Source organism: Arachis hypogaea, chromosome 20 (genome assembly GCF_003086295.3).
Source record: "Arachis hypogaea cultivar Tifrunner chromosome 20, arahy.Tifrunner.gnm2.J5K5, whole genome shotgun sequence".
NCBI lineage: Eukaryota > Viridiplantae > Streptophyta > Magnoliopsida > Fabales > Fabaceae > Arachis > Arachis hypogaea.
Genome location: NC_092055.1, coordinates 126,759,957 through 126,904,135, shown reverse-complemented (window position 1 = coordinate 126,904,135; position 144,179 = coordinate 126,759,957). Strand labels below are relative to the sequence as shown.

The 144,179-nt window shown below is 33.5% G+C and overlaps 7 protein-coding genes and 1 long non-coding RNA gene across 13 annotated transcripts; all 8 read left to right on the top strand.

Annotated features, from left to right (window-relative positions):
• The first annotated feature begins 49,680 nt into the window (after window positions 1–49,680).
• Window positions 49,681–53,047, top strand: LOC112782284 (uncharacterized). 2 transcript variants are annotated; one of them, XM_072230104.1, is made up of 4 exons: window positions 49,681–50,191; window positions 50,298–50,862; window positions 51,817–52,076; window positions 52,798–53,047. In XM_072230104.1, exons 1-4 carry the CDS (start codon window positions 49,791–49,793, stop codon window positions 52,814–52,816), a joined length of 1,245 nt encoding a protein of 414 aa, XP_072086205.1. In that variant the 5' UTR covers window positions 49,681–49,790; the 3' UTR covers window positions 52,817–53,047. The 2 variants fall into 2 exon arrangements, with proteins under 2 accessions (XP_072086205.1, XP_025680415.1); XM_025824630.3 differs by having other exon boundaries at window positions 51,817–52,087.
• A 17,556-nt stretch (window positions 53,048–70,603) lies between these two features.
• LOC112786321 (retrovirus-related Pol polyprotein from transposon RE1) lies at window positions 70,604–75,443 on the top strand. Its single transcript, XM_072231244.1, has 4 exons — window positions 70,604–71,543; window positions 71,790–71,854; window positions 72,199–73,580; window positions 73,680–75,443. Exons 1-4 carry the CDS (start codon window positions 70,604–70,606, stop codon window positions 75,211–75,213), a joined length of 3,921 nt encoding a protein of 1,306 aa, XP_072087345.1. The 3' UTR covers window positions 75,214–75,443.
• A 2,660-nt stretch (window positions 75,444–78,103) lies between these two features.
• LOC112783003 (gamma-glutamylcyclotransferase 2-1) lies at window positions 78,104–81,140 on the top strand. Its single transcript, XM_025825721.2, has 9 exons — window positions 78,104–78,350; window positions 78,913–79,032; window positions 79,121–79,197; window positions 79,328–79,384; window positions 79,739–79,795; window positions 79,904–79,944; window positions 80,077–80,148; window positions 80,413–80,492; window positions 80,579–81,140. The coding sequence occupies exons 2-9, from the start codon at window positions 78,924–78,926 to the stop codon at window positions 80,761–80,763; spliced, it is 678 nt and encodes a 225-aa protein (XP_025681506.1). The 5' UTR covers window positions 78,104–78,350; window positions 78,913–78,923; the 3' UTR covers window positions 80,764–81,140.
• Window positions 81,141–83,373: 2,233 nt separating this feature from the next.
• LOC112782379 (putative F-box/LRR-repeat protein 9) lies at window positions 83,374–85,055 on the top strand. Its single transcript, XM_025824736.3, has 2 exons — window positions 83,374–83,844; window positions 83,988–85,055. The coding sequence occupies exons 1-2, from the start codon at window positions 83,507–83,509 to the stop codon at window positions 84,766–84,768; spliced, it is 1,119 nt and encodes a 372-aa protein (XP_025680521.1). The 5' UTR covers window positions 83,374–83,506; the 3' UTR covers window positions 84,769–85,055.
• Window positions 85,056–90,007: 4,952 nt separating this feature from the next.
• Window positions 90,008–92,117, top strand: LOC112784160 (putative F-box/LRR-repeat protein 9). The gene is made up of 2 exons (XM_025827278.3): window positions 90,008–90,466; window positions 91,104–92,117. Exons 1-2 carry the CDS (start codon window positions 90,129–90,131, stop codon window positions 91,879–91,881), a joined length of 1,116 nt encoding a protein of 371 aa, XP_025683063.1. The 5' UTR covers window positions 90,008–90,128; the 3' UTR covers window positions 91,882–92,117.
• Window positions 92,118–100,347: 8,230 nt separating this feature from the next.
• On the top strand, window positions 100,348–101,901 carry LOC112786917 (putative F-box/LRR-repeat protein 9). The gene is made up of 2 exons (XM_025830295.3): window positions 100,348–100,724; window positions 100,868–101,901. Exons 1-2 carry the CDS (start codon window positions 100,387–100,389, stop codon window positions 101,643–101,645), a joined length of 1,116 nt encoding a protein of 371 aa, XP_025686080.1. The 5' UTR covers window positions 100,348–100,386; the 3' UTR covers window positions 101,646–101,901.
• A 12,035-nt stretch (window positions 101,902–113,936) lies between these two features.
• LOC112784570 (uncharacterized) lies at window positions 113,937–118,757 on the top strand. Of its 5 annotated transcripts, XR_011879257.1 has the most exons (7): window positions 113,975–114,540; window positions 114,678–114,800; window positions 114,946–115,081; window positions 117,165–117,234; window positions 117,639–117,755; window positions 118,098–118,175; window positions 118,310–118,757. XR_011879257.1 is itself a non-coding variant. In XM_072231428.1 (6 exons), exons 5-6 carry the CDS (start codon window positions 117,672–117,674, stop codon window positions 118,607–118,609), a joined length of 384 nt encoding a protein of 127 aa, XP_072087529.1. In that variant the 5' UTR covers window positions 113,977–114,540; window positions 114,678–114,800; window positions 114,946–115,081; window positions 117,165–117,234; window positions 117,639–117,671; the 3' UTR covers window positions 118,610–118,757. The 5 variants fall into 5 exon arrangements, 3 of the variants coding, with proteins under 3 accessions (XP_072087528.1, XP_072087527.1, XP_072087529.1); XR_011879256.1 differs by lacking the exon at window positions 114,678–114,800 and having other exon boundaries at window positions 113,939–114,540; XM_072231428.1 differs by lacking the exon at window positions 118,098–118,175 and having other exon boundaries at window positions 113,977–114,540.
• A 22,105-nt stretch (window positions 118,758–140,862) lies between these two features.
• Window positions 140,863–142,037, top strand: LOC112785034 (uncharacterized). The gene is made up of 2 exons (XR_003194137.3): window positions 140,863–141,599; window positions 141,736–142,037. It is a non-coding gene; the product is annotated as an uncharacterized lncRNA (long non-coding RNA).
• Window positions 142,038–144,179: the final 2,142 nt, after the last annotated feature.

Sequence of the window (144,179 nt, the reverse complement as noted above, 5' to 3'; positions counted from 1 at the left end):
TCAATTCTGTACATTAAGATGAACGACGTGCTCTGGTCATTATCGATGATAACTATATACTAAAACTAGTATATGCGATAATATGTAATTATTAATATAAAAGTTAAACTTAAACTTAAAATCATTAAAATCAAACTAATAGTTTTTTTTTTGTCATTGAAATTTTATGTCTTGTACGTCATGGAACATGGAAAAAAAACCCCAAAGGAATAATTGCATACTATTCATTTTACAAAGCCCGTAGCCCTGTCAACCAAACAAAAAAAATGTCCAAAACGTAAAATTTACTTATGTCCTATGATGCACGGACACCGACATAAACACAGATACACAAATTTTGAAATTTTATAAAATATTAGAAACAAGAGAGTAATATGATTAGTGTATTATTGAGTGTGAATCAAAGGTACAATGTATAATACAAGGGTATATATAGGTGCTAAAAGAATCAAAGCAATAAAAGTACAAAATTCTACAATAAATACACAGATATATTATATAAATATAAATGATACTAACTGATCTTAATTGATCTTAATATATTTTAATACTCCTCTGCAAACTCAAGTGGGAGCTAAAGATACCATCTTAAGTTTGGATACTAGAGTTCGAAAACGAGTAGGATGATGAGCCTTCGTAAAGATATCTACAGTCTGATTGAGAGTTCCAACAATTATGAGACGAACAGCACCAATAAGAAGACATTGCCGAACAAAGTGATAATCAATCTCAATGTGTTTGGTGCGTTCATAAAAAAATATCACTATAGGCAATCTGAATAGCACTGCGGTTGTCACAAAAAATATCAGTCGGGGACGACTGAGGAGCACCCAAGTCTTTGAGAAGCCAACGAATCGAGATAACCTTAGCAGTGGTGTCGGCGAGAGCACGGTATTCAGCTTCTGTGCTTGAGCAAGCAGTGAACATTTGCTTCTTGGCTCGCCAGGAAATAAGAAAGTCACCAAGAAACAAACAATAACTAGTAGTAGAACGACAATCAGTGGGATCACCACTCCAATCAGAATCTGAGTATGCTTGAAGGGATAAAGATAAATGGGTAGAAAAATGAAGTCCATGAAACAGAGTGCCTTTGATGTAGCGAAGAATGCGAAGAAAGACCGCACAGTGAGTAGTACGAGGAGTTGTCAAGAACTGGCTAAGAACATGAAGTGGATAGGCGATGTCTGGGCGTGTGACAGTCAAGTAGATGAGACCTCTAACTAACTGTCAATAAAGAATAGGATTATCCCAAACAGTGCCATCCATAGGGGTAAATCAAACATTAAGCTCAAGGGGAGTAGACTCAGTACGACTATCTGTAATCCCGACGCGAGTAAGAAAATCTGAAGCATACTTAGCTTGAGAGAAATAGATACCGTCATCTGTAGATATGACCCTAAAACTTGGAAAATAACTAAGAGAACCAAGATCTTTCATCTCAAAATTATGGTGAAGGGAAGCTTTGAGATTAAAAATACCATCAACATCATCTCCAGTAATGATCATGTCATCAATATACAAAAATAGAAGAATAACTCCATGTTCACTTTTACAAATAAAAAAAGCATTCTCATAAGGGCTGCAAGTGAAACCAAGACTACATATAGTGGTGTTGAACTTATCAAACCATTCATGAGGAGCTTGCTTAAGACCATAAAGTGCCTTGCCAAGGAGATAGACTTTGTTAGAAGGACAAGGATAACTCAGAGGTGGTTTTATATAGACCTTATTTTTCAAATCCCATTAAGAAAAATATTTTTCACATCTATCTGAATGAGAGATCATTTTTTTACTACAGCAATGGCAAGAACAGCTCGAACAGATATGAGACAAGCAACAGGAGCAAAAGTTTCTTCATAATCAATACCATACTCTTGCGTACAACCTTGAGCAACCAATCGTGCCTTATAACGTTCAATAGAACCATCAGAGCGAGTCTTGATCTTGTATACCCATCTATTATCCACAACTTCCTGATTAGAAGAAGGATCAACCAAATCTCAAGTGTGTGCTTTTTCAAGTGCCTGGATTTCTTCCTGCATTACTTGCTACCAACATGGATTTGTGGAGGCTTCTCTGAATGACTGAGGTTCATGGTGATGAAGAATAGTAGAAAAATAATGATAATCATAAAGATGAGGAGGTGGATTTCTTATCATAGAAGAATGAGTGGGAGGAGGAGGTATGACAGTAGGAGCAGAATCATCGTCCGATCTGGAATCATCGGGAGATGGAGAAGACGGAACAGTAGGAGACTGTAGAGATTGACTCGAGATAGAACCTGTAGAATCATCACTAGAAAAAAGATCAATATTGGAGTTAGTGAAAAATGGGGACTGATTAGGAGGAATGAACTCAAATAAGGAGAACCTGCTGCGGAATTTACAATTCACAAACTAACTGGCAAGTGCACCGGGTCGTACCAAGTAATACCTCAGGTGAGTGAGGGTCGATCCCACGAGGATTGATGGACCAAGCAACAATAGTCAAATGATTTACTTAGCCAGACAAGCAGAAAATAAAATTTTGAGGTTCAAAAACATTAAACAGAAAAACAGAGCTCAGAAAGTGAACATCAAATTTGGTGTGAGAACTATGGGAAAGAACAGTTAAGGTTTCAAAGATGTTTATTTTCCAGATTAAGATTTTTTACCAACTATTTTAATCATGCAAGATTCAATTCACGGCAAACTGTAATTGACTAAACCCTAATTCCTTAGTAATTTAGTCTCCTCTAACCTAATCAACCACCAATTCCTTAGTCACTTAATATAGATTAGAGAGTTAGGTTCAATTCTAGTTTATTAGCCACAAAAACTCTAATTACCCAAATATAAGAGGATTATATGTCATGTATCCCATTAAATCTAGACAATTAGTGATTTAGGAGGAATTTACTCTCAAACTAGTATTCAAGTGAGATAACTTTTTCAAGAATCAACGAGAATTCATGTAGAACAAGAGTTATTTCCCAATACACTCAGATTCATAAGATGAAGAACAAAAGTAATCCTTAAATTTAAATGAATACATTAATAAAAATAGATTGAAAATAGTTTTAATTCATAAAATTAACAGAGCTTCTAACCTTAACAAGGAGGTTTAGTTGCTCATGGTTCAAAGAGAAAACTAGGTTTCAAAGGTGTGTGAAAACTGGAATGAGGTAGAAGAGAAGAGAGAGTTCGAAGGGCTGAATCTTTTCTCTTTTATATCTAACTTAGTTTGATTTGAAAATAAAATAAAACAATAATTACTAAAGCCCAAAGATTATGTTTGGGAATAGAAATAACCAAAATAAAATAAAATATAATAAAAATAACCCAAATATAACTAATGAAACCTCTTCATAAAAGTGGATCCGCGCTATTGGAGCTAAACGCCAGGTTCGGCGTTTAGTGCCCCATGAGGCAGAAAGTCACGAAGCTCTTAGCACTTCAGGTGTCCTAGTGCTAAACGTCAAGTTCGGTGTTTAGCACTACCTCCACATAATGGTTGCACACGTTACGAAACATTGGGCGCCAAACGCCAGATACGGCGTTTAGCGCCAGCTCAGCAGATTCAAAATTCTTCTCTTTTCTTGCACACGAACTCTGTCAAACTGATCCAAACTTTACCTGAAATAATTAAAATAGTAGAGCGACTCAAAGTAGCATCCAAATAGGCTTCAAACACTAAAATCTCAATACAACTCAATAAATTCATATTTAAAATAGTAAAAAAAATAAAGAAGAGATGCTCACGCATCACAACACCAAACTTGAATTGTTGCTTGTCCTCAAGCAACTAAAAATAATATAGATCTGAGAAGTGAAATTGCCCAAGAACCGAGTTTTTAGTTAAGCTCCTATCCATTCACTGAATGGGGTTGATGACACTGTGATTCTGAATAGGTTCAGCATCTCACTATCCTTTGAAACTCAGAAAATGTCAATGTCCTTCAAAACTAGAACTTGGATAATATTATGGATTCTCTTCTTTTTTTAACCTTTGATTAATCCTTGAACACAGCTTTTTCTTATTTTTTCTTTGGTGCTTTGCACCTTGAGCCTAACTGATGAATCCATAATTGACGATGTATTTTGGTTTGATTTGAGTGGATTACATCATATAAACACAAATTTATTCACCTAGATAGCATGCTTTTGTGTTTTCTCTCTAGATTGTGCCTAAATGTGAAAACATGCATTTTTTATGCTTAAATTAGTGATTTTAATCCCACTTTTATGCCATTCGATGCCATGACATGTTTGTTGAGTGATTTTAGGTCCTAGAGGCAAGTTTGGCAAGGCAAAAGTGGAAGGAAGCATGTACAAAGGAGAACACATGAAGAAAACAAAGGAGAAGCACACAGCCATGTGTGCGTACGTACAACTCCCTGTGCATACGCACAAGTCCCTGCGCATGCCTTCATTAAAAAGTTACGTGGCTCGCGATTTTGGGACTCTTTTGGCCCATTTCTGAAGGCTTGAATGCTGAAATCAAAGGCTATATGAAGGAGCAACAACACATTAGCTGGGGGGGAGCTCATTTTTAGATAGGAAAACACATAGTAGGAGTAGGAGTAGTGTAGTATACAAAATTCTCTCTTAGGGTTCTTAATTAGGGTTTGTACCATTTTATACTTCAAGTTTTGGTTTTGGATTATAGCAATTATTTCATTGTAAGTATTTCCTTCATTTTCCATTTTCTCACATTACTTGTTCTACACTTGCTCCTATTTCAATTTCTTTTGTTAATATATACATAGTTTTGCAATTTTGAGTTTTGGTGCATGAATTTGGTATTTCATGGTTTTTATATGTTTGTTTGAGTTGCTTTTATTGACTTTTATCATTTGTGATTCATAGCTTTCATCATTTTCCCAATTTTGCCATGTTTTATGATTATACCCACTATGTGTTTGATAAAATGCCAAATTTGATTATGGGGGTAGATTTCCACCCCTTGGCTTGGAAAAATGAGTATATGGATTACTAGAGCCATAATGTCCAACATTTAGTGATAATTCTTGGGTTGTTAGTTGTTATTATTTCCACTAACGCTAGCTTCTTACTAAGGTAATTAGTAAGTTAGCTAAGATTTGTGGATTAATAACAATTATGCTCACTTGACCTATCCTTCGATGTTAAGGGTTGACTTAGTGAGATTAATCCATCATAATTATCATAGTTGTGGTTATGGCAAGGAAGGGATTTCATAACTCATCCCAAGTCAAGGTTCCATTTATGTTTTGAACTACACTTTTTCATCACTTTATAGCATTACTTGTCCATATTACATACATGGTCCTTTCATTCCTTCATTACTTTATTAATTGCAATTTTGTCTTGTTTTTTTATCTCTTTAATTGTTTATTTCAATCATTGAAACCATTTGCTTCCCACAATCAAAATTGTGCGCTCTTAGGCATTAGTTCCTAGGAAGACGACTCGAGGTTTAATTACTCTTGGTTAATTTGAATTAGAAATATTAAACTTTGATTGAGTATCACTTGTTGGTTGAGAACTATACTTGCAACGAGGTTATTTCTCTTTTACCAAGAAAAAATTCTTAGCCGACGGTTTTGCTCTTTTAAGTTTTCGGCGCCGTTGCCGGGGAGCTAGGGCCATGAGTGTTATAGTTTTGGTTGTTGTAAATATGTGAATAGTGTGAATAGATACTTTTTGGTTGTTTGGTTGTTTTTGCTATTAATTAGGATTTTGTTTATCTTGTTGATTGATGTCTTTAGTTTTTATTTTCTATTTTCTCTATGAGTTATCACCCTCTTAGTTTGGAGTTTGGTTGTGATCATTTTGTAGAGTTTGATAACTTCAAATTTGGATTGCATCATGGGATTGGAACACCAATTTTGGAAGAAGCAACCTCCTCTATACTACAACGAGCCAAACCCTCCCCAATATGCATACCCAATCCAAAGATATGGTGGATTTCACTTTGATTATGCACCTCCACCACCATATACCTATGACCCATCCCCCAACATAATCCTCAATCACCACATTTTTAACCACCCCACCAATATCATCATCCACCTTCTTACATACCACCTCAAAACACTTACCAACATGAGTCACCTTCTATACATACAACCTTTTTCCCACCTAATGAACCTTCTCTTATATCTAATTGTGGAGTTTCCCAACCCTTGTCCCAAGAAGATCAAGACCTTCAAGTTTTTCTCCAAGAGTAAGAAGAACTTCGAAAGACTCAAGGGCAATTCATGGCCACCATAGCCGAAACGGTAAACCGCTTGGTTCTTCTACGCTCATCCGATCAAGACACTTCTCTTGGAGAATATGAATCATCGACTAAAGGGTGTAGTGAGGAGGAGAGAATGGAGCCACAAGGAAAAGAAGAGGAGTTAGAGCATGACATGTAACAAGAGGGAGAAAGTGAAGTATATGAACCGGAGGAGGTAAAGGGAGAATGGAGGGACATTGATCAAGATGCAGATTCCATCATTGAGGATTTTTTGTCCGCATTGGTCAATCCCCTCCATGATCTTGACAAACCTTACCCCTTTGGATTTGAAGGAGAGGTTGATGTGGACTTCACACAACCTCCAAAGTATGACTTAAGTGATGGGGAAGATGAAGTTGGTAAGGAAGCAATTCCGTTTCAATAACATATTGAGTGGGTGGAAATTTCACCTATAAGCTTTATTGTCTCCCATTAATATGCTATCTTGGAGACGGACTACCAACTCAAGGTCCTTCTTGGTTTGGTGCATGGTGGAAAAAGGAGCGTTGGTAGCCAAAGGACTCCAAGGATCATCAAGAAGGTTAATTCAAGACTTGGAGTTCAAGCATGGTGTGAAGCACAATTGGGTGATTTTCGGAGAATGTTGGGGTGCTATAAGGGTAAATTGAGAGCTTGTCCATCCGGTTTGAAGCATGAAGATCAACAAGAAGGAGGACGGGAAACTAGAATATGGGATCCCGGAGGACCCTTAAAATGCAAGCTTGGATGGAAATTCAAGGAGGAGTGGAAACACAAGCCACCCTAACAAGAGTCTCCTCAACAAGTCCAACTTAAGGACTATAAACCAAAGTGCTAGGTGGGAGACATCCCACCATGGTAACATCTTTCTTACCCTTTCTCTTTGTTTATAGTCCTAGTTTATTGCATGTTTGCTTGTCTTAGCTAGCTTAGGATTAGTTTAATTTTGAGCTTAGATATGTTAATTTGCGTATGGATCATGATTTTGTGAAGTTTTGAATGTTTTGGGATTGAATTTTGGTTGAGCTAAGGCTTGGTACCTTAGATTTTGAAGAAAATTTTTTGGAAAAAACAGGGCATGTGCGTGCGCACACACTTGTGCGTACGCACACAACAACTAAAAATCGTGTCCTGTGCGTACGCACCCAGCTGTGCGTACGCACACTACCTTGCCAAGTCTCTGCTGGGAGCGCTCGCATGCTTTGTGCGCGCGCATTCCCCTGTGTTTTGCGCTTTGTGCATGCGCACGCTCTTTTGTGTACGCACGCAGCCTTCTTCTCGCGCATCCTGTGCGCACACACCATGCTGTGCGTACACACACTTCATTATACTCTCTCTGGTGGGAGCGCTGGCACACCTTATGTGCATAAACTCCTTTCCTTTTCGCTCTTGTGCGCGCGCACGAACCTGTGCGCACACGCACACATGATCCTTTGAAAAAAAAAGTGTTTTGTGCATATGCACACATAGGTGCGTGCACACACATCTTGTTTCCCTCTCTATTTGGAGCACTCGCATACCTTGTGCGAGCGCACACCTCCCCTGTTTCCACCTTGTGTGCGTACACACTAGTGCTGTTTTGGGCAACATTTTTGCTTGCACTTTTTCTTAAGCCTTGACACACTTCCACACCCCTCCACCCCTCCCTTCTCTGACTTTTGCCCTCTTTTCTACTTCTTCTAGTTGCTTTTAATTACATTTCATTTTTCATTTTAGTAATTATATTAGGTTTTGCTTTAGTTGTTTGTTAATTAAATAAATTGCAAATGTTGTTCGATGTTGATTGAGTTGCTTCTTGATTGAATTTCATCAATGCACTTGTACTTTGCCTTAAATTACTAGCACTTAATTGGATTTGCACGATTATATTATGTTGCATATTAGGTGAAATTTTTATAAGTGCACATTGAATTAAGTGAGTTGAGTTGAAATTATTTGTTCATCATGATTTTCATATAAATTCATCACATGATCGGTACTTGTTCCTTTTTAATGCTTTGCATTTGTTTGAGTGACTCAACTTGATTCTTATCAAGCTTGTCATTTTTTGTAACAAGTATCTTTCCCTTGTGACGTTTTCTTTATGTTTCATGATGAATAAGGAGTTTTCCATTCATTATTGGATTGGTTATTGGTTATTGTGCTTCTATATCAAATTGCGCTTTCACTCGCACAATTTCAATATCCAATTCCTCATATACTCAATTCACTTTTGTGGTTACCTAGGGTTGCTTGTGCCTTAAGTTTGGCTTATTCTTTATTTTCAACCTAGGATACTTAATTGTGGAAATCATTCTTAACTAATTTTTTTGATTATGTGGTTGCCGTGTTCACCCGGCCAATGTGTGTGTTCTAGACCGTGTACACCTAGAATACGCACATTCTATTTCATCATACCACACACATCTTACTTTTTCTCAATTCTTTTTTAATTGTTTTATCCAGTAGCCTGAGCCCCAGTGCCCACCATCTGAAGGTGGAGCCTCACATTTCTCCACCCCCGAATCAAGTGCATGCACGGAGGACTGTGCAACGTTTAAGTGTGGGGGAGGATCTGCAATTTTCAGGGCGTAAATCTCTCTCTCTCAACACTTTGCACTATCTTTTTCTAGTCTTTAGTAGTTATATTTTTGTGAATATTTGTTAGTATTTTATTGCATTATACTTTGCTTGGCTTGTTTGTATATATTTCTTTAATGCTTATAAGTAAATACTTGCATGTTGCATGATATAGTGAATAAGAAATTTGGTAAAACAACAAGCAATTTCCATGAAATCTCTCTTAGGGCGTGCCATTGATTGAATTGAAAAATTATTTTCAACTTGCTTGAAGCATTCTTTTTCATAGAACATAGAAAAAGAGCTTGAACAACATACCTTGTGAGATTTGAGCTCTAATAGATGGTTGCACATTTCCAATCATAAAGTTTGTTCTTGTGTGATTATACTCCTTTTTTAGTGTGATCTTAGATTTGCATGAATCAAGGTTCCATTTATGTTTTGAACCACACTTTTCCATCACTTTATAGCATTACTTGTCCATATTACATACATAGTTCTTTCATTCCTTCATTACTTTATTGATGAGCGGATAATTTATACCCTTTTTGGCATTATTTTTGCATAGTTTTTAGTATGTTTTAGTTACTTTTTATTATATTTTTATTAGTTTTATGCAAAAATCACATTTTTGGACTTTAATATGAGTTTGTGTGTTTTTTTGTGATTTCATATATTTTCTGGCTGAAATTGAGGGACCTGAGCAAAAATCTTATTCAGAGGCTGAGAAAGGACTGCAGATGCTGTTGGATTCTGACCCTCCTGTACTCGAAGTGAATTTTCTGGAGTTACAGAAGCCCAATTGGCACGCTCTCAATTGCGTTGGAAGGTAGACATCTTGGACTTTCCAGCAATGTATAATCCGAGATTTGATGGCCCAAACTGGCATTCAAACGCCTACCAAAGACCCTTTTCTGGAGTAAAACGCTGGAACTGGCACCAGAACTGGAGTTAAACACCCAAGCTGGCACCCAAACTGGCGTTTAACTCGAAGAATGGCCTATGCACTTGAAAGCTTCAATGCTCAGCCCAAGCATACACCAAGTGGGCCCCGGAAGTAGATTTCTGCACTATCTGCACTTAGTTACTTATTTTCTGTAATTTCTAGTGACTAGTTTAGTATAAATAGCACTTTTTACTATTGTATTCGCATACTTGGAGACTTTGAACACTTTTATGTTACAATTGGAGGCTGGCCTCACGGCCATGCCTAGACCTTTTTCTCTTACCGTAGAGTTTCTACACCTCATAGATTAAGGTGCGGAGCTCTGCTATTCTTCATGAATTAATGCAAGTACTATTGTTTCTCTTTCAATTCATGCCTACTTCTTCTCCAAGATATACTCTCGTACTTAATTCAGTTAAGTCAAAATGAAGGGGTGACCCGTGACAATCACCCACTATCTTCGTTACTTGCTTAGCCAGATCTGCGTGCCTGACAACCACAAGCGGTCTACATGATGTTCAACGTAGTCATTGGACGACAGCCGAAGTATATTCTCTTGGGTCTCTAATCCACCGACCGAGTCCGGGAGATTAGGATCTTCGTGGTATAGGCTAGAACCAATTGGCAGTATTCCTGAGATCCGGAAAGTCTAAACCTTGTCTGTGGTATTCTGAGTAGGATCTGGGAAAGGATGATTGTGACGAGCTTCAAACTTGCGAATGTTGGGTGTAGTGACAGTGTGCAAAAGGATAGAGAGATCCTATTCCGACGCTAACGAGAACCGACAGATGATTAGCCGTGCGGTAGCTGTACCTGGTATTTTTTATTCGAGACAAGAAATCCGACAGTTGATTAGCCGTGCAGAGATCGTAAGTGGTATTTTTCATCCGAGAGGATCATACAGCTTGCCATGGAAGGGAGCACGCATAATTGGAAGAAGACAATAGAAAAGCAGAGGTTCAGAAGCAACAAAGCATCTCCAAACGCTTATCTGAAATTCCCACCAATGAATCACATAAGTATCTTTATTTTATTTTATGTTTTATTTATCTTTTAATTATCAAAACCTCATAACCATCTGAATCCACCTGACTGAGATTTACAAGATGACCATAGCTTGCTTCAAGCCGACAATCTCCGTGGGATCGACCCTTACTCACGTAAGGTATTACTTGGACGACCTAGTGTACTTGCTGGTTAGTTGTGCGGAGTTGTGAAAAGTGTGAATCACAATTTCGTGCACTAAGTTTTTGGCGCCGCTGCCGGAGATTGTTCGAGTTTGGAAAACTGACGGTTCATCTTGTTGCTTAGATTAGGTAATTTTATTTTATGTTTAAGCTTTTTAATTTTAGTTTTCGAAAAAAAATTCAAAAAAAAAAAATATATTTAGTTTTCGAAAAATTCATAAAAATTTAAAAAAAAATGTTCTTCAGAGTTTTTAAGAATGAATTCTAGAGTTTCATGAGATATGTTGAAGCCTGACTGGCTGTGAGGCCATGTCTAATCTTTTGGACCGAGGTTTCCACTTTCCATTGGAGAAAGGACATGTCTGTAATTGGTATGCTAAAGCTTGGCTAGCCATTTGGCCATGTCTAATTCTTTTGGACCGGAGCTTTAGACTAACATTGCACAAATCATGGAATTCTTATTAAAAATTTTGAATTTCTTTATTTTCTTTTTCCAAAATATTTTCAAAAAATAAAAAAATTAATAAAACCATAAAAACAAAAACTTTTGTGTTTCTTGTTTGATTCTAGTGTCAAATTTTAAGTTTGGTGTCAATTACATGTTTTAATTTTTCTTGAATTTTCGAAAATTCATGCATGTGTTCTTCTTTGATCTTCAAGTTGTTCTTGATGATTCTCTTTGTTTGATCTTTAAATTTTCTTGTTTTGTGTCTTTTCTTGTTTTTCTTGTGCATTTTCGAATTCATAATGTCTAAACATTAAAAATTTTTAAGTTTAGTGTCTTGCATGTGTTTCTTTTCTTAAAAATTTTCAAAAATATGTTCTTGATGTTCATCATGATCTTCAAAGTGTTCTTGGTGTTCATCTTGACATTCAAAGTGTTCTTGCATGCATTATTTGTTTTGATCTTAATTTCTTATGTTTTGTGTCATTGTGTTATTTTTCTCTCTCCTCATTAAAAATTCAAAAATAAAAAAAATATATTTCCCTTATTCTTCTAATAAATTTCGAAATTTTGGGTTGACTTGGTCAAAAATTTTAAAATTTAATTGTTTCTTGTTAGTCAAGTCAAAATTTCAATCTAAAAATTCTATCTTTTCAATTCTTTTTCAAAATCAAATCGTTTTCATTTTTCTTCCATGTTTTTTGAAAATTTTAAAATTAAATTTCAAAATCTTTTTCTTAATTTTATTTCATATTTTCGAAATTATTGCTAACAATTAATGTTTTGAGTCAAAAATTTTGAGTTGTTGCTTGCCTATTAAGAAAGGTTCAATCTTAAAATTCTAGAATCATATCTTTTAGTTTCTTGTTAATCAAATCATCAACTTTAATTTCAAAAATCAAATCTTTTTAATTTCCTTTTCAAATCTTTTTCAAAATAGATTTTAATCATATCTTTTTCAAAATTTAATTTCAAAATCTTTTCTAATTTCTTATCTTTTCAAAAATTTATTTTCAAATCTTTTTCAATTAACTACTTGACTTTTTGTTTGATTTTAAAAGTTTACTATTTCTCATCTTTTTCAAAACCACCTAACTACTTTTCTCCCTCATTAATTTCAAAAACTAACTAACAACTTCCTCAAAAAACTTTTTAATTAATTAATTAATTTAGTTTTCATATTATTTTATTTTTATTTCTTCTCTTAATTTTCGAATTCTAACTTAATTAATTAAATAAAAATAAAAATATTTTTCTTCTCCCTCTTTTTAAATTCGAATTCCTTCTCTCTCTCATCTCTTTTTATTTATTTTATTTATTTACTAACACTTCTCTTCTTCTCATAATTCGAACCCTCTCCCTCTCTCTGTGTTCGAATTCTTCTTCTTCTCCCTTCTTCATTCTATTCTTCTACTCACATAAAGGAATCTCTATACTGTGACATAGAGGATTCCTCTATTCTCTTCTTTTTCATATGAGCAGGAACAAGGATAAGAATATTCTTGTTGAAGCTGATCCTGAACCTGAAAGGACTCTGAAGAGGAAGCTAAGAGAAGCTAAAACACAACACTCTGGAGAGGACCTAACAGAAATTTTTGAAAAAGAAAAAAACATGGCAGCTGAAAACAATAACAATGGTGGAGATGCTAGGAAGGTGCTTGGTGACTTTATTGCACCAACTTCCGACTTCTATGGAAGAAGCACCTCAATTCCTGCAATTGGAGCAAACAACTTTGAGCTTAAGCCTCAATTAGTTTCTTTAATGCAGTCTAATTGCAAGTTTCATGGACTTCCATTGGAAGATCCTCATCAGTTCTTAGCTGAATTCTTGCAAATCTGTGACACTGTTAAGACCAATGGGGTTAATCCCGAGGTCTACATACTTATGCTTTTCCCTTTTGCTGTAAGAGACAGAGCTAGGACATGGTTGGACTCACAACCTAAAGAAAGCCTGAACCCTTGGGAAAAGTTAGTCAATACTTTCTTGGCCAAATTCTTTCCACCTCAAAAGTTGAGCAAGCTTAGAGTGAAAGTCCAAACCTTCAGACAGAAGGAATGTGAATCCCTCTATGAGCTTGGGAAAGATATAAGCAATTGATCAGAAGGTGTCCTTCTGACATGCTTTTAGAATGGAGCATCCTATGTATACTCTATGATGGTCTGTCTGAATTGTCTAAGATGTCATTGGATCACTTTGCTGGTGGATCTCTTCATCTAAAGAAGACACCTGCAGAATCCTAGGAACTCATTGAAATGGTTACAAATAACCAGTTCATGTATACTTCTGAAAGAAACCTGTGAATAATTGGATGACTCAGAAGAAAGGAGTTCTTGAGATTGATACTCTGAATGCAATATTGGCTCAGAATAAAATATTGACTCAGCAAGTCAATATGATTTCTCAGAGTCTGACTGGAATGCAAGCTGCATCCAACAGTACTAAGGAAGCTTCCTCTGAAGAAGAAGCTTATGACCCTGAGAATCCTACAATGGCAGAGGTGAATTACATGGGAGAATCCTATGGAAACACCTATAATCCTTCACAGAGAAATCATCCAAATTTCTCATGAAAGGATCAACAGAAGCCTAATCAAGGCTTCAATAATAATAATGGTGGGAGAAATAGGTTTGGCAATAGCAAACCTTTTCTATCATCTTCTGAGCAATAGACAGAGAATTCTAAGCAGAGCCTCTCTGACTTAGCATCCATAGTCTCTGATCTATCTAAGACCACTCTCAGTTTCATGATTGAAACAAGGTCCTCCATCAGAAATTTGGAGGCACAAGTGGGTCAGCTGAGTAAAAGAGTTACTGAAACTCCTCCTAGTACTCTCCCAAGCAATACAGAAGAGAACCCCAAAAGAGAGTGCAAGGCTATAACCATATCCAAAATGGCCGAACCTATAGAGGAGGAAGAGGCAGTGATTTCCAGTGAGGAAGACCTCAATGGACGTCCACTGACCACTAAGGAGTTCCCTAATGAGGAACCAAAGGAATCTGAGGCTCATACAGAGACTATAGAGATTCCACTGAACTTACTATTGCCATTCATGAGCTCTGATGAGTATTTCTCCTCTGAAGATGATGAAGATATTGTTGAAGAGCAAGTTGCTCAGTATCTAGGAGCAATCATGAAGCTGAACGCCAAGTTATTTAGTAATGAGACTTGAGAGGATGAACCTCCATTGCTCATCAATAAACTGAATGCCTTGGTTCAACAGAAATTACCTCAGAAGAAACCGGATCCCGGAAAGTTTTTAATCCCTTGTACCATAGGAACCATGACCTTTAAGAAGGCTCTGTGTGACCTGGGGTCAGGAATAAACCTCATGCCACTCTCTGTAATGGAGAAACTAGGGATCTTTGAGGTACAAGATGCAAGAATCTCACTAAAGATGGCAGACAAATCAATGAAACAGGCTTATGGACTTGTAGAGGATGTCTTAGTGAAGGTTGAAGGCTTGTACATCCCTGCTGACTTCATAATCCTAGACACTGGGAAGGATGAAGATGAATTCATTATCCTTGGAAGACCCTTCCTGGCCACAGCAAGGGCTGTGATTGATGTGGACAGAGGAGAGTTAGTCCTTCAATTGAATGAGGACTACCTTGTGTTTAAGGCTCAAGGATCTTCTTCTGTAACCATGGAGAGAAAGCATGAAAAGCTTCTTTCCATACAGAGTCAAACAGAGCCCCCAAACTTAACTTCTAAGTTTCGTGTTGGGAGGCCACCATTAAGCTCTGAGTCTCTGTGAAGCTTTCTAAGAGCTCACTGTCAAGCTATTGACATTAAAGAAGCGCTTATTGGGAGGCAATCCAATGTTATTTAATTATATTTATATATATATATATATATATATATATAGACATTTGTTTTCCATTGTCATTTTATGTTTTCTTTAGGTTGATGATCATGTGAAGTCATAAAAACAGCTGCAGAATTAAAGCGGAATAAAAAATAGCACACCCTGGAGGACAGGCTTACTGGTGTTTAAACGCCAGTAAGGATAGCAGAATGGGTGTTTAACGCCCAGTCTGGCAGCATTCTAGGTGTTAAACGCCAGAAATGGTAGCCAGACTGGCGTTAAACACCAGAAAAGGGTGTCTGGTGTCTGACCAGCGTTAAACGCCAGAATTGGCAGACAGACTGGCGTTTAACGCCAGAAAAGGGTGTCTGGTGGGCATTAAACGCCAGAAAAGGTAGCAGAGTTGGCGTTAAACGCCAGAAATGGCACACAGAGGGCGTTTAAACGCTAGAAAGGTGCAGGGAGCAAAATTCTTTGACACCACAGGATCCCCACCTACCCCAACTCACTCTCTCTCTTCTTCACACCTCTCCATAATACTCTTCCCCAAATACCCTTGACCAATCACATCAATACCTCTTCCCCAAATACTATTCACCTATCAAGTCCTACCCTCTTCCCCATAATCTCTTCACTACTCACATCCATCCATCATAAAACCCCACCTACCTCACTATTCAAATTCAAAACATTTCCCTCCCAAACCCAACCCCCCTTACACGAATTCTCCCTCTCTCTTAACCTATAAATACCCCTCCTTACCTCCTTCAATTTCAAGCCCCCTTGGCCAAATCCAACACACCCCTCCATCTCCTCCATTTTTTCTTCTCCTCCTCCTTTCTTTCTTCTTTTGCTCGAGGACGAGCAAACCTTTTAAATTTGGTGTGGAAAAAAGCTCTGCTTTTTGTTTTTTCTATAACTATTAATGGCACCTAAGGCTGGAGAAACCTCTAGAAAGAGGAAAGGGAAGGCAATTGCTTCCACCTCCGAGTCATGGGAGATAGAGAGATTCATCTCAAAGGTCCATCAAGACTACTTCTATGAAGTTGTGGCCAAGAAAAGGGTCATTCTTGAAGTCCCCTTCATGCTCAAAAGAGTGAATATCCGGAGATTCGACTTGAGGTTCGAAGAAGAGGTTGGGAAGCTCTCACCAACCCCATCCAACAAGTCGAAATCTTAATGGTTCAAGAGTTCTATGCTAATACATGGATCATTAAGAACCATGATCAAAGTGTGAACCCGAACCCAAAGAATTGGCTCACAATGGTTCGGGGAAATTACTTGGATTTCAGTCCGAAAAATGTGAGGTTGGCATTCAACTTGCCAATAATGCAAGGAGATCCTCACTCTTTCACTAGAAGGGTCAACTTTGATCAAAGGTTGGACCAAGTCCTCATGGACATCTGTGTGGAAGGAGCTCAATGGAAGAGAGACTCCAAAGGCAAGCCGGTTCAACTGAGAAAGCTTGACCTCAAGTCCGTGGCTAAGGGATGGTTGGAGTTCATCCAACGCTCTATCATTCCCACTAGCAACCAGTCTGAAGTTATAATAGACCGGGCTATCATGATCCATAGTATCATGATTGGAGAGAAAGTACAAGTTCATGAGATCATACCTCTAGAACTCTACAAGGTGGCGGACAAACCCTCCACTTTGGCAAGATTAGCCTTCCCTCATCTCATCTGTAACCTATACAATTCAGCTAGAATTGTCATAGAGGAAGACATCCTCATTGAAGAGGACAAACCCATTACTAAAAAGAGGATGGATCAAACAAGAGAGCCCACTCATGGACCTCAACAAGAGCATGAGGAGATTCCTCATCAAGAAATCTCTGAGATACCTCAAGGGATGCATTTTCCTCCACACAACTATTGGGAGCAACTCAACACTTCTTTAGGAGAATTGAGTTCCAACATGGGACAACTAAGGATGGAGCATCAAGAGCACTCCATTATCCTCCATGAAATCAGAGAGGACCAAAAGGCCATGAGGGAGGAGCAACAAAGGCAAGGAAGAGATATTGAGGAGCTAAAGCACTCCATAAGATCTTCAAGAGGAAGAACTAGCCGCCGTCACTAAGGTGGACCCGTTCTTTAATTTCCTTGTTCTTATTTTTCTATTTTTCGAATTCTATGCTTTATGTTTTGTCTATGTTTGTGTCTTTATTACATGATCATTAGTGTTTAGTGTCTATGTCTTAAAGCTATGAATGTCCTATGAATTCTTCACCTTTTTTAAATGAAAAATATTTTCTGAAAAATAAAAAGAAGTACATGAGTTTTGAAATCTATCTTGAAATTAGTTTAATTATTTTGATGTGGTGGAAATACTTTTTGTTTTCTGAATGAATGCTTGAACAACGCATATTTTTTATAGTGAAGTTCATGAATGTTAAAATTGTTGGCTCTTGAAAGAATAATGAAAAAAAAGGAATGTTATTGATAATCTGAAAAATCATAAAATTGATTCTTGAAGCAAGAAAAAGCAGTGAAAAGCAAAAGCTTGCGGAAAAAAATGGCCAAAAAAAAAAGAAAAAAAAAAGAAAGAAAAAGAAAAAGCAAGCAGAAAAAGCCAGTAACCCTTTAAACCAAAAGGCAAGGTTAAAAAGGATGCAAGGCTTTGAGCATTAATGGATAGGAGGGCCCAAAGGAATAAAATCCTGGCCTAAGCGGCTGAATCAAGCTGTCCCTAACCATGTGCTTGTGGTGTGAAGGTGTCAAGTGAAAAGGTTGAGACTGAGCGGTTAAAGTCATGGTCCAAAGTAAAAAAGAGTGTGCTTAAGATCTCTGGGTACCTCTAACTGGGGACTCTAGCAAAGCTGAGTCACAATCTGAAAAGGTTCACCCAGTTATGTGTCTGTGGCATTTATGTATCCGGTGGTAATACTGGAAAACAAAATGCTTAGGGTCACGGCCAAGACTCATAAAGTAGCTGTGTTCAAGAATCAACATACTGAACTAAGATAATCAATAACACTATCTGAATTCTGAGTTCCTATGGATGCCAAGCCAATCATTCTGAACTTCAAGGGATAAAGTGAGATGCCAAAACTGTTCAGAAGCAAAAAGCTACTAGTCCCACTCATCTAATTAAAACTAATCTTCATTGATATTTTTGGAATTTATTGTATTTTCTCTTATTTTTATCCTATTTTGTTTTTAGTTGGTTGGGGACAAGCAACAATTTAAGTTTGGTGTTGTGATGAGCGGATATTTTATACCCTTTTTGGCATTGTTTTTACATAGTTTTTAGTATATTTTAGTTACTTTTTATTATATTTTTATTAGTTTTTATGAAAAAATCACATTTCTGGACTTTACTATGAGTTTGTATATTTTTCTATGATTTCAGGTATTTTCTGGCTGAAATTGAGGGACCTGAGCAAAAATCTTATTCAGAGGCTGAGAAAGGACTGCAGATGCTGTTGGATTCTGACCCTCCTAGACTCGAAATGGATTTTCTGGAGATACAGAAGCCCAATTGGTGCGCTCTCAATTGCGTTGGAAGGTAGACATCTTGGACTTTCCAGCAATGTATAATAGTCTATACTTTGCCCGAGATTTGATGGCCCAAACTGGCGTTCAAACGCCCACCAAAGACCCTTTTCTGGAGTAAAATGCCAGAACTGGCACCAGAACTGGAGTTAAACGCCCAAACTGGCACCCAAGCTGGCGTTTAACTCCAAGAATGGCTTATGCACGTGAAAGCTTCAATGCTCAGCCCAAGCATACACCAAGTGAGCCCGGAAGTGGATTTCTGCACTATCTGCACTTAGTTACTTATTTTCTGTAATCCCTAGTGACTAGTTTAGTATAAATAGCACTTTTTTACTATTGTATTCGCATACTTGGAGACTTTGAACACTTTTATGTTACAATTGGAGGCTGGCCTCACGGTCATGCCTAGGCCTTTTTCTCTTATGTATTTTCTACGGTGGAGTTTCTACACCTCATAGATTAAGGTGCGGAGCTCTGCTGTTCTTCATGAATTAATGCAAGTACTATTGTTTCTCTTTCAATTCACGCCTACTTCTTCTCCAAGATATACTCTCATACTTAATTCAGTTAAGTCAGAATGAAGGGGTGACCCGTGACAATCACCCACTATCTTCGTTACTCGCTTAGCCAAGATCCGCGTGCCTGACAACTACAAGCGGTCTACATGATGTTCAACGTAGTCATTGAATGACAGCTGGAGTATATTCTCTTGGGTCTCTAATCCACGGACCGAGTCCGGGAGATTAGGATCTTCGTGGTATAGGCTATAACCAATTGGCATCATTCCTGAGATCCGGAAAGTCTAAACCTTGTCTCTGGTATTCCGAGTAGGATCTGGGAAGGGATGACTGTGACGAGATTCAAACTTACAAATGTTGGGCACAGTGACAATGTGCAAAAGGATAGAGAGATCCTATTCTCACGTTAGCGAGAACCGACAGATGATTAGCCGTGCAGCAGCTGTACCTGATATTTTTCATCCAAGACGAGAAATTCAACAGTTGATTAGCCGTGCAAAGATCGTACCTGGTATTTTTCATCCAAGAGGATCATACAGCTTGCCATGGAAGGGAGCACGCATGATTAGAAGAAGACAATAGGAAAGCAGAGGTTCAGAAGCAACAAAGCATCTCCAAACGCTTATCTGAAATTCCCACCAATGAATCACATAAGTATCTTTATTTTATTTTATGTTTTATTTATCTTTTAATTATCAAAACCTCATAACCATCTGAATCCGCCTGACTGAGATTTACAAGATGACCACAGGTTGCTTCAAGTCGACAATCTCCGTGGGATCGACCCTTACTCACGTAAGGTATTACTTGGACGACCCAGTGCACTTGCTGGTTAGTTGTGCGGAGTTGTGAAAAGTGTGAATCACAATTTCGTGCACCATTTATTAATTGCAATTTTGTCTTGTTTTTTTTATCTCTTTAATTGTTTATTTCAATCATTGAAACCCCTTTGCTTTCCACAACCAAAATTGTGCGCTCTTAGGCATTAGTTCCTAGGGAAGACGACCCGAGGTTTAATTACTCTCAGTTAATTTGAATTAGAAATATTAAACTTTGATTGAGCATCACTTGTTGGTTGAAAACTATACTTACAACAAGGTTATTTCTCTTTTATCGAGAAGAAATTATTAGCCGACGGTTTTGCTCTTTCACTAGTCGTGACTTCTAAATGTTTTGTTTCAAGCTTGACTTGACACAAAAACACCACAAGCACTTAACTGGGGAACTCTTTGAGTTCGGATTTTTCTTTTCATTTTTTCCAGTCAGTGGTGCTCAGAGTCTTTGCCATACTCTTTAATTGCACTTGGTCTCGACTCTTAGTACTCTGTCTCAAGAATTTCTTGACACATTCACACCATGAGCATATGGTTAGGAAAATAACTCTTTGAGCTTTTAATCATATATGACCTTCCTAGCCATTGATGCTCAGAGTCTTGGACCTTGCTCTTTAGTTTCTTTTTCTTTTTGAAGTTTGTTTTGCTTCAAGGATTAATTTCTTGTTTAATTTAGAGAATCCATAATACTTCTCTAAATTCCTGTACCTTAAGAATTAACACTTGATGACAAGTCATCTTATGCTAGATTTTCAAGCATTTTTCACTTGTTTCATTAGGTTTTATGCACTTTCTTGCATTATAAGTAAGTGATTTGGAGAAGGTTTGCATGATTATGTTAAATCAATCAACCATCCTTTATTTGACACAAAATCATGAGGTTTAAGCTAGAATTAGTTGGTTTTTGAATGATTTATAAACCTTGTGAATTTGGTGATACTTTGATTGGTTGTTTTGGTTACTTGTAGGTGAAGAAAAGAAAGAACAAGGAAAGCGTGCTCAACCAAGCGTGGCCCAAGATACAAAAGCGTAGCATTCAAAGGAACCAAGCATAGCGCTCTCTATTCAAGCAGAGTGTTCACTCTTTGAATGCTAGTTGGAGCACTAGCTCCCACCAAGAAACAATCAAGCATATCGCTACGTTATGTTTGTCAACTGAGCTCCACAAGGAACCAAAGAAAGCAAGGGCGCTACGTTAACTTAGTTGCCTTTTTCGTGGGGCTCAACAAAGAAAATCAAGGCGCGACAATAGCAAAGGGGGGCAGCCAAGGTTCAAACCCATGAACCAAGATGAAGCGCACTACAAGGCTTGGCAAGGAAATTGGCCAAAATGGCTTCACTAAGATTCGAAGAAGGGGACAAGCGCATGAAAGAAAGGGCGCTACGTTACTTTCACCAACTAAGTGCTATACAATTGAAGCTTGGCACAAGGAAATTGGTTCCAAATGGGAGAGCCAGGATTCGAAATGGGAACCAAGGCCAGCAAGAAAAGAGCGCTACGTTAGTTCAATTAACTGAGTGCCACTTTTGCTACAAAGGAAATTTGCACAAATGGTAGAGCCAAGGCTCAAAGGGGGAGACAAATCCAAGGCAAGGGGCGCTACATTGGCTCACCTCACTTAGCGCTACACTGGAGTCTTGGTTCGAAGGCTAGGAACAAGGCAAGGGAGCGCTACGTTATTTGACCAAACTGAGCGCTCCCCTGGAGGTGTCCCATGGTTCCAATTTTAAATCAAAAGCCAATTTTGGATCCATTTCTTTTCTCCAACTTAAAAATCCCACTCTAAGTCTAAAGATGGAAATTAGAAAGTGTATAAATAGGAGTTACTTTGATTTGTAGATGACGTTCTTCCATTTTTTTGGTTTTACCTTTTGCTCACTTTTCAATTTTACTCAATTTTAGTTATTTTTGTATTTGGGAATTTGGATCTGAGTTCTTCTTTCTACTTTTTCATTCTGCAACTTCTGCTATATGTTCTTGGAATTTGAATTGAGATTGAAGAGCTTCATTGATTCTAAATTTGAGAATCATCTTTTACCTCTCTTCTCAATTGTTCTAAGAATTGGATTTGAATTTAGTTTTATGTTTTCATTTTCTTTCTTCTGCAACCTCTACTTTCTGTTTTAAATTTTGGATTGAGATTGAAGGAATTCTGTTTCAAGTCTTGATCTGAAATTCATCTTTGTTTTTCTTCTACAAAATTATGAGAATTGAGGAATTGGAATTGAGTTTCATTTGCTGTTTCATTTATATTTCTTCTGTAATTTATTTTCTGTTTCATCAAGGGTGTAATTGAGATCTAGATCTGTGTTCTAATCTCATTGCTCCTCTTAGATCTTCAATTTTTCTGTTAGATTTCATAATTGAGCTAAGTTCCCTTTCTGTTTTGCTTCTTCAAGTAATTTTCCTTTTCTGTTTAGATCTTCTGCAACTCAATTCATCTTCTACTTCTCTGATTAATTGCATTTTACATTTTCCTGTTAAATTCTAAATCCCAGCACCCAAATCCCTTTTACTCTTCAAGCAATTTAAGTTTCTCAGCAATTTAAATTCAGCAATTTAGTTTTCTTGCACTATAAACTTCAGCTATTTACGTTTCTTACAATCTAAGTTTCATTCATTTACATTACTTGCACTTTAAGTTTCAGCTCTTTTGCTTTCTTGCACTTTAAGTTTCATGCAATTTACCCTTCTGCACTTTATTTTTCTGTCAATTTTCCCCCTCCCTTTTATTTTCATGTAATTTAGCTTCTGCTATTCAAGTTACACTCAAATCATCAACTGTTTGCTTAACTAAACTAACAACCTAACTAAAATTGCTCAATCCATCAATCTCTATGGGATCGACCTCACTCATGTGAGTAATTACTACTTGATGCGACCCAGTACACTTGCAGGTGAGTTTTGGTGTGGAATCTAATTTCCACCCACCAAGTTTTTGGCGCCGTTGACGGGGATTAATCTAGATTGACAATGATTAAGTAAGGTGGTGGTCTAGATTAAGTACTTTTCCTTTGTTTTTTTTTATTTTCTTTGTTTTTAACAAGAACACTAACTATTTAAGACTTTGTCTCTACTAACTCTCACTACACTCAAGCTACAGAGTGCTTTGTGTGTTTTTGGTTGTTTTGGCTGTATGACAGAAGCAAGGAGAGAGATCCCTACCTTTTGTGACCAAGACGAGAGAACTCTTAGAAGACTAAGAAGAGAAGCAAGAGGGAAGGAAATTGTTGGAGAAGAGGAATCAGAGGAAAAATACCAAGAAATGGAGAAAAATTCAACAAATCCAACAGTAGGAGTGGCCAACAACAATGGTCAGTCCCAGAGGAGAGTCTTGGCTTCTTACACGTTTGCTAATCTAAGGCATTGTGGGAGTAGTATCCTTACCCCAAATGTCAATGCAAACAACTTTGAATTGAAGCCCCAACTCATCACTTTGGTACAAAATAACTGCTCCTATGGAGGAAACCCTCTAGAAGATCCAAACCAGCATTTATCTACTTTCTTGAGGATCTATGATACAGTGAAGTCCAATGGTGTGCATCCAGACATATACAAATTATTGCTGTTCCCATTTTCATTGAGGGACAAGGCTGCTCAATGGCTTGAAGCCTTCCCACAAGGAAGCATCACTAGCTGGGAGGATCTAGTGAATAAGTTCCTAGCCAAGTTCTACCCAACTCAAAGGATTATCAGATTGAAGACAGAGGTGCAAAGCTTCACACAGATGGATACAGAATTCCTCTATGAGGCTTGTGAGAGATACAAGGCCCTGATTAGAAAATGTCCCCCTGAAATGTTCAATGAATGGGACATACTTCAGAATTTCTATGAAGGGTTGACTCTGAAAGCTCAGGAAGCACTAGATCATTCAGCAGGAGGCTCATTACAATTAATGAAGACAGCAGAGGAAGCCCAAAACCTTATAGATATGGTGGCAAACAATTAATACTTTTTTACTCATCAAAGGCAACGCCAACCAGCTCAAAGAAAGGGAGTACTGGAGTTGGAAGGAGTGGACACTATTCTAGCTCAAAATAAGGTGATGCAGCAGCAAATTCAGCAACAATTTGAGCAAATGGCTAAGAGGATTGATAGCTTACAAGTTGCATAAGTGAATGTCTCCAATCAACCACCAACTGGGTGGGACAAAATGAGGAAAATTGTAAAGATCAGCAGCAAGAACAAGTGAACTACATGCACAACCAGGGATCCAGCCAGAATAAATTCCATGGAGATACATACAACTCCTCTTGGAAGAACCATCCAAACCTAAAATGGGGAGAGAACCACAATCAAAACTAGCAGCCCTGGCAGAAGAATTCAAACCAGAATAACTCAAGAAACACAAACAACCACAACTAGCAAAACACTAACCACAATCCATACAGAAAATCCCAAAATAACTACCCCAATTCTAGCTATTGTCCACCCAATAACCCAACCACTAACCAAAATACCTATCATCCACCTTCAACACCCCACAACCAGCCACAAATACCACAAGACACTCAAGGAATCTCAAACCTGGAGATACTGATGGAAAAGATGATGAAACATCAGGAAATGACAAGCAAGAATCATGAAGCCTCAATGAGAAATTTAGAAAGGCAATTTGGACAACTGTCCAAGCAAGCAGTAATTGAAAGACCAACAAGCTCACTCCCAAATGATACCATTCCGAATCCAAAAGAAGAATGCAAAGCTATTCAATTAAGGAGTGGAAGAATCTTGGTGAATGAAAAAGAAGACAGCAAGAAACCTATGGAGAAACCAGCTGAGAAAAATGAGGCTAACAACAAGGAAGAGATGACATCAAGCAAGAAAGATCAAGAGAAGCTTAAAGAGAAAGATGACCAGCCACAAAATTCAAGGAAATGGAAGCAAGTAATGGAGGAACCATCTCAAGGAAAGAAGCAGGTGGAGAAGACTTTCACACCTCCTCTGCCATATCCTCAAAGATTCAACAAGGAAACCAAGGATCAACAATTCCCTAAGTTCCTTGAGGTCTTCAAGAAGCTGGAGATCAATATCCCACTTGCTGAAGCATTAGAGCAGATGCCTCTATATGCAAAGTTCTTGAAAGAGCTCATTAACAAAAAGAGAAGCTGACATGAGAAGGAGACTGATGAGCGGATAATTTATACGCTTTTTGGCATTATTTTTAGTATATTTTTAGTAGAATCTAGTCACTTTTAGGGATGTTTTCATTAGTTTTTATGTTAAATTCACATTTCTGGACTTTACTATGAGTTTGTGTGTTTTTCTGTGATTTCAGGTATTTTCTGGCTGAAATTGAGGGATTTGAGCAAAAATCAGATTTAGAGGTAGAAGAAGGACTGGTGATGCTGTTGGATTCTGACCTCCCTGAACTCAAAGTGGATTTTCTAGAGCTACAAAACTCAAAATGGCGCGCTTTCAATTGCGTTGGAAAGTAGACATCCAGGACTTTCCAGCAATGCATAATAGTCTATACTTTGACCAATTTTAGACGACATAAAAGGGCGTTGAACGCCAGTTCTATGCTGCTGTCTGGAGTTAAACGCCAGAAACACGTCACAAACCAGAGTTGAACACCAGAAATACGTTACAACCTGGCGTTCAACTCCAGAAAGAGCCTCTGCACGTGTAACATTTAAGCTCAGCCCAAGCACACACCAAGTGGGCCCCGGAAGTGGATTTATGTATCAATTACTTACTTCTGTAAACCCTAGTAACTAGTTTAGTATAAATAGTACTTTTTACTATTGTATTAGACATCTTGGGACGTCTGGTTCTTAGATCATGGGGGCTGGCCATTCGGCCATGCCTGAACCTTTCACTTATGTATTTTCAAATGGTAGAGTTTCTACACTCCATAGATTAAGGTGTGGAGCTCTGCTGTTCCTCAAAGATTAATGCAAAGTTCTACTATTTTTCTATTCAATTCAATTTATTCCGCTTCTAAGATATTCATTCGCACTTCAACATGAATGTGATGAACGTGACAATCATCATCATTCCCTATGAACGCGTGCCTGACACCGACTTCCGTTCTACCTTCGATTGAATGATTATCTCTTGGATCTCTTAATCAGAATCTTCGTGGTGTAAGCTAGATTGATGGCGGCATTCATGAGAATCCGGAAAGTCTAAACCTTGTCTGTGGTATTCCGAGTAGGATTCTAGGATTGAATGACTGTGACGAACTTCAAACTCGCGAGTGCTGGGCGTAGTGACAGACGCAAAAGGATCAATGGATCCTATTCCAGTATGATCGAGAACCTCAAGATGATTAGCCGTGCTGTGACAGAGCATTTGGACCATTTTCACAAGAGGATAGGATGCAGCCATTGACCACGGTGATGCCTCCAAACGATTAGCCATGCAGTGACAGCGCATCGGACCATTTTCCAGAGAGGATTAAAAGTAGCCATTGACAATGGTGATGTCCTTACATAAAGCCAGCCATGGAAAGGAGTAGGACTGATTGGATGAAGACAGCAGGAAATCAGAGGTTCAGAGGGACGAACGCATCTCCATACACTTATCTGAAATTCTCACCAATGATATACATAAGTATCTCTATCTTTATTTTCTGTTTAATTATTAGTATTTTCGAAAACTCCATAACTATTTGATATCCGCCTGACTGAGATTTACAAGGTGACCATAGCTTGCTTCAAGCCGACAATCTCCGTGGGATCGACCCTTACTCACGTAAGGTTTATTACTTGGACGACCCAGTGCACTTGCTGGTTAGTTGTATCGAAGTTGTGAATGAAAAACGATTTATTAAGACGTGCGTACAGAGTTTTTGGTGCCGTTACCTGAGATCACAATTTCGTGCACCAGAGACCATTATGCTCACGGAAGAATGCAGTGCTGTGATCCAAATGGGTATACCACCAAAGCTTAAAGATCCAGGGAGCTTTGTGGTTTCATGCACCATAGGCAAGATGACACTAGAGAAAGCTCTCTGCGATCTAGGTGCTAGTATCAACTTGAAGCCCCTCTCAATGATGAAAAAGCTTGCCATAGAAGAAATCAAACCTACCAGGATGTCATTGGTGATGGTCGATAGATCAATCAAGACACCCAATGAAGTTGTGGAAAATCTATTGGTGAAGGTTGGAGAGTTTATCTTCCCTGCAGACTCTGTGATCTTGGACACAGAAGAGGAAGGAAACAACTCAATCATCCTAGGAAGACCATTTCTAGCCAAGGCAAGAGCTATTATTGATGTAGAAAAGGGAGAAATGACCTTCAGGGTGCACAATGAGCAAATGGTTATCAATGTTTTCAAATCAATGCAACATCCCCCTGAGCAAGAGAACTACATGAGAGTGGATATGATAGAAGGTTTGGTGGAAGAAATGTTGGAAGCCAATTATCATGAGCAACAGGAAGAAGAAGGGGAAGGAGATCAAGAGACAATGGAAGAACAAGTAGCTGAAATTTCCATTGAGAAATAGGTGGAACAAGACAAGACAGAGGAAGTGCCAAAATAAGAATTAAAGCCTCTTCCCCCTCATCTCAAGTATGTATTTCTTGGGGAAGCAGATGCCTTACCAGTAATCATAAATTCCTCTCTAAACATAGAAGAAGAAACAAAGTTGATTGAAGTGTTAAAAGCTCACAAGACAGCCTTGGGTTGGACAATTGAAGATATCAAAGGCATCAGCCCTGCCATTTGTATGCATAAAATTCTATTGGAGGAAGAGTCAAAACCTGTGGTTCAACCCCAAAGAAGACTTAACCCAACTATGAAGGAGATGGTTTAAAAAAAAGTGATGAAGCTATAGAATGCTAGGATAATCTTTCCAATCTCTGACAGCTCATGCGTGAGTCCGGTTCAAGTTGTACCAAAGAAGGGAGGAATGACAGTCATCTCCAATGAGAAGAATGAGTTAATTCCCACAAGGACAGTGACTGGATGGAGGATGTGCATAGATTATAGAAGACTGAATGATGCTTGAAAGACGAATGATTGACGGTTTAGAATTCAGAATAAATTTCCGTTGCAAGTATAGTTTCTAAACCAAGCAATCATCCTTTCTTACAAACGTTTTGGTTGTCACAAGTAACAAACCCAATAAAATTTATAAACCAAAGTATTCAAACCTCAGGTCGTCTTCTCAAGGAATTGCAGGGAGGTGTTCTTATTATTAGTTATGGAAAACAGTGTTTTTGGGTTTTGAAAGGTTTGAACAAGGAAAATAAGTTGCAAGAATTAATAAATTAATATCTAATAAAACTCTTGGCAAGGTATGAAAATTCGGAAGTCCTATCCTAGTTATCCTTATGAGAATTGAGTTTAATCCCACTTAGTTAACCTTTACGAAAGCAAGGGAAAGTCAAGTGGACTAATTAGTTAGATCCCCAAGTCCTAGCCAACTCCTAAGGAAAGGCTAGAGTTAGTGGAATTCAATTCAATTAGCAAAAATAACAATTAACAATCACGATAAGTTTGATAACTCAAGAGCCTCCAGTTAATTAATTAAAGCCAAGAATATAAAAAGCTAAATAAGAATCATAAATCTGAAATACCTCAATTTATATCGAATAAAGAAAACCCTAACATAAATGGTTCATAAGACAATTTGGCAACATAAGTAATTAAATAAAAGCATTAAAGTATCTGAAAGTAAAAGAGAAATATAAAGTAAAAGGAATATTGAACCTGAGAAGAAGTTGAAATAATAAGTTGAAATAATAAGAAATCCTAATTCCTTTAAGAGGAATCCTAATCCTAAATCCTAAGAGAGAGGAGAGAACCTCTCTCTCTAAAAACTATATCTAAAACTAAAAATTATGAATTATGAGCTGATAATCATGAATGAATAGATTCCCTCACTTTATAGCCTCTAATCTGTGTTTTCTGAGCCGAAAACTGGGTCGAAAACAGCCCAGAAATCACTGGAGAAGAAATCTGCCACGCTGATTTCCGTTACTGCGATGCGTCTGCATGGAGCACGCGTTTGCGTTTCCTAGAGGTATGGCCACTATGGCGAATTATATATCAAATCGAAGCCCCGGAAGTTAGGTTTTCAACGCAACTAGAATCGCCTCAATTAGACCTCTGTAGCTCAAGTTATGACCGTTTTAGTGCGAGAGGGTCAGGCTTACAGCTTTGCAGTTCCTTCAACTTCTTGTATTCCTTCCACTTTTGCATGCTTCCTTTCAATCCTCCAAGCCATTCCTTTCCTATAATCTTTGAAAATACTTAACACACATATCACATCATCGAATGGTATAAAGGGAGAATTAATATTAATGAAATTAAGGTCAAAGGAGCATGTTTTCAATCATAGCACAAAATCGGGAAGGAAAATACAAAACATGCAAATAGTATGAATAAGTGGGTAAAGATTAATAAAATCCACTCAATTGAGCACAAGATAAACCATAAAATAGTGGTTTATCAACCTCCCCACACTTAAACATTAGCATGTCCTCATGCTAAGCTCAAGAGAAGCTATAAAGGAGTGAAGAAGAATAGTAGAATGTATGAAATGCAACCTATCTATATGAATCCAACTACATGAAGAATGCTTTTTCCTACTTGGTTTAAAAGTAAATAAATTCTCCAAGAATAAATATGAACTGGATTTCACTAATTCAAATCATAAAAATGAAGTACAAATAGGCTTGTAGAAGAAAATAGCTCATGAAAGCCGGGAACAAAGAATCGAGCATCGAACCCTCACTGGAAGTGTATGCACTCTAATCACTCAAGTGTTTTAGGTTCGATTCTCTCAATTCTCTACTAACCTTGCTTTCTAAGGCTTGCTCTTTATCTAACAATCAACATAAATTTAATGCACAGATACACATATCAAGAGGTCTTTTAAGGGTTGTAACGGGGTTAGGGTCAAGGTAGGATTGTATTTGGCCAAGTGGACTAAAATCTGAATCCTTAATTAACTTAAACTTTCCACCTAACTTTAGACAATCCATGTAATCATAATACCACATCTAACTATCCATTACCCATGTTTTCCACATATTCATGCATTCTAATTTCAAGTCTAGTACATATGCATTGCTTTCACCACTTACTTTGGGGCATTTTGTCCCCTTTTTGCTTAATTGCTCTTTTTTCTTTTCTTTTTCTCACTTCTTTTTTTTTATTTTATATATTTTTTTCTTTTATTTTATTTTTCTCAATGCATATGATTAAATTATTGGATGCATGAATCATGTCCTAAACATTTCTTTCACATTTTCAGAAAATTCTAACATACCCATTTCTCAAACCAAATGTTTCCAAATTCACTTTTCCACACTTAATTCATGAGCACTCTCACTAGTCTAAGCTAACCAAGGATTCAAATTAAGGACATTATTATTTTCCTCTTAGAGTTAATGATGTGCTAAAGTAAAGAACAAAGGGGTATAATAGGCTCAACATTGGTTTGCAAAGAACAATGAAAGGGTAAGGCCATGGGTATGTAAGCTCAGTGAAACAGAGGCCTCAATCATGTAAGTGTATGCATACATCAAATAATGGAAATATAGAATTAAGCAAGACAAAGATCACAATTTTAGAGAGAAAAATACACACTAAAACAGAATTTTGATTGATAAAATGTAACCAATCAAATAGGCTCAAAAATCTCACTGGTTTTGTATGTTCGAGCTCTAAACCATGTTCCAGATATAATATTTCTTCAAACAAGTTTAACATTAAATTTTATTCAAATTAGTGAAATACTTTAAAAAGTTTCTTAAAAAAGAAAATATTACTTTAACCAAGTGGTGGTAAGATATGCACAAAAAAATCAAACAAATATGCAATCAAACATGTAAATGCAACAACTAACAAGGAAAATAAACCATTGGTGTTGAGATAGAAGAGTAACTAACCCATGGAGATCGATATCGACCTCCCCACACTTAAAGATTGCACCGTCCTCGGTGCATTCTAAGATGTACAAGTGGATGGGGGTTGTGGTTCCTCAGCTGGGGCTCTTTTTGTTCCTTTCCTTGCCGGTGGTTTGGGAGTAGCTTTCTCTTTACCCTTCTTGGTGGCCATCCTAAAAAGGGAAAAAGAAAGTAACTTTTAAAGCTAAGGGTTAGAGCAAGGAAGAGAGCGGGAAAGGTGGTAATCAATGCACAATAAAGAAGAATGACGTTAACACATGGTCATGACTACATGTGAAAAGTTCATCAATGGAAATAAAACAAGTGCATGTAATGACAATTAAATGCAAGATGTTTATTGGCATGCTGGCAAAGGCATGAGTAGCATAGATCAAGCATTCCATGTCCAAGTTAGATTACCAAGTCTTTCAAACTAACAACATGTTTGTAATAACAATTATATTTAAATAATATAATATAAAAAGGATTTTGTGAAAAGCAAGCATTTAGAGTAGTAGAATAAAAGAAATATATAAATAGTGCACAATGCCATACGGGCATTTTCACAAACACATAGCATGCATGGTGAATAAGCTATTGAAAGTATTAAATTGAACATGCAAGCAACCCTTTAAGAAGTAACATATAATTGTCAAACAATTCCTTTAATAATCCATAAGCAAAATATAGAAAATAATGACCCAAATAAATTTCTAACACCAATGAAAATAATGCAATGAATGAAAGTATACAAATAAATTAAATGAAATAGAATGGAAGTGAAGAGGGATGAGAAGTTAAAGAGATGAAGAATAAGGAAGTAAGAAAAGGAAGAAGAAAGAAGAAAAGATAGAAGAAATTAGGATTGGAAAAGAAAAGATAAGATAATCGGTGCTGATCTGGATAAGTTGTGCGGCGTAGGCGACGCGAGCACGTGGGTTACGCGTTCGCGCGGATAGCGCTTATATAAAGTGACGCGGACGCGTGGAGTGATTTGTGCTATTAGCGCTATGGCAGCCTTGCGGTCGCACAACTCTCTGTTTTAAATGCATTTTGCCAAAAATCTGGGGTGACGCGGTCGCGTGGTTGATGCGATCGCGTGAATGGCCATTTTTGAAAAACGATGCGGACGCGTGAAGCACGCGTTTGCGTGGTAGGGCTTGTGCTTCTAGCACGAGTACAGCCCCACTCCATCACAACATGCTGCCTTACACCCCTTTACGTCGATTTTACAGAGCCACGCGTTCGCGTGGGTGATGCGGACGCGTAGGGAAGCTATTTTTCAAATGACGCGGCCGCATCGGCAACGCGGTCGCGTGGAAATATTTGTGCCTAAGTCACGCCTCCAGCCACACTCTCGCGTGACTCTCTGTTCACTTTTCTTTTTTTCCTAATGCACTTGTTACGCGGACGCGTCAGCGACGCTTACGCGTCGCGTGCATTTTTTTTATATGCAAAATGCAGAATGCAGTGTGCAGATGTTATGAAGAATTCTAGGTTCAATGAATAAAATAAAATTCAAAAACAAACAAAACTAAATAAAATTATAGTTAAAAAAGGAACGATCATACCATGGTGGGTTGTCTCCCACCTAGCACTTTTAGTTAGAGTCCTTAAGTTGGACATTTGGTGAGCTCCCTGTTATGGTGGCTTATGCTTGTATTCATCCAGGAATCCCCACCAGTGTTTGTGCTTCCAGTAACCTCCGGGATCCCAAACTAGGTGCAGAAAGCCTTCAAGTAAGTTAAAGCAAGTGACAAGGCCCCAAGAGTGTTGATTGCCAGAATGAATTCCGGGGTCCCAAATCTTGCTTTTACACCCGTCTTCTTGTTGAGCAATGTTGTTCCATCCGGGTGGCAGGCAATCTGAATTCTCACTAAAGCGGCCAAACAACTTCTTAGACCCATTCAGTTGAGCTTTACACCAACCCTTGCATTTAAACTTAAAGCTTCCAACCATAATGAACCTTGCAAGACAATTCTTACCACTGACCATCTTCCTCTTACTCTTAATGCCACAAAGAGCTCTAAGTTGACCATCCGTCTCTAGTAACCCATATTCAAGTGGAATTAGAAAGCTAAGGGATATGAATTTTACCTACTTGAATGTTGTGAAGGATGATGGCAACTTAGGGGGAGGGATCTCCAACAACTTTGGTAAGGTAATTGTAGGCTTTACTCCCGTGAGTGCTTTCTTGACACTTTCCATCTTTTTTCAAGCTTCTTCAATATCAACCTCTTCTTCTTGGTAGCTTTCTTCCAATTTGATCTCTTCTTCATTGCTTACCAAGGGTATGGAAGGCTGTGCTTCTGCTTCTTTAGTCTCCATCTCTTGATCAACCTCTTCCAAGTCTTCAACCATGATTTGCCTTGGAGGTTGTACACCCTCTTCAACATCAAATTCAAACGTCTTGGAAGGAGGTTCTATGATTTGAATTTTCCATGGAGGTTCTGCATCTCCTAAATCTTCAACCATTTCTTCCTCTGCAACTATTATGGCTTCCTCCACTTGTTCCAATACAAAGCTATGTTCCTCATTGTCCACCGAAGTTTCTAGTATCTCCTTCATGCTACGCTCTTCTTTTGATTCTCCATATGTAGCCATGGAAGTACTTTGAGTATTCAGATGTTGGGAAGCTAATCGATTTACTACCTCGGTTAAGGCAGTCACTAATTCCAGTACACTCCTTTGCATCCTTGCTTGTCCTTGAAGAAGAACTCGAAGGATGTCATCTATTGGAGATTGGGGTGGATATGAGGTTTCATTGGTTGGGAGAGAAGGCTCATAATACGGAGGTGGTTCTTCTTGATAAGGATATGGAGATGGTGAATATTGAGGTGATGGTTCTGGGGAGTAATTGGATTGGAGTTGGGGTGGATATGGGTTAGGGTCGTCTGGAGGTGTTTGGTTGTAGGGGACTTGTGAGTATGGTGGTTCAAAGCTATGTTGAGGAGGTGGGTCATAGGTATATGATGGGGGTCCACCATATCTATCATCTTAGTATGCACCTCGGAATGGCTCTTGACTATAGCAGTTTGGTGGGTGTTGGTTGTCACGAAAGGGTCCACCATAACAATTGTCTTGGCATGCATTATAGGATGGTCTTTGTCTGTGGTATTGTGGAAGGTGTTGCTGTCAGAAGGGTTGATTAGATCCTCGTGGCTCCTTCCATCTCTGATTGTTTTGACCTTGATGCATGTTCCTGTTATAATTCCCATTCCTTGCAACAACATTGGAACCAAACTTGAAACCAGAGGGGTGAGAATTCATAGTAGCTAATAAAAATTAAAAACAAAAATAAATAAACAAGCAAAGGAAAATAAAATAAAATAAAATAAATAAGAGAAAAGATTTGAAATTTGAAAATTGAATTTGAAATTTGAAATTTGGAATTTGAATTTGAAATAAGATAAGATAAGATAAAAAAATTTAAAATTAAAAATCTGAAAAAAAAAAATTTTTCGAAAATAAATCAATTTAAAAGCAAATATTTACAATAACCAATAATAAGGCACATGTTTGTAATTTCCCGGCAACGGCGCCATTTTGAAGAACGAATGATTGACGGTTTAGAATTCAGAATAAATTCCCGTTGCAAGTATAGTTTCTAAACCAAGCAATCATCATTTCTTACAAATATTTTGGTTGTCACAAGTAACAAACCTAATAAAATTTATAAACCGAAGTATTCAAACCTCGGGTCGTCTTCTCAAGGAATTGCAGGGAGGTGTTCTTATTATTAGTTATGGAAAACAGTGTTTTTGGGTTTTGAAAGGTTTGAACAAGGAAAATAAGTTGCAAGAATTAATAAATTAATATCTAATAAAACTCTTGGCAAGGTATGAAAATTCGGAAGTCCTATCCTAGTTATCCTTATGAGAATTGAGTTTAATCCCACTTAGTTAACCTTTACGAAAGCAAGGGAAAGTCAAGTGGACTAATTAGTTAGATCCCAAGTACTAGCCAACTCCTAAGGAAAGACTAGAGTTAGTGGAATTCAATTCAATTAGCAAAAATAAAAATTAACAATCACGATAAGTTTGATAACTCAAGAGCCTCCAGTTAATCAATTAAAGCCAAGAATATAAAAAGCTAAATAAGAATCATAAATCTGAAATACCTCAATTTATATCGAATAAAGAAAATCCTAACATGAATGGTTCATAAGCCAATTTGGCAACATAAGTAATTAAATAAAAGCATTAAAGTATCTAAAAGTAAAAGAGAAATATAAAGTAAAAGGAATATCGAACCTGAGAAGAAGTTGAAATAATAAGAAATCCTAATTCTTTTAAGAGGAATTCTAATCCTAAATCCTAAGAGAGAGGAGAGAACCTCTCTCTCTAAAAATTACATCTAAAACTAAAAATTATGAATTATGAGCTGATAATCATGAATGAATAGATTCTCCCACTTTATAGCCTCTAATCTGTGTTTTCTGGGCTGAAAACTGGGTCGAAAACAGCCCAAAAATTGCTGGGGAAGAAATCTGCCACGCTGATTTTCGTCACTGCGATGCGTCCGCGTGGAGCACGCGTTCGCGTTGCCTAGAGGTATGGCCACTATGGCGAATTATATATCAAATCGAAGCCCCGGAAGTTAGGTTTTCAACGCAACTAGAATCGCCTCAATTAGACCTCTGTAGCTCAAGTTATGACCGTTTTAGTGCGAGAGGGTCAGGCTGACAGCTTTGCAGTTCCTTCAACTTCTTGTATTCCTTCCACTTTTGCATGCTTCCTTTCCATCCTCCAAGCCATTCCTGCCCTGTAATCTCTGAAAATACTTAACACACATATCACGGCATCAAATGGTATAAAGGGAGAATTAATATTAATGAAATTAAGGTCAAAGGAGCATGTTTTCAATCATAGCACAAAATCGGGAAGGAAAATATAAAACATGTAAATAGTATGAATAAGTGGGTAAAGATTGATAAAATCCACTCAATTGAGTACAAGATAAACCATAAAATAGTGGTTTATCAATGCTACAAGGAAAGATCACTTCCCTCTACCCTTCATTGATCAGATGTTGGAGAGATTGGCATGCCATGCTTATTACTGCTTCCTGGATGGGTATTCTGGGTATAATCAGATAGTGGTGGATCCCAAAGACCAAGAAAAGACCTCCTTCACATGTCCATTTGGAGTTTTTGCCTACAGAAGGATGCCATTTGGGCTATACAATTCCCCAGCCACCTTTCAAAGGTGTATGCTTTCCATTTTCTCTTATATGATGGAAAAGTTTTTAGGAGTCTTTATGGATGATTTTTCTGTCTTTGGCAATTCATTTAACACTTGCTTGCATCATTTAACTCTTGTTTTGAAAAGATGCCAAGAAACTAACCTGGTATTGAACTGGGAGAAATGCCATTTCATGGTTCCTGAAGGGATAGTTCTTGGGCATAAAGTGTCAAGCAAAAGTATAGAAGTTGATAAAGCTAAAATAGAAATCATTGAAAAGCTTCCTATACCTGTTAATGTGAAAGCAGTAAGGAGTTTTCTTGGACATGCTGGTTTTTACAGGAGGTTCATCAAAGATTTTTCAAAAATAGCAAAATCATTGAGCAATTTGCTAATGATTGATAGTTCTTTCATCTTTGATGACAATTGCAAGCATGCCTTTGAAACTTTAAAGAGAAAACTCATTACAGCACCAATCATCACACCTCCTGATTGGGAGTTACCTTTTGAACTTATGTGTGATGCAAGTGACTTTGCAATTGGTGCTGTATTGGAGCAAAAGAAAGACAAACTGCATCATGTTATATATTATGCTAGCAAAGTGTTGAATGAAGCACAGAAAAATTATACCACCACTGAGAAAGAGCTACTAGCCATTGTATATGCATTTGATAAGTTTAGACAATACTTGATTGGTTCAAAAGTTATAATGTATACTGATCATGCTGCTCTCAAGTATCTTATGTCTAAACAGGATGCAAAGCCCAAACTCATCAAATGGGTGCTACTACTACAAGAATTTGACATTGAAGTAAGAGATAGAAAGGGGAGCGAGAATCAGGTGGCAGATCATCTGTCAAGAGTGCCACAAAAGGCCAATCAAGATGTACCACAGCAAGTGAATGAGAAATTTCCTGATGAACATCTCTTCCAAGTTCAACAAGCACCTTGGTTTGCTGACATAGCAAACTACAAGGTGGGGAGAAAGATCCCTTAAGAACTCTCCAAGCAACAAGTGAAAAAGCTACTCAATGAAGCTAGGAAGTTTTTGTGGGATGAACCATTTTTGTTCAAGAGATGCTCTGATGGAATGATTAGGAGGTGTGTCCCTGAAAATGAAATGAGAGATATATTGTGGCATTGTCATGGTTCAGCCTAGGTGGACACTTTGGACCAGAGAGAACAGCTGCCAAAGTACTGCAAAGTAAATTTTATTGGCCAACCATCTTCAAGGATGCCAGAGAATTTGTTTACCAATGTAATGAATGCCAAAGAGTTGGAGGATTGACAAGAAAGAATGAGATGCCTCAGAACTACATCCTAGAAATGGAGATATTTGATCTCTGGGGCATTGATTTCATGGGCCCATTCCCTCCCTCTTACTCTTTCAAATACATTTTGGTAGCAGTGGAGTATGTCTCAAAGTGGGTGGAAGCAATAGCCACAACCACATGTGATGCACAAATTGTCCTTCAATTCCTGAAGAAGCACATTTTCACTAGATATAGAGTGCCTAAGGGACTTGTCAGTGATGGTTAGGGGTGTTCATGGTTCAGTTTTTTCATAAACTGAACTGAAACTGCACTAAACCATTTTAAATGGTTTAGAAACTGAACCAAACTACTTTGTCAAATAAGAAACTGGTTTTAAACCAGTTTACAATACAGTGCACCAGTTTAAACCAGTTCATAAAAATAAAACTAGTTTTAATTTAAAAAACCAGTTTAAATTGGTTTATAGGCTAAAACTAGTTTTAACTTTTAACATATATAAAATTAGTTTTTACATTTTCTCTCTCCCCCTCTCTCTCCCACTCTCTCTCTCTTCTTCTCTCCCTCTCTCCCCTATTCTCTCTCTCTCTCTCTCTCTCTCTCTCCTTCTCTCTCTCTTCTTCTCCCCCTCTCTCTCTCCTTCTCTCCCTCTCTCTCTCTTCTTTCCTTCTTCTCTCCCTCTCTCCCCCTCCTTTCTCTCTCTCCCTTCTCTCTCTTTTCCTTCTCTCTCTCTCTCTCTCCTCTCCTCTCTCTTTGTCTTTCTCTCTCTCCCCTCCTCTCTCCCTCCCTCCCTCTCTCTCTCTCCCTCTCTCTCCCCCATATCCCTCTTCCTCTCTCTCTCTCTCCCTCTTCTCCTTTCCTCTCGCTCTCCTCTCTCTCTTTCTCTCTTTCTCTCTCTCACTCCCTCTCTCTCTTAACATATATAAAATTAGATTTTACATTCTCTTTCTTCCCCCTTCTCTCTCTCCCTCCGTCTCTCTCTTCTTCTCTCCCTCTCTCTCCCTCCTCTCTATCTCTCTCTCTCTTTCTCTCTCTCCTTCTCTCCCTCCTCTCTATCTCTATCTCTCTCTCTCTCTTTCTCTCTCTCCCTTCTCTCCCTTTTTCTCTTTCTCTCTCTCTCTCCCCCTCTTCCTCTTTTTCTCCTCTTCTCTCCCTCCTTTCTCTCTCTCTCTCTTCTCTCCCTTTTTCTCTCTCCTTCCCTTCTCACTCTTCCTCTTCTCTCTCTCTCCCCTCTTTCTCCCCTTTCCCTCCCTTTTTCTTTTCTCTCTCTCTCTCCCCCTCTCTCTTTTTATCTTCCTCTCTCTTCCACATCCTCTCTCTCTCTCCCCTGTCCCTCTTTCTCCCCATCCCCTTTCTTTCTCTCTCCCTTTTTCTCCCTATATCCCTTTCTCTCATTCTCTCTCCCCTATCCTTCTTTCTCTCTATCTCTCTCTCCCTCTCTCTCCTTCCATCTTCCCCTTCTCTCTCTCTCCCCCTCTCTCTTTCTCTCTCACTTTCTCTCCTTCTCTCTTTCCCTCCTCTCTCTCTCTCCCTCTCTCTCTCTCTCTCTCACTTTCTCTCCCCTCTCTCTTCCTCTCTCTCTCTTGCACTCTTTCTCCCCCTCCTTTCTCTCTTTCTCTCTCTCTCCTCCTCCTCCTCTCTCTCTCTTTTTTCTATCTCTCATTCTCTCCTATTTTTTTCTCTCTCCTTCTTTCTCTCTCTTATTTTGGAGAAAAGAGGGAGAGAGAGAGAGAAGAGGGATATAGAGTGAGAGAAGGTTGAGAGAGAAAGAGACAAGAGAGAAAGGAAGGGAAGGGAAGAAAGAGGAAAAAGAGAGAGATGAGGGCAAAGAAAGAGAGAGAAGAGGAGAGAGAAAGAAGGAAAGGGGGAGAGAGAAATAGGAGAGAGAAAGAGAGAAAAGGAAAGAGAGAGAGAGAGAGAGGAGGAGAGAAGGGAGGGGGAGAGAGAGAGAAACAAAAGGGGAGAGAGAAGAAAAAGAGGGAGGGAGAGGGAGAGAGAGAGAGAGAGAGAGAGAGAGAGAGAGAAGGGGGAAGGGAGGGGGAGCGAGGGAGAGAGAGAAAAAGGAAAAGGAAAGAGATGAAGAGAGAGTGAGAGGAAAAAGAGAGAGATAGGAGGGTAAGAAAGAGGAGAAGGAGAGAGAGAGGAAGAAAGAGGGAGGAGAGAGAGAGAGAAAGAAAAGGGGAGAGCGAGGAAAAGGAGGGAGAGAGAAGAAGAGAGAAGGGAGGAAGGAATTGGGAGAGAGAGGGAGAGGAGGAAAAGGAGAGAGAAAGACGAAGAGAGATGGAAGGGGGAGAGAGAAGAGGGAGAGGAAAGAGAGAAAGGAAGTGGAAGAGAGAAGGAGAGAGAGGAGAGGGAGAAAGAGGAGGAGAGACAGGAAGAGAGAGGGAGAGAGAGAGAGAGAGAGAGAGAGAGAGAAAGACGAAGAGAGATGGGAGGGGGAGAGAGAAGAGGGAGATGAGAGAGAGAGAGAAAGAAAGGGGAAGAGAGAGGGAGTGAGAGGAGAGGGAGAGGAAGAGAGACGGGAAGGGATAGTGAGAGAGAGAGGGGGAAAGGAGAAAGAGAAGGGAGAGAGAGAGAGGAGAGGGAAAAAGAGGAAAGAGAGAGACCGAGAGAGGGGGAAAGGAGAGAGAGAGAGAGAGAGAGAGAGAGAGAGAGAGAGAGAGAGAGAAGAAGAAGAAGAAGAAGAAGAAGAAGAAGAAGAAGAAGAGAGACAGAGAGAGATATATAGAGAGAGGGGGGAAAGGAGGGAGAGAGAGAGAGAGAGAGAAAGAGAGAGAGAAGGGAAAGAGAGGATGGAGACAAAGAGGAGAGAGAGAGAGAGAAGGGGAAAGGGAGGAGAAAGAGGAGAGAGTGGGAGAAAGAGGAGAGAGAGAGGAAGGGGAGAGAGAAAGTGAAGGGAGAGAGAGAAAAAGTATGTAAAAACTAATTTAAAAGTTTAAATAAAACCAGTTTTAATTTGGTTTAAAACTAAACTGAACCATAAAACTAGTTTTTAATAAACTGGTTTTCATAAAAACTATGGTTTCAGTTCAATTTTTTATTTAAAAAAACTGGTTTATTTAAAATAGTTTCAGTTCAGTTTCAATTCAGTTCAGTGAAACCAGTTTTTTTGCACACCCCTTACTGATGGTGGCAGTCATTTCTGCAATAAACAGATGGAGAAACTACTTCATAAATATGAGGTAATACATAAAGTAGCCACACCTTATCACCCACAGACCAATGGCCAAGCAGAACTTGCAAATAGGGAGTTGAAGAGGATTTTAGAGAAGACTGTGGGAGTCACCAGAAAAGATTGGGCCAGAAAGCTAGAAGATGCACTCTGGGCATACAGGACAGCATTCAAAACTCCTATTGGAAAGTCTCCTTTTCAGCTGTTATATGGCAAATTTTGTCACCTCCCTGTAGAGCTTGAACATAAAGCTTTCTGGGCCACTAAACTCATCAACCTTGATTCTCAAGTAGCAGGGGAGAAAAGGCTACTGCAACTAAATGAGTTGGATGAGTTTAGGCTAGAAGCTTATGAAAATGCTAAGATATACAAGGAAAAAACTAAGAGGTGGCATGACAAGAAGATCTCAAGGAAGGAGTTCAAACCAGGACAGCAAGTACTCTTATATAACTCCAGGCTTAAAGTCTTCCCTGGCAAGCTCAAATCCAAATGGACTGGTCCTTACTTGGTGACAAAGGTTTTCCCTTATGGAAGCCTTGAATTACTATATGAGGCAACAAAGAGCCATTTCACAGCAAACAGTCACAGGGCAAAGCATTACTTGGGAGGCCAATGGGACAAAGAAAAGGAAGTTCAGGACCTGAGCTGAGAAAGAATGAAGGATGTCAAGCTAATGACATTAAAAGAGCGCTTTTTGGGAGGCAACCCAACCAGAGGTAGTTTTCTTTTCCAACTATTTCAATAAATAGGTTGAGTAGTCTTATCTGTATTGCAAGGAGCTAAGTTTGGTGTTCCACCAAAATCTTATTTGAAAACACATTTTCACCTTCTGCATAATCAGTTGCTAGCTCCAAGCAATCAGAGAAACTATTTAGCCATTGTTTATTTTCTAGTTTTAGTTCTGTGACCTTCAGCAAAGGCACAAGGTGTCATATATATATATATATATATATATGTGTGTGTGTGTGTGTGTGTGTGGTTGACTGGTTGCATAAGAAACATTGGCAAGGAACTAAGTTTGGTGTTCATACACCAAAAATAAGTTCAAAAGCCTACAAGCAAATCTTGCATACTAACCAGTTGCCTAAGAGCTTGAGAAACAAGCAACTTTTAAGAATTATGCAGGAAAATATTCAATCTGTGAAAGGGTTCTGCATCATTGTCCAAAGGAAGTACAACAAAGATAAATAATGATGACAGAAGAAAAAGCTAAGAGACAGTCCCAACAGGTTGTATTGACACTTAATCCTTTTGTTGTGTTTTAACTTGGAGATTCCTATATGTCCTGCTGAAGTGTTCAAATAGGTTTAAGTGGAGATGCTTGCCAAGAATGCTAGCCTGCATTTTGCTTGTCATTACTCATTTTCTTAAATTCATGTTTTGTTTCCCTTCTGCATAAATAAAAGAAAAATGTTTGAAACAAGAAAGTGATTGTCCAATGTTGTAGAAATTAGGATGAGAATTCAGTGGTGGTACTTGTTTGATTTAATGATTAGCTCAATAATAAAAGCTGCATAATAAGATGTTCTTTGTAGTGTGAATTAGTTTGCTGCTATAAAGCCTTCCATCAATGAATATCCCTTGAGAATGAAGCAAAATAAGAAGAAAAAGAAAAAGAAAAGCCAAGAATAGGCAAAGAAACAAACAATAAGGCTAGACACCAATAGCTTGGACCTTAGGGACATATGCCTGTGGTGCTTTTGTACTAGGATATGCTTGGACAATTAGGTTCTGAGGAGTATTTTAAAACTTGGCCACTTGGATTAACTAATATGGGATTGCCAACCGAAAGTCCACTATCAAGAGCAACCTAGTTACAAAGCATTTAGTAATCCAAAGAGATGCTGGGCATCAATGTTCCTAGGAAGAAATTATGAGTCATGTGTCTGTGGTGAAGAAGTGTTGAGCAAAATTGAGCCAAAAGGCTGCTGCAACATTTGCCACCAAGATTTCATTAAAGAATAATCTTTCTAAGCAAAGGAAAGAAAGAAAAAGCTAAGAGGGATCAATCAAAAGCAAAGCATTATAGCAGCAACTCTAGTGAACCTTTGAGGAAACATTTTTTATCTATCAACAAAGTAATAAGTGAGCTGCATTTGTCTGCATAAAACCCCATGAATCAAGTTCAATTATCTGCTAAATAAGGACATGTATATTTCTCTGTTTCATTTCATTTCTTCTTATGTTTAGTGCTTGATTGGGGACAAGCAAGATTTAAGTTTGGTGTTGTGATGACAAGTCATCTTATGCTAGCTTTTCGAGTATTTTTCACTTGTTTCATTAGGTTTTATGCACTTTCTTACATTATAAGTAAGTGATTTGGAGAAGGTTTGCATGATTATGTTAAATCAATCAACCATCCTTTATTTGACACAAAATCATGAGGTTTAAGCTAGAATTAATTGGTTTTTGAATGATTTATAAATCTTATGAATTTGGTGATGCTTTGATTGATTGTTTTGGTTACTTGTAAGTGAAGAAAAGAAAGAACAAGGAAAGCGTGTTCAACCAAGCGTGGCCCAAGATACAAAAGCGTAGCATTCAAAGGAACCAAGCATAGCGCTCTCTATTCAAGCGGAACATTCACTCTTTGAATGCTAGTTGGAGCACCAGCTCCCACCAAGAAACAATCAAGCATAGCGCTACGTTATGTTTGTCAACTGAGCGCCACAAGGAACCAAAGAAAGCAAGGGCGCTACGTTAACTTAGTTGCCTTTTTTGTGGGGCTCAACAAAGAAAATCAAGGCACGAAAATAGCAAAGGGGGCAGTCAAGGTTCGAACCCATGAACCAAGAGAAGCACACTACAAGGCTTGGCAAGGAAATTGGCCAAAATGACTTCACTAAGATTCGAAGAAGGGGACAAGCGCATGAAAGAAAGGGCGCTACGTTACTTTCACCAACTGAGCGCTATACAATTGAAGCTTGGCACAAGGAAATTGGTTCCAAATGGGAGAGCCAGGATTCGAAATGGGAACCAAGGCCAGCAAGAAAGGAGCGCTACGTTAGTTCAATTAACTGAGCGCCACTTTTGCTACAAAAGAAATTTGCACAAATGGTAGAGCCAAGGCTCGAAGGGGGAGACAAATCCAAGGCAAGGGGCGCTACGTTGGCTCACCTCACTTAGCGCTACACTGGAGGCTTGGTTCGAAGGCTAAGAACAAGGCAAGGGAGCGCTACGTTATTTGACCAAACTGAGCGCTCCCTGGAGGTGTCCCATGGTTCCAATTTTAAATCAAAAGCCAATTTTGGATCCATTTCTTCACCAACTTAAAAATCCCACTCCAAGTCTAAAGATGGAAATTAGAAAGTGTATAAATAGGAGTTAGTTTGATTTGTAGAGGACCTTCTTCCATTTTTTGGTTTTACCTTTTGCTTTCTTTTCAATTTTACTCAATTTTAGTTATTTTTGTATTTGGGAATTTGGATCTGAGTTCTTCTTTCTACTTTTTCATTCTGCAACTTCTGCTATCTGTGCTTAGAATTTGAATTGAGATTGAAGAGCTTTATTGATTCTAAGTTTGAGAATCATCTTTTACCTCTCTTCTCAATTGTTCTAAGAATTGGATTTGAATTTAGTTTTCTATTTTCATTTTCTTTCTTCTGCAACCTCTACTTTCTGTTTTAAATTTTGGATTGAGATTGAAGGAATTCTGTTTCAAGTCTTGATCTGAAATTCATCTTTGTTTTTCTTCTGCAAAATTCTGAGAATTGAGGAATTGGAATTGAGTTTCATTTGCTGTTTCATTTACATTTCTTCTGCAATTTATTTTCTGTTTTATCAAGGGTGTAATTGAGATCTAGATCTGTATTCTAATCTCATTGCTCCTCTTAGATCTTCAATTTTTCTTTTAGATTTCATAATTGAGCTGAGTTTCCTTTCTGTTTTACTTCTTCAAGAAATTTTCCTTTTCTGTTTAGATCTTCTACAACTCAGTTCATCTTCTACTTCTCTGATTAATTGTATTTTACATTTTCCTGTTAAATTCTAAATCCCAGCACCCAAATCCCTTTTACTCTTCAAGCAATTTAAGTTTCTCAGCAATTTAAATTCAGTAATTTAGTTTTCTTGCACTTTAAGCTTCAGCTATTTACGTTTCTTGCAATCTAAGTTTCAGTCATTTACATTACTTGCACTTTAAGTTTCAGCTCTTTTGCTTTCTTGCGCTTTAAGTTTCATGCAATTTACTCTTCTGCACTTTATTTTTCTGTCAATTTCCCCTCTTCCTTTTATTTTCATGCAATTTAGCTTCTGCTATTCAAGTTACACTCAAATCATCAACTATTTGCTTAACTAAACTAACCACCTAACTAAAATTGCTCAATCCATCAATCCCTGTGGGATCGACCTCACTCATGTGAGTAATTACTACTTGATGCAACCCGGTACACTTGCCGGTGAGTTTTGGTGTGAAATCTGATTTCCACCCATCAACACTCTTAACTTCAATATCAATTATGCACTATTCTTCTCAAACATTCAGAGCCACAGATAATACCACCACCTCAAGATAAATAGAACAACTCAGAATATATCACTTAGGTTCTCATGCAATTACACCACCTTTCTTTTCTTTTTCTCTTTTTTTTCAATCTTAGTGAAAAATACATGAGATCACTTTTCAAAATAAGCACAAAATACCAAATTAGTTAACTAAACTAGAAATACTCCTACTCATGCAAAGGATTTAAACAGAAAACAGAAAGTAAGATTTAATAACTGAAAAATAGAAAATAGGGAAAATAGTAGATAAGAAACTTAACCACCTCAGTCATGGTGGCTGCTCCCTCTTGAAAATCCTCTCCAAGCTCCAAAATCACGCTTCAGCTCCTCCATCTCTCGCCACTGGCTCTGCTGCTCCTCCACCATCTGTTGAAGAAGGGCAGAGTGGCCCTCATGGTCTACCCTCAGCTGATCAATAGATGATGCTAGATGCCTAATGGATGATGTCAGCTGATTCCAATAATCCTGAGGAGGGAAGTAATGTCCCTGAGGTACCTCAAGCTGCTCCTACTGAGGAGGGAGAACTGGCTCCTGAGGCGGTGTTCAGGCATACTCCTTAATATACTCCATATCCCTCCTAATGATCGGCTTCTCGATGTCAATAGGGGTGTCGTGATTTATGCGCACTCGAGCGGCGTCACACAGGCGGAAGATGAGGTGGGGAAAGGCCAGCCTGGCAGAAGTGGAGGCCTTCGCGACTATGCTGTACAACTCTTGAGGAATCACATGATGCACCTCCACTTCATTACCGAGCATGATGCAGTGAATCATCACCACTCAGTCAAGAGTAACCTCGAACCGGTTACTAGTAGGAATAATGGAGCGCTGAATGAACTCCAACCATCCCCTAGCAACCGGCCTTAAATCGTGCCTCCCCAACTGGTATGGTTGCCCCTTGGCATCACGCTTCTACTGTGCTTTGGGGAGACATATGTCAATAAGAATCTGGTCCAGCCTCTGATCACGCTGTGGTCCGTTTGGAATGACTCCACCTGAAACATGGTTCATTGAAAAAATTAAAAACGGTTATCGTCAATCAAATATGCTGGGTTAATATAATGCAGGACTAAAATAGGAACTGTTACCTCATGGTAACTGGTATCTCAGCTGGTGGAAGGGACTATCTTGGTATTGGCACAATACACGGCAGTTGCTCCTATGCCCAAACAAACAACAGATTAAGAGGACCATCCATCTCCTTCGTGATGCACGGCATAGTGCCATGTAAAGATGCGCGAGATATGCTGACCCCCAACTATAAGTATGGATCCGCTCGAAATCACGAAGCAACGGTAGATACTTCGCGTGCGCATATGCAGCCGACTTATACGTGAATAGGGTTGAACCCAACAAACAGAAAATTTGAAATCTGACGTATCTCTTAATAGACTCCCCAGTGTCCAATGGCTCTGCGTCTCTGATACGCCGAACCCAACCTAGCTTTATATAGGATTTCGAAGAACTACTGACAACTGGTTCGCGACCGAATATCGTGATGCTCTGGCTCTGTAAGAAGTCTTTACTACTATCTGTCCAGCCGCTCATAGGCTCTCCATCAATGGGTAGGCCAAATATATAAGCGATATCTTTCAGTGTCACAGTAACCTCACCCACCGAGAATACAAAGGTATGAATCTTTAGCCTCTACCTTTCCACAAGAGCAGCTAATAAGGGATAGAATCCTCTTATCACCCCAATCCTAGAAACGTGGTAGAATTCCGTTGAGCGTAAGTAGTTTTCGACCATCGAATTTCACGTCTGCAGCAAATCTAGTTTACGAACTATCAAATTCGTGTTAAGCTGGTTCAACAAAAATATATTTATTAGTTTATATAAATAAAAATTATTTATAATACTAATTTACATCAATATAAATATTGTTATTTTTAATCATAAATAAAAAATATTTAGTTATTTAAATATTATCAATAAATATTTATATTTAATAATATTTATTTATTAAAATATTTATTTATTAATATTTAAATTATTTATTAAATATACAGAAAAATAATCCCATTATAGTAAAAAAATTCAAAAAAATTATATATTCACATTTATATAAAATAAAATATGATTATATTAGAAAAATAAAAAGATTATTCAAAAATATTAATAAAATACAAAAAAATAATAACAATACTATATTTTCATCATATGATACTAATAATAACAAAAATTACAAAAATTTAAATACATAAAAAATAAAATTTATCAACTTACATAATTCTTCAAATGCCATATAATTACGTACTATTTTTTTAAATAAATACAAACAAATATTTTTTTTTATTCTGTTTTTTTTTTTAAAACGACTAAACTCTTTCTTCTTCTTCTTTTCTCACTTTATTTCTTTTCTCTTTAACACAAACAGAAAGCTCGCTAATGCATGAAATGGGGTGAGGGACTCAATTTATAGAGTCTCAACATTGTGTTCGCTGCTTATTGAGGTGGAGGAGCTGTTCCAAACATGCGGTCTCCAACACGCCCACCCCGTATTGCTGCAGCTCTTTGAGAAGTAACGGAACCTCTGCAACGCCTGCTTGATTCACAGGCAATACACCCACTGCGTGTTGCCAAAGAGTTTCCATGCCTGCATACTTGCCACATCACCACGCCCATAGCGTGTTGCGGGGAACTGACACGCCGCTGATAACAGATTCTGTCACCATACTCTTTGTATGTTGAATCTGACACATATAAAATGATAAAATATCTCCTCCAATATTGAGCAAAATCACCACTACACATTCCATATGGAAAATAATTTATGATACTTTTATTTCAAAACTTTCTTTAAATTTTAGAATGAATAATTCACTGCTGACAGCCAAAAAGAAAAAAGGCACTCATTCTTTCACTCCTCATCATTTTCACTTTATTCTTAGCTTCACCAAAACCTATAAGAACTCTCCCAGGACAAAGCAAGGTGTTGGGAATAAGACACAATTCCCCCTTGAGAAAACACCTTTGACAGAGAAATAAAATAGACACAATCACAACACAAGAATTTAACGTGGAAACTCCAATTACCGGAGAAAAAACCACGGCCGTTGTCAAATGACAACCAGAGAATATCACTATGTGAAAATTGTTACAACACATAGACTTCTTTCTCTCACCGGCACCCCAGTACACCCACACTCTTTCAAAGCAAATATCTAACTACACCTCACAACACTCTCTAATCAAAGAGTACAGAGGAAAAGAAAAATCAGATACAAGCTTAAAGTGTTTCTGACTGGTGCAAAAACAAATGGAGAACTTAGCCTCATATTTATAGCCTAGGCCACCCACTCCATTTGCTATCCTAAGCAATGTGGGACTAATTCAACCAAATCCTAACAATCTCCACCTTGATTGAAATAGTCACACATCTTCAGCTTCCATTGTCAACACCGACAATTCTTTGCTGCCATTGTCTATACCGACAATCATAGTTCAGAGAACTATCATACTCCACCATGAAAGTATACTCACTTGGAATTAGACCACTCCAAGAATTTCGCCTTGGTACAGATCGAAACCTTGCTGAAAATTCATGGTGCAACTTCCAAATTGGCTTTTCCTGGAAGTTCTTCAGCCATCGACCTAACTCCGCCACACACCTTGCATCTCAACGCCAACCAATGCCCGTGTGCAATTGTGGACCTGATTGCCACAACTCATCCTTATCCATGGCAGTGCGGTAATACCATGAGGATACTTCTTGTCTTCTAGAGAACATCATCTTCTCTCATAGAGAGAGCAACCAGAGATCTTCTCCTTCAACGCCTTGTGCAAACCTGATTGTATCAACACATCCTTGACTTGTACTTGCCACAAGCCAAAATTGATTCTTCCATCAAATTTCTCTATTTCAAGCTTCACAGCACTTGAATATCCTGACATTGTTGCAACCGTATACTGGAATATTATAACTCAACTGTAGACCGTGCACTAGGAAGGGTCCCCAGGAAAGAGAGGTGGGTCACAATGGACACACTTAAATACCAAGTCTTTCCTTAGCCAGAACCTTTTCCAAACTGCACTCTCACAGAGTCACACTGCCTTCCAGCAACAACAACAGCAACCAAAGATCAACCTCAAGCCACAGGACAAAATTCTTTTCTGATGTGGAAGGTCAGACTAGGCTGCAACCACAGAGCATACTAAGAATAAATCCCACCGAACCGAAGCTCTGATACCACTTGTTGGGAATAAGACACAATTCCCCCTTGAGAAAACACCTTTGACAGAGAAATAAAATAGACACAATCACAACACAAGAATTTAACGTGGAAACTCCAATTACCGGAGAAAAAACCACGGCCGTTGTCAAATGACAACCAGAGAATATCACTATGTGAAAATTGTTACAACACATAGACTTCTTTCTCTCACCGGCACCCCAGTACACCCACACTCTTTCAAAGCAAATATCTAACTACACCTCACAACACTCTCTAATCAAAGAGTACAGAGGAAAAGAAAAATCAGATACAAGCTTAAAGTGTTTCTGACTGGTGCAAAAACAAATGGAGAACTTAGCCTCATATTTATAGCCTAGGCCACCCACTCCATTTGCTATCCTAAGCAATGTGGGACTAATTCAACCAAATCCTAACACAAGGTTTCTAAATTCTAACTTCTTTTTCCCGTTCTTCTCTTCCCTCTTTACTCTTTTCTTTTCCCACATTTATTAAGTTTAAATTTTAACATATAATAATATCGCTGACACAATAAAACAAACACATAGCATGCATTCATTCATTCATTCACTTTCTTTCCCTTTCTCTTTCTCTGTCTCTGTTTGAAAACAAATGAAGCCATCATCCACCACTGAACCAACCAAATCCACCACCACCATTTCCATTACCACTCTCTCTCCACAAAACGAAGATCAACAACAACACAACGTTCCATTGCTCATGCAGCAGCCATGTTATGCAAGATCAAAGCCTATAAGCTCGGATGAACTTCGAAACCTTCGCATCATTCTTAAGTGGTGTGCCCTTGATCACTCTTATTGCTTTGGAAGAATAATTTCTTATGCGTTGTTCGTCGTCCTGGCAGTGGCTGCACCTCTCCTCATCTCAATCTTTATCGGTGTATCTCACTCTGCTTCCATTGATGACCCCTTTAAATTCAACAAGCTTGTTCAGTTACCGGAATCGGCCCTTGCTGTAATCGCCTTCTTCACTCTCTCCCGTTTCTTCCGAAGGTACCACAAACACTGTTAGATAATTTTACATAAAAACGTGTTCATATGAATGGTTAGCCATGCGAAACATCTTACAACTCACAGTCAGAGTTGAAATTACAAACAGGTATGGCCTTAGGCAACTTCTATTCTTAGACATCTTACAAGATGACTCAATGTACGTTCGACGTGGCTACACACGGGAGCTTGAGAAGGCATTTAAATACTTATCATTCATAATATTACCTTCATTCTTTGTACAACTGGCACACAAGATCCTCCTCTTCACGACGGCTAAGATCACAGTCAGACACATCGGCCCGGCCGCCAACGGTGGTCAGTTCCCTCTAAATTCAATACTCTTCCTTCTAGTCCTTGTTTCATGGGTTTACAGAACAGGGGTGTTCTTGTTAATGTGTGTGCTATTCAGGCTAACATGTGAGCTTCAGATTCTAAGATTTGAAGGGCTTAAGAAGCTATTTGAAGGTTGTGGAGATGGTTGTAATAATGAAGCAAGTGTGATATTTAGGGAACATGTTAGGATTAGGAGGCAGTTATGGGTTACGAGTCATAGGTATAGGTTCTTTATAATTGGTTCCTTGGTTACTATCAGTGTTAGCCAGTTGGCTGCTTTGTTGCTTGTTTTGGAGTCCAAATCTCACAAGACTTTCTTCAATTCTGGTGATCTTGTGGTAAATCTCTCACACTCTATACATATAGAGTTGTCATTTTTAATATGTATTTTATATTTAAATGTCTATTTTATATTGAGACTTATTTTAATGTATGTCTAACATGATTAGATAAATTATTTACACATTATTTTTTAATTAATTTTTTCTTTTTTCAAAATAAAAAGGAATATATTGGTCCTCAAAATTGCTAGTGCACAGTAATATCATAGTAAAAAGTAGAGTTTTGGTGAAGAGTAAATATTGTTTTTTATTAAAAAAACTATAAAATTTTATCACGTTTTTTATAAATTTAATAAAAACCTTCATTTCTCACCTAATTCTATCTTTCACCAAAAAAAATTATTATTAAAAATTAAATATCATATATTTGTGTATAAATACATAAATCGTTTAATTTATTTTTAAATATATTTTATATGAATAACTGATTTAATAGCTAATTTTATTTTTCAAAAGTAACATGTTTGGTTAATCCTTACCATTAGAAATGAATTTTAATTTGTACTCTAACATCCCTCTTTCAAATGGTTAAAAATAAAATTTATTGTTTTCAAATCTTACACTCATTTTTTTGTCAGAAATAAAATTTATACACATAATAAATTATAATAAAAATATTAAATTTTGTATGTTTTGCATATAAAATTAAATGAAAATTACTAAAATATAAAGAAGAAAAATTGAAAAAATCTTGCATTTTTTTATTATTTTATTTTATTTAATGCATGTTTTATAATAATAATAAGTAATTTTGTCCACTCATTTTTAACTATATATGGTGAACAAAATTTATCAATGTGGTTGCTCACTTACTCCTAAAAGTCTAAAACACACATTAAATATACATCAAGAATATGAAAAAAATTACTAAATTTTTTTTTATCTAAGTTTGTGGCTATAAATCTTTATAGGTCTCTCTTTGATTCAATTGAGTTTGTGTTTATTATGCAGATTTGTTCAGCTGTGCAGTTAAGTGGATTCTTGCTCTGTCTAGTAAGTGCAGCAAGAATCACACACAGGGCTCAAGGGATAGTCTCAATTGCCACAAAATGGCACATGTTGGTGACTAATGCTTCTGCTGAATCAGAGCAATTTAAAGCTCAAATGATGCCACCAGAGTGTGATTCTGATTCTGATTCTCATTCTCATTCTGAGGGCATATACATATCAGTAACCTCACAACAGAGACCTTCTTCTTCCTTCCAAACAAGGCAAGCTTTAGGTATAGTTATTACTATTATCTCCACTTTCATGCTATTGGATATGCAAGACTAATGCATAGAAGCAAGCATGTTAAGTTTAAGTTTGTTAGAGAAATTATAAGTTTGTGATTATTTAAATTTGAGTTCATTTAATTTGTTTAGTTTTAGGAATAGATTTAAGTTTTATGTTTACTATTTTTGTTTTTTAGTTGGTTATATTATAACTATTTTCAATTAATGTCGTAACTGAATTATCCATACGTCTTTATTAATTCACCTTTTTTTATTAACTAAATGTTTGCAACAATAACAAATGTGATATTAGTTAAGATAATAAATATTTCATGACTATAAGCTCAAATATTAGATATTGTAAAAGTATATATTTTTATGGATTATATATAATAAAAGATATTTAAAAAAAAAACACTAAATTTCTTTGATATCTCATTATATATAGTAGATATAATAATTTTTGTTGCAACACTTTTAAATCTAATAAACCTTTCATTCAAAATGTGTTTATTATAGATTTTTTGTAAGATGTTTTATATTAGGGATTAGGTGTTAAAATCAAATTTACAAACACATCCCAAGGTCACTAAGTTACTTTATGTACAAGAACTACAATAATGATATACAAATGATGAAATTTGTTAGAAACATTGAAATTCTTTTGGTTCTTGATGATTAAATGAAATCTAATTTCTTGTATTGATAATAATTGCAGTGACATATTTGCAGCATAACTATGGAGGGATAACGGTATTTGGGTTCCTACTTGATCGAGGATTGCTTTATACTTTGTTTGCGTTTGAATTCTCTTTGGTCATGTGGATTCTTAGCAAGGTCGTTGTCTTATCTTAATTAAAGTTTGAGATAATTAATACTTACATTTCCCCTGCCTGAAGTTGCAAGAACGATTGAAATTGGCCTATATAATTTCAATTGACTCAATAAATTTGTATCTATGATTTATGTTAGTTTCTAAATCAATCTGCCTCACGAAAACATTAATGACGCAGTAAAAATGACTAATGCTCTCACGTTGAACTATGAAAAATAACAGCGTTTTATTTTTGACACTCAAATAAAAAAAAAACAATACCATATAAAATGTTTAAGAGCAAAACATGGCTTAAATGATCTTAAAAGAATTGTTTTTGGATATTTTAGCACTAAAAATAAAAAGTTATCATTTTTCTATAATCAAGCATGGCCACTTTAACACCGTTAACCTCAGTGTGACAGAAACTGACTTAGGGAATAAAAGCTAATGTGAATCACAAATACAAATTTTAGTATTAAATTATATAATTAAAATGTTAAAGACTAATATAAAACATACATATAATTTCAAAAATTAATTTGAGTATTAACTCTTTATTTTTTTAATACAATTATTATATTAACTCTTTAAGATGACAAGATGTGAAAAATAAACAAATTATTATTAAAGTACATAATGTCGCTAATTATTTTTGTTATGACCGAAAGAGAACTATTATTTTTTATATACTAATTACAATTGTGTAATACGTATAAATAAAATTTTGGATGTGTAATACCTAACTATGGGACTCATAATTGATTTTAAAGAAATTGTTAGTGTCGATTTGTTTAAAAAAAATCAGTTACCAACGATTTGAGTGAAGAGGAACAATAATTAAAAAGCTTTGGATCAACAATCAATGATTATAATCAACTTAAAAAATGAGAGTAACGATTTTATGGTTGTAGAAATTCTGAAAAAAAAATTTGTCTTACTTAAAATCGTTAATCTCATTTTCATAATTTTTTTGTCTCTTTCTGAAATCGTAAGTCAAGATTTTTTATGGCATTGAAAATCCTCATATTAATGCATTACACCAAATTAGTATAATATTAATGTATTACATTCCTTCGATTGTAATATCCAAAAAAATAGCCACCGAAAGATTGGTGTATTATTATTATATTGGGTGAAAATAGTGAATTATGCACGTATGCCTCATGCATGTGATTGTTGCAGATAACAGAAAGGAAAAGTTTAAGCAATTTTATTAAATTTTGGCCAGTATGTAACTAGCAAAAAAAAGTAAATTATTGGATGAAATCTCATATCAATCTCACACCATTAAAATCATCATTGATGGCTATTTGATGGCTACAAGTCACAAAAGTTACTGCCCCTAACATTCCTCTAATAGAAATTCTTACTTATGATTTTATCATGGAAATGTATAAAAAATTACTACTCAAGATTTATTTAAAAAAATCACTAAAATAAAAATTTTACTCATAAATTCTATTTTTTCTAAAATTACTAAACGCTCTTCATGAGTTCTCTTTTTCCATAATAATCTCTTGTATAACGAAATTTAACCAAAAATCCTCATATTTTGAAAAATCACACTTGCATTCTCTATATAAAAAAAGTTAGCCTAATAATATTAATGTATATGTGCCAACTTTTCTGCACAGCTTGGCTGAAAACTTCGAAACAGTTGGTCGAAGGTAAAATGCGACGCCAGCATTTTCACTTGGGGGTGTGGATTAGTGGCTGTTTTGGTTCTTTAACGGCTTAGAATGTTCATTTGCTATATGGAGGGGGTTAGTGTTGACTTGGAAAAGTGGTGCAACGGTGTTCTACAAAACCGACTCCAAAACTACTTTTCCTTGTTATACAACAACTGTCCGCATTGGCAAATGAAGATGTTGATCTGATTGAAAAAATTCATGAGCTCACGTATAAAGCCTAGTATGTGCAAATGAGTTTAATTCTCAAGGAAGCTAGTAGTATTGCGGATTCTTTTGCCAGGAGAGGAGCTCTCAACAATGAACCTTACTTAGAGTGGATTCAACTTTGGACAGAATTACAAGAGTAAATTCATCTTGAGATGATAGCGTAGTGTGGCTGTGCTCCCCTACTTTAGGGTCTTTGTTCTTGTTTTCTTTCGTATTTGTTGGTGAGTTACTTAAAATATTTGGGACTGCCTCTTCTGGATGCAGGACTCCTTGTAACCTTCGGACTTTGATGTATGAATGATGGAGATGGACACTTTTATGATCAAATCAGTGGGTATTTAAGAGAGAGGATTTGTGAGGGTTCAGATAGATCATATTTGGAGGCAGCTATGCTCCTCTTTATACAGGTTCGGCTACTTATTATATCTCTTAAGCGGTTAGAAGATCAGCGACTTTCAAATTCAAAAACCCGTTAGAATTGTGCTGAGTCGGATGATAGTAAAAAGCTTTAGGTCTTGAACTTTCGTAGAGCTAAGAGTTCCTTATCAGATTATCACTAGGCTATTAAGGCCAGAGGTCAGGTTTGTAATAGTATTTCTCTTTGTTCCTGATTTTCTGGTTACCAAAAAAATATGTATTATTTTATACTTATTTAATTTCGAGTGTTTTTAACTAAATTAGATTAATATTAATTCACTTAAACAAGTACCAAGAATTTAAATTCTATCCTTTACATACAATAATTTATATTATTAGCCAATCACAAACAATAAAAAAAAAACGAGTCCCCTTTAATTTATCTTCTACCAAGTTTGGCGAATACACTTCTTAATTAGCTGCACGATTGGACTATAATTATACAGATCATCAAAATCAAACATTCAAACTCATCAAATTTAGGTTCATCGGTCAAGAACTGTTAACAAATAAGAAGAAAGTCAGGCCTAATTGACAAAGTCAGCATACCATGCATTGTTGACTTCAATCATTCCATGGTCAAAATTCTCAGCGATCACTTTTATAGACTGTCATCAGTTTCCAAGTCTAGGTGCAATTTAAACTAAACCAAGTGTACATTAAAGTAATATATAAAATAATATAAATGTTCATATATAAATATATAATAATTAGGGCAAAACACTCAATTAAGTCAAGGGGAGAAATTTTTTACACAAATCCGCCAAAGTAAAATTCGGCTTATGAATCAACTAAGATATGTTTATATGTAGTTTGAACCAACTAAATTTAAACTCAATTTTCACATAATTTGAACCATATTCATTCGAATTATACACAATTGCACACACACTAATTCGAATCAACCTGATTCGAATTACACACAGTCATTCGAATCAGGGTGATTCGAATTACACCCATGCAAGCGTTTTCAAGTAATTCGAATTTGACTGATTCGAATTATTTATGGTATAATTTGAATTATGCTATTAAAAAATTAATAATTTATTAAAAAATTTTATTAAAAAAATTTAAAAAATATATATTTTATTTCATACGTTAAAAAAAGCTAACAAAATATTTAATTACGAGACTTCTTTAAAATATTAATGAGTTATCAATTCGAATTCCATACAATACTTTTTTGTCCATTTTTAATAGCTCATAAATATTTTTTAAATTTTTTTTAATAAATTTATTTAAATTATACTACAAAAAATATTTTATTCTATGCAAAACAATTTTAAAAAAATAGCTTAAAAAATGTTAGGAGTATAAAAATTTGTAATGTTCTAATGACTTAGGTAAATACATATATGTACTCAAATTTTAAATAAAATACTCTACATAGTCAATAATAATTTAGAAATTAAAGAAAATATTTTATTCCATACAAAACAATTAAAAAATATATTTTATTCCATACAAAATAATTTTTAAAAAATGGCTTAAAAGATGTTATGAGTATTATAAAAGTTTGTAATATTCTAGTGATTTAAGTAAATACATGATAAAAATATATTTTTTTTAATTTATAAATTATTATTGACTATGTAGAGTATTTCTTTAATGTCCTAAGTCATTAGAACATTACAAATTTTTATAGTACCCCTAACATCTTTTAAGTCATTTTTTAAATTATTTTGCATAGAATAAAATATTTTTTGTGGTATAATTTAAATAAATTTATTAAAAAATATTCATGATAATTTTTTAATAAAATTATTTAAATTATATGGTGAGATATTACATGATTCGAATTACCATGGGGAAGTTCGAATCACTCTTGTTCAAATTATATGGTGAGCAATTCGAATTTTATACAATACTCTTCTGCCCATTCTTGATAGCTCATGAATATTTTTGAATAAATTTATTTAAATTATACCACAAAAAATATTTTATTCTATACAAAATAATTTAAAAAAATGGCTTAAAAGATGTTAGGAGTATTATAAAAATTTGTAATGTTCTAATGACTTACCACAAAAAAAAATATTCTTGATAGCTCATGAATATTTTTTAATAAATTTATTTAAATTATACTACAAAAAATATTTTATTCTATGCAAAATAATTTAAAAAATAGCTTAAAAGATGTTAAGAGTATTATAAAAATTTGTAATGTCCTAATAACTTAGGATATAAAGAAATACTCTACATAGTCAATAATAATTTAAAAATTAAAGAAAATATATTTTTATCATGTATTTACTTAAATCACTAGAATATTACAAACTTTTATAATACTCATAACATCTTGTAAGCCATTTTTTTAAAATTATTTTACATAGAGTAAAATATTTTTCGAGTACAATTTAAATAAATTTATTAAAAAAAATTTTAAAAATATTCATGAGCTATTAAAAATGGACAAAAGAGTATTGTATGGAATTCGAATTGATAGCTCATTAATATTTTAAAGAAGTGTCGTAATTAAATATTTTGTTAGCTTTTTTTTTTAATATATGAAATAAAATATATTTTTTTAATAAATTATTACTTTTTTAACAGCATAATTCAAATTATACCATGAATAATTCGAATCAGTCAAATTCGAATTACTGGAAAACGCGTGCAATGTATAGGTGTAATTCGAATCAAGTTGATTCGAATTAGTGTGTAGACAATTGTGTATAATTCAAATGAACATGGTTCGAATTATGTAAAAATTGAGTTCAAATTTAGTTGATTCGAACTACATATAAACATACTTTAATTAATTCATGGACCCAATTTTAATTTGGCAGATTTGTGTAAACAATTTCTCCTTTTGACTCAATTGAGTGTTTTGCCATAATAATTAATTTGATAGCCAATTTTGACAACCATCTTCAACTAACAGGAATATAGGAGGAATTTTACAGCACGGTAGGTGAATTCATTCAGCTGTTGAATTGTGATATCTATATATAATATAATATTATTCATTAGATTAGATAGATAAATAAAATTCAATGTTTATAGGGGTAAAATTAGACGTTAACTAATTACACGTGGCAAAAACTTAAACAAACCACTTCTAAGTTCTAAGTAATTAATCATTAGCATTTTTTTTTTTTGCCACTGCGGATTTTTTAAGAAAAAAATAAAATGAAAATAATTATTTTTAATTGTCGATGAAATTTCTCTCAAAAAATTAATATATTTTCAAAAAATATAGGATGCCACGCTCGACTCAAAATATAGAACTTCATGTTTATTATTATTATTATTATTATTGAAAAGTGATGATGATTTAAAAAAAAAAACAATTTCATCTGAAAGAAGGAATATGAAAAAATAGATATAATTAAATAGCTTTTAGAATTGAAATAACTAACTTATTGTATATGAGAAAGTTTTTTTTCACATATTTATATAATATAAAGTATAATAAATGAATAACAAGAAAACAAGTGCAAGAAATAGGAAAATCTACTAAATGAAATTAAATTATTGGACATTTTGATTTATAATTTTATTAATACATCTATAAAGAGGATTATTGAACATTGCCCTAAGTTAATTAAATAATTTATTTATTTATTTTATTTAGAGTACAGTGAGAAATTAAGGGGCCAAGTAGATTATAGAAAGAAAGAAATTCAGAAAAAAAGTATATAGAATTAATTAATTAATTAATATTAATTACTTTTTTGGATAGAATTATTTTAACTCTTATTTGTTGGAGAATTTAGAATATAAAGTTAGTAATTAGGATTTAGAATTTGCTAAAAAAATTTTGCATATAAGAGTTAAAAATGGCAAATGCATGAGAATGAGCTATCTGGGAGCCTCTTAAATTAGTTTTCAACGAATCCTTTTTATCTAACATTTTATTTCACAACAAATTTTAACTTAAAAATAAGTTTATATATTAAATTGTTCTTCTACATAAAAAAATTGATATACAAATTTTATAAATATTTATGAACATTTAGATCTTTTATTAAATAATAATGATAATTGATTTATCTAAATATTTTATCGAAAAAAGTTAACTCTTAGTTAATAACCCTAGGTCTTTCTTCGCACTCAAGAAATTCTCCATTAGATCATGTCCCTCATCGTCCTTGTACTTTTTGTCCGCCTTCTCCTTCAACTTTGGAGGTGTCGCCGCCTTAATCTCTTCGCAAATCTCTTCTATGAAAGCTTCTAGTAGATCGATTTCTTCGTTGCCATCATTATTGCCACTGTTGGCAGTTTTGTTGTTGTTTTCGGCAAAATCATTGTTATTGTAATCGATGTTGTCAAAGTTGGTGTCCTCGCAGTTGGTATCACTCGATATTGCAGGTGGATTAGCAGTTTATGATGATTATGTTAGGACAGGATGGTGAAATAGTGATGGTTGCATGTGATAGCGTGGGCCCGTGCATAACAAATTTCATGGTTGGTTTTTTATTCATTGAAAACAAACTCATTCGAAATTAAGAATTAATCATTGACTAATTATTAAAAGTGTTGTCAGGTGAACGTGGCTCTGCTAAGTTTCTTAATAGAGTCAATACTGTGTCGTCTATATTGTGCCACCACCAGATCAATTTCTTTCTCACCATAATCTGTGTCAATCACTAACACATTACTATGTAAAGTGAAGACAGCAGAACCATGCAGCACGGATCTGAAGATAGTGATTTGGAGAATGAAGGAGTTGTTTTGCTGGAGGAAGGGGATGTTAGTAAATGAGTCAGAATCTGTTTTAATAGTCTCGTTGAAAAATTATTCGCTGGTAGAATTTTCTCGAAGGGGATGATGGAAAACGCCTTGAGAACCATTTGGGGAGGACAGAAGGCTTTCGTGTCATTGAAATTGGTTGAAACCAATTCTAATTCTTCTTTGACCGAGAGTGGGATGTAATGTGGATGGAAAAGGGATCCCCTTGGCTAGTCAAGGATTATGCTCTTCATGTCAAAAGGTGGGAGGAAGGTGTGAATCCGGAAGAATAAATCGAGTCAAAAATTTCGATATGGACCCCATTTTGAAAATTGCCAGAGTTGTGGAAGTTATATTGTTTTATGTACGAGGGTGAGAAGCAAAGATAGTCAGAGCTAGAGTTGAACGGGATGAAAAGAAGCGGGTTAAGGATAGCCTCTTTATCGCTGATCCAGACAAAAAACTAATGACAGTAGTGCTTAGATATGAAAGGCTGGGAATGATGTGTACCTACTGTGCTAAGATGGGTCATGACCCCAACAACTGCTACAACTTGATGGAGGATTTAAGGACGAATAGGCAGAAAGAGGATAAATTTGGAAAGTGGATTAAAGGAGACCAAATAGGTGTGAGAGTAGAACAAAAAGAAGAAACTCAGAATGATAGTGAAAGAAATTTCTAACCAAACCCAAAAAAATTACAAGAAGCTAAGAAGTTACTACCAAACTGCCTCATAGAGAGCTTCTTGAGTCTCAGTGTTGGAACGACAGGTGGCAATAGAGAAAGGAAAGGGAATAAGAATAGCAATAATACGGAGGTACTGAATCAAATCACCGAGGAGTCTTGGAATCAAATCACCAAGCAAAGGGGCACATGGGAGCAAGAAAGGGAGGAAATAGTTGACTTAGAAAATTCTGATCTCATATATGTTGAAATCACTAATAATTTCGTGAGTACAAATTGACCTCAAGGGAGCATGAACATGAAGAAATTAGTGTGAATGGAAAAAGAAGGAACTAATGCTATTGTTGGAGCAAAGAGAAGAGATAGTAATGAAGGTAAGAAGGAAGTGCCGAAGAAGGCATGTCGGGAAGGAGACAATAGCTTATTTGCTAAGGTGGAGGGTGCTAGCTGTCAAATAAGAGAATGCTATCGTAGAATTGTCAAACTTTGGAAAGACTCTTGACAATTCACAATATTAAAAGAATATGTCAATCCCACTTCTCTAAGGTTGGTTTTCTTTGTGAAACCAAAAACCAATATCGAATTGTGGACAGTAGGAAGGTTGACATTAGCATGGAAGGACAATGTTAAAGTACAAATTATAAGGCATGAGCAGTTTTTCATAATGGCAAGGGTGATTGACCTGGTGAGGAATAAAGTGTGGACAATGATAGGAGTGCATCTAAACTCTAATGACCAGATTCAGAGCATGCAGTTTGACGAGATTGGTGAAATGCTGAAGAAGTTTATAGCCCAGTTATGGTGGTAGGGGACTATAACGCAATTGTTAAGAAGAGGAGAAGATTGGAGTAGTACTAAATCAGATTCTTCAATGAAAACTTCAACAATTTTATTAGCAATAATGGATTGATAGATATTGGTATGATCGGGATCCCTATGACGTGGTCAAATAAGAGACAAGGGGTAGATCTCATACAAGAAAGGTTGGATCGAGTAATGGTGAATATTGATTGGCAGACCCTATATCCCTCTTCAGTGGTTATTAGGCTTATGAAAAATAGATTGGATCACACACCTCTCCTATTAGACAACTTCCCGTAAATTGAGGCCACAAAAAGAAGGTTCAAATTCCAACCAAGATGGTGCGAGAATGAGGAAGCTAGAGAAGTCATTAAAGAAGCTTGGAGCATTAATTTCAGCAGATCAACGATGTATATACTAGCCCAAAAAATAAGGCATGCAGACACAGCTTGGTTCAATGGCAACGCTCTAGTAAGTCTAATTCAAAGAAAGTTATAAAATAGTCGCAAAAAGAATTAGAATTGCTGAGAAAAGCTGAGAGGGTTGGGGGGTTGGAAATTAGAGAGCTGAATGAAAAATTGGAGAAAGTGGTCGTCCAAGAAGAGAAGTATTGACGAGAAAAATTTAGAGTCCAGTGGCTCAAAGAGGGGGACCGAAACATCAAAAATTTCCACCAAAAGTTCAAGATGAGAGCAAACTGCAACAAGATTTGGGGGTTAGTTGGGGAGAATGGTGAAGTCGCTTGCTCAAGAGCTAAAATTAGTGCAGTGGTAGAATCATATTTTACAGATCTTTTCTCCTCCATCTGTCATGGAGACCTAGGAAACCTCTTCATGCAACACCCCGTTACCTTAAACCTTACCTCTAGCCGTAAAGCAAAGGATAACAAAGTGTCACGACAATTCTATATATATATATATATATATATATATATATATATATATATATATATATATATATATATATATATATATCTCCAAAAATTTATATAACTAGAAGCCCGATGAAGGAGTAAAGCTCAAAGTCACATAAAACGGACTTACAAAATGCAAAGCGTTCACACACGATAACAAAATGCGTAGGCACGGACATAACAAGATATAATATATATAAAATCTTGTAAATAGCTCCAGGATATACAAGATAATAATTTAATTAACAAGATATATATATATATATATATATGATATACCAAAAAGAGGACTAGTCATAGCCTACGGAGTTTAGGCCGGCTAGTCAAACTGAAATACAAAAGAGTTTTAGAAGTTTAAAACAGCTTATACAACTTATCTCTCAAATCAAGCAAAAGGTGAGAGAATAACTACAACAAAAGTAAAGTAAAATAAAGCATAAGAAAGATCATCCTCCGCTTTGTCACCATATCCGCAAACTCAACGAAGTGGGTTACGACCTGCATCTGAAAAATAACAACAACATATGGTATGAGAACCGGAGGTTCTCAGTATAGTAAAAGTGTCCAATATGTAAGATATAAGGTTCCGGGACACCAAAGGCAATCCTAGAACTTCACATCGAATACAAGTATTCAAGCTTAACAAGAATAAATAACTTAAACCATAAACCATAAACATGGTTATCTTAGCTTAGGAGATTTCTAACTAATACCAATCACACCGCTGTATCCCATAACCTTCGCCAACCTACTCTCCATGCGATCTCATCGCCACCACCTACCTGACCTCCTCAGTACCAGAGAATCACATGTATATGCAAACAAGTAATACACATGTAACATTCATGTATTGCAAGTAATTCAAGAAGCAAGTAGGCATATTATACATTTAGGCAAACAACAAGTAATCAAAGCAAACAAGCACATAAGAGATGCATATGATGAATGTCTATCCTATTTGGCTCGTGATATCACTTGTCGGTTCAAAATACCAATCCGACACATCTCTGGAGATGTCGCCTCTATGCCACGCCAGAGATATAGCCCTGCACACTCTTGCAGCAGAGAATCTGCCACGCCAGGGATATAGTGCCTTGTACACTATTAACCCGTGGATATAGTTTCCGGCACACTCTTTCGGGTTATAGTGCCCAAATTCACTCTTGCGGCAGAAAGGTTATATGAGAGGGAGATTGCCTCAGTCTTCACATCTCAACGTAGGCTAGAGACTGCTTCGGCTACTACGCCGGCACCGCTACCTCGACAAGCGGGAGACTGCCACAGCCCTTGCTCGAGGCACATAGCGACTTACCAAAATAATGCATGTCACGTGAGCGGGAGACTGCCATAGCCCTCACATCCGAACGTAGGTGGGAGACTGCCACAGTCCCTACGACGGAGAACAATGCATGTCACAATCACATAATCCATCTCAGAGGCCACTGCTCATAGCACACTTCCGTTCATACTCATTCCATTGACCATAATCATTCATTTCAAGTTCTAAACTCATCATTCATCATCAATATCTCAAGTTCATCATCAACCCGACTCCCCATTAGTTCACAAGATAAATTCACCCAACTGACATACCAAGCCTAAGTCATCGTTTTCTATAACCCGTATATAAATTCACTAATCTCAAATCATAAGCCCATGTATTCTAGTCTTAGAGCCTAATTGCTAGCCACAAGCCTTAATGAGAAGTTAAGAAAGTTTGGAAAGTTAGAGAATCCTTAAAAGTGAATAAAAACACATTTTCAGAAAAACAGGAGTTTCGTATACGCAAGCCCCCTATCCGTGTATGCAAGGGTATGAAAATGGGTGGTCGCGTACGCGACACTCTGCTCGCGTACGCGAGTGTTCCAACCCGAATGGAATGCTCACGTTGCATGTTAAAAATTCGCATACGCAAACCTTGAAAACATATGCTCCCGTACGCAAGCTAATACTCATGTACACGATACCCCAGGCAATGGAAAATGCTTGCGTCACATGCACAGTGTCGCGTACGCAAGCTTTAGCAGACTTAGAAAAATGTTAAAGCTGCAGAAATCAGATTTTTATACCAAACTTCAAACGCTCATAACTTCCTCTACAAAACTCCATTTTCCTCAAACTTGACATCATTTTAAAGCTCTTAAAATCATCTTTAATTTAAAATAAAATCCAATCAATTTCAAAACTGAGACTCAAATTATGATCCGCCAAAGTTCACCAAAAACAGGTTTTTACCAAAAGTGACAGTTCTCTAGTTTTCCAAAACTTTCAAAACCAAACCAAAATAAAACCTACTCAATTCAGCACAAACCACTACCACACATACACTACATTTTACCTTTCTAATGTACTTCAATCAACTCTACCTCTATTTCACTCAATCTTTCCACCATAATTCAACAAGATCAACAATTTCCAACTCAAGATCTCAATCATCAACAATTTGCACAATTTTACTCATCATAAATATCATTCATCATATCTTACCTTAAATCCTCATAATTATCATTATTTAATCTCAATCTCAATAATCAATGCCATTCACCAACAACAACATCATAATTCATCAATATCCTTCATCAATCAGCATAATAATAAATAATACCAATATTGATCATATTATCATCATAATTCATATATATCACACATTCCAACACTCCATATCATCTTCTTCATCATCAAACATGAATTTACACATAATTAATCATGCACCAACATCATTCAATCCTATCTTAGAGTCCACTAGCCTAAGTGTCCATAAACATTACATATTACATAAAGGAAACCGAAACCATACCTTGGCCGATTTTTTCAAAATGCACAAACACTTAAAACTTGATTCTAACAAGATCAACAAGCCTCAAGCACCAACACCACTTCCAAAACTCACCAACTATCAAGCTATACATATATAACATACCAAAAATCAACACTATGGCTAACCAAAACATCAAACCACAAGAGTTTGAAGAGACTTACCTTACCCAACGAGATTAGGAGAAAAATTCAACAATATTCTAATGCTAGATCACCTCTAAACAAATAAAATCACAAAATCTACTCAAGAACTAGAACAAAATATGCAAAACTGTTAGGGGTGGAAATTGGAGCATGGATTTCAAAAATCATACCACTTTGTTTAAATAGAAACGAAAAGCTCGGTGAGAGCTTCGTGTGGTCGCAAACGTCTCATCAATCGGAACTCCGTAGCTTAAGTTATGGTCAAATGAAGGAGGAGATGAATAGTGAAATCTCAATCTCTCTTCCTTCCTTCACTTCAGCGTCCCTTTCCTCTACGGTGGAAATGAGCTGAATGCTCATTAAAGGGTGTTTATATATATTAGGCTTGGTCCAACTTGGGCCCGGTCCAACCCGTTAGCATTTTAGGTCCGTTTGGTCCACTTTGGGCCAAAACCTTTAGAATTAGTGCTCGGTTTTCGATTCTAAATTATTTTCGTGTACTTTCAAAACAATAAATTCAATTTTCAAAATTTTATTTTTCTCATTACGTGGTACCAGACTGATTAGAGCTAGTACTACTAGCTTAAGTACCGGTACGCATTTTTACAAAAATTTTTCAGAAAAGATACATTTTTTCACTAAAAAAATTCATTGAATTCAAATTTCACCTTCATATTTTAAAAAGAACACTCAATGCTACGTGGATATATATATATATATATATATATATATATATATATATATATATATATATATATATATATATATATATATTTGCCACCAAAAAAATAATAATTAAAAAATCAAATACAAATAAAAAATAGTCAAATTATAATATAATTTTTTATTATTTTTTTTAATTTTTAACTTCAATAAAATTGTTCAAAATAATATTTGTCAATAGAATCATTTTTATTTTAAAAAATAAGTCACATAATTTGAGTATATATACGAAATTGTAAAATAAAATAAATAAAGTTAATAACTAAAAGAAGAATAAAAATAAAAAATGAAAAAAAAATGTTTAAAAATTCTATAATTATTAATTTTATAATAGTAATCACTCTTTTATTTAATAAAATAAATAAATAAAAATTTTCTGCCCGGCGGACCGGCCCGCCCCGCCAAAACCCGCCAATTTGGCGGTGCGGGTTTGGCGGGTTTTTTTAATTTGGCGGGCTCCAAATCCTAACCCGACCCGCCTTTTTTAGCGGGTTTAGCGGATCGGCCCGACAAGCTCGAGCCGTTTTGCCACCCCTATATATATATGTATTTGTGATTAAATAGTTTAAAGTACAGACTATTTCCTTCTTTGGCTAAAATTTCGGTTCGTATTTGTAAATGCTCAATATTAAATAAAGATAGTAAAGAATAAAAAAGTTTAGAAGTAAGTAACGCCTAAACTTTTGGTACGAGCATGAGGTACTAAAAGTTAGGGTGTTACAACATCAGGTGATGATGGAATGACTGCAAAGTTCTTTCAGCACTATTAGAAGTTAGTTGTCAGGGATGTTTTCAGAGCTGTTCCAATTTTTTGTTTTTTTGTTTTTACGGGAGGTCGAATATTGAGAAGCTTTAATCACACCCACATTTATTTGTCTCATTCCAAAAATTTCAGGTGCGATCAATATGACCCATATAAGACTTATTAGTTTATCTTCAATTGTTTACAAGATTATTTCTAAAGTGTTAGTACATAGAATGCAAGAGATGATGAATAAAATGAACAGTTTGAACCAAAGTGCCTTTACTAAAGGAAGATTTATTTCTGATAACATTCTAGTTGCACACGAATACATACATTATCTCAAGAATAATAAAAGGGGACTTGGTAATGAAATGGCAATCAAACTGGACATGAAAGCAAAGTTTATGATACGGTGGAACGAAAGTTTATATGGTTCATGATGGAGAAATTTGGATTTGACATTAGATAGATTAATTGGATTCGTGAGTTAGTTTCAACTGTTTCTTATTACTCAGTCGTTGTGGAAGAATAACCACATAGTTTCTTCAGGCTAACTAGAGGAGGCATCCGATAGGGTGATTCTCTATCCTCGTATCTATTCCTAATTTGTGTAGAATGATTTTTCTTTTTGCTACACAAGGCATAGAAAAACAGCCTTATTCAAGGAATCCAAGTATCTAGAAGGTGCCCCAAAGTAAACCATCTATTTTTTACGGATGATTCTATCATATTCTGTAAAGCTAATGGTGAAAATTGCGAAGGAATACTAAACTTGCTAGAGAACTATGAAAATGTTAGTGGGAAGAAAGTTAACTTGGATAAATAAGCTATTTTTTCAGCAATAACACCCTGTAGTATGTTAGAATTGAGATTGCCTCAGTAATGAGCATTACTCACATAGGAGCTCAAGATAAATATCTTGGCTTATCCTTAACTGTTAACAGATCTATAAAGCCACATTTAACGCAATCAAGGAGAAAGTCAGATCTAAAGTTTAAGGATGAAAAAGAAGTCTACTGTTAATGAGAGGAAGGCAAATTTTGGTGAAGGCCAAGAAAATCCCCATATATACCTTGTCATGCTTTAAACTTTCAGATAATTTGCTATCAAAAATTCACAGTATATTATCTCAATTCTAGTGAAGTCAAAAAGACAATGAAAAGAGAATGGTATAAATTAATTGGAATAACGAGGCTAAAGAAATTAAAGAAGATAGCTTAGGGTTTAAAGATTTAAGAGCACATAATCCAGTATTGTTAGGACAGCAATTTTAAAAAATTCGCAAACATTCTAACTCAATGTTAACTAGAATTCTCAAAAGAAAGTATTTCAAATATAGTAATGTAATGCAATCAGAAGTCGGAATATTATCATCCTGAGAATGGACAAGCGTGTTGGAGGGACGAAGAATTATGGAGAAAGGCCTTCTTTGGAGTGTCGGTGATGGCTACAACATCTAGATTTTTCAGGATCTTTGGCTCCCACCCCCTTATCCTTTTAGCATTAATTTGACAGAGAGCCTCCATGAGCAAAATCACCAAATCAATAGAGTAAAAGACCTATTGATATACCAAAGGCGATGGAATGAGGTTCTTATTGAACAAATGTCTCCAAGTTCTATAAGCAGCAGAATTTTGACAATTAAGCCAAGATAGGGTGTAGGTCAAATTCAATGGATATGGAATAAATCAAAGAACTATGGTGTAGCATCTCGCTATAGAATAGCGTACCAATTTTTTCATGAACCAGTTGAGATGAATCCAAATCTGACACGCCAAAGAGAACTTTGGGTGCATTTATGGAAGCTTCAGGTGCCTAGCAATATTGCAATTTTCCTATGGAAAGCACTCCATGGCCACCTCCCGGTGATGCAGCAACTACACCAAAGATTTCTAGCAACAGAACCCATTTGCTTGAGATGCCACGGAGACATAGAATCTGTATTACATTGCCTTGTTTCTTTCCCAGAATCGAAGGAAGTATGGAGTAATTCTTCCTCGTCCATGGTTAGCCAAATGCATCAACTCAATAATTTCCATGATTGGTGGTTAGAGCAGAAGACAAGATTTCGAGGACAACAACATGGAGATAAGCAAATCCTCTTGTTGGCAGTTCAATGTTGGAATATTTGGAGAGCTAAAAATGCTTGGATTTTTGATAAGGTGAAGAAGCCATGGATTGATATACTAGAGGCGTCAGAGAAGATGGTTCAAGAAGTTCAAAAGGTTCGAAGACTTTGAAGAAAGCCCACTTTCCCATTCTCATGTATTTTATTGTTAAAAAACTTGCCTTTATATTGGCTATTGTCATTTCGTCAGTTGGGAGAACCCCATTTCAATTTTGTGTGTCCTGACTTGCGAACAGATGTATTCTTTGATTTTTAAGGAATAAAATTTACTACCTACCTTTAATAAACAAAAGAGTTAATCGTTGACTTTTAATAAATAAATAGTTAAACATTTGTGCTTAAGAAAAATGATTGAGAGACACCATTACTAAGCCTAATTATCCTCTCAATAACATAATTTCAATACTTGTCAAATTTGTTGATATCTCATTAACTATTTTTCTCTCTTTATCATAATTTCTTTTTATTCTTAATTTACTCACACATTATTTGGTTTCATATTTCTTTCCATTTTCTTAAACTCTAGATTTAATTATTTTATTGATCTTTATAATTTTACAAAATTTTTGATTAGATTCTTATATTTTTTTTAATTAAGTCCCTGCATTAATTTTTTTTTTAATTAACCTTGAAAGAAGCTTGAAAGTTTTTTTCCGCAGACATTTAGAATCAGTTTCTTAGCCCCTATTTTTCCTTTGTTCTTTTTCCTTTTCTTTCTTCTTTAGACAATAACAAATTAAAAGAACAACTTTACACATTTTCATTCATCAGCACATTGCATACTAGTAATTTATTTGATAAAGAAAAAGAATAAAATTAAAGGAATTAGAATAATTAATTATAATGGGAGAGATGGATCCAGCTTTCATCCAAAAACCAGTATGCAAAAATTTGAAGTTGGAGTCAGAGAATCAAAAGATGATGGGTCATTATTTTGTATTTGTAAGATTAAAAGAATAATTTAATTTTGATACACTGATAGTATAAAATAGTTTATACAGCCGTATAATCACATTCGTCCTTTTGGATGACCATTCACGCTGTTAATAAAAATAGTAGTTACTTTTGATGATGTGGTGTTACGTAATTAAATACACATGTAAAATTGCTTTACATTGACAGTGCATCAAAATTAAATTCTTAAAAGAACGTGTAGAATTGTTTTTTATTCTTGTGTCTAAAGGAAAAAAAAATAAAGGAAAACAGAGACTTCTTTTGAATTCTTGCAAAAAGGATTTTAAAGCTCCATCCAAAACTAATAACGTAAGAGTTTAACTAATATGCATCCTAAGAATATATGATAAATTTGTTAAATTGCTATTAATAGAGAATTTTAAAATTTTTCTTTTAATATTGTTACTTGATATACTAGCTTAGCAATTAGTAGTTAATTGATTTACTAGTTGTAACAACAAATTAGTTAGACAAGTAGCCTATAATAGAAACAACAAATTAGTTTAGAAATTATAGTTAGCCCCTAATTATTCTAACTCAGTTGGTTAGATGACCAATATATATATCTAATTGTTGTAACAGTGAAAACGTGTGATTCATCATTGAGTACACTGAGAGAACAAGTACTCTCATTTTCTTCTCCCTGTTTCTAAGTTTGCTCTATTCTCACACTCCCCTTCCGCACCTTCAACATGGTGCGGTGAGCGTGGAACCCAAAGGGGTGAGAATAGAAGGAACAGCGATTGAGGAAAGAGAAGCTCAGGATTCAAATCAAAGCACACATTAAGTGCACGATCTGAAACCTAGTGATGGATCCAACTCAAAATTCAGAGCAATTCCGAATGAACCAAAGCAATTCCTTCCAAGGTCTCGATCCTCAAGGTATCGCGGCGTTCTTGAACCAGATCTCATCGATTCAGGCTCACCTGAACAGGAATGGCAGCAACCCTAGCCAAGATTCATCGAGCCACTTCTACCTTCATCCTTCTGAAAATACTGGTATTCCCCTCATCCCTACCATTCTTGATGGCAAGAATTACAGTAGTTGGAGCAATGCGATGTTGTTAGCCCTAAAATCGAAAAATAAGCTGAAATTTGTTGATGGAAGTTTAAAGAAACCTGATAAGAATGATCCATTGTTTGAACTGTGGGATAGATGTAATACATATGTCTTAGCCTGGATTAAAATCTCGTTGAACCCTGAAATCACCCGAAGCGTGATGTGGAACAAGGTTGCATATGAGCTATGGGAGGACCTGAAACACAGGTACCATGAGGGTGATAGATTTAGAATTGCAGAACTGCAGGAGGAGCTATACGGAACAAGACAAGGAGAAATGAGCGTGACACAATACTTCACAAAACTGAAGTCACTGTGGGAAGAATTTGATGATTTCAGGCCAATTCCACCCTGCAATTGTGAATCTGTGTGTACTTGTGGATTAGGAGAAATGCGAAAATATAGAATGGAAGATCATGTAACTAGATTCCTAAGAGGACTTAATGAACAGTTTGCGAATGTTAGAGCTCAGGTCATGCTGATGGAGCCACTGCCAGATTTAAAGGCTGTGTTTTCTATGATGACTAGACAAGAAAGGCAAAACCAGACCATGGATGATACCATAGACCCCAAGATCTTATTACACTCTACCAATTCCTTCAACACTGCTGAGACCTCACAAGGCAGAGGGAGAGGAAAAGGTAGAGGAGGTAGATTCCAAGGCTCTGGGAGAGGACAAACGGGAAGAGGTAGAATGCAGTGTTCATATTGTGGTAAAGGAGGCCACACAGTAGATGTATGTTACAAGAAACATGGCTTTCCCCCCATCTTAGACAGAGAAATCTGAACTCAAACGGAGGTTTGGGAGCAGTGAATTTCAGTGCTGAAATAAATGGCGATGGCATTGATGATTCTGGCTGTGTGGAAGAAAATGGAACTTCCAATGTTGACTTTACTCCAGAGCAGAAATCAGCCCTACTAGCTTTACTCAACAGGGGAGAGGCAAAGCAGATCCACAGTGCTAACCAAATCACAACCCTGGAACAAGTACCTCATCAAGGTAACTTGGTGCATATCATGCATTTTAAGTCAAGCGTGTTGGCTTTAAACATTTCTGCATCAAAACATGGTTCTTGGATAATAGATACAGGAGCTACTGTTCATGTATCCTATTGCCTAGAAGATTTTCAAACTCATTTCAAGATAGCTCCTATAATCATTCGGTTGCCTAATGGTGCACAAACCATTAGCAATATGGCTGGAACTATCAAATTTTCAAATAAACTGTACCTCACAAATGCATTATACGTCCCATCTTTCAATTTCAAATTGATATCAGTATCAAAAGCCACAAAACATTTGCATTGTAAAATGAGTTTTACTTATGACGATTGTGAGATACAGGATTTACTCTCGAAGAAGACGATTGGAGCAGCTAGAGTGTGTGGTGGCCTTTATACCTTGAACTGTGATGCTGCGCGATCAGAAATTGTACAGGTATCAAATAAAACTCATGTAGATATGCCCATACTGAATATTTCAAACACAAAGTTATGGCATTTTAGGTTAGGCCATGCACCATTCCATAGAATGAAAGAAATGAAGAAAATTTTCAAATTCATTCATTGTGATAGTGATGTACAGCCTTGTGACTCATGTCACCTAGCAAGGCAAAAGAGATTATCATTCAATAATAGCAGCACAGTTTCATTAACTTCCTTTGATTTAATTCATGTGGATGTTTGGGGCCCGCTGGCCATTCCCTCTACGGGAGGACATAGATATTTCTTAACCATAGTAGACGATAAAACAAGGTTCACTTGGGTATTTTTCATGAAAAACAAAACTGAAGTTGCTGATCTCATTAAATTCTTTGTAAATTTTGTTAAAACACAGTACGACAGCAAAATTAGATCTATAAGGTCCGATAATGGAACTGAATTTTTGATGCACTCTTTCTTCAATGAAACTGGTATATTACACCAAAGATCATGTGTTGAAACTCCTCAACAAAATGGTATTGTTGAACGGAAACATCAACACATTCTTGAAATAACTAGAGCAATTTTCTTCCACTCAAATGTACCTAAGTGTTTTTGGCAATATACAGTTTCATATTCAGTTCACATCATGAATAGACTACCATCAAATTTTCTTAACAATTTATCACCTTATCAAGCTTTGCATAACTCTTTACCTGACATATCTCATTTAAGGGTTTTTGGGTGTCTGGCATATGCCAGTACACTCCAAGCAAATCGAAAGAAACTGGATCCAAGATCCAGAAGGTGTGCCTTTTTGGGTTTCAAGGAGGGTACCAAGGGATATCTCTTAATTGATCTAAAGACTAGAGAGATCTTTACTTCAAGAGATGTGTCCTTCTATGAAGATCATTTTCCATACTTAAGCACACACCCTGACCAAAGCACACATACTGCATCTTCTATTCAGTTTAAAACTGACCCCTTTGCATATGACATCATTCTTCAACCTCACACAACACACACTAATCATCAAGCATCACCTGCATCCAACTCACACACTGAGACTCTCAATAATAATAATAATGCCCCACAAAATTTCAATTCAGCACATACACCACCAATTCAATCTCCACAACCTAGTCAAACAAATATGCCACAAAATCACACACTTGCACCTCAACATGCATCACCACTGCCCCTGTTAAGAAAATCAACAAGAATTCGCAGAGCACCATCACATTTGCAAGACTATCATTGTCTAAATGCTACCACTTCTCGGCTTCCACTCCGAAAATCTGAAAGGTACCCTTTATCGAATTATTTGTCATATGAAAAATTTTCTGCATCACATACTGCATATTCTCTAGCCATATCTTCTAACATTGAACCCAAGCACTACAGTGAAGCAATTACTCAATCTTGTTGGGTTGATGCTATTAAGAATGAACTCCAAGCTCTTGAGCAAAGTCAAACTTGGAAGCTCACTTCACTTCCACCCGGCAAGAAGGCAATTGGCAACAAGTGGGTTTTCAAAGTGAAATACAACCCTGATGGCAGCATTGAACGCTACAAAGCACGATTAGTGGCGAAGGGATTCACCCAAGTCCCTGGGATTGATTATCGGGACACATTTAGCCCTGTGATGAAGTTGGGCAGCTTGAGAGTTGTCTTGGCTGTGGCTGCGGCAAAGGGATGGTTCCTCAAGCAAATTGATGTCAACACCGCATTCTTGCACGGCGATTTGGATGAGGAGGTGTACATGAAACCACCTCAAGGGTTGGACGTCAAAGCTGGTCAAGTGTGCAAGCTTGAAAAGTCGCTTTATGGTCTAAAACAAGCGAGTCGACAGTGGAATACAAAACTGAAATCTGTTCTGGTTGAGTTGGGTTTTGTTCAGTCAAAGGCTGATTATAGTTTGTTTACTAAGCAAACTGAATCTGGATTCACCGCATTGTTGGTGTACGTTGACGATTTGATATTGGCTGGAAATAATTTGGGAGAAATTAATGCTGTCAAAACAGTCTTGGATGATAGGTTCAAAATCAAAGACATTGGAGATTTGAAATTCTTTATTGGGATGGAGGTTGCGCGATCGAAAGAGGGCATTCTTCTTAATCAAAGAAAGTATGCTATGGACATCTTGAAGGATGCTGGCTTTGAGAACTGCAAACCTGCTTCTACCCCTATGGACTACAGTACCAAACTCAGCAAAACTGAAGGCGTTCCCCTCTCAGATTCTACAGAATATCGAAAGTTAGTTGGCAAATTGCTTTATTTGACCAACACCCGACCTGACATTAGCTTTGCCATTGGAAAGTTGAGTCAATACCTTGACCACCCCACTACTTCTCACCTCAGTGCTGTCCATCGAATTCTCAGATACATCAAAGCTTCCCCTGCCACTGGCATAATGTTCTCGGCCACCTCTGATCTGTGTGCCACTGGATTTGCTGATTCCGACTGGGCGGCATGTCCTGATTCAAGAAGATCTGTGACAGCCTACTGCTTCTATATCGGCACTGCCCTAGTTTCATGGAAGAGCAAAAAGCAAGTGACAGTTGCTTGCAGTTCAGCCGAAGCTGAATATCGAGCGCTCGCCGCTGCTACTAAGGAGGCTATTTGGCTCAGTTTCATTTTGAAGGACTTGGGAATGCCTCTCACCAAGCCCATCAGCACCTACTGCGATAGCCAATCTGCAATTCACATCGCCTCTAACCCGGTGTTCCATGAGCGCACGAAGCACATAGAGGCCGATTGCCACATTGTACGCGACAAGTTCCAAGAAGGTCTTATTCATCTTCTTCCCATCTCCACCACTGAACAGGTTGCGGACATCCTGACTAAACCACTACCTCCGTCCATGTTCTCTACACTCTTTGGCAAGTTAGGACTGGTCAACTTACACACTCCTAACTTGAGGGAGGGTGTTACTTGATATACTAGCTTAGCAATTAGTAGTTAATTGATTTACTAGTTGTAACAACAAATTAGTTAGACAAGTAGCCTATAATAGAAACAACAAATTAGTTTAGAAATTATAGTTAGCCCCTAATTATTCTAACTCAGTTGGTTAGATGACCAATATATATATCTAATTGTTGTAACAGTGAAAACGTGTGATTCATCATTGAGTACACTGAGAGAACAAGTACTCTCATTTTCTTCTCCCTGTTTCTAAGTTTGCTCTATTCTCACACTCCCCTTCCGCACCTTCAACAAATATAGACATATATTAAAGTTATAAATAAAAAATTATTATTAAAAATATAAAAACTTAAATTTTAAAATATTTATTTTACACTTATTAAAAAAATATTAAAATTTTTTTCTTAATAATAATCTTATTATATATATTTTCTTAAGACGTATGTTAGCAAAATCTTACTACTACTACTACTCTAAAACTTAAACCTGATTGAGAGGACAGACAAAGACAAGATTCAGGGAGACGTTATACTTACTAAACCAACTGGATGTTACTAATATATCATGATGTTTTTTATGATCGCATTTGTCTTTCTTACCTACAATCTTTCTTTCCCGTTGCTTCCTAATTCCTATGCGTGAATAACTCACATAATTTAAACATGACGAAACGTATGTTAGTTTACCACACATCTACCCACAAATTAGAAAAAATAAAAAATAAACAACACACTCACACATTTGACATTTCTTATTTCTTAATTAATACCATGTGTTTATATTCATACTTACCAAATTACTTAATCCAATGCTAAAACATATGCTAGATGTATATTTTATTTACGAACGTTATTAAATTTTCATATTAGCATTCTAAATTTTAAACACAAAATTAAAGGAAAAATTTGGGAGCTAATATTTTTAATTAATAATCAATTAATAACAAAAGTACAAATTTAATTACGTATTCATTGTCTAATTGAAACTAGGGTTGAAAGTGAATCAAGCCAGCTCATGAGCCAATTTAAACTCGATTTATTAATAGCTCAATAAGCTGAACTCGTGAGCTGGCGTGGGCCGAACTTGAACTTGAAATTGAGCTCATAAATTAAATGAATCGAGCTTGAACTTAGATAAACTCAACTCATTAGCTCGTGAGCTGAATCGATTATATATTTTTTTTTTCCCTAAAGTTAAGAGTGAGACTCAAACTCAAGACTTCTAGATGGGAATAGAGAGACTATGTCATTTGAGCTATACTTCGTTGACATATATATTAAATTATTAGTACACATATATTAATATTTTTAATTATTTAAAATTTTATATTTATTTTTATATGATTTTAGTGTAAAACATAAATAAAAAAATTATAATTGATAGATAGATAATATATAAAATTAATTTTTTAATATTTTTTAAAATATATAAAATTATAATTTGTTGATATAAAATTATAAATTATGCTTTTATTATTTAAATCAACTTGTAAATTTTTAGTGAACTAAATTTAAACTTAAAAAATAGACTAAATTGTTAACTATGAATTGAGTCGTAAATCGAGCCACAGAAGCTCAGTTCGACTCACTTTTAGACCCAGTTGAAACCATGAATTTTCTACGCGGAAAAAGTTTCCAACGTTGTGGACACGGCTAGCTGGAACCCTATTAATTCTATGGAACCTAACCTCTTTACCTGCCAACCATATATATTTGCGTGTTCATATGATAACATGTCCAGGTTCAATGAACCTATCTCACTCCCTCGCCCTCTTCCTTTCATTTTTTTACACACTGACTCAGACTTTATTCAAATCAATATCCACGCATCAAGCAACTTGATTTAGAATGCAGTTGCACGCAAATAAATGCCAATCTTGTCCAGGTTCGATGAACCTACCTCTCTTCAACACACTTTCCACACTTTCTTATTTCACCACCTATGCCATTCAGTTTTGACTTTTGAGAACTTTTTCTTTTTAATATTGTATTACTAGAGGTGAAATCCTTTATCATGAACCAAATTGTGTGTTGAACACAACTATGGCCATTTACAAAACGTCAATGACGTTTTGTGTTTCTTCAATTAAAATAATATTTTTCTAACAAAACGTCAGCGACGTTTTGTGTTTTAATAATTAAAATAATATTTTTTTTATTACAAAACGTCAGTGACGTTTTGTTCTTTGATGATTAAAAAAAATTTTTTATTACAAAACGTTAGTAACGTTTTGTGCTACTACCACAACCCTGTAGAACACCAAAATCATCAAATATTTTTGTATTTCACATTAAAATTATCCATATATAAAAATTTTAGCCGACTTTTGACTGTCCGAAAAAAGAAAAAAAAAATCCATCAATATAACTAACAATTAAGAGCGATATTTATAATTATTTTTAATAATTTGTTGTCAAAACAATAATGTTTAACAAAACTAGATAAATTGATAATTAGTTTTTTAATAATTAGTTTTTTTTCTAATTATTCTTTCACTTTATCATAAATTAATTTATCCAATACAAAATTCTTAAGAAAATTCTCTATAATCAATAATTAAATACTGATAGTACTAATTAGGAGTAGATAATAACATCAAATGCTTTTATTATTTCTTAATATGTAACTAATAAATTAATATACATGCATAATTTCCTATCTAGTTAACTGGGATTCCAATAAAAACAATATACTCAAAGAAGTATTTCTCATTTTAATATATTTTCGAATTTAAAATACTGATAATTTATATGCAGAAAGAGACAGTTTTTTTGGTAATAAGGAAAAATGACACTTTGTTTTTCCTTTTTTAAATCGGTTTACAATATGACAATAATAATATAATAATGGTGCGTTCCCAGCTTGGGCACATTCATATGCACGTGGGTCACGTGACAAGCGTGCTTCCCTCAGCATAAATACGAAGCATTAGGAGATTTGACCACCTCAGCTGCAAGAAGAGGAGAAGCGAAGAGAAGAGAGGGGGAGAGAGAAAGAAGGGATTTAGAGAGAGAAAACACAGGAAATTTTCGAAAACCCTAATTCCCAAAGCTAAGCCCTAATCGTTTCTCTCATTCCTCTCGTCGTTTCTCTTCATCCAATCGCCACCGCTTAATCCATTCTTTCTCACTCATCTTCATCTCAATTGTATGAATTCGTAACCATTTCTTCTCCCTATTATTATATTGTTGGTTAATTTTACTCAATGCTGGTGATTGTTGTTGTTTGAGCTACAAATTTGAATCTTAAATTTTCGTATTGGTAGATCGCAAAGGGGTTTATACTTGAAAGACTTAGCTAATCCGTGATTATGGATTTCATTTCGGGACACCGTCGACTTTCTTAATTTGGATTTTCAAAGCTTAATTGTTGAGACATTCTTTCCATTTTGTGATGATAATCTTATCAGTGTATTGAATCTTAACAAATGTTTTGGGTTTCTTATGGTTTTGTGGCGCTTCTAGCTGTATTCAAGTGCTGCTACTGCTACGTTTGATTTTTTTTTTTTTTTTTGGTTAGTAGTGTTTGGCTTTTTTGTTAGTTATTTTATTTCTGGACTTCGTGTAGTGTAGTCTCTGTTTTAAAAGTAAAGATTTATTTATTTATTTATTTTTTTACAAGTAGTTATGTGGAACTATTTGTTGCTGTTTCTATTTGGTGAAAACCATTCACCCATATTAAGTTTGTTTTTCGCTTTTCTTTTTCCCAGAAAATTCAGCCATGGTTTTCTGGGTTTTTGGCTACGGTTCACTTGTGTGGAACCCAGGATTCGAATTCGATGAGAAAATTATCGGCTACATTAAGGATTACAGACGTGTATTTGATTTAGGTAACATAAACATTCTTCCTCATACATTGGTATTTATATTTCTGCATATCTTTCCCAGTTGCATAAACTGGCATTTCATATTTGGCAGCATGCATTGATCACCGGGGTACACCTGAAAGCCCTGCAAGAACTTGCACGTTAGAGGAGAAAGAAGGAGCAATTTGCGTAAGGGCACATTTTTTTCCTATTGAATGTTGTAGCTATAGGTTTGCTTCAGTAGTCTATTGCCTTAAGCAGTGGATGATTATGTTGGTTTTTTCTTATATGTATTTACTTCTTTCCAATTTTGTTTCAGTGGGGTGCTGCTTATTGTGTCAAAGGTGGCGCTGAGAAGGAAAAACTTGCTATGCAGGTGAATTTTCCATAACCTGAAACTATTTCCATATTTAACTGTATTCAGCAATGCTTAATTATATAGTAATGATTTTGAATCTTGAAACTGTTTCCTTTATATTAATTTAGTGTCAATTTATAATGATGGTATCTTCCATGCATTTAAGGGTTTTTTTTGGTATGTAATTATTTAAGGATTCTTTTGCCATTTGTGTTATACTAAAATGCCAGGCACTGCTTAAGAACTGAACACTTTTTTAGAACTAATGGATGTTTGTACTAGCAATCCTTGCATCCCCATTTAGGTATTAGCTTCACATTTTCACTCTTATTTGTTTTGGTAATACTTTCTTCTAATTTTTGGGTCTTGTAGTATTTGGAAAGGCGAGAATGTGAATATGATCAAAAGACTCTCGTAAACTTCTACAAGGTGAGTTACCTGCAAATTTTAAGGAGTTTTTTGTAATTGCTTTCTATTTATTTAACTGTTAATTGTTCTTATTATTATTTCTAATTTGTTGTCTTTCTGATTCTTTAGGAAGGAGAGACACTTCAACCTGCTTTAACGGGAGTGATAGTGTGAGTTGTCAGATATTGTTTTCCACTTTGTAATTTTCTTTAGCTGATTGATCAAGCAATGCAATTACTTGTTTATGTAATTTAGGTTTTATTTCTCAACTATGCTAATGGAACTTTCATCAATTTGTTCAGATTTACATCTACGCCGGATAAAATTAACAACAAATACTACCTGGGACCTGCCCCTCTTGAAGACATGGCTAGGTAAATCTTCTTTGTAGATTTTCCTTCTATTTTTTAACACAATCATTTCTATGCATTCACAATCTAATGCTGTCTGCCATTACACATATTAAGGAATATAGAAGTTATGGTGGGAAGTTATTAAATATGATTTGACACTTGAATTTTTATTGTTAGTTGAATAAATTTACTTTATATTATCAGTTCATAGAAAGTAAATCCATTTTTTAATGTGGAAGCCATGTTCTATCTCTGGGCTTACCAAGATCTGCTTATTTATTTCAGGCAAATAGCAACTGCCTATGGTCCTTGCGGAAACAACAGGGATTATCTTTTCCTTTTGGAGAAGGCCATGTACGATATTGGTAAGTCATCTAGAGCATCCACCTTTATCATTTCTACACATGAAACCATAAAGCATGTTAATGAGTTGCGATGTTTGATTTTGCAGCCCACGAAGATGACTATGTAATAGAGCTAGCTAATGAAGTAAGGAAAGTACTTGGAATGGGGAAGGCACTACCAAAGGACAAAAAGTTGGTTGGAGCAACATCACAACTTCAACACCCTCCTCATGTACCTATTCCAACCCTTCAGCTTCATCCTCTTCCAGAACCCATTGCTTTGGATAGCTGATATGACCAGAGGTTACTGAAAGATGATGCTGAATTATGGACTAAACTAATTCACCCTGGATCCTGCTAAATGCTAACCCCATTCAAATTCTTCTAGTACCCTTTATTTCTCAAAAGAAAAGCATAAGAAATATATAACTGTTCTACCTGTTTTGACTAGTTTTAGAGGCACTCTTTTAAGCCCTTCTACGGAGGTACTTCTCAGGTTTGGTGAGACAAAATAAGACCATGTTTTGAATTAGAAGGAATTTGAGGATACTTTACACCTGCAGTGCGATTATTGAAAATGTTCCGAGGCATGTAATACTTGAGTTAGTAATGTATACTTGACTACTTGAGCTTTTGTTCAATTAACTTGACTTTTCTTTGTCTTGTCTACTTGGATGTACTGCGTATTTTATCTTATTGTTTCGGGTTGTAACTTGAGAGTGGATTATTTTCTTATTGATGGAGTTTGCAATTGAGTTCGTAGTTTGTTATCGGTTGATTGGAAGTGCCATTGCAAGCTCTAATATTATTCTCTAAAGAATTTGTCATTTTCCACTGATTAACTTTCGGTTAAACGACAAAGTGAAGATTGCAAATAAGTTTTGATTCAACAAATAATGATCATATAAGACTTGAAGCCCAAGTGATCGAGTCCATCGTCCACTCCACATAAGTCAGCTCATTATACTCACAAATACATCCACGTTCAAGAGTTCGTTACATAAATAAGAAAAACAAAATCCATCATAAAAAGGGTGAAACATTCACTGATATTTCATTGTTTTGAACTAATATTGGTGCACCATCAGAATAATTGTTAGATCATAACATTGGAGATCTGACAACCATAAACTAATGGTATTTATTCTTCACGTTTTAGTCCTAATTATATATGTTTATTTTTAGTCTAGTACATTAACCTAATATTTACAAAATGAAACAGAGTCTTTATCCAACCGATCCTGTGTTAGCACTGAGTGGAGGTGATCGAACCAACCAAGAGCTTAGTAAAATCTGAAGCATGCAGTGCAAACTGTCACTAAAATAAGAACAAAACAGATAAAAATTAGACTTAGTTTCAGCTATGCTTTTCTTCCTTATCAGCACCTTTCCCTTGGTTCAATCACTATGTTCTCTTCGTCTCTTTCCACCTCTGCTATTTCTTCATTTGCATTCATAGATCACATTGCAAGTTCGGACACTTTCTAGTTATTCGATCATAATTCCTTATTTACTTCCTCTGCATATGTATATTCTTTTGTATCCTCCATAAGATATATCTATTCCTATTTTGGTGGAAAGGAGAGAAGAAAATAGAAAAAGGTTGAGTGGGATAATAACAATAATTTTGTATAAAATTCATGGTTAATGTAGTAGACAGATAATAAATAGCACAGGAAAGTTTAGCTAAAATATATGAAAAAAAAAAATGTTTGAGGGCCAACATTTTTATTAAAATCTAGTCAATAGTTAACTAACAAGAAAAAAAGTGTGTAATCCCATAACATTAGATATGATCTCACACTATTAAAAATATTAATGATAATTAATTAATGGTTACAAATTACCAAATGTACTAGCCTCTAGCACTACTATAAAAAAAAATAGGTGCTGCAATTGATATTGGTATGAAAAATCCGTGATCCAACTATCATTCTAATTATATGCCAATATTAGTAGCAGCACCCAACACACACCTAAAAGTCTTAATTGACTATTGATATGATTAGTTTATAAAATAAGATCAAATCAATTCCAAATTGAGAGATTCCAATGTCTCAAATTTTTTCTTTAATTAGGTTTTGATTTGATTTAATTTCATAAACTTATTATTATGTTAATAATCAATTAAGACTCTTAAATGTGTGTTGGTGTGCACTTAACATATTACATTAGTAAATTTTGACACCATCAACAAAAAAAAGTGATCGAAAGACTAACATGATTAATTTAAAATTTTTAAAAAACGAATTTGATTGAAAAAATTTTTCAAGAACCAATTTGAAGAACGAGTGATTTTTCAAAGACTAATTTGATCATTTGCCCATTTTTTATTCTAATTAGCCATCCCATCATTTTTTATTCGAGACATATTTTTTTCAAAGCAACTACTAAAATAAAGATACAAAAATATCTTTTCATAAAGTTTTGTTTAAAAATTTGACTTATTTACTTAGCCATATTTTAAATAAAAATAATATTTTTATAATATTAAAAAATCTAACCATATAATCCATCAAAAAAGAATAAAAAAAAAACATTTTTATACGAAGACAATTATAAAATTTTACGATAGTATCACGTTTTTTTCAATTCACTCCAATGATTTGTCACCAAAAAACAATTCACTCCAATGACTTATGATACAATAATTTTTTTCTTGAAAGCAAATTTCTATATTTGCCATTACATTTAAAGTTTGTCATTTACCACACTATTAATATATACTTTTCAATCAACAAACATTAACAATACATTAATGATCATACGTGTCACTTGTTATAAGATTATTTGTCAGTGAAATACATGATATTCTTAACCACCTAAGACAATGCCACCACAAAACTCACCATATATTTATTGTGATGTATGTTATATAAGATCTTGCTTGAGGAGCAAGCAGTTGCTGCAGTCAGTATCTATATACAGTGCCATTCTCCTTCCTCATTTTCACGGAAAGTAAACCCTGATCCCAATTTTCACTTCATCAATTCTTTGAGATCTCTCTCTCTCTCTCTCTCTCTCTCTCTCTAAGAATGCGTTGCGCTACAAATCCAATATACCGGTTTCCCAAACCAGCGAGAAATTGGTTGGATCTTCCCTACGAATTGACAGCGGAAATCATGTCGAAGGTAGGTGCGTTTGACATCTTCGCCAATGGAGTCGAAGAAGTGTGCACTCTTTGGCGTAGGGTTTGCAACGATCCGTACACGTGGCGGACTATACATATCGGCTACTACTTAGGGCTCCGCGGCCCCTTCAAACGGAAATGGATTATCATGCGCAAATTCGACGACAGTTTTCACCGTGCAATTCGCCGCAGCTGCGGCCAGGTGGTCGATTTAAGCCTCCAATATATTTTCTTTGTTGATACGTACGTACATTTCTGCTTCCTAAGCTGAAAATTTAATTTCCTTTCTTCTTTTTGAATTTTATCTGTTCCTCCAACATTTTTCTTATGGGTATCTATGAATTTTATCTGTTGTCGCCCTAAATTTTCTTGATTCGTCGTTGCAGGGGATGTAGTCTGCAACAACTACGACGGCTACAACTTGTCAAGTGCGATAATACAGAAATATTGATTGAGATGGCTAAAGGATTTCCTTTGTTAGAAGAACTTGATATAAATCTGTGCGATATGTATGAAGCAAGTGTTACTTTAGAAGTCATAGGTCAACGTTGTCGTCGTCTAAAATCATTGAAACTTAACATGGGTTGTTCTGAAGGTAACCAAGAAGCATATGCTATTGCAAAAAATATGCCGAACTTAAGGTATCTACAACTATGCATGAACAATTTGGATAATAATGGCTTGAGTGCAATTTTTAGTGGTTGTCCTAATCTTGAATATATAGATTTAGGATGGTGTTCCAATGTTGATTTGGAAGGGAGCTGGTTGGCGCTAGAATATGCTGACAAAATTGTGGATTTAAGATATTTGCATGCATCCATGGAGGACTACGGGAAAATGTATGATAGAGGTCGACCTAGTGCTTTGCTAATGGACTATTATTACGATTTGCAATTTGGTGAACCTTTTGATGAAAGAGGGAATTTTATTGGCTTCATTCATGATTTAACACTTGTATCTGAAGATGAATTAAAATTAGAATGGAAAGAGGAAGTAGATGGCATATGTGAAATTGCAATACTTCAAAGATGGCATAGGTCAAGGAATGTTACTAGTTTCAAGGAGTTTAGAAGATACTGTCAAGAAACCAAGAACACGAAATCATCCAATGGCAAGAAACATGGAAGAAGGGCTTGGAAGATTAACTATAAAAGTCTATATCTTTAGTCTAAGGAATGCATTTTTTTTTAATCTTTAATCTGGTCACCACCTTCCTTGTTCTTCCAATTACTGAAATCTGAATATCAAATTAAAGGAACACAGATTTAGGTCTCCATCACCTAGTCCTCTTGATCTCTGTTTTTCTCCCTTTTCCAATCTCACTTTCTTTTTGGATCCGGTTTCTGAATCTCGCTTTCTTTCTATGTTTCTTTTATTTGGAAAACAAAGATAAATAAATTGATTTTTCTTTTGATTTGTGTTTCGTTTCTGTAAAGAAAAGGAATTAATTGGGTTATGATCTTTTGCTTTAGTGAATAGTGGTGATGGATGGAAGAACTTGATACTGATTTAATGTGGTGATGAAGAAGAAAGATAGAGTTAAAATTGTTGTTTTTACCATGTGGTTACTATTATCACTTATTAGTTATGCTACACATTTATAAAAAAATTTAGATTTATCATGATTTTGTTTGATAAAAACTAAATATTTAGATATTATAATAGAAAAGTTTAAAAATTAAATAAATAAAGTTTAAAAAAATTTTGATTGAAAAAAAAAATTTAATATATTTTTTAATAAAAATATGTATAGTATATTTGTATAGGTTTTTTAAGAAGAAATTTTAAATATTAAAAGTAATTTTCGTTTTATTTGAATAGAAAAAGAAGTTTTTTTTTTAAATTAAATTACATAAGGACATGTCCAAAAATAAAGTTGCATCATTTTCAATTTTTGAGAAGCTTTTAAACCATATTCGTAATTTTACCAAGGTATGATATTCTTATTGCAATTATACATAAATCTTAAAGAATATCCTATCATAATTGTGAACAAAATAAAGAAAAAAAAAATCTCTATAATTAACATGAAGCTCATAATTGATGACAAATAATAAAAAAAAGTAAAGATCTAGAATTAAATGTAAAAAGAAAAAAAATTGAGAAATTTTCCACATACAAGTCTTTTCACATACAAGTCATACAAGTCATTTATTTCTTCTTCTTTTTCTTTCTCCATGCCTCCTCTTTTTTTTCTCCTTCTTCTTTTTCCGTGCCTCTTCTTCTTCTTCGTTTCTGCACGTTGTTCTTCTTCTTCTTCTTCTTCTTCTTCTTCTTCTTCTTCTTCTTCTTCTTCTTCTTCTTCTTCTTCTTCTTCTTCTTACATTCTCTTTCTCCTTCTTCATTTACGTGCTTTTTTCTCTGTTTTCTTTTTTCGTTATTCTCGATTTCCATTATTTTTTAACATCAAACTCTGAAATCGTTTTTGAAGAAAAAGAAGCAGCAGAACAGAAGATGAGGAGGAGAAAGAGAAAGAGTTCTGCATAAGGTGTACTTCAACAAATTTTGGGTGTATTTCTTAAATCCTTTGGGTGTATTTTCGTAATCCTTTGGGTGTATTTCTGTAATTCTTTGGGTGTATTTATGTAATTGTTCGGGTGTATTTCTATAATCGTTTGGGTGTATTTCTGAAGTTCCATTATCTTCAAAACGATTTCAAAGCTTGATTTCAGAAACCATGAAAATCGAAAAAAAATGAAGCAAGAATACCAGTGATAAACACAGATAAAACAACGAATGAAAAGACAAAGAGAGAACGCACAAAGGAGATCAAATTTGACAAGAAATTTGTTTTCATGGAAGAAGAAGAAGAAGAAGAGTAGGAGAAGAAGAAGGAAGAGGAGGAGAAGAAGAAGGAGAAGAAGAAGGAAGAGGATAGGAGAAGGAGGAGCACGCCATGGAAATCGTATATGGGTCAGCGTGTTTTTTGTTAAGTTTATCCCAACTTGTATGATGACTTGTAAACCAAATGACTTATATGTGTAGCACTCCTCAAAAAAATTATACTTAGAAGGTGTGTTATTAATGGAGTCTAATCCCTGAAAATACAACTCACAAAACAAATATGAAAAAAATCAGGCACCTGACGAAGTAAAAGAAAATTAGTGGTGGCAGAAGAGTTTCCTTCGACCGACGGAAGGGAGCGGCGGTGGAAGGAGTTACGGGATTAGAGCGACGGAAGAGAATGGCGGCAGCAGAGCATCCACAAAGGGCTTTCGAGTGACAGTCAGAGTCACCACTAGAGGGAGTCACCGCTGAGAAGATGGTTAGGGGAAAATTAGGGCTCTTCATCTTGGATAGCAGCAGCGATGGAAGAGGGAGTGCTGGAAGAGGGAGTGGTGGGGTTCTTCGCCGTCAATACGTGTTTAGGATTATTTGCTAGTATTTAGTGTTTACGGAACCGCGAGAAAGGTTTCATGTGAATTGGAAGAGTTTCAAAACTGTTTGGGACAAAAGATTTTTTGGAATCTTTTGGCCACACTTTTAAAACGTGTCAAAAGCAAGATTGCGAGAACATGATCGGTCAATAAACTAGTAAGGTCACTGATTTAATGGTTTATTGGTTTGATTGGAATTCAACCGGTTTAATCAAATATTAAATAAAATTATTAAAAAATCTAAAAATAATCTTAAATATATAAATTCAATAATTTCTAACTTAATAAAATTTAAAATTTCACATAATAAATTATCCATAACTATAAATTATCTATAACTTAATATTAGAGGTTCACAAACAACTTCAAACATCAAAGTTTATAACTAAAAAAAACGCACATAATGACAAACACATAATGTTCTACGTTCAAAAGAAACAATTCTAGCAAGTTTTCAACTAATCAAAAGTGCAACTCATCACAAATCATAATCATCATTAAGTGTTCCAATATCTCTATCATAAATAGATAATCCAAAGCCACCATCTTCAAAAATATCACCAAAAGAAGCTGTATTTAAATAATCAGCGACATCAAGCAAATCCACATCAACTTCCACATCTCCTCCATCTAATAAATAAAATAAAAAACCAAAAAAAAAAAATTAAAGTTATAACTTTACGACATATATCTTTAGTAAATGAAAGAGGTTTTGCTATTTCAATCACCTTTAGGATATGAAGGCATAGCATTATCCGTGTAAATTAAATTTTCAATGCCTTCAATGCCTCCATTAATAAATTCAGGATCATCTTCATCCGCCATTACCCAAAAATTTACTGTGTCAATGCTTTGAATGTCAATTGGATCATAATTCTTCTTCTTGCGATGCAATCTAGATTGAAGGCGTAGATTATAAGTCACATAAACAATGTCACTTAGCATTTGATACTCTAATCGATTCCTCCTCTTTGAATGGATTTGTTCAAAGAGGCTCCAGTTCCTCTCACATCCGGATGATGAAGATGTTTGATGAAGAAGACGAATTGCCATTTTTTGCAAATTAGGAGCACTCCCACCAGGTCCAATTGCAGCAACGACGTCCAAAGTAGGTTGAAAGTAAGGTGATTGAATTGCGTTGAATGGAATACGTGCATCAATGATCCATTTTGCAAGCCCCAACTTAACCTTGTGCACAACTTGTTTACTGGCCAAGACACTTTTTAAAGTTGGTTGAGAGCCTGGCGTAGTCCTTCCCTTAAAATAACTTCCAATTGGAGTAGCAAGAATAGCTCTTCTCTTTCCTTTGTCTCCCATTGTTGCAGGAGCCGGAGGTTGTACAGGATTAGGCTCACACTCTTCTTCCGCTTGTGTTTTCACATCATAACAATCACTTGCAAATTTTTTTTTTTCTGCCTTATTTTTTTTGTTTTCCTCCAAAAGCCTTTTGAATTGAAGTTCAACATCTTCAGTTACTTTGTTACAAACTTTAATTTGTCCAAGAATTTTTGCAAGATGATATTTCATTCTATATATCCCCCCTCCATTGTAAGTATTCAAGCAGAAAATATATGTATATTGAGTCTTGTTATTTTAGTCATACTTCACTGTAAAGTATTGCCAAGTTGGATCAGATTTACCTCTAGAAGAACCAGTTTGAGAATCTTGAACAGCATTATCTTGTGGTTGTGGGTTACTTTGGAATTGTTCCATCTGTAACATACAAATTTACAAACAAATAAATTCAGCAACCAAAATCATGTATAAATAACAATAACCTCAACAAACAATTACCTTAGAAAATCAAAATTAAAAAATAACATCAAAAAATCATGAACAAATAAATAACCTTAGAAAATAAAAAATCATGAATCCAAAATAACCTCAGAAAATCATGAATTCAGCAACCAAAATCATGAAATCCAGCAAATCAAAAAATCATGAACAGAAAATTAGAAGGCGGCGAGGAGGAATAACAGAGTATTACTTACCGGCGGCGAGCAACGGCGACGACAGAGGAGGCGAGGTCGGCGATGACAAGGACGCGGTGGAGGCTGCGGTGGTCAAACCCATCGCTGCTGTGGCTGCGGAACGCGGTGGTTGCGGGACGCAGTGGCGGTGGGCTGCTCGATTGGTGGTGGTGGCTGCAATGGTTCTCAGAGAAGAGAGGAGAGATGAGTGTGAATTGGTGATTTAGGGTTCAGACTTCAGCACTTTAGCCTTTCTTCTTTTCTTTTTTTTTTTAATTTTTATAGACAAAACGACGACGTTTCAGAGGGTGTATTTCCGAACCGAAAACTCTCTAAAAAATCGGACGGTTCTACCAGTTTACTAGTTAACTGCTAGTTCGATTGGTTTTTTCATCGGTCTTTTGCCAGACGGTTTATAGACTTATCTGGACCGACTAGATAACTGGTTTCTGATTAATCCGGTTGAATCGGCCGGTCCGGTTCAATTTTCAGAACCATAGTCAAAAGAGTTACAAGAATGGCCACGTTTTTTAAATGTCACTATACCAAAACCATGCCGCCACGCTTTAAAAGCGTCTCTATTTCTCGTCCACATAAAAGCGTTGCTACTAATCCCTTTCGCCGCACTTTTAAAGTGTGACAAGAAAAAACGTAATCGAATCTCTAAACAATTGTCACGCTCATAAAATTGTGGCCATTAACCTTTTTTTGTCCCACTTTTAAAACGTGACCACAAACCTATTTTCTTGTAATGAATACAATTATTTATTGTATTATTTTAATTGTTAATGTATTTTTTATTCTATTAGCCATCCTATCTTTACTTATTCCAGACATTTTTTTCAATTCACTCCAATGATTCATGATACATTTTTTTTTTCTATCTGAAAGCAGATTTCTATATTTGCCATTACATTTAAAGTATGTCATTTACCACACTATTAATATATACTTTTCAATCAACAAAGATTAACGATACATACCTTAATCATCATACGTGTCACTTGTTATATAAGATCTTGCTTGAGGAGCAAGCAATTGCTGCAGTCAGTATCTATATACAGTGCCATTCTCCTTCCTCATTTTCACGGAAAGTGAAACCCTAATCCCAATTTTCACTTCATCAATTCTTTGAGATCGATCTCTCTCTCTCTCTCTCTCTCTCTCTCTCTCTCTAAGAATGCGTTGCGCTACAAATCCAATATACCGGTTTCCCAAACCAGCGAGAAATTGGTTGGATCTTCCCTACGAATTGACAGTGGAAATCATGTCGAAGGTAGGTGCGTTTGACATCTTCGCCAATGGAGTCGAAGAAGTGTGCACTCTTTGGCGTAGGGTTTGCAACGATCCGTACACGTGGCGGACTATACATATCGGCAGCTACTTAGGGCGCCGCGGCCCCTTCAAACGGAAGCTGGTTATGATGCGCATATTCGAGGACAGTTTTCGCCGTGCAATTCGCCGCAGCTGCGGCCAGGTGGTCGATTTAAGTCTCCAATATGTTTTCTTTGATGATATGTACGTACATTTCTGGTTCCTAAGCTGAAAATTTAATTTCCTTTCTTCTTTTTGGTGTGCTAACTTTACTTTTCGTTTGATTCGGTTCGATTTCATTGGATTTTTATTTTAATAACCATGTTACATAGATCTATTAAACAAAAGTTAAATTATACTTATGTAAAAAAATTAATATTTTATTAAAATTATATTAAGTGTATACTAAAATTAAATATATATTGAAATATAAAATATATATTAAAAATAAATTAAGAAGATTGTTAGGAGTCAGCAAATTTTGTAATTTATAACTATTAATTAGTGATCATCAGTATTTTTAATGGTATGAAATTACATCTAATAACATAAAATTACTCAGTTTTTTTTTGCTAATTAAATACTGGCAAGATTTTAATAAAAATATTGGTCCCTAAACTTTTTCTAAATTAAATTATATATATAAAAAGTTAGCCATCAATATTTAATAGTGTAAGTTAAAAATATATTGTTACATTATTAATTAGACTAAAACAATTGGACTAAAGATTAAAAATGATAATAAAAAACAATAAATTCTATTGGTCTTCTAATATTTTTCTTATGGATATCTATGAATTTTGTCTGTGTAGCCCTAAATTTCCTGGATTCATCATTGCAGCGGATGTAGTCTGCCACAACTACGGCGGCTAAAACTTGCCAACTGCGATAATGCAGATGTATTGATTGAGATGGCTGAAGGATTTCCTTTGTTAGAAGAACTTGATATCACTTTATGCGATATATGTGAAGCTAGTGCTACTTTAGAAGTCATAGGCCAACGTTGTCGTCGTCTAAGATCATTGAAAGTTCACATGAGTTGTTCTGAAGATAACCAAGACGCATATGCTATTGCACAAAATATGCCAAACTTAAGGTATCTACAACTATGCATGAACGATTTGGATAATAATGGCTTGAGTGCAATTTTTAGTGGTTGTCCTAATCTTGAATATATAGATTTAGGATGGTGTCCCAATGTTGATTTGGATGGGAGCTGGTTGGGGCAAGAATATGCTGACAAAATTGTGGATTTAAGATATTTGCATGCATCCATGGAGGACTACGAGAAAATGTATGATGACGGTCCACGTACTTGGCTAATGGACTATTATTACGATATGCAATTTAGTGAACCTTGGGATGAAAGAGGGATTCTTATTGATGAAATTGAAGATTTAATACTTGTATCTGAAGATGAATTAAAATTAGAATGGAAAGAGGAAGTAGATGGCATATGTGAAATTGCAATACTTCAAAGATGGCATAGGTCAAGGAATGTTACTAGTTTCAAGGAGTTTAGAAGATACTGTCAAGAAACCAAGAACACGAAATCATCCAATGGCAAGAAACATGGAAGAAGGACTTGGAAGATTAACTATAAAAGTCTATATCTTTAGTCTAAGGAATGCATTTTTTTTAATCTTTAATCTGGTCACCACCTTGTTCTTCCAATTACTGAAATCTGAATATCAAATTAAAGGAACACAGATTTAGGTCTCCATCACCTGCTCCTCTTGATCTCTGTTTTTCTCCCTTTTCCAATCTCACTTTCTTTTTGGATCCTGTTTCTGAATCTCGCTTTCTTTCTCTGTTTCTTTTATTTGGAAAACAAAGATAAATAAATTGTTTTTTCTTTTTATTTGTGTTTCGTTTCTCTAAAGAAAAAGAATTAATTGGTTTATGATCTTTTGCTTTAGTGAACAGTGGTGATGGATGGAAGAACTTGATATTGATTTAATGTGGTGATGAAGAAGAAAGAGAGTTAAAATTGTTGTTTTTACCATGTAGTTACTATTATCACATACTAGTTATGCTACACATTTATAAAAATTTTTAGATTTATCATGATTTTGATCGATAAAAACTAAATATTTAGATATTATAATAGAAAAGTTTAAAAATCAAATAAATAAATTATGTACTAAAAATATTTAGAATAGTATGTAAAACTAATCAAGATAACATCTAAAAAAATTATCAAAAAATTGTGTTTCACTACTTGTGAATTATGAATATAACTTATGGGGTTTAGGACGTTTGATTCAATAGGATATCCGAATAGTTATTCTGGATAGTATGGGTGTATTGTGTTTGAGAAATTAGTAGTATTTTATCTAGTATGGGTGTATTGTGTTTGAGAAATTAGTAGTATTTTACCTTGGATGTTCATTTTTTAACTCATATTGGACGAAATAAATAGCCCACTGTACACATTATACAAATATTATATTGGCTCCCTAGCGAGATTCTATCTTAAAATATTTTTGTTGTCTCTTTAATTTATTAATAATATTATTATCAAAGTTTTTCAATCATTCGTCTAATTACTTTTTTTAATCAAAATTATTATTGTTATAAAATTCATGTTCATAATACACTAAATTAATTTTAAATAATTTCAAACTAACATACATCATGCTAAGAGTCAATTTGGATTGATATTTGAAAATGTGTGTTTTTTTGTAATATATATTTTTAATAAAAATATGTTAAAATATGTATTTTATATTTGTATAGGGTTTTTAAAAAAAAATTAAATATTAAAAGTAATTTTTGTTTTATTTGAATAAAAAAAAAGTATTTTTTAAAATTAAATTACATAAAAAGACATGTCAAAAAATACAGTTGCATCATTTTCAATTTTTGAGAAGCTTTTAAACCATATTCGTAATTTGACAAAGGTATGATATTTTTATTGCAATTATACATAAAGCTTAAAGAATATCCTATCATAATTGTGAACAAAATAAAGAAAAAAAAAAGGGTAAAATATACTTTTTGTTTTTAAAATTTGACAAAAGTTTTAAAAGTATCCTTAAGTTTTATTTTGTTTCAATTTTATTCCAAAAGTGTTCGATTTGCATCATATATACTCTCGACGGCTAAATTTTCAAAAAAATTAAGACAAATATAATAATAATGCATGAAAATTATGCCTGATTTGCTTGTGTTGAGGATTGTTCTTATGAAATTGTTGTTGAATTGGTCTTAAATTTTTTGAAAAATTAGCCGTTTGGGGTATATTTAAAGCAAATCGAAAACTTTTGGGATAAAATTAAAACAAAATAAAACTTAGGAGTATTTTTAAAATTTTTGTCAAATTTTAAGGACAAAAAATATACTTTACTCAAAGAAAAAAAAATCTCTATAATTAACATGACGCTCATCATTGACCACAAATAATAAAAAAAAAGTAAAAATCTAGAATTAAATTTAAAAAGGGTTGATAGGCATTATAATTTGCCATATAAGGATAGTGATAAATTTACATTTTATGGTATTTATCTGCTTTAAATGAGTGAAATTTATCGACTTTTTTTACGTTTATTCATTGAAATAGTATAGTTTTGTGAATTTTTTTTAATTGTGATTAATGATTAAAAATATACATTTTAGGCTCTTAAATTGCTAAATTTAATTCACTTTAATTTCATTTGATACCTTAATGTGTTTGTTGAGTGATTTCAGGCTTATAAGGCAAGGAAGACTAAAAAAAAAGTGAAGAAAAATGATGCAAAAGTGAAGAATTCATGAAAAAAATAAAGATTGGAGTTCCTCATGGCCTTGCGTACACATGAATTTCAAGTTTCGCATACGCATAACTTATGCTTACGCATGAATACCAATTTGCACGTACACATGGTAGATGCGTTTGCATGACTGTCAGCACAAGATTTACTTAAAATGGCATGTGGGTCGTGATTTCAGGGCTTTCTTGAACCCAATCCAACTCATTTCTGAAGTATTTGATGTTGAATTCAAAAAGGATCAAGAGAAGGGGGGGGAATTAGTATAGTTTAGAGCATGTCTTAGGATACATTTCTAAAGAGAGAAGTTCCCTCTTCTCTCTAGAATTTAGGGTTCTTAGGTTAATTTCTCCTTAGATCTAGATTTTAATTCTTGTTTTAGTTTCATTTTCTTTATAATTTCTTGTTTTAGTATCATAATTTGTCTATTTTTTCTTGTTAATTTTTCTATTTTACTACTTTTTAGTTTATGAACAATTGTCAATTTTCAATTTTCTTTAATGTAATTTAATATTTTATGTTCTATTGCTATTATTATTATTCTTATTTTTTTTACATTTGATAGTTTTAGAATTTACTAATTCTTGCCATTTATGATACTTTATGTTTCAATTCAACTAGGTATCCTTTAAAAATGGTATAATATTCAACTTTTTATTACAAAAATTTAAAAAAAAATTTAAAATAAACACATCTAAAAATTATGAATAGATTTATTGTCTTTTTAAAATTAAATACACATTCAAAATACAAACTAAATAAAACTGAAATTTAAAATTTAAATTTTAAATTTCTGTTTCATATTTAATATATTTAATTATTAATATATTATAATTTAAATACATATCTAAAAATAAAATTATTCAAAATTTAAAATTTTGATTTTAAAATTATAAAATAAATTTTAAATCATCTAATTATTAACTAAACCCGTACAAAACATTCAAAAAAGTCGTCCTCGGCGCACATAGAAAACCTCAGAGGCACACATCGAGAAGTCATCGTCCGCCGTCGTTCATCTGCACCACCTTCCTCTTCCGCGCTCATCCTCGACTCTGCCTTCCTCTTTCTCGGTGCTCATTCACAACGCCACATTCTCTTTCGTTACTTCGTCGCCGCCTTCTTCCTCTTCGTCGCTGTTCGTCCGCATCAACGTCGCCACGCCGAAAACTTACCTAAGGTTTGGATGGGTCTTTGACACCATTACTTTTTTTTATTATTCTGCATAAGTTTTTTATTTTTTTTGAAATAAAAAATCGAATAAGATGGCCTGAAGAGATTTTCATATATATTATAATGTTAAATTATTTTTGCATGTGCAATTTTGGAAGTGTTTCAAAAATATTTTTTGTATAACTTTATAATTTTAGATGTGTTACAATTATTTTTTAATGTTTAAATTTAAATTTTAGATTTATGATTTTGGATGTGTTTCAAAAATATTTTTTGTATAACTTCATAATTTTAGATGTGTTACAATTATTTTTTAATGTTTAAATTTAAATTTTAGATTTATGATTTTGGATGTGTTTTAAAAATAATTTTTGTATAACTTAAAATTTTAGATGTGTTACAATTAAAAAACAAAAATTGAAAATATTTTAGTTTGTGTATATAATTATATTCGACCATTTATCACTAGAAAGTCATAAAACAGATCCTGTATTTTATCAAAGGTACAATAAGTAAGGGATTAATTTTTTTCTAAATGCACTGACTTTGAATTCTTTTTTTTTTTTACAGATACAAATTAGAATATTGTAGTAGAATAGAAGAAAGAAAAAAACCGTGTTATAGAGAGAAGAAACGTAAAAGAAGAAAATAATAACTAACTATAAAGTGGGTAGGAAGTTAGAGAAATTTTAGTTTTTAAAATTTAAATTAATTTTAATTATAAATGTGTATCCTACAAAATAGGAATATGTTTTAATTAAAAGATAATTAAATAATATTAAAGACTCATCAAAGGCTGAATTTTATTGTACAAGTAGCATTTTCCTTTATGTTTATGCACTCTAGGTATTTGATACAATGCTTGAATTAGTTTTAGAGTAAATTTTTACATTCTTAGCTTGAAATTGGAAAATTAGGTGACATTGAGTCATTAATGTCCAATTCGGATTGGTAATCTAAAGTGGTTAGTTAATCTTATCTCCATTGGCTCTAATTGTTTGCTAATTCAATTAGCAAATTGATTAGGACTTATGGATTAGGTTCAACTATGCCTATTTGACTTTCTCCCGATGTAGCAGATGACGAACTAGAATTACTCTTGATAATTGTTATGTTATGATTAATGATAAGGATAGAAAATTTTGATTCTCAATCCTAGCCAAGATGCCTTTTTAGCATTTGTTAGCTTTACTTTCTTATCATTTAATTTTTTGCCTTTTTTTTGCCTTCAAACCCCTTATGCTAATAACCAATAATACTCACATCTCACTATAATTCATTTAAGAGACGACTTGAGATTTAATACTCTCGATTTTTATTGGTTTGCATTCGTGACAAACAAAATTAAACTCTGATATGGGTCATTTGCTTATTTGAAACTTTGTTTGCAACGAGATTCGAGTTTCATAACTTGTGAATTTCTGAACTGATGATTGGCCCTCGTCAAGTAGGAGATTGTGTGTACCCATTAGAGGATAACCCGAGAGAGGTGTGAGATTGTATAACCAATTATTCCTTATAATGTTTATACCTCCGGTATATATAGCACAAGAATTCTCTAAAGGTGGTGAATAATTTGGAGGTAATACAGCCATGTAATGGGAATTGCCGTCGGAATGTCCTTTGTCAACCTTTGACCCGAAAGACTGGTCGAAGCCTCTATTTCAGGTCCTCTAGAGAAATTTTCACTGTCGCTATTTGACGTATTCATCGACGTTGAAGTTCTATCTGTCGTAATTAATCTACCACTGCGTAATCACCTACATCTCTCGACACAATTTTAACCTGGAGGTCTCACCAAGTGTGTCAATTTGTTTCACTCGTTTTTTTATTGACTTTAATAGGTGGTGTCAAAACAAGTTTGTATTAAGATCTCAATTATCGGTGAGCAGATATGACTCCTTTGAAAAAAGAGTGAGCTCGATTCAGGAATTACTTAATTAGTGCCGAAACAATTTATATTGAGATCGCTAGTGGCAAACTTATGATAAACGATAAAAGAATAAAACATTAAATAGAAAAGATGATGAAAACATAAAATGTTAATTAAAGCCAAGGAACAACAAAATATAAAGGAAATAAATAACAATAAATGGAATAAGCAAAAGAAAGCAAATAAAAAAATTGACTTTCAACACTCACATGCACTTACACTGCATGTTCTTCCGTTGCGTCACAGAGATTGGGAATTTCATGAGTTTATGTAATGATCTAGTGTTCCTGAAAAATGAAGTCCCAAACTTCTCCTGAATTTCCACTATTTATAGACCATGAAATTGAGTGATCCTGGAGCATGTCGTCTACGATCCCATTCCCTCATTTTTCTCAGCCACTACCTTGCCTTAACCATGAAAAACCTTTATCTCCAAGTTTTGACATTCACTTCTCCCTTGGTCCTCAACTCCTGACTTTGCTCCTCAAATTTCGTTCCCATATTCTCTTCTTCAGCCTCAAAGGTCGAGTAGCGAGCCTTGATACTCAAGAAAAATTAATAACTACCCTTCAATTTCGACACTCTTTGTCCCATCTTTCGTCAAATTTTACTTGTCCTCTCTGTTGCCACAGTCTAAATATCACGTTTATGGACGAAACTACAAATGGTCGAAAAAAAAATTTTGTACCAACAGTTTGCAATTAAGATTTGTGTAAATACATCTCATTACTATTACAAATGAGGTATTGTTATCTAAAATTGTAAATAATTTTAAGAATGTATATGTTTTGAAGTGATTACCCAGGCTAATAAGGTCGAATAAGCTTGTAATAAAGGTAATCCAAAAGTCTTGTGGGCGCGTTTGGATAGTGGTTAGGGATACTTACAAACAACTTCAAACCCAAAGTCACCAAGTGCATGAGTATGATGAGTGTCACTTAGAACAAAATGTTACTAGAAATGAGAATTTATAGGCGAATTAAGAGCTGATAACTACTACAAAATAGGATTTTTCATGGCAGGTTGTGTGATAATTAATGCCCTCAATGACAGAATCTTTTTTGTAGTAGAAAGTCTTTGAATGGAAAGTTACCAATATGCTTCCCCAAGTCCGCATGAGTAACAGGTTGAAAGGTGATGGAGAGACTTAATTACAGCGAGGTACCTAATCTGGCCTTTTGGGCCTATTTTAGACCTTAGTCGACGGTGATTTTTTTTTGATACCACGAGCATCTTCCATGTAGGCTTGTGAAAACTTGAGCTACTAGTTCATGATTCATATAGGAACAATATATATGAATAAATAATGAATTGAATTTATTTATTTAAAAAATTTGGCCTTTTATTATTGAAAATCTGAAGAGATACTACATCAATGTGAAACTGGGTAGAAATTTAATAGCCACAAATAGGTTTATGGTGCTCAGACTATTCAATAGTCCCAGCGATCTGAGCTCATGAAAATCTCACAAAGTCGAAATCGGAGCAAACATAACTACATATCTCAGATTTTAGGTTTTCAATTCACACATTGATTTGTATTGAAAATATCTAAAGGCTTTAATCAAAGCCATTTAGTATTTGCCAAATTCTCTTATTAATTAAACCTCTAAATATTAAGTTCTCTCCTAAGAGCACTTGCATATTTTAAGCTAGATAAGTAACCAGGATCAAATTCTTTGTAACATTACATGCATATTTAAATCAAATGTCTATTTCTGCTGTTAACTGCTAGAAAAGAGTTAAAACAATAGTATTAATTTAGTTTCAACTTTCAATAGGCATGGAGGCTTTCAATTTTCTTCTGAGTTTTATAAAGACCTATTTGCAGCATGCTCTATGGCTTATAATTAGGCAAACTTCAAAGATTTAGAGTTGTATTACGTATATGGTATACTAATTATGATATAAATTGAACGCGCATATATGAAATAACATCAAATAGAATTAAAGTGCACAAGTAAATTAATAGCTGTTAAAAAATCATAACAAATTATCTTTTCTCAAATCAAGTTTATATTAAACACGAGGCCGCACAATAGAACAATGTAAATTTTGGATCACCGTATTCATTGGTGCTATAAAAAGTAAAAACTATCCCAAAAAAGGCTAAATAACATTTACTGATTTTAAACTAAAGCCTCTCGCAGAGCATTATGTTTTACATTGTTCAAATCAGACTAAAGAAATAAGTAATCATCTAGTTAATCATATTTATTGAAAGAATACATTAGGATAAAATCAAACATATTATAGAAAACTAATTCAAACCTACCACATCCTCGCTGAGACGTTGAAACTCTTCTTCGAGAATGTGCTGGTGATCTTTGAACTTGGAGATCCGCTGGTTCAAACCTGCACCTCTCAGCCTCTGCACTAGCAAAATGCAAAAAAGAGGAACAATTTATGTCACTGCAAGGCAACAGCCTACCAATCAACAATAATTAACACGCCACACGAAAAAGGCACCTGAGGCTGAGAGTGAAAGACAGAGTCATTTGGATCCTCACACCAGAGTCATTAGGTTCGAAACAGCTTGATTAGGGGAAGGGAGCAGCCCGGTTCAAAGCATTCCTCTGTAATTTAGGGTCACGCCCAAAATTACCTTTTTCAAAATAAGCACTAAGTTCAACAAATATGAAAATCATAATGACAATCATAGTCCAAAGCGAAATGCAATCACAATGACCAAAGCGAAATACAACTTACGAAACAAATATGACAAAAATCAGGCACCTGACGGAGTAAAAGAAAACCAGTAGTGGCAGAAGGGTTTCCTTCGACCGAGGAAAAGGGGCGGCGGCGGAAGGGGTTACGGGCTTGCAGCGACGGAAGGGAGTGCAGCAGAGGGAGCATCCACGGAGGGCTTTCAATCAACAAACATTAACAATACATTAATATACGTGTCACACTTTTTTTTTTTTTTTACCAAAGATATGAGCCTCGAACCCGCAACCTCTTAATATACGTGTCACTTGTTATAAGATTATTTGTCAGTGAAACACATGATATTCTTAAACACCTAAAACAATGCCACCACAAAACTAACCATTTATTTACTATGAGATATGCAAAATAAACAAAATATTCAATGATATATGTTATATAAGATCTTGCTTGAGGAGCAAGCAATTGCTGTAGTCAGTATCTATATAAACAGTGCCATTCTTGATTCTCCTTCCTCATTTTCACGAAAAGTGAAACCCTAATCCCAATTTTCACTTCATCAATTCTTTGAGATCTCTCTCTCTCTCTCTCTCTCTCTAAGAATGCGTTGCGCTACAAATCCAATATACCGGTTTCCCAAACCAGCGAGAAATTGGTTGGATCTTCCTTACGAATTGACAGTGGAAATCATGTCGAAGGTAGGTGCGTTTGACATCTTCGCCAATGGAGTCGAAGAAGTGTGCACTCTTTGGCGTAGGGTTTGCAACGATCCGTACACGTGGCGGACTATACATATCGGCTACTACTTAGGGCGCCGCGGCCCCTTCAAACGGAAGCTGGTTATGATGCGCATATTCGAGGACAGTTTTCGCCGTGCAATTCGCCGCAGCTGCGGCCAGGTGGTCGATTTAAGTCTCCAATATGTTTTCTTTGATGATATGTACGTACATTTCTGCTTCCTAAGCTGAAAATTTAATTTCCTTTCTTCTTTTTGAATTTTATCTCTTCCTCCAACATTTTTCTTATGGGTATCTATGAATTTTATCTGTTGTCGCCCTAAATTTTCTAGATTCGTCGTTGCAGGGGATGTAGTCTGCAACAACTACGACGGCTACAACTTGTCAACTGCGATAATACAGAAATATTGATTAAGATGGCTAAAGGATTTCCTTTGTTAGAAGAACTTGATATCACTCTGTGCGATATATATAAAACTAGTGTTACTTTAAAAGTCATAGGCCAACGTTGTCGTCGTCTAAAATCATTAAAATTTAACATGAGTGGTTCTAAAGGTAACCAAGACGCATATGCTATTGCACAAAATATGCCAAACTTAAGGTATCTACAACTATGCATGAACAATTTGGATAATAATGGCTTGAGTGCAATTTTTAGTGGTTGTCCTAATCTTGAATATATAGATTTAGGATGGTGTTCCAATGTTGATTTGGAAGGGAGCTGGTTGGCGCAAGAATATGCTGACAAAATTGTGGATTTAAGATATTTGCATGCATCCATGGAGGACTACTGGAAAATGTATCATAGAGGTTCACATACTTGGCTAATGGACTATTATTACGATTTGCAATTTGGTGAACCTTGGGATGAAAGAGGGATTCTTATTGATGAAATTGAAAACTTAACACTTGTATCTGAAGATGAATTAAAATTAGAATGGAAAGAGGAAGTAGATGGCATATGTGAAATTGCAATACTTCAAAGATGGCATAGGTCAAGGAATGTTACTAGTTTCAAGGAGTTTAGAAGATACTGTCAAGAAACCAAGAACGCGAAATCATCAAATGGCAAGAAACATGGAAGAAGGGCTTGGAAGATTAACTATAAAAGTCTATATCTTTAGTCTAAGGAATGCATTTTTTTTTTAATCTTTAATCTGGTCACCACCTTCCTTGTTCTTCCAATTACTGAAATCTGAATATCAAATTAAAGGAAGAACAAAGAATGCAGGTTGGTCTCCATCACCTGCTCCTCTTGATCTCTGTTTTTCTCCCTTTTCCAATCTCACTTTCTTTTTGGATCCTGTTTCTGAATCTCGCTTTCTTTCTCTGTTTCTTTTATTTGGAAAACAAAGATAAATAAATTGTTTTTTCTTTTTATTTGCGTTTCGTTTCTCTAAAGAAAAAGAATTAATTGGTTTATGATCTTTTGCTTTAGTGAATAGTGGTGATGGATGGAAGAACTTGATACTGATTTAATGTGGTGATGAAAAAGAAAGATAGAGTTAAAATTGTTGTTTTTACCATGGGGAAAGTCTAGGAGGCCAGCAGATTTATTAAAAATTTGACCGGCACTTAGCAGCAAAAGGAAAATGAGTGATTATCCACCGTTAGATGAAATCTCACACCATTAAATACACTATTGATGGCTAATTGATGGCTATAACACAAAATCTGCTGGCCCCTAACACTCCTCTTTACCATGTAGTTACTATTATCACTTATTAGTTATGCTACACATTTATAAAAAAATTAGATTTATCATGATTTTGATTGACAAAAACTAAATATTTAGATATTATAATAGAAAGGTTTAAAAATTAAATAAATAAATTATGTACCAGGAATATCTAAAATAGTATCTAAAACTATTTAAGATAATATTTAAAAAAATTATCTAAAAATTGTGTTCCACCATCGGGTGAATTCTAATTATAACTAGAACTTATTGTATGAATTATAATTATGAATAGAACTCATTATATCGCATTAGAAAACACATCTTAAAATATTTTTGTTCTCTCTCTTTAGTTTATTAATAATATAATTATCAAAATTTTTTTCAATCATTCGTCTAAATTAATTTTTTTAATCAAAATTATTATTGCTATAAAATTCATGTTCATAATACACTAAATTAATTTTAAATAATTTCAAACTAACATACATCATGCTAAGAGTCAATTTGGATTTATATTTTAAAAAGCATTTTTTTAATATATATTTTTAATAAAAATATGTATTTTATATTTGTATAGGTTTTTAAGGAAGAAATTTTAAATATTAAAAGTATTTTTTTTTTATTTGAATAGAAAAAGAAATATTTTTTAAAATTAAATTACATAAAAAGAACATGTCAAAAAATAAAGTTGCATCATTTTCAATTTTTGAAAAGCTTTTAAATCATATTCGTAATTTTACAAAGGTATGATATTCTTAGTGCAATTATACATTAATCTTAAAGAATGTTCCATCATAATTGTGAACAAAATAAAGAAAAGAAATCTCTATAATTAACGTGAGGCTCATAATTGACCACAAATAATAAAAAAAGTAAAGATCTCCAATTAAATTTAGAAAGGGTTGATAGGCATTATAATTTGTCATATAAAGATAGTGATAAATTTACGTTTTATGATATTTATTTATTTTAAATGAGTAAAATGTATTAACTTTTTTTACGTTTATTAATTGAAAAAGCATAATTTTGTGAATTTCTTCTAATTGTGCTTAATGATTAAAAATATGCTTTTTAAACTCTTAAATTACTAAATTTAATTCACTTTAATTTCATTTGATGTCTTAATGTGTTTGTCGAGTGATTTCAAGCTTAGAAGGCAAGAATGATTTGAAAAAGTGAAAAAAAACATGCAAAAGTGGAGAATTTATGAAAAAAATGAATATTGGAGTTCCTCGTGGCCATGCGTACACATGAATTTCAAGTTGCGCGTATGCATGGTAGATGTGTATGCAACTATGCATGACTGTTAGCACGTGATTTACTTAAAATTGCATGTAGGTCGCGATATCAGGGTTTTTTTGGGCCTAATCCAACTCATTTTTGATGTATTTAATGATGAATTCAAAAAGGATCAAGGGGAGAGCATTAGTGTAGTTTAGCGCATGTTTTAAGTTACATTTTTAGAGAGAGAAGCTCCTTCTTCTCTCTAAAATTTAGGGTTCTTAGATTAATTTCTCTTTAGATCTAGATTTTAATTCTTGTTTTAGTTTAATTTTCTTTATAATTTCTTGTTTTAGTATCTTAATTTGCCTAGTTTCTCTTGTTAATTTCTCTATTTTATTATTTTTTAGTTTATGAACAATTATCAATTTTCAATTTTCTTTAATACAATTTGATATTTTATGTTCTGTTATCATCATTATCATCTTACATTTGGTAGTTTTAGATTTTACTAATTCTTGCCATTTATGATATTTTATGTTTTATGTACTCTAGGTGTTTGATATAATGCTTGAATTAGTTTTAAAGTAGATTTTTACATTCTTGACTTGGAATTGAAAAATTAGGTGACCTTGAGTCATTAATGTCTAATTCGGATTGGTAATCTAGAGTGGTTAGTTAATCTTGTCTCCATTGGCTCTAATCATTTGCTAATTCAATTAGTAAATTGATTAGGACTTATGGATTAGGATCAACTATGCCTATTTGACTTTCTCCCGATGTAGGAGATGACGAACTAGAATTACTCTTGATAATTGTTATATACTAGTGTATGTTCCCGTACCCTGTACGGGGTAATACATAAAATTATATAAAAAAATTTTATTAAAATTTAAATAAAAAATATATATAGTAATTATTATTATAAATATTTTATAACTTAAAAGTATTAAAAATAATTAATATTTATTTTAATCAATTTAGATTGGTTGAATGATTACTTATTTGTCCGGTTAAGCAAATATTTGGAGTTTGAATCTCGTCTTGTGTGTATAAATAATCCATTAGTTATCGACAGACTCTTAATATATAGAGCATCAATATGTGGTGATTAGTCGTCCTCGACTTGCTAGTTAGGAATCCGTAGAAAAAAAAATGTATTTGTCTTTAAAATAGATTAATTTTTCATTAATAGCAATACTTATGGACTTTTGTCTTTGTTGAAATTTACTTGGGACAATTTTATTCGTTGGTATCATATTCATTTTTGAAGTCAGAACAATATAATCAACATTGTTACTCATTAAAACTTCACATTTTATGAAATGATTTTTAAATTTTCAAATTCATAAACTTATATCATTACAAAAGTTATTAGATCGATTAATATTTCTTGATAACATGATGTACTGAAATACCATCGTTGAGTATTAGTTAGTGTAAAGAGAAACCAATAATAACTTTTGTTATTCAATATATAATTTATTCTATTGAAAATAAATTAATATTTCCTAAACTTGTAAATATATTTTCTTCTAATTTCTTACACCATTATTTATCATTAAAAATAGTAAATGACCATATTATCCTACAATATATACGATGTACAAAGTAATTTCTTATCTTGAAATTAATTCTGGTTAGCGAGATAAAATTTAAAATATTTTTTTATTTGCTTACTCAAATTTAAATTTAAATTTAGAATTGATTAACAACTCATCCTTTTTTAATTTCAATAAAAAATAAATTGGTTAGATGCAAAATATTTAACATTTAATAATTTTAATCATTTAAATTTTAATTACCAAAAATTAGATTAAAAATTAATTATAAACTTAATAATCGATAATATATATTATATTAGTACGTAAATAATAATATCCAATGTATTAATTATTTTTTTTGACAGAATTAATATATAATTTATTGAGAATTGATTTATTATCCAAAATTTGTTTTATAAACTTTGTAATATATGAAAATAGTAATCTTATTTTTTATTATTATTTAAAAAATTCTTCACAATTTTTTAATTATGTAATTAACTTTTATTATTGTTTTTATACTAAAAAAATATTAATTTATACTATTTACGTATTTTTTCACTACTAATAAATAAATAAGTATTTGCACTATTATGCTTATTGCCTTAGATGATGATTTAAATTATTTATTTTGTATGTTAAATTTATTAAATATTAAGATGAAAAATTTATTGAATAAATTATATAAAATAGTCATTATAGAAAAGAAAAAAATTATATATCATATATAATAATCCTTGATATATATATGGTGTCACGTATATATTAAGATTATCTATTTTAATTATGTGAGTAATTATTGTTATTTTCATTTTTTCGTTACATTAGAAAATAATATTTAAAGCTAAAAAAGAGATAATTAATTTTTTTAATTTAAATTAAAAAATATCTTGTAAATATATCCAACTTTTATATATACTAAGTGTTATAATGTTAAATAGTTTAGTATTTGCTATAACAATGACTCAAAATATTAATCCAAGATATATTTGAGTTTAGTAAGACCTTAATGCAAGCAAGATCAACTAAAATTCATTGTTAGGGTCCCAAATCTAACTTAAGTTCATTAGTTTAAAGGCCCAATGTAAATAAAGTCCACGCATCTCCACTAAATTGATTTAAATTGGATCTCCATTACTAGTTAGATATGGTAACGAGTACTTAGGGGAGCGTGAGAAGCCCCATTCCCATCCCTCCTTCCTATTTAAAAAAAAATGCTCGCGTTCCTTTTTCGTCATTGCAAGTTTTTGTTTAATTATCCCTTAGGGAACGCAGATCTTCTCAAGTATATACAAATATTTTTTAAAAAATTTTGAAAAAAATTAACACAAAAAGGCATAATATAATAATTATAAAATAATCAATTTAATATAATTCAACACAATTTATAACATATTGTTATGAAAAATAACATTTTAAAAGGAGAAAACATAAAAATATATTCCAACATAATAACATAACATAATTTTTTGAGACAATACTGAGTGACGTAGTGACGGACTTGAGAGGCAAAGAAAGTGAATTAGAGAGAGAGGATCAAAGCTGAGAATGAGTCTGGAAGAAAAAGAAAAAATTTGAGTTGAAAGCAGAAATTAGGATTACTAAATTCAAGAAATGGATTTATGTATATATAAATTAGGATAAATTAATAATTTTATATTTGTGTATATTTAATAGGTTTCATGGAGCAGATACTTATGTCCATGTTCTCATTAGGGGTGGCAAATGGGAAAACCCGCCCTGTCTCGCCAAAAGTCCGCCATTTAATGGGCTGGTTCGCCCCGCCCCGCCTAGTAAGGTGGTCTTAAATTTCTCCCCCATTCCGCCTAATGGTAGGCTGGCGGGTTGGCGGGATCTCATTTTTTTCATAAACCATTAAATATTAAATAATATATATAATTTCACAACAATTTCAATAAATTTATAATTTCTAAAAACATAAAAAAATTATAATTTTTAAATTCACACACATTAAAATTTAAATAATTATAAATATGTAATAAACATAATTATAAATAAAATTTTTTGAAACAAAATAATAAAACCAACATTGTTCAAACCAAAACAAATATTATCCAAAATATATAATTAAACATCTTCAAGTTTATAATTAATCAAACATAAAACGTAATCCAAAATATAACTTAGAACATCTTCAATTATCATCTTCATCCTCTTGTAGATCAATAACATAATAAAAATTTGTAAAAAAATGGCCTCTTAATAAAATAAAAGCTTGTCTCAGTAGGGAAGTTGTCCCACCCCCGCCCCCGCCCTGCCGAAATCCATGGATTAAGCGATGCGGGATAGGCGGGCTTTTTAAGTTTGGCGGTCTCAAAATTCCAGCCAACCCACTTTTTTGGCGGGTTATGCGGGCCAGCACGACGGGTTTCAACCCGTTTGCTACTTCTAGTCCCTATCCTTTTTCGCGTGGCAGGTCGTGAGGATTTCACGAGTCCCCATCTAGCCATAAAACCCGAGTGATCCCTGCAAATATCCATTTTGACTGTTTTTGTGATAATCAGAGTTTAGGTTATATCATTTTTATAAAGTTACATGTATCCTTATTATAACAATATTAATAGAAGATAAATGGATAAACACTAAGATATTGTTTGGATATAAGATGGAAAATAAGAGAAAAAAAAATAGAAAGAAAGAAAATGAGAGGAAAGAAAAGTTTTTTTTTTGTGTGTTGTTTAGATAAAGCAAAAATGAATGGAAAGAAAATAGAGGAAAAATTTTCTTTTGCTTGGATGGAAAGAAAAGTAAGAAGAGAAAAAATTATAATAGAGTAAAATTATATTAATATTTTTATATATTATATATAAATTATAATTCAAATGGTAACTCTGTATTTTTACCCATATTTGCACTTCTGCATCAGTTTTCTTCGCAATTTTGAAGAGAAAAAATTTACACGACCTCCACATACACTTTTATGTTTTTCATTTAATTTCTTTGTTGATCCAAACAATCAAAAATTTATTTTTCCATCTATTTTCTTCTCCAACATTTTATTTCCCTACAAATTCTTCTAATCCAAATAATGCATAAATAAGTCACGTTTTTCGTATATATGACAATAACTAATATCACATATTACGTTAATTTACGTTGATAAACTAAACCACCCTAAAATTACCTGAATCTTCCAAATTCAAAAATATTACCTAGTTGTCTCCTTTTACATTTCTATATAAATCGAATTTAATGAATTCGAATTAGAGTAATAAGTAGTAAATCGAATCTATAGGATTCGAATTACTTGACATTGTGATTCGAAATTAAATTGAATTCAAAGAATTCAAATTATGTCATCCTCTACTAAATTGAATCTATAAATTTCGATTTATGTGGTCCATGCTAAATCGAAGCAATAAGGTTCGATTTATACTCACTTAGTAGCAATCCAGCTTATTTTAAATTGAATCTCCTTCGTTCGATTTAGTAGCATAAATAGCATCCAAGTAATTCGAATATTATAGATTCGATTTACTACGAAAACACATAATTCGAACTTCATAAATTTGATTTACATAGATATGTAAATTGAGACATGCACCTAGCTTTTTTTAATTTAGGGGATAAACGTAAAATTGGTATGCAAATGGTTTATAAAGGTGATTTACCGTATCCCACATATTATATCTTGTGAAATCATAATATTTTGAGAAGTGATGTATAGACAACTTAAAGGTTGATAAGTCTGAAAAATTTTAGAAAAAAAATAAAAATATAAAAAAATTACATGTTGATCCATAAATTTTTTTTTAAAAAAAAATTTGTCCATTAATAACTTTAAAATTATATATATGTTATTTATTTTATATATTTTTTATTTTATAGAGACTTATAATTTTGTTATCGGCGATGTTAGTGGTTATAGAGAGATTTTTACCTTTAAATAAATTATAGAGAAATTAAAAACAAAATTAGTTGCTATTTTTCTGACAATTTATTTAGTTTTTAGTTTAAATTAAAATTAAATTATATATTCAATTTATATTTGTTTGTTTATCCTAATGATTGTATATGATAGATAATATATTTAACCATGTTTTGAAAGAAACTATTGACTTTTATATAATTGAAAGTTAACCACAAAATTAAAACTAATATGAAGTGAAACATAATAAACATATGAGGAGTGAAAATAAAATAAATAATTAAAAATAAGGTAATAAAATAATTAAAAAAAGTAAAAAAGATTAAAAATAATGTATGTAATTGATAAAAATACACTGTAAAAAAATTAGTATAATAAATAAATATAAAAGATGAAAGACAAAAATTAAGATATATTTTTATTAAAAAGTTCAAGAAAAACATTGTGAAGAAAAACTTATTAATTAAGTTTTATGAAAATATTATAAAAAATTTAAAATATTAGTAAATAAAATAGTAACTCCTTTGAGAAGTATTAATCAAAATACATAAAAGCACATTAAGATTCCTAGATAAAGAAAATAATAAGAAAATAATTCAAATTAAATTCTTTATTTTATTTTTTATTTTTTATTTTTTAAATAATTTAATATTTATTTAATTTTGGTCAAATCATATAATATAATTGATTAGTTATAATTAATGTTATTCACTCTAATAGTATAATTGAAACATATTAAAACTCTAAAGGTAAAAATTAAAATTAAATGTTACGGATAAAATTAAAATAAAATTGCATTTACTATCTTGTAAATTTTTTTAATAAAAATCTCATTTATACATCTTTAAAATGCATCATTTTAATACAATGATATTTTTATTAAAAATAAATATTATGATAAATATCTCATATATTTATTAGTAAATTATATACAAATATTTCTTGAAGCATATTACTTTTATTATATGAAAATAACTTAAATACCTTTAAATGTGATTATGATAATTCATTAAGTATTATATTTTTTTGTTAATTTATATTTAATAATTTACCTCTAACTTTTAATTATAGTAAAAATGTAAGATATGATGCCAAAAAAAAAAAGCTAAAGCGATATAAATTTTTTACTAACAAAAAAATTTATTTTTTTTATTTTTTAGACACGTATCTATTTTTTAAAGTTATACATTTTAATTTATATAAATTAATGACAATTAAATATACAAAAAAATACTAATTAATAAAGAAATAAAATTTAAGTTAAACATGTCATAAACAAATTGAAATAAAAGGTTTAATTACTCTGTTGGTCCCTATAGTTTCGTGAAATTTTCAATTAGGTCCCTATACTTTTTTTCTTTTTAATTGGTCTCTGCACCAAATTTTTTTTTTCAATTAAGTCCCTCTTAGTAGTAATTGGCTTAATTTTATAGGAACCCAACTAAAAAAAAAAAAGATTTGGTACAGAGACCTAAATAAAAAGAAAAAAAATGTAGGGACCCAATTAAAAAAAATTGGTGCAAGGACTCAATTAAAAGAAAAAAAGTATAGAGACCTAATTGAAAATTTTGCAAAACTATAGGGACCAGTAGAGTAATTAAACCGAAATAAAACAAAGACTTTTAATTATGATAATTAATTATAATCACATATATTTACTTCAAGACTTTAAAAACTCAGTATATTAATATTTTGTATTTTTATTTTTCAATTTTAGACTATCACAAACATTAGTTACTCTCCAATAATAAAAATACTTTTAAAAAATAAACATAATTAAATGATCTTAAAATTATATAATAATATTTAAAATAACATAAAAAAATATACAATTATCTAAAATATAATATTTGTGTAGTAACTTAAAAAATATGATGATTTTTATAATTTTGTGTGGCTATCTATATATAGAAGACCAAAAGACCATAATTATCTAACAAAATTAATTTTATTTATTGCCTTCAATTTGAATGAGTAAAAAATAATCTTATTTTAGTTTAGTCCTTAATTCACATGATTTAAATTTAGTTCAATAAATATAATTTGATTTGATTTAATTATTAGTAAAAAATATCTCGAGAACCTATTTTATTCATAGATTTATTATTTTAACGATTAATTAATTAATCTAATTAGTTAATTAATACAGATAATTAGTATAATTAATTTGGTTTAATAAATTAAAAATACTAACAGAATATTAAAAGAAATAAATTAAAAAATACTACCAAAACAAATTGATATAAATTATAATAAATTATGTGATATTTAAATATCTAATCAAATAAGTTAGTTGATATAGTTAATTTATCATAATAAATTGTATTTAATGAGTTAAAAGAAACACATCGCTAAACATTCTCATAAACATGTCACGTTAACTCCATCGTTAAATGCAGAAACTTAATTTTTATATAATAGAATAGATAATAAATAGAATACATGAGAATATGATATGTGACATATTTTAATTATGAAATTGGTATTATATAATTGATTTTTTCTGAATCCTTATTGCTTGTTCGTGCTAATTTTTACGTAATTAATTAATAATTTTCGCCTATGAAACTATCAGCTACCTAATATTATGATTTAATTAATAAAAATAATGACACTAATATTTTTTCATAAGCCTTGTTATTATTTATAATTAGGAAATAGCCATAACTAAATTTATTTTCTTAATGAATGTTAATTTTGTTGTTAAATTCTATATTAACTTTAAAAGTTTAGCGTACTTCAGTCCAACTTCTATATTTAATTTTGAAATGAATTTACTCGAAAAAATTAATATGTAAATCACATTATTATTATAAAATTACTTTTTTTAACATAATTAGTGGTGCTTATTTGAACTATTAAATTTAGCTTCTAATGATATTAAAGCCAACCTATTTTATTATCTTGTGCCTTCAAAGAATTTACACGACTTACATAAAAATATAACAATTGAAAAAAATTCATTACAATTGGTATATTCATTTAAATAAATATTCTTCTATCTAATACTATAAAAAAAAATATTGGCCATTTTGAAGTGCTACAAGTCAACTTCTATCTACAGTAGTAGAATGCTTAAATTGAGATATATTCATCAAACAAACAATCAATAAAATACTCATCCGTACTTTCTTATTTTGGGTACATTTATACATAAAAGAAATTATCCATAAAGAAAAAAAAGAAGAAAAGAAGAGTTGAAATAGTAAGAGCGATAAAAATCACGATTCTTATAATTTTGTGTGGTTATCTATATATAGTAGACCAGACAACTATGATTATCTAACAAAATTAATTTATATTTATTGCACTCAACTTGAATAAGTAAGAAATTATCTCATTTTAATTTAGTCCTTAATTCACATGATTTGAATTTAGCTCAATATATATGATATGATTTGATTTGATTTAATTATTAGTTGAAAATATTTCAATTGCCTATTTTATTCATAGATTTATTATTTTAATGACTAATAAATTAATCAAATTAATTAATTAGTACACACAATAAATTTGGTTTAATAAATTAAAAGAAATAAATTAAAAAATATTAACAGAATATTAAAATAAATAAATTAAAAAATACTACCAAATCAAATTGATATAAATTATAATAAATTAAATGATATTTAAATATCTAATCAAATCAATTAATTGATATAGTTAGTTTATCGTAATAACTTATATTTAATGAGTTAAAAAAAATAAATTAAGAAACACTTTCAGAAGCGTCAGCTCCATCATTAAATACAGAAATCTAATTTTTATATAATAGAATAGATGTTATGATTAAGGTGATTTCTTTGATACCCAATTAATTTGAGGGTATTATATACCCTTTTTACATGTTCCAATTAATTAGTGCCAAGTGTATTCATTAATTTCAATCAGCAAATGAATTTTTAATTTTTAAAAATAAAAAATAATGAATTTAATACATGTATTAAATACTTTATATATACATATCTTAATACATTGTGCATACATTTAACTCTGATTAAATTAAACCATCATATATGGTAAACTTTAAATAAATTATTTAAAAGAAAAAAAAGAAAAGAAAATTAGAATTGAGCTGTTGTATATGCTGATAGAGAAAGAGGTAAGAACATAGAATGCTAATCCTTTTCATCTAATTTCGTCTTCTTTTCTTTTCTATGTTCACAAAAAAATTCGTTTTCGACTTCTTCCCTCTCCTTCGCTCTCAGGATATACCTTCTTTTTCCTCCTTCTAATCTTCGAAAGTCGTTGATCTTGTTGCTGTAATCCAGAACAATCCATCGTTCTTGGGTTAAATCTTCCCAAATGATTATAAAATTGTGACGGCATGGGGTGAAAGAACGATAGATTGTTCTGAATTACAGCAACAAGATCGACGACTTTCGAAGATTAGAAGGAGGAAAAAGAAGGTATATCCTGAGAGCGAAGGAGAGGAAAGAAGACGAAAACGAATTTTTTCTGTGAATATAAAAAAGAGAAGACGAAATTAGATGAAAAGGATTAGGGTTCTATGTTCTTCTCTCTTTCTCCAACAGCATATACAACAGCTTAATTCTAATTTTTTTCTTTTTTTTTTAAATAATTTATTTAAAGTTTACCACATAAAATACCAAAAAAAGTTTATCACATATGGTGGTTTGATTTAATCAGAGGTAAATGTATGTACAATGTATTAAGATATGTATATATAAAGTATTTCATACATATATTAAATTCATTATTTTTTATTTTTAAAAATTAAAAATTCATTTGCTGATTGGAATTAATGAATACACTTGGCACCAATTAATTAGAACATGTAAAAAGGGTATATAATACAGACGGATATTTTCGACGGATTTTATCCCACGGAAATACAGACAGAATTTTAGAGGGATTTTTTTGTCGAAAAACAAAAAAATGAATTAGCATAAATTACAAATGGAAAACAAAATCCGTCGATAATTTTGTCGATAAAATTAATTTTTTTCCATAAAAAATAGTTACAGACGAAAAATTTGTCTGTAATTAAATAAACAAAATGCTACGTTTTATTAAATTATTATAGACGGAAATCCGCCTGTAATTTAAATTTTCTGTCGTAAATAAAAACTTAAACCTAATCTACCTTCTCTCTTTCTCGAGCACCATTCACAAATAACTTAAGTCTCAATTCATAAAGCACTCCATGAAGATGAACAACGTCTTCATTGTGCCTCACGAAGAAGATTAACCCTAGCTATCCCTAACCCTGTCTTCATTGTGCCTCACTGTACCCTAACCCTCTCTTCATTGTGCTCACGAAGAACCCCTAACCGCCACGAAGAGCCCCTAACAGCACTCTGCGAAGAACGTCGCCGGTCGCCGGCGCTCGCAATGCCTCCGTCGAAGAACCCCTAACCGCGACGAAGAACCCCTAACCCTCCTTTGAGTTTCTTCGCTCTTCTCTCGCCACTCTCACCCTCAAGCTCACTGAGTCTCACCTCTCTCACGGCTGGTCTCGCTGTCGACCTCTCTCTATCTCTCCGGTATATCGCTTCTCTCGCGGGCGTTCCAGACTCAAGGTCGTCGCGCTCTGTTTCCGTCGCTGCTCTATCGCGCTCTGTCGCAAGCGAATCGATGGAATTCGACCCGATCCCAATCGGTTCCTGCTCCAAAGAGAACCAGAGCATCTACCAGCAGTTGTTTAAATTACGCCAATTCAGGTATGCATTGTTTAAATTACGCCAATAAACCTTAGGGCTCAATTTTTCTACGCCAATTTTAGCTAGGTTTATCATACTCTGCTTTTGTGGCTCAATTGTTTAATGGTTCCAACTATTATATAAAACAAAACAAAAAGTATACAAAATTAATTGAAGAAGAAAAGCTTGATTGAAGACACTGTGATAGTCAAGTTCAAATAAAGAGAATGTGACTATGATGAGCACTGGGGTCATCCTTGCAATTGGATTTCAGATGTCAGGTTGGCCCTCATACAACTTCAGTTTCCCAATTGAAAAATGTGTATGGAAATCTATTTGTTCTAAGAGATTATTTTCTAGTTACATTGTAAGCACATAGAAATTAATTCCTTGCTCTAATATGCTTTTGTTATTATATTTGTGAAGGTGGAGATAGTCAAATGGATGCACTTATATGGTATAGCTGGCTTGGAGGAATTATCATTGGGACAATGATTGGTGCTAACATGGTTTTGGAGGAACATTGTCATGCTGGTCCACATAATGTTGTAATAACTGGCAGGTATATACATTAACTTAAGGCATCTTCTCCAATTATTGGTATTTGATTCCCATAATTGTTTATGTTCAATGAAATTGTGCATGGTATTTTATATTTTATCTTGAGATTATGTTTAGGTGATGAACTTAATTCCATGGGTTAAAGAAATTTATCTGCAATACTGTTGAATTTCCCAGCCGACTTTGCTAAATCACATGTAATTTATTTAGCAATTGTAATTTTTTGTCTTAATAGAGTCATCAAATGTAAGAAAATCTCTGGTCATCTGGTCATGTGCCTCTGGTCCTCCTCCTTCAACTATATCTATTTTGGAAACATGTAAGAAAATCTGTTTATGCAGAAAAAGTTATATTGATAGCTAAGATAGTGGTATAGATCTTAGTACAAGTTTACACTAATAATAATTTTCATTAAATTTGCACAATTGGATTATCTATAGTGTATGCTTTGATTTACCTTGAATTATGACTCCACTAGGCAGCTTCGAAGTCCTAGATGCTTCACATAAAGAACAATAAATCACATATCACAATACATTAATTTTTGTTATTTCACACAAACAAGAAATTAAGAATCAATATGAAGAGAGACAGAAACCTTATAACTTCAGGTTCCTTCATTTCTGGCATAATTAGCGCAGCAAAAGCAAGAGAAGCTTTATAAATCAAATGGTTAATACCCAGAAAATGCAGAACTAGCCTTCTGAAAAATCTTCTCTCTGCTATTACTCTGAGACTATTATTTTCTAAGCCTTTAAGTACAGCACATTTGAGATTTGCATTCTCCATGCACCTGGAATTTTTTTTATAAGGTTTGAAGCAACTAAACATTATCTGTATCCAAAGGACAAAGCTTATCATGTTTGCTTTTTTTTTTCTTTTTTCTTTTATTTTATTATTTCTTATCTGTATACCTGTATACCTGGATTTTGGCCTCTACTATGGAGGGATAGATAAGGTGCATTCAGGTGAGTTTTTGTATACTACTACACCACCAACAACTTTTGAGGATAACAATAATGGTGATGCTGATGATGATGCTTTTTCTAACCATTCATTCCTTTGGAGTTGGAATTTTTGATTCACCTTGCAGGCCCTAAATCCTTCATAAACTATGCCAAGTTTCATAATTATCAGTACAAGTATCCTTGTTTTTGTTTACATCATATATATATACTATAATATCAGAGAAAGTATTTTTAGTGCCATTTTTTGTAGTCTAATTAATAGCACTTTGATTCGGCCATCTCCCTTAAAGAATACCAACAATATCGGATAAGATACCTACTTATGATTTCTATTCTTGTGATATGTATTTGTACTAGTACTATATTATGATGATTCGTACTTATGATAAAGTACTATATTGTAAAATATATACGTATACTTTTTTGTTCATATTAAGTTAAATCTATAGTAAATGCATAGATATTTGTATGGTTTGGTGTAGAGCTTAGTTACTTATCATAGTTTCTTAACCTTATACATATTAATTTAATAATTTAATAATTTAATAATATATCATAGTTTCTTATATGTCAAAACTGCTAGCATTCCTTTGCGTATAAATTAGTTGTGTTCCCAACATAGAGACTTGGGGTCAATATTCGTAAATTGTGATTGGAAAAAAGAAATTTTTAAAAATATTTATTTGGCTTGCCACTATTTCATACTTGATGGGCATAATACAATAATAATAACAATTAATAAGAGTTATATTAAATAATAAAAGGGTTTTTTCCTTTCCTCAAAATACCAGAGCACTTTCCTTGTATGTTATGTTCCACTAGGTTAAGAGAGCATAGGAGGAAGCATAAACATATATAAGTAAGATAGATAGATAGATAGGGGCAGGGGCAGGGGCAGGGGGCAGGGACACTGTACAGAGGTTGTACATGAGATAAAATAAAAATTTATATGCAAAGATAGTTTAACCGAACCATATGAGTTGTAAACTTGTAATTTTAAGGGCTCTCCATTAATGCTCATCATTTTTCTTGAGGAAAATCTAGAATTGAGTTTATATTAAGAATATAACATTTTGTATATTAAAAACCTTCTAATTTTTACTACTTTTCTTTCAGATAAGAGAGATTCGCCAGAAATATGATATGGTGACCTACCTGTTGGAGTATATTGACTATCCTGACCAAAGTATGTCTTATCGGAGTTAAAACTCAACTTATTGCACGTTCATATGCTGTGGAGTATAAGTTCTTTTTATTTTTATGTTCTTAAGTTGCACTTCATTTCTTTTCCAATGGTCAAACTCTAATTTATTTGCTGTAACTTTTGGTCATGTTGAATTTTGTCCTAATCCTTCCAAAAGATCTAAGTTCATCTCCCAGATTTACTGAAAGTCCATGTTTTGAACCTTCTATTTGATATTTGTCTATCTTCTAATGGTATTATCCAATGAACCAATTTTATACTGAACTTTTAGCCTTTGCCTACTCCTTTTCTTCTTCAAAGAAAAATTATCCATATAATTGTAGGTACTTTAGTAGTGCAAATATCATAATTAGTATATCCAACTTATGCCCGAATTCTCCTTATAGATTGATCTGCTGTCAGTTCCATTTGGCGAGGGGATGTCTGATGTAGCTTCAAGCAGGGACCTGCGCCTTTCATTGGATTGGTGTCCGGAAAAGGGTTGGACAGTGCCTATGCCCACTGTACGTACTTATAATCCCATAATTTGGCTTATCTTTCTATCTGTAATTATTAATTAATATTCAATACATAGTACGATATTTACTCCGTATAAGTGAAATGATGTTACATTATACCATATTTTGAACTTAAATGATCTTTCATTTTCTTTAGGATTATCTGTTTTATAATGGAGCCTTTAGGTTTGTTCAAGTTCAGTATATGAGCTTTCTGCATAATTGGTTTCTAGAATGAAAATATTGTGGCAATGTGCTATTATTGGGTGGGAGAGGATTGCCTATATTAAGAGCATTTTCTTTCTTCTGAATTTCTTTTGTTGAATTTATTTTATGGCCTCTCTTTAGTGCTCAGCACATACATGGTCTTCTTAAAGGCAGAAGTATTTAGCAGATGCTATCCGGGGGATCATATTCCAAAATAAGGTTTTGAGGATTAAGGATAAGTCTATTGATCATGTTCAAACATTCCTTTGAATATCAATTTTTGTTCCTAATTGTGATTCATTAAATCTTAGTCCCTGAATATGAATGTAACTAATTTTATTTTTTTCCCACAGGCTCTAGCCTACTTTTGTGAGGTTTTGATGTCTATTGGAGGTGTTCTTCCAGAACCCATGAAATACACTGCCAGAACCGGAGAGAATAGTCCAAGATCTTCTGGTACCTCACTGCTTAGGACTCTCAGAATTCAGTCTTTGGGAAAGCTGAATCCAATTGATTTGAAGCGCTTGTCTTTCCATATGTCACCACCCCACAAGGCAACTCAAAACAAGAAGATTAATGAGGAACTAGACAGAGAAATGGAAGTGGATCACAAAGATGGAAAAGCTGAAAAGGATGACGCACTAGAGTCATAGCTGATAGTTTTAGTATGGTTGAACAATATACTGAGAATTATAGTTGATGTATCTATATACTTTATTTATGTTTTGAATTATAGTGACTTGCTTGTTTATAGTACTTTTCTTAGTTTGATAATACAATAAATTTGTTTATTTTTTGAAATATTATAAATTTTTGAATACAAATTAGATAAAAATTTGTATTAAATTTATATTTATTTTGTATGAAAACAAGTTTATTTTGTAATTAAGAAATAAAAAAAAATTATTTTATCTTACTGACGGATTTACAGACGGATTTTCTGTCTGTAATCAGAGTGTGAGATAATTTTCCAAAGTTCAAATTACAGACGAAAAATCTGTCGGAAAATCCGTCTGTAATTACAGACAGAAAATCCGTCTGAAAATTTGTCTGTAATTATAGACGGAAAATCCGCCTGAAAATCCGTCTGTAATTACAGACGGAAAAGTTCGTCGCCTTGGGGAAATGGATGGAAAATTTACAGAAGGAAAATCCGTCGGTAACTGGTAAAAATCCGTCGGTAATTTTCCGACGGAAAAAAAATCCGTCGGTAAAAAATTTCCGACGGGACTTTTACAGAGGGACAAAATCCGTCGGTAACCAAAAATTCGTCTGTAATAAAGACTAAATCTGTTTGTAAATCTGTCTGTATTAATCCATTTTCTAGTTGTAAAAAGAAAAAAATGTAGGAACCCAATTAAAAAAAATTGGTGCAAGGACTCAATTAAAAGAAAAAAAAGTATAGGGACCTAATTGAAAATTTTGCGAAACTATAGGGACCAGCAGAGTAATTAAACCGAAATAAAACAAAGACTTTTAATTATGATCATTAATTATAATCACATATATTTACTTCAAGACTTTAAAAACTCAGTATATTAATATTTTGTATTTTTATTTTTCAATTTTAGACTATCACAAACATTAGTTACTCTCCAATAATAAAAATACTTTTAAAAAATAAACATAATTAAATGATCTTAAAATTATATAATAATATTTAAAATAACATAAAAAAATATACAATTACCTAAAATATAATATTTGTGTAGTAACTTAAAAAATATGATGATTTTTATAATTTTGTGTGGCTATCTATATATAGAAGACCAAAAGACCATAATTATCTAACAAAATTAATTTTATTTATTGCCTTCAATTTGAATGAGTAAAAAATAATCTTATTTTAGTTTAGTCCTTAATTCACATGATTTAAATTTAGTTCAATAAATATAATTTGATTTGATTTAATTATTAGTAAAAAATATCTCGAGAACCTATTTTATTCATAGATTTATTATTTTAACGATTAATTAATTAATCTAATTAGTTAATTAATACAGATAATTAGTATAATTAATTTGGTTTAATAAATTAAAAATACTAACAGAATATTAAAAGAAATAAATTAAAAAATACTACCAAAACAAATTGATATAAATTATAATAAATTATGTGATATTTAAATATCTAATCAAATAAGTTAGTTGATATAGTTAATTTATCATAATAAATTGTATTTAATGAGTTAAAAGAAACACATCGCTAAACATTCTCATAAACATGTCACGTTAACTCCATCGTTAAATGCAGAAACTTAATTTTTATATAATAGAATAGATAATAAATAGAATACATGAGAATATGATATGTGACATATTTTAATTATGAAATTGGTATTATATAATTGATTTTTTCTGAATCCTTATTGCTTGTTCGTGCTAATTTTTACGTAATTAATTAATAATTTTCGCCTATGAAACTATCAGCTACCTAATATTATGATTTAATTAATAAAAATAATGACACTAATATTTTTTCATAAGCCTTGTTATTATTTATAATTAGGAAATAGCCATAACTAAATTTATTTTCTTAATGAATGTTAATTTTGTTGTCAAATTCTATATTAACTTTAAAAGTTTAGCGTACTTCAGTCCAACTTCTATATTTAATTTTGAAATGAATTTACTCGAAAAAATTAATATGTAAATCACATTATTATTATAAAATTACTTTTTTAACATAATTAGTGGTGCTTATTTGAACTATTAAATTTAGCTTCTAATGATATTAAAGCCAACCTATTTTATTATCTTGTGCCTTCAAAGAATTTACACGACTTACATAAAAATATAACAATTGAAAAAAATTCATTACAATTGGTATATTCATTTTAATAAATATTATTCTATCTAATACTATAAAAAAAAATATTGGCCATTTTGAATTGCTACAGGTCAACTTCCATCTACAGTAGTAGAATGCTTAAATTGAGATATATTCATCAAACAAACAATCAATAAAATACTCATCCGTACTTTCTCATTTTGGGTACATTTATACATAAAAGAAATTATCCATAAAGAAAAAAAAGAAGAAAAGAAGAGTTGAAATAGTAAGAGCGATAAAAATCACGATTCTTATAATTTTGTGTGGTTATCTATATATAGTAGACCAGACAACTATGATTATCTAACAAAATTAATTTATATTTATTGCACTCAACTTGAATAAGTAAGAAATTATCTCATTTTAATTTAGTCCTTAATTCACATGATTTGAATTTAGCTCAATATATATGATATGATTTGATTTGATTTAATTATTAGTTGAAAATATTTCAATTGTCTATTTTATTCATAGATTTATTATTTTAATGACTAATAAATTAATCAAATTAAGTAATTAGTACACACAATAAATTTGGTTTAATAAATTAAAAGAAATAAATTAAAAAATATTAACAGAATATTAAAATAAATAAATTAAAAAATACTACCAAATCAAATTGATATAAATTATAATAAATTAAATGATATTTAAATATCTAATCAAATCAATTAATTGATATAGTTAGTTTATCGTAATAACTTTTATTTAATGAGTTAAAAAAAATAAATTAAGAAACACTTTCAGAAGCGTCAGCTCCATCATTAAGTGCATAAATCTAATTTTTATATAATAGAATAGATGTTATGATTAAGGTGATTTCTTTGATACCCAATTAATTAGTGCCAAGTGTATTCATTAATTTCAATCAGCAAATGAATTTTTAATTTTTAAAAATAAAAAATAATGAATTTAATACATGTATTAAATACTTTATATATACATATCTTAATACATTATACATACATTTAACTCTGATTAAATTAAACCATCATATGTGGTAAACTTTAAATAAATTATTTAAAAGAAAAAAAAAGAAAAGAAAATTAGAATTGAGCTGTTGTATATGCTGATAGAGAAAGAGATTAGAACATAGAATGCTAATCCTTTTCATCTAATTTCGTCTTCTTTTCTTTTCTATGTTCACAAAAAAATTCGTTTTCGACTTCTTCCCTCTCCTTCGCTCTCAGGATATACCTTCTTTTTCCTCCTTCTAATCTTCAAAAGTCGTTGATCTTGTTGCTGTAATCCAGAACAATCCATCGTTCTTGGGTTAAATCCTCCCAAATGATTATAAAATTGTGACGGCATGGGGTGAAAGAACGATAAATTGTTCTGAATTACAGCAACAAGATCGACGACTTTCGAAGATTAGAAAGAGGAAAAAGAAGGTATATCCTGAGAGCGAAGGAGAGGAAAGAAGATGAAAACGAATTTTTTATGTGAATATAAAAAAGAGAAGACGAAATTAGATGAAAAGGATTATGGTTCTATGTTCTTCTCTCTTTCTCCAACAGCATATACAACAGCTCAATTCTAATTTTTTTTTTCTCTTTTTTCTTTTAAATAATTTATTTAAAGTTTGCCACATAAAATACCAAAAAAAAGTTTATCACATATGGTGGTTTGATTTAATCAGAAGTAAATGTATGTACAATGTATTAAGATATGTATATATAAAGTATTTCATACATATATTAAATTCATTATTTTTTATTTTTAAAAATTAAAAATTCATTTGCTGATTGGAATTAATGAATACACTTGGCACCAATTAATTGGAACATGTAAAAAGGGTATATAATACCCTCAAATTAGTTGGGTATGGAAGAAATCACCTATGATTAATATCAAGGATAGAAAATAATTTTGATTCTCAATTCTAGCCAAGATGTCTTTTTAGCATTTGTTAGCTTTACTTTCTTATCATTTAATTTTTTGCCTTATTTGCCTTCAAACCCCTTATGCTCATAACCGATAATACACATACCTCATTGTAATTTATTTTAAGAGACGACCAAAGATTTAATACTCTCAACAAGTGTAATAACCCGTGTCATGCACATTATAAGATTGAAATTATAATTTTAAATTGTTCCATTAAAATTAATTTGAATTGTAATAATATAATTAATAAATAAGTAATATAATGTGTATTGTTCGTTTTTCTTTTAAATATGGTATTAAGTGTATTAACTCGAATGTAGCTATTAAATATATAAGAATTATGTTTGAATTATGAATTCCCTAAATAAAATTATCCCATTTAAAATATTTAAATTATGATTTTAATTATAAATTACAATTATGGTTTAAATTTTTTTTTTGATATGATATTACACTTTTTTTTCTCCACTTCACTATTAATACACTGATATTGTATCTAATTGAACAAAAAAAATAAATTAAAAGTATCAAATTAAGAATAAATAAATGAATAATATAAGAAATTATAACTTTGTATGTGTATAAAATAAAGAGGATTTACTGATTTATTTTATGTTAAACGATAAAACTAACAGTAGTATATTAATAAAAGGATATACCTTTAAAAAAAGTTACAATACAATTTTAAATATTTTCATAAATAAACTGTTAAAATTTTTATTATCGATAAAATGATGCTATTATATAATTTCTTGACAAAACTTAAAATTAAAAGAAAAACAGTTTTGTGTGGGTTAATATAAATTAACTAGTACCAAATAATTAAAATCGTTCATTTGTTTATTTCAATATATCAGCACGGGCAAGCAAATTAAAATGATTATCCGAAATTTTACGATCATCGACCGTATGTACTATATATGACTCATTTTTAAAAGATATTTTGCACGTGTGTACAGTCGGAAGATATATTCCGCTTGATTCCTCAATCTCAAAATTTGAGAAGATAATAGAGCTTCCGTTCTACCAATTTATTCTCAAACATTTTTGTCAAATAATTCTTGATTGAACAATTAACTTTATCTTACTAGAAAACAAATTAAATATAAAAGCTATTAGCATCTACAAAACTATTAAAAAAATTTGTCTTTGACTTGTGGAATGGTGTACTTATAAAATTAACTTAAAATACGAACTATAAATATTTTTAAGAATTTAATTTTGATGCACTGACAGTGTAAAGTAGTTTTACACGTGCATCCAATTACGTAAGAACACATCAGTAAAAATAACTACCTTTCACATTGACCGCGTAAATGATCATCCAAAAAAACAGATGTGATTGCGCGACTGTGTAAAATATTTTACTCTGTCAGTATATCAAAATTAAACTCTATTTATAAACTGAACTTAGCATTACTTGAAAAAATTTAGTAAAAGAATCAATTAATCTTATTATCTATTAGAACTATTTCTATGTAAGCCATCTTGTTTTTGTCAAACTTGGATGAGACTTTTCATAGCTTTATAATTCTGGTCTTATTTTTTATATTTTCTCATCGTATAATCTACTATAAGTGATACTATTGATAGGATCGTAGACAGTAGCCATTAGGTATGAAAAAGAAAAAAAAATAGAATAAAGACTATATCAAAATTATAATTTTTTTAAATGATAAATATGAGAAAAAATTTACTATTACTTATTATATATATTAATAATATATCAATATTTTTAAAAATATACCAATAATACTAATAGTTTAAAGATCATTGTATTCAGTTATAATAAATTCAGTTATTACTCTAAATACCGCAATATTAGATCAACAAAACCCTAAATTTAATATATATATATATATATATATATATATATATATATATATTGCTATATAGGGAGCAGATATAAAAAGATATATTATCGTAGTAAAATATCACATTATATATGAGTAATTATATTTGTCAAGTAAATTTATTTATACACTATATCTATTATATTATTTTATGTAAAATTAAAATTAACTCTTCTAACTTAATATCATATACATATTTGCTTTCAATATTGTCCAAAATTAAATTGAAATTATATCTAAAGTCTTAATACTGTAAATGGGGTATAATTAATATCTAATATTTTAATAATTAAATACTTAAAATTTTAATAATTAAATACCTAAAATAAGTTAATTAAATAACAATAATTAAGACCTAAAATATTGAAAAGGAATTTTTAATAAATGTAAGAAATAAAAATAAAAAGAATTAATAAATAATAATAGTGTTAAAACAAAATAATTGATAAAGAATAATAATTATAGGTAAAAATAATATTTTTATTTTAGAGAAAAAAAAACATATGAGAAATTGTTTAATAATTCGTGCCATGCATGTGATAATAAATTTTATCAATAACTTGTACCATATATGTGATAAGGTTGAAATTATAATTTTAAATTATTTTATTAAAATTAATTTAAATTGTAATAATTTGATTAATTAAAAAGTAACATGTTATGTGTTCAATTTTTCTTAATCTGGTGTTAAGTGTATCAATTCTAATATAATTATTAATCATTTTTGTTAATCTACTTATTTTTTTCTAAATTTATGATTAAAATAACAATTATAAATATTAATATTTAACAAATCATTATATTATAATTATTTACGTTTTATTCCCAAAATAAAAACCGTACTATTTTTTTTATTTAAGGGTTTTTTATTTAAGCTACCAGTATATATTGAACATTTAGTCAATGATTTTTTTATTGGTAGAATATATTAAACAAAATAATTAAATATATAATACCGATAAAAAGAAAAAAAAGGTGATACATATATTTAAAAAAACTTAAAAATCACAAAAACGAAAGAAATTTCATATTAAAAAATTTAAAAAATAACATATCCAAAAAGAATAGTCATAATATATAAATGAAAGAGCCTAGCAGCGGAAATGACACAAATGTCCAACACAAGAACAATATGAAACCACTCACAACACAATATGGCAACAACTATAACAAGCAAATATAGCAAGTAAAGCAATAACAAGAACACACCGAGATTTTAACGTGTGAAACCCCTCAATGTGAGATGTAAAAATCACGGGTCGTCCAAACCAATGAAATAGCTCCACTATAATCAAATGAGGTACAAGAGAGTCTCAAATAAAGTACAAAAATGTGCATATAACCAGCCAAAACATCGAAGCACCAAAGCTCATAAATGTGAAGCAAGAAGATGAAAAATATTCAAAAAACAAAGCTGTTGTCGAAGCCAATTTCTCCCTCTGTATACCTTCAATCAAAATCTCCACCGTTTAGAATGAAGAACAAGATAAGAAGAATCCTCAGTCCAAATTTCACGTCGATCCAACAGTGAAAGAATGAGAAATTGCTATTCCAAGATTGCTGCTCTGTGTAAAAACAGGAAACCTATTTTCTCTCTTACGAAACCAATTTCTCCCATTGAAAACATCCAATCAAAATTTTCACCAATCAGAATGAAGAACAAAATGAGTGGAATATGCAGTTCAAATTTCAAGCCGATCTAACGGTGAATAAATGAGAAATTGCCATTTGAAATTTACTGCTTTGCATAAAAACAGAAATTCTGTTTTCCCTCTTCTCTCTCACTTGGTGGCTACACTCTCTACCTCTCTTAATGACTCCAAAATCTGATTAGGGTTGTGGCACAATAGGTGCAAAGAGACACCCTCAAAATATTGGACTTGGGCCTCACAAAGGAGAGAAAAACCCAACAAATCTCCCCCTTCTCGACTAGGTGGAGGCCCTTGCTATTCCGGCGATCAAACATGTTTCAAGCTTTTCTCTTGACAATATTTTTGTCATCATATCAGCACCACTGTTATCAGTATGAACTTTCTCAAGTTCCAACAACTTGGAATCTAACACATCCCGTATCCAGTGATACCTAACATCAATATGTTTAGATCTTCATTGAAAAGTAGAATTCTTGGCAAGATGAATAGCACTTTGATTATCACACAACAACACATAACGGTCTTGCTTGAAACCAAGTGTTGCAAGAAACTTTTTCATCCACAACAACTCTTTACATACTTCAGTTGCTGCAATAAACTCTGCCGCTGTGGTAGAAAGTGCAACACACTTCTGTAGCCTTGACTGCCATGAAATAGCTCCCCCTGCAAACTTGACCAAATAACCTGAAGTAGACTTTCGAGAATCAATATCTTTTGCCATGTCTGCATCAGTAAAGCCAACTAGCAAAGGTTTCTCACCACCAAAACTCAAACCCAAGTTAGTTATACCTTTGAGATATCTCATAATCCATTTAACAGCATTCCAATGTTCTTTACCTGGATTAGAGAGAAAATGACTCACAGTACCAACCGCATGAGCAATGTCTTGTCTAGTACACACCATAGCATACATCAAGTTTCCAACAGCTGAGGCATAAGGAATTTCATCCATTGCTTATTTCTCCTTATCAGTGGTTGGACACTACTTGGTGCTCAACTTAAAATGAGGAGCAAAAGAACTAGCAACACATTTGGCATCATTCATGCTAAACCTTTGAAGCACCTTCTTTATGTACTTCTCCTGTGACAAATAAAGCTTCTTGGAATCTCTATAACGAGTAATAGTCATGCCCAAAATCTGTTTGACAGGACCCAAGTCTTTAATAGCAAAGAACTTGCTCAACTGTTTCTTCAACTCATTAATCCTTAAAGCATTATTGTCCACAATCAAAATATCATCCACATAAAGCAAAAGAATGATAAAATCATCATCAGAAAATTTTTGCACAAATACACAATGATCTGAAGTTGTCTTACCGTAACCATGCTTTCCCATAACAGATTCAAACTTCTTGTACCACTGTCTTGGAGTTTGCTTCAATCCATAAAGACTCTTCTTAAGCTTGCAGACAAAATTTTCCTTTCCTTTAACAACAAAGCCCTCCGGTTGCTCTATGTAGATCTCCTTATCTAAATCACCATGAAGAAAATTTGTTTTCACATCCATTTGCTCAATCTCCAAATCAAGAGACGCTCCTAATCCAAGCACATCACGAATGGATGACATCCTCACAACAGGAGAAAAGATCTCCTCATAATCAACACCTTTTCTCTGGCTAAAACCTCTAACAACCAATATAGCCTTATACCGAGGCTTAGAATTGTGTTCTTCATTCTTGATTCTGAATACCCATTTGTTCTTCAAAACTCGCATACCCTTCAATAGCTTCACTAACTCATAGGTACTCAAGTAAGGACTTCATTTCTTCCTGCATAGTTTCAAGCCATTGAGCTTTGCTTTCATCTTCAACAACCTCTCCAAAGCATTCAGGTTCTCCCCCATCAGTCAACAAAACAAACTCATGTGGAGAATACCTTGACGAATGCTTCCTCTCTCTTGTAGACCTTCTGAGTGTATTTGCAGGAATTTTCAAAGCTGGTTCTTCATCTTGATCATCATCACCAACCTCATCAAGTATCGGATCAACTGTTCCATCTTCACCTGCACTTGTATCATGCTCATTATTTTGAGCTTCAACTCTACCATCTTCTACCATAGGCATAGAGGGAGTAATATCCAAGTCAGAAAAATCATTGCTAGGCCGAACTATTGGCTTCTCCGCATTATCAACATCCTTCAATGTTTGCTCTTCAACAAAGACAACATCTCTACTCCAAATCATCTTCTTGCTAACAGGATCATAAAACCTGTAACCAAACTCATCCATGCCATAGCCGATAAAAATACACTGCTTAGTTTTTACATCAAGCTTAGATCTCTCATCTTTGAGAATATGAACAAAAGCTTTACATCCAAAGACTCTTAAATAATCATAAGAAACATCTTTACCTAACCATACCTTCTCTGGCACTTCAAATTGCAAAGGAACACATGGTGTCCAGTTCAAGATATGAACAACAGTGCTCAAAGCTTTACCCCAAAAGGATTTTGCCAATTCAGACTGTGACAATAAGTACCTAACTCTTTCAACCAATGTTCTATTCATCCTTTCAGCCAAACCATTCAACAGAGGAGTCTTCGGAGGAGTCTTCTGATGTCTTATAACATGCTCTTTACAATAAGCATCAAATGGACCTAAGTACTCACTACCATTGTAAGTACGAATGCATTTCAACTTCTTCCCAGTTTCTCTTTCAACAGAAGCTTGAAATTGCTTGAACACATTCAAAACTTGATCTTTGGTCTTCAAAGTGTAAACCAATAATTTTCTAGAATGATCATCAATAAAGGTTACAAAATAGATAGACCCTCCAAGTGTTCTTGTCTTCATCGGCCCACATATATCAGAATGCACCAAGTCAAGTATCTCCGGCTTCCTTAAAGGTGGATGACTCTTGAAAGAAATCCTGTTTTGTTTTCCAGCAAAGCAATGGTTGCACTTTTGCAAAGTAACCTTACAGCCAGATAAAAGATTTCTCTTGGATAACATATTCATGCCTTTCTCACTCATATGACATAATCTCTTATGCCATAAATCAGTTTCATCAACAAACTCAGCATCATTAACAATATCTTTCACAATCTTTGCTTGAGTTAAATAAAGAGTAGAGTGTCGAGTACCTCTAGCAACAACCATGGAACCCTTGGTGAGCTTCCAACTATCACGAGAAAATGAGCTATCTAAGTCTTCATCACACAACTTACTTCACACGCTTCAAAGTCAACTTGGTACCGTTGGAGGTTTCTAAGCAAACCTGTCCAACACCAGCACATTTTTCAACACCTTGATGAGCCATTTTCACATCACCAAAATTACCAGGGGTATAAGATGTAAACAAATCCCTCCTAGATGTAACATGAATAGAAGCACCACTATCAATCACCCAACTAATTCTATTATCAACAAGGTTAACAGATTCAAACTCCTCAACAAGAAGAAAATTATCATGAGTTACATTGACCTTGTCTTCATTGCTACCACCATCTTTATTTGTGCTCTTGTATTTACTTGCCTTGGCTTTCTCCTTCTTTAGCTGCCAACAAAATTTCTTCACATGTCCCTTTTGACCACAATGATAACACTCAATATTTTTATACTTTTTTCGAGACTTGCTTCTGCTTTGATCTCTACTTTTAGGACCTCGACTTTTGTTTCTCCCCCTAGACTCAGAAACAAGAACATCTGAATGCGTAGTCGATGTACCTTGTGACTTTCTTCTCATTCCTTCATTCAAAACACTGCTCTTGGCGAGATCGATAGAGATTACATCATCAGGAGCAGAATTGGACAATGACATTCTGAGAATTTTCCACAAGTCTGGTAAGGAGCCAAGAAGTAACAATCCTTAAACCTTTTCATCAAACTTGATACCCATGGAAGATAACTGATTCATAATTCCTTGGAAATTATTCAAGTGATCTATCATTGATGTCCCATCTGTATACTTCAAAGCCAACAACTGCTTGATAAAAAAACATCTTGTTATTTCCAGTTTTTCAAGCATACAATTGTTCAAACTTAATCCAAAGGGTTCGAACATGTGTCTCTCCAATAATATGATTCAACACATTATCGTCAACCCACTGCATAATATATCCACAAACTTGTCTATGCAACAAAGTCCAATCATCATTAGATTTATCATTAGGCTTCTCTGTACCAAAAACTGGTTGATGAAAATTTTTGACATAAAGCAAATCTTCCATCTTTGACTTCCACAAATCATAATTAGGACCATTAAGAGTGATCATTCTACTAGTATTAGTATTGACTTCTATTGTTCACAGAATCACAAGCCCAGAAAAATACCAACAAGCTCTAATGCCGATATGAAAGAGCCTAGCAGTGGAAATGATACAAATATCCAACACAAGAATAATATAGAATCACTCACAACACAATATGGTAGCAACTATAACAAGTAAATATAGCAAGTAAAGTAATAACAAGAATACACCGAGATTTTAACGTGGAAAACTTCCTCAATGTGAGAGGTAAAGATCACGGATCATCCAGACCAATAAAATAGTTCCACTATAATCAGATGAGGTACAAGAGAGTCTCAAACAAAGTACAAAAACGTGCATATAACCAGGCAAAACATCAAAGCACTAAAGCTCATAAATGTGAAGCAAGAAGATGAAAAACACCCAAAAAATAGAGCTACCGTCGAAGACAATTTCTCCTTTTGTAGACCGTCAATAAAAATCTCTATCGTTTAGAATGAAGAACAAGATAAGAAAAATCTTCAGTCCAAATTTTACATCAATCCAACGGTGAAAGAATGAGAAACTACTGTTCCAAGATTGCTGCTCTATGAAAAACGAAAAACCTATTTTCTCTCTTGCGAAGCCAATTTCTCCCATTACAAATCTCCAATCAACATCTTCACCGACCAGAATGAAGAACAAGATGAGTGAAATAGTCAGTTCAAATTTCAAGCCAATCCAACAGTGAATGAATGAGAAACTGGCATTTGAAATTTAATGCTTTGCATAAAAATGAGAATTCTATTTTTTTTCTTCTCTCTCACTTGGTAGCTACACTCTCTACCTATCTGAACAACCCCAAAATCTGATTAGGATTGTGGTACAATGGGTGCAAAGAGACACCCTCAAAATATTGGGCTTGTGCCTCACAAAGGAGAGAAAAATCCAACAATAAATTGAGACAACAATTTAAATTTCTCTAAAACTAATTTAATCAAATACTAATATTAGAACTAAATTATAAATAATATTTAATCTATTCTAGTAGTCCTTAGAAACGTATATATTAGAGTCATTCTAGTAACGACAACCAACCAAAATAATACCATAAGATCGAACATTTAGAATTCGTACAAATTCAGACCATCTTCTTGTTAAAATTGTTAAACTAAATTGACCTTTATTTTTCTCAATGGCATTGCATTGATGCACCAGAAGGCCAGTAGTTTCTAAAAAAAATCACAATATGTTATAAAAAAAAATTTAATACAAAAAACTTAAGAGAAGAAAATTTAAATATAGTACCAATATTTGAAATTGCATCTTTAAATTTGACACAGATTTTCCAAAACTAAACCTAAATTGAGAAAATTCAATCTCATTATATGCTCCACTTTAAATAATTTTGGGCAAACTTAGAAAGCGTGAAAGGAATGTGACTTGAACTTGACTTACAAAACTCCTGGGAAACAATTGCTCATTCAAAGAAGAATAACAAATTATAAAAAAAGAATGCTTAGGCTATTAGATTTAGACTCACGAACCACAAAAGAAACACTATATATAACCTTTAGTAGTACAAAAATAATTATAGAAATTAATTATTGATATCAATATCAATTTACCACTAACAACGTTAGTATCATATATTTATGGCAATTACTATCATAGAATTATGTTTATTTTTTTATTTCTAATTATTGATATCTTAATTCTTTTAAAAATATGTTTTTTTTTTAAAATATAACATGTGCGACCTTTTCTATTATTATTATTATTATTTGATATCAATATCAATTTGTCACCATTAATGTATGCATCAATTTGCCACTAATTATGCTTGATTTAAAATAATAATTAAAAATATTAATGATTGATAATTAGTATTATACAATTAATATAATAATTAGTATCAACTTGTATCAATATGTGTATCAACTTGTATAATAATTGAGAATTAAAATTATATAAATTAATATAATAATTAAAATAATTAAAAATATTTAATGATTGACAATTAGTATAATACTGTATTAAATATTAATTTTTATATAATTATAAAAAAGATATTTTCTTAAAATAGATTGAGAAGAGAGTAAATATAAATATATTGAAAGTAATGCTTTTTATTTTAGAGAAAAAAATCATAAAAAATTGACATCTCACCTCCAATATTTTTAAAAATATACTAATATACCAATAATACTAATAGTTGAAAAGTAATTGTGGAGAGTTATTAATAATTAATACCTAAAATAAGTAAATTAAATAACAATAATTAGAAAGAAATCTTTAACAAATGTGAGAATAAAAATAAAAAATATTGATAAATAATAAATATAAATATATTAAAGAATAATATTTTCATTTTGAAGGGAAAAAGAACTCATGAGGAGATGACACCTCACTTTCATTAATTAAGAAAAAATATCATATCATATATTTGTAATATAAATGGGTCACCATTAACGTAGTAACTTGCCACTAATAAAATTATTGTATAATGAATAAGAATCAAAATAGTATCAATATAATTAAAATTAATATAATTAAAATGATTAAAAATATTTTTGATTGATAATTAATTTAATAATGTATTAAATATTAATTTTATATAATTATAATAAAGATATTTTTTAAATTAAGTATAATTATGTATTATTCATTAAATACTAATTGTAATATAATTATAATAAAGATATTTTTATAAAATAAATTTAGAAGAAAAAATAGTGCATTCATTTTGGAGGGAAAAAAACTTACGAGAAGATGACACCTCACATTCATTAGTTGAGGGAAAAAAATCCAATTTTAGTATATTATAAGTAGATTTTTATTGGTTTGTGAAAGGAGTAAAGTATAGATAGCTTACAATTAGCTACTAATAACCTATATAGCCAGTAATCAGTCATAGTTAGTGTAGTGTGTATATAAATACATTAAATTCATAACTGTAGTTAGTTAATCAACATAATATACACACACTCTTATTTTCAGAACTCTCTCTCTCTCTCTCTCTCTCTCTCTCTCTCTCTCTCTCTCTCTCTCTCTCTCTCTGGGATCTGATACCTTTCATAGTATCAGAGCCAGATCCTCAACAATGGCTGACTCAAGTGACAGAAGAATTCAAGCCTTCAACAACCCGATTGGAATCAAGCTCAATGGAGACAACTTCTTGCCGTGGAAGGACCAAGCCGAATCAACCATCGAAGGATATGATCTCATCGATCACGTTCTTGGAGAAAGAATTCCAGAAATGTTCATAACAGAGGAAGATCGAAGAAGTGGAACAATCTCACCCGATTACAAGCTGTGGAAGAGACAAGACGCACTTTTGAAGACCTGGCTCCTCGCATCGATGACGCCGTCGTTCACCGCAAGAATGATTGGGTGCACGTTTTCATACCAGATTTGGAAAAGGTTAGAGGCATTCTTTGCCTCACAAACTAGGGCAAAAGAGAATCAATTGAGAAATAAACTGAGCAACGTAAAGAAAGAAGGTGCAATGTCTGAGTACCTGTTAGAAATCAAGAAAATTGTTGACTCTCTGACATCTATAGGGATTCAGATGAGTGAAACTGAATGTGTAAATGTGATCTTGAGAGGCTTATCGGAAGAATATAGTCCGTTCATAGCAACGATTAATACTAGAGAAACTCCAGTAAATGTTGATGTTCTTGAATCGATGTTGTTAGCTCAAGAAGAGTGGATTGAGAAATTTCGAAATTCTGAGGCTGTGATTCAAGCAAATATAGCACAAAGAAAATTCAACAATGAAGGATACAATAGAGGAAATGGCAGAAATAGACACTTTATTGAAGGCTATAACAAAGGAGCTGGAAGAAATCACATGAATAACAACTATGGAGGTAGAAGCAACTATAATTTTAGAGGAAGAGGCAGAGGAGCGACAAGAGGCAGAGGCAGATCCTTTCAGGAGAGGCCTACATGCCAACTAAGCTAGAAATATGGTCATTCAGCCATGGACTGCTGGCACAGGTTCAATAAAGAATTTTTCGATGGACAGTTTAAAGCACAAGCCAATCTCACCACCACAGACACACAAGCTTCTTCATCCACTATCTTTGATCTGAATTGGTACCCGGACTCAGAAGCGACTCACCATATGACGCCAGATGCTTCGCAATTCACATAATATTATCCATATAGAGGCAATGAGCAGGTGCAAGTGGGGAATGGTAACTCTTTACACATCTCTAATGTTGGTAGCTCTTTACTTAAACCATTTTCAGCTTCAAGAACTTTTAGATTGCAAAAGTTAATGCATGTACCTGATTTAACAAAGAATCTTCTTAGTATCCATAAATTTGTTTGTGATAATAAAGTCTGGATTGAATTTCATGCTGATGCTTGCTACGTCAAATGTCAGGATTCCAAGGAGACGCTTCTCTGAGGAACAGTTGATCATGGCCTTTATTCCTTTGGACCGAACAATAAAAGCCTGGTTTCACCAGTTGCAAATGTCACCACTATTCAAGAAAATGCAAATTTTCACCTTTGGCACTTGAGATTAGGTCACCCTTTCACTAATGTTTTAGTAAGAGTCTTGAAATTGTGTAACATTCCCTTCAAAGTCCCTGATTTGATTTGTAGTTCATGCTGTCTTGGAAAATCCCAACAGCTTCCTTTTAATATTTCAAGTACAATATTTACTAGTCCATTAGAGCTTGTTTACACTGATATTTGGGGACCTTCCCCCATTCCTTCAATAAATGGCTCTCGGTATTATGTACATTTTCTTGATGCTTATTCTAAATTCACTTGGATATATTTGTTGCATCATAAATCTCAAGTACATGATGTCTTTATGTAGTTTAAGAAAATGGTAGAGCTTCAACTAGGTGTAAAGATTAAACAAATTCAATCTGATAATGCTAAAGAATTTATTGCTCTAACGAAATTTCTTAGTGATGAAGGAATACAACAGGTTCTCTTGTCCTTATGTCCACCAACAGAACGGTAGTGCAGAGCAAAAACATCGGCACATTACTACAATGGGACTCACCCTTCTTGCTAAAGCCGGCTTGCCAATGAAATTCTGGGGAGAAGCCTTTGTAACTGCAACTCACCTCATCAATTTCTCGCCCACAGCTGTTCTGAAGTTTAGCTCCCCAAACCAAAAACTTTTTGGTAGAACTCAGTCCCTGGACATGTTAAAGGTCTTCGGGTGCTTGTGTTTTCCCAACACTAGGCCCTATAACAAAACTAAGCTGCAGTTTCGGTCAGAGGCATGTGTATATTTAGGTTTGGCACCACAATACAAAGGGCTCAAGTACCTCACGAAATCTGGCAAAATACTCATTACCCGGAATGTGATATTTGAAGAGAAAATGTTTCCATTCAAAGATCCCAGCTATGCCTTCTTTACCACCACAGCCGAACCTGTCCCCATACCTCAACCTATACCAGCAATTCCAATTATTCCAACACCAACTCCCACAAATATCCCTCCACCACAGTCCCCACCTCCATTACCCCCTCAACCTGAACCAAATTCAACTCACCCCAACCTTCCCTCATCTCCGCCTAGACCTTGTCCTACCTTAAACACTCATCCTATGGTCACGAGAGCTAAAACTGGTAAGCTCAGACCCAAATTATTTTCAGCTGAACTCAAGCAGCTAGTACCAAAAACAGCAAAAAAAAGCCCTTTCCATACCTCATTGGAAGCAAGCCATAGATGAAGAATATGCTGCCTTAATGAGAAATCATACTTGGGACGTTGTTGAGTTGCCTGTAAACCGAAAACCTATTGGCAGCAAGTGGGTGTTTCGTGTAAAGTATCACCCGGATGGCTCTATAGGCAAATACAAGGCACGACTCGTAGCTCAAGGTTTTCATCAACAACCAGGGATTGATTTTAAAGAAACCTTTAGCCCTGTTATTCGCCCTACCACCATAAGTATTCTGCTCATTATTGCACTTACTCATGGCTGGCCTATCAAACAGTTAGACGTTAATAATGCTTTTCTTAATGGAGAGCTTTGTGAAGAAGTTTATATGCAGCAGCCCTATGACTATGAAGTTGATGATTCTAATTTAGTGTGCAAGCTAACTCGCTCCCTCTACGGTTTAAAGCAAGCGCCGCGGGTCTGGTTTGAAAGGTTGACAGGTGAACTACAAAGGCTTGGCTTTACAACAACAAAATCCGATGTCTCTCTTCTTTACAAGGCTACATCTTCAGGCACTATCTTCATTCTACTTTATGTGGATGATATTATTGTAACAGGAACATCAGCCACTGCTATTTCTACTCTTATTCAGCAGCTTAATGCTAGTTTTTCTCTTAAAGACATGGGTGATTTGTATTTCTTTCTGGGGATTGAAGTTGGACCGGTTAGCAATGGCCTTTTACTCACCCAATCCAAATACATTTTGGATGTTCTAAGGAAAGCTGGTTTAGAAAATTGCAAGCCACTTCCTACACCTATGACATCTAATTTGAAGTTAACATCCACTGATGGTAATCTATTTGAGAACCCAAGTCTCTACCGTTTTATTGGGGGAAGCCTTCAGTATCTTACTATGACCAGGCCTGAATTAGCATATCCAGTTAATAAGGTTTGTCAGTTCATGCAGCAGCCTCGAAAGCCACATTGGAAAGCTGTAAAGCGTATTCTTCGGTACCTTCAAGAGTCAGTTACTTTGGGCTTGCATCTTCAACTAGCACCTTCCTTCAAACTTCCTGGCTACACTGACTCAGATTGGGCCTCAGATATTGAAGATCGAAAGTCCACCTCTGATTTTTGTGTCTATTTTGGATCGAACCTAATTTCTTGGTCCTCCCGGAAGCAAGCCTCAGTCTCTCGCAGCAGCACAGAGGCTGAGTACAGAGGGGTGTGCAACTTAGCCACTGAACTACTTGCTATCAAGAAGCTTTTGTTTGAAATTCATATTACACTGCCTGTTCCTATGATATACTGTGATAATCAAGGAGCAGTGCTTATGGCAGCTAATCCGGTGCAACACTCACAGTCCAAACACTTTGAGCTTGATCTTCATTTTCTCAGAGATCATGTTGCAAAAGGAAGACTGCGAGTCACTCACATTCCTGGTGATGCTCAAGTGGCAGACATAATGACCAAAGTTGTCTCCTCTACCAAATTTTTGGAATTTCGCAACCAACTTAGGCTGCAAAATTTTATCACCCTAAGCTTGAGGGGGGATGAAAGGAGTAAAGTATAGATAGCTTACAATTAGCTACTAATAACCTGTATAGCCAGTAATCAGTCATAGTTAGTGTAGTGTGTATAAAAATACATTAAACCCATAATTGTAGTTAGTTAATCAACATAATATACACACACTCTTATTTCCAGAACTTTCTCTTCATCTCTCTCTCTCTCTCTCTGCTAGAATATGATACCTTTCAGTTTGCATTTGTGACAAACAAAATTAAACTCTGACACAGGTCATTTGCCGGTTTAAAACTATACTTGCAACGAGATTCGATTTTTATAACTTGTAAATTTCTGAACCGATGATTGGCCCTCGTCAAGTAGTATTGATTGTGTGTACCCATTGGAGGATAACCCGAGAGAGGTGTGGGATTGTATAACCGATTATTCCTTATAATGTTCATACCTCTAGTATATATAGCACAAGGATTCTCTAAAAGTGGTGAATAATTTGGAAGTAATCCATATTGAGGCCATGTAACGAGAATAGCCGTCGGAATGTCCTCTGTCAACCTTTGACCCGAAAGACTGGTCGAAGCCTCTCTTTCAGGACCTCTAGTGGAATTTTCACTGTCACTGTTTGACGTAATCATCAATGTTGAAGCTCTATCTGTCGTAATTAATCTACCACTGCGTAATCGTATACATCTCTTGACACAAATTTAACCCAGAGGTTTCACCAGGCGAGCCAATTTGTTTCACTCATTTTTTGATCAACTTTGACAGGTTATGTCAAAACGAGTTTGTATCAAGATCTCAAGTATCGGTGAGCAGATACGACTCCTATGAAAAAAAATGAGCTCGATTTGGAAATTACTTAATTAGTGCCGAAGCAATTTATATTGAGAATGCTAGTGGCAAACTTATGATAAATGATAAAAGAATAAAGCATTAAATAGAAAAAATGATGAAAGCATAAAATGTTAATTAAAGCCAAGGAACAACAAAATATAAAGAAAATAAATAACAATAAATTGAATAAGCAAAAGAAAGCAGATAAAAAAATTGACTTTCAACACTCACATGCACTTGCACTGCATGTTCTTCCGTTGCGTCACAGAGAGTGAAAATTTCATGAGTTTATGTGATGATCTAGTGTTCTTGAAAAATGAAGTCCCAAACTTCTCCTGAATTTCCACTATTTATAGACCATGAAATTGACTGATCTTGGAGCATGTTGTCCACGATTCCATTTCCTCATTTTTCTCAGCCACGACCTTACCTTGACCATGAAAAATCTTTATTTCCAGGTCTTGACACTTACTTCTTCCTTGGTCTTCAAGTCCTTACTTGTTCCTCAAATCTCGTTCCCATGTTCTTTTCTTCGGCCTCAAAGGTCGAGTAGCGAGTCTTGATACCCAAGAAAAATTAATAACTACCCTTCGATTTCGACACTCTTTATCCCATCTTTCGTCAACTTTGACTTGCCCTCTCTGCTGTCACGGTCGAAATATCACTTATATGGTCGAAACTACAAATGGTCGAAAAAAATTATTTTTTGTACCAATAGTTTACAACTAAGATTCATGTAAATACATCTCATTACTGTTTGTTATGTAAATTGTAAATACTTTTAAGAATATATATATGTTTTGAAGTGATTACCTAGACTAATGAGGTTGAATAAGGTTGTAATAAAGGTAATCCAAGAGTTTTGTGGGCGCGTTTGGACAGTGGTTAGGGATAGACTTCAAACCAAAATCAACAAGTGCATGAGTATGATGAGTGTCACTTAGAACAAAATGTTACTAGAAATGAGAATTTATAGGCAAATTAAGAGTTGATAACTATTACAAAATAGGATTCTCCATGGCAGGTGGTTGTGTGATAATTAATGTCCTCAATGGCAGAATCTTTTTTGTAGTAGAAAGTCTTTGAATGGAATGTTACCAATGTGCTTCCCCAAGTCAGCATGAGTAACAGGTTGAAAGGTCGATAGAGAGACTCAGTTACAATGAGGTATTTAGTCTGGCCTTTTGTGCTTATTTTGGATCTTAATCGACTGTGATTTTTTCCGACAAGATAACGCGAGCATCTTTCATGTTGGCTTGTGGAAACTTGAGGTACTAGCTCATGATTCACTTCGGTACAATATATATGAGTAAATAATGAATTGAATTTTTTTTTTTTAAATTTGGCCTTTTATTATTGAAAGGGTAAACCACAAAAAATACACCTGAATTATCTTAACATTGACAAAAATGTTCCTAAATTTTGTTATTGACAAAAATCCTCTCAAATAATTTAAAAACATGCCAAAAATGTCCAATTGTGATCAAAGACCTACTCCATTAATGGAAAAAATGTGACGTGACTAACGGAGCATTCAATGTAAGAAGTGACATTCTAACATTTTCTGTTTGTCACATCGCTCTTTTCCGTTAACGTAGAATATTTCAGTATATAGATGTGCATTTTTGTCACGTTTTTAAATAATTTGAGGATACTTTTGTCAATAACAAATTTCGGAGGCATTTTTGTCATTGACAAAATAATTTGAGTACGTTTTTGGTGGTTTACCCTTATTGAAAATTAATATTTTTACTCTCATTTTTTTATGATAATTTTTTTTAAATAGGATAAAATATTAAAATTGTCCTGAATTTTGAAAATGTGATAAAATATTCTCAAATATTATAAAATGCAATAAAAATATTTAATATTAAATATATATTCTCAAAAAATACTTTAGAGATTGTATTTTAGTATAATTTCTTGTAAGTATAATTAGATATATATACATATATATAGTCAATAATCAAAAAAACTTTTAAAAAATAAAAAAAATCTAAAGACAAAGTTTTCATCCGAATTTTGTATTTGTTTTTTAAATAATTATTCAAACATCCTTATAAAATTAAGGATCAAATACATCAATTGTCTGTCAATTATAAAAGTTTGTTTACTACTTATTAAAAATATTTTTTTATATTATTGTTGTCGCGTTTTATAATATTTTGAGAAACTTTTTATAGATAATAAAAGTGAAAAATATTTTTGTGGGTATATCTAAAAGACACATGTGATTTGATACTTTATCCTTTTGAATTTTTTATAAGCTCATACAAGTATATAATGAAAAAAAATTATATGTGATCATGCGTGGAATGATATTATTAAAAATAAAAATTCTATTTGTATACTAAAATTATTGAGTTTATCTAAAATCAGTCTTTTGAATTTATCTAATGCACCATAAAATTTAAAACATTAGATTAGATTGATAAATAATTTAATAGTTTATATTTAATTTATTAATAATTTATCAAAAATTACTCTAAAAAATACTAAATCTTTTGATATTTTAAAATTGCCCTTCCATATAAATTTGAGAACTAAGAACCTCCGTTCAGGTTTCAGCCCCTCCGCTACTTCCTCGACCCTCTTCCTCGCCAGGAACCTTCTTCCTCTTTCTTTGTGGATACCTCCATCTCTTCCTGCTCACTGTTGATGAGGGCATCACCGGCTACCATGATGACTCCCTTAGAACTGTTCACAGAAACAAAATTCAGTATAGATTGCCTCTCAAGGTTGTCTCTTACAAGGATCTCTATGGTTGTATAAGCCGCTTCAGTTCCTCCGAGATCCTCCTCGGCGCCATGATTCTCCCTGCTTTTCTACTATCTTGACGCAATTATCAAAAGGATTCTCAATTTGTTCTGCTGCACCGCACTCCACTTCGCTTTTTGGATTGGAATTTAGGGTTTGGCTTGTGCACCCATCTTCTACGGTGCTCCTTTTTAACTCAATTGAAGTTGTAAACCTTTTCCTTTTAATTTTCTCTTTTCTCAACATTCAAAGTTTCTTCGTTTGCTTTTCTCTGCTAATGGCTTGTCGGCAATGATTATTGTTTCCAATGGAGGAAAGTGGATTATTTTTGGAATTGAAGTTAGTTTCAGCCATGGCTCTTGATAAGCTCCTAGTTAAAGGAAACTACATTGGAAGCGTCAACTTCCTCTTTTCTGGAGAAGGAAAGGGAACTGCAGTCCAAAATTGAGGAACTGGAGGACAAGGTTGAGGAATTCAGTCAGAGCATTGCACTGCAAAAGGTATACCGATTACAAACACAGATTTGACAATATTAAAGAAAAATTTCAGCCTTAGTTATGAACTATATAGTCTTATTCATGATCCGTCTTAGTAGATGAAAGTTTTTTCACATTGTTGTTTGGTATCTGGATACAGGACATTAAACAATCTTAAATATTGAACATTCATTGGGATTCTAGCTTCCTCACTGTTCTCCTACAAGACCATGTTGGTGGACTTCAATTTTTCTATGAAAACAAGTGGAGTGATACAAATTGTTTTATCAGTTCACAAATTGTTTTATCAAGTTATGAATAGAAGAGTTTAAGAGGATCAATCTTCACCAAATATTATTCCTGTTCACTTATTTAGTTGCATAATATTTACGAAACATTGTGACAATTCATCAAATGACATGATTCCAGTATGAAATTGATACTAGTGACCATTAACAACAATCTGGGCATGCGTCTGTTTTATGCAATTGGTGGGTTTGCAAAGGTTCAAGAGGTCTGTGTAATACAAAGATTCTTTTATGTGAGATTTTGGGGGCAAAAATTGTTGGCACTCTACGAGACACGCCATGCATTTCTTTGCTATGTCTTCAAAAGAGAATAATGTATATATGCTACAGCATTTGGTAAAAGTAAGAGTTTCCAAAAGTGACCGTTAAGGAAACTTTCAAACAAGATGAAGCCATGAAAATAGGAAATATTTAAATAAAGATTGAGATTGGTCATAATTATTTTCAATTGATATTTAAAAAAATATTAATTAACTCTGTTGATAACTAGATTTTTTCAATTTTTTTTTCTATTTAAAAGTTAAGACACCCTTTGATCTGATGTGCAACAAGTGCTATTGAGTAACCAAAAGTGATGAACCTTGTGAAAATTTCTGTTCACGTGATGAGCACTGCAGAATATATAATGTTCATGGACATAGCATTCTCTTAAAATCACATAGAAATGCTCTTATATTTCAAGGAGCAACATTATATCTTTTTTAATTTTGGAGAGAGAAAAAATTACATTTAAATTAGTATATTATGACAGTTTGTGCCAGCAAATTATCCTACAAAAGTTAACTTGCTGGATTATTGAGATGGTTGGCCTGAAACTGTCTTAGAAGTAGCAGTAACTGATGATAAAGATTGAGATCATCTAATCAACATTTCTCAGATCGGATTTGAAGCTCACCAATGAATTGGTAGATAGAATAAACTTTGAAGGTAAGATAGAACAAACTTTGTAGGTAAGATCCCTCAGATGTTCGGTATTAATTTTCAAGAAATCACTACCATCAATGATGGTTGCTATGGCTGTCTCTAATGTGTATTCCTGCAACCTGTAGGAAGCTTAAAATATATTAACGAATGATAATTTTCTACCATCATTGCCGGTGGCGAGATTTTAAAATATATACAAAATGCTAATCATACATCAATTTTTATTAATTCAAAAATAATGCTACATTACTGACATCCTCAACTTTGATGCTTCACAAATAACTAAGGCAATATAGTCTTAGGAACACGAGAGCCAAGATCAATGAAAGTATGAAACTATGGCAAAACTCAAATGGCATGGAATTTCAACATTATCTGAAATTTAAGTTAGACCTCTAACCAAACTAAGCTTCAAATTGTACCTGCAAAATTTGAGAAAGCAATATCTATTATGACATTTAATAAAGCACAAATTCATGTTAAGATCAAGTTACTATAGCAGAAATACTCCTGAGAAACTATAAATTGCAGCACATATTAAGAGAAAATAACTTAATTTCAATTTTCAAGATAAACAAGAAAAATAATCTATTGAATACAGAAAAATATCACAGCTTCTTTCTATCATTTTTTTAATTGCTTTAAGTTCTTAATTGAAAAATTCTATGCAATTGACAAATTCAGGAACTCATTGATCAAACCCTAAATCAACTTCAAAACACAAATCACACTATTAACTCTACATTGACAAGTAAAAATACGATTTTTCTTTACATAACATCGAAAAATCAAGTTAGAAATGAAGCACAATGTTGAGAGGGGAAACCTGAATTATAACTCCAGTTGAACAGAGCAGAGCTTCAGGCGGCGGCGACGATGAAGAAAGACGCAGTCATGGCGGCAGAGGATGGAGAAAAATGTGGACTTAGGGTTGAATGGAGTGCGTACGAAGAGAAGCAAAAACGAAAGAAATTTGTGGTAAATGTAAAAAAATAATTATTATTATTAAAACTAGGGGTGTTCGCGGTGCGGTTTGGTTCGGTTTTAAGGGAAAAAGTCATCCGATCCGAACGCTTAATTTATGTGCGGTGCGGTTTGGATTGGATGAAATTTTTTTAAAAATCCGATCCGATCCGATTACAAGCGGTTTGGATCGGTTTGGATTTGCGATTTTTTAAATAAAAAAATTAATTACATATAACAAGTCTCAACATCAACTTTTAAATAATCAATAATGACATAACAAGTCTTAACAATATCTTAAAAAACTAACGATAACATAACAATAGAAATAAAATGATAGGTTAGTTAAAATAAATAAATAAATAACATTTTCAACATAAAATATTTATTAAATAATAATAATATATGA

Excerpts from the sequence above, each read along its gene's own strand:
- LOC112782284 (XM_025824630.3), top strand. The coding sequence starts at position 49,791 with ATGAAGCCATCATCCACCACTGAACCAACCAAATCCACCACCACCATT. Across the intron at positions 50,192-50,297 it reads CTCTCCCGTTTCTTCCGAAG|GTATGGCCTTAGGCAACTTC; the intron begins GTACCACAAACA and ends AATTACAAACAG. Across the intron at positions 52,088-52,797 it reads CCAAACAAGGCAAGCTTTAG|TGACATATTTGCAGCATAAC; the intron begins GTATAGTTATTA and ends TAATAATTGCAG.
- LOC112786321 (XM_072231244.1), top strand. The coding sequence starts at position 70,604 with ATGGATCCAACTCAAAATTCAGAGCAATTCCGAATGAACCAAAGCAAT. Across the intron at positions 71,855-72,198 it reads GGAACAAGTACCTCATCAAG|GATTTACTCTCGAAGAAGAC; the intron begins GTAACTTGGTGC and ends TGTGAGATACAG. Across the intron at positions 73,581-73,679 it reads CCACTCCGAAAATCTGAAAG|TGAAGCAATTACTCAATCTT; the intron begins GTACCCTTTATC and ends CAAGCACTACAG.
- LOC112783003 (XM_025825721.2), top strand. The coding sequence starts at position 78,924 with ATGGTTTTCTGGGTTTTTGGCTACGGTTCACTTGTGTGGAACCCAGGA. Across the intron at positions 79,945-80,076 it reads GCTTTAACGGGAGTGATAGT|ATTTACATCTACGCCGGATA; the intron begins GTGAGTTGTCAG and ends CAATTTGTTCAG. Across the intron at positions 80,493-80,578 it reads GAAGGCCATGTACGATATTG|CCCACGAAGATGACTATGTA; the intron begins GTAAGTCATCTA and ends TTGATTTTGCAG.
- LOC112782379 (XM_025824736.3), top strand. The coding sequence starts at position 83,507 with ATGCGTTGCGCTACAAATCCAATATACCGGTTTCCCAAACCAGCGAGA. Across the intron at positions 83,845-83,987 it reads TATATTTTCTTTGTTGATAC|GGGATGTAGTCTGCAACAAC; the intron begins GTACGTACATTT and ends TCGTCGTTGCAG.
- LOC112784160 (XM_025827278.3), top strand. The coding sequence starts at position 90,129 with ATGCGTTGCGCTACAAATCCAATATACCGGTTTCCCAAACCAGCGAGA. Across the intron at positions 90,467-91,103 it reads TATGTTTTCTTTGATGATAT|CGGATGTAGTCTGCCACAAC; the intron begins GTACGTACATTT and ends TCATCATTGCAG.
- LOC112786917 (XM_025830295.3), top strand. The coding sequence starts at position 100,387 with ATGCGTTGCGCTACAAATCCAATATACCGGTTTCCCAAACCAGCGAGA. Across the intron at positions 100,725-100,867 it reads TATGTTTTCTTTGATGATAT|GGGATGTAGTCTGCAACAAC; the intron begins GTACGTACATTT and ends TCGTCGTTGCAG.
- LOC112784570 (XM_072231427.1), top strand. The coding sequence starts at position 117,672 with ATGTCTGATGTAGCTTCAAGCAGGGACCTGCGCCTTTCATTGGATTGG. Across the intron at positions 117,756-118,309 it reads GGACAGTGCCTATGCCCACT|GCTCTAGCCTACTTTTGTGA; the intron begins GTACGTACTTAT and ends TTTTTCCCACAG.